The sequence below is a fragment of the Leptonotus elevatus genome, chromosome 18, assembly GCF_054856555.1.
Source record: "Leptonotus elevatus isolate MCC_2025b chromosome 18, RoL_Lele_1.0, whole genome shotgun sequence".
Taxonomy (NCBI): Eukaryota; Metazoa; Chordata; class Actinopteri; order Syngnathiformes; family Syngnathidae; genus Leptonotus; species Leptonotus elevatus.
The window spans coordinates 8,962,061-9,106,239 of NC_141256.1; the positions used below are offsets into that span (position 1 = coordinate 8,962,061).

At 40.0% G+C, this 144,179-nt stretch overlaps 3 protein-coding genes across 9 annotated transcripts; 2 read left to right on the top strand and 1 right to left on the bottom strand.

The window, feature by feature from the left end:
• Positions 1-244: 244 nt before the first annotated feature.
• Positions 245-35,042, top strand: slc24a4b (solute carrier family 24 member 4b). Of its 2 annotated transcripts, none has more exons than XM_086061158.1 (17): positions 245-875; positions 6,932-7,039; positions 18,192-18,268; positions 21,237-21,311; positions 21,404-21,488; positions 21,561-21,664; positions 21,807-21,881; positions 21,954-21,979; positions 23,136-23,189; positions 24,673-24,764; positions 28,009-28,178; positions 28,246-28,387; positions 28,467-28,633; positions 30,761-30,875; positions 31,008-31,120; positions 31,222-31,287; positions 32,800-35,042. In XM_086061158.1, the coding sequence occupies exons 1-17, from the start codon at positions 722-724 to the stop codon at positions 32,947-32,949; spliced, it is 1,773 nt and encodes a 590-aa protein (XP_085917284.1). In that variant the 5' UTR covers positions 245-721; the 3' UTR covers positions 32,950-35,042. The 2 variants fall into 2 exon arrangements, with proteins under 2 accessions (XP_085917284.1, XP_085917285.1); XM_086061159.1 differs by having other exon boundaries at positions 28,252-28,387.
• A 3,825-nt stretch (positions 35,043-38,867) lies between these two features.
• On the top strand, positions 38,868-93,805 carry LOC147158491 (uncharacterized). Of its 6 annotated transcripts, XR_015090925.1 has the most exons (9): positions 38,874-39,006; positions 42,252-42,342; positions 42,412-42,470; positions 58,598-58,668; positions 73,483-73,554; positions 84,575-84,699; positions 85,590-85,667; positions 92,536-92,642; positions 93,744-93,805. XR_015090925.1 is itself a non-coding variant. In XM_086061522.1 (6 exons), exons 1-6 carry the CDS (start codon positions 38,996-38,998, stop codon positions 84,691-84,693), a joined length of 423 nt encoding a protein of 140 aa, XP_085917648.1. In that variant the 5' UTR covers positions 38,874-38,995; the 3' UTR covers positions 84,694-85,780. The 6 variants fall into 6 exon arrangements, 4 of the variants coding, with proteins under 4 accessions (XP_085917648.1, XP_085917649.1, XP_085917650.1 ...); XM_086061522.1 differs by lacking the exons at positions 92,536-92,642; positions 93,744-93,805 and having other exon boundaries at positions 84,575-85,780; XR_015090926.1 differs by lacking the exons at positions 73,483-73,554; positions 92,536-92,642; positions 93,744-93,805 and having other exon boundaries at positions 38,868-39,006; positions 42,269-42,342; positions 84,572-85,780.
• Positions 45,937-92,212, bottom strand: tmem121ab (transmembrane protein 121Ab). Its single transcript, XM_086061521.1, has 2 exons — positions 91,961-92,212; positions 45,937-50,054 (listed from the first exon to the last, which is right to left on the bottom strand). Exon 2 carries the CDS (start codon positions 49,094-49,096, stop codon positions 48,152-48,154), a length of 945 nt encoding a protein of 314 aa, XP_085917647.1. The 5' UTR covers positions 49,097-50,054; positions 91,961-92,212; the 3' UTR covers positions 45,937-48,151.
• Positions 93,806-144,179: the final 50,374 nt, after the last annotated feature.

Sequence of the window (144,179 nt, forward strand, 5' to 3'; positions counted from 1 at the left end):
ATATTGTTTCCCTTTAAAAAATCAACGACCGATAGGCTTTTGGTTTCATAACACGTGCTTTGATGCAAAAAAACAAACAAAAACAAAACAAAAACGTGACAGCTGATTGACGAGTTGGTGTCAGCAGTGGACGATGGAGGAGCCCACTGTCTCGGGGCGGGGGGTGAAGGTCGGCCGGGTAGGGAGGAGGGCAGATGGGGAGGAATCCATTTGGAGGGTGGAGGGGAGGGAGGGAGGAGTTTTACTCTGCTGCACGAGCACGACTGCTGCCTGAATGTGACAATTAACCTCCACGCACGCTCACGCACGCACGCTCACGCACAGGGCATCAGGCGCAGGTGCGTCAACTCGCTCCCCACGCAGCTGAGCGAGCCTCCGTTGATGACGGGACGCTGGCGCCCGAGGAGGAGAGAGGATCACGGTTTTTTTTTTTGGGGGGTGGGGAGGGTGGGGGGGTCTGTTTTTTTGTTTAATCGTACTCATTGCCACTCCGCTCCTCTCCACGGGACAAGATGCACGCCGGAGTGAGGATCCTGCTCGCTTTTCTTATCCCCTCGCCGAATTGAATCGTAGTGCGACCGAAATGAGGACCTCACCTCAGCTTGGATCCTTGTGAGAAAAAAAAAAAAAGACGCTTTCTTCGGCTAATTTCAAGGACGGCGACCAAGAGACATCAATAAATTCGGGAATTAAAAGTGGCCGAAGGGAGGACGAAGCAGCCATGGAACGGGACGACATCGTGAAGAAGAAGAAGAGCATAATGGCGAAGATGTTTAAAGTTCGCAAAAGGAGGGAGATGCTGTTTGTACAGGTGTGCTTCATCTGCAGTGCCCTCTTAGTGGCGTGGAGCATGTCGGCGCTGTTGACCAAAACAGGTGAGTGCGTGCACGACACACGCACACACGATATCTGCATTATAATCACGCACCGTAACAATGTGATCTAGCGGCGATACCAAGGGCACGTGAATGCAACATCGGTGCTTTCCCCTTCGTATCCTTGACGCCGTTTTTGCAAAAAAAAAAAAAACTATAAAAAAACCAACTATAGAATGTGTACGATTATTTAAGTGGTAGCCTTTTTCAGAGGTTGCTCCGTATTGCTGCAGTGTGCTCGCGGTGGCAGCTGCACATTTTAATTTGGAGAAGAGGCACAGGCGCGTAATCACGGCGCACGCACGCCTCCTGTTTTACATGCGCACACACACACGTTTGATTTGTCGCTTTTGCAGCAAGATCTGCTGTAGCCGAGCGCCACGGTCAGCATCACACGCACACACGCATGGTGATGATGAAGAGTGTGCTTTTTTTTTTTTCCAGTGTAATGGAGACAAGCAGTCGTGCGGTGCGTGTGATGTCCCACGCATCCGTCACTCTCTAAACACCCCCCCATGTCAAAAGTCTTCCCTTTAGGGCTGTGCAAACGCTGACATGCAGAGAGCATCCCAAACGCAGCATCACAGCCGTTATGTAATCCAACCAGCAACATTGGAATTTTAGTGAGGTATCCCACTAAACCAAGTGAAACGAGGTCAACTACTGGATAATGTGTTTACTGTTTAGTTAGAAAGGGTGTCAACAACGTGTCCTATGTTTGACATAGTAATGTCACAGAAATCCCATTTTCTTTTAAAGAGACAGTGTGTAGATTATTATTATTTATTTTTTTTTACCAGCTAGTGGTAAACTAATAGAATGCAATGACCTACGTTGCCCCAGAGAGAGCACACCTTGAAAGCCTCCCACCAATTACTAAGTTCACGAAGTTTGTCTCCCCTCGTGTATCCGTAGCAGAAAGATGGCAGCAAAACATGGCGGCCTCCTGTAAGGAGCGGTGCAACCTATGAAACGTAATTACATTAAAAATGTAATTAGCAATTTTGAGACCTACAAATATATTTGGAAAAACTAATGTTGCTATGATAGAACTTTTTCTTGTGTGCATATTATTGAATTTGATAACCATACTTGCACAACAGTGTAAGATGTGACCCACATTTGAGGGGAAAAAAACAGTCACAAATATCATTTGATAGATTTGGCATACCTTACTAATTTGCAGAATGCACATTTTTCTTGCGAATGTAAATCGTTTGTTAAAAAGTGTGGCCATTGATAAATATCTGCAGATCTCTGCAGATGCAGGAACTCTCTTTATCAATTGGTAGGCAACGTGCTGTTTTCACATTAAAACCTATCCGTACCCCATACAAATAAAGCATTATCAAATCACTTAATTGTGGAAAAAAACATATATATTTTTTCAAGGTCAAGAGAAAACTTTTAGTCAATCCTGTCTCGTAACGTCCGCAAGCCGGCCGCCGAAGGACCCCAAGCCGATCTAACCAACCGAGATCTAGTACCTACACTTACAGCTGCTACGGCTAGCTGCTAGCCACTAAGTAGCCGCTAGCTGCTGCTAGCGCTGCTAGCAGTAAATCTACTTCAGATTATAATTTTTTACAAAACGGTTTTCTGTCTACGCTTGATGTCTTTCAAAAAGTATGTAGCCGCCAAACAACTATTTTTCTATGAGTGCTGTAAATTGCTGACCTCTCAAAAGTATACAAACGGCACCCAAACGAAACGTCGACCCCCGGTGACTTGATTTGAATGAATAAAGTTTCGACGACCGCAAATGGTGAATGAAATGTTTTGAACAGATGACTGATAAAGGTCTCTTGACTGGACAGCGATTTTGATGAAGGCAGGTCAAAATCAGAAGGCTACTACAAGTAATGCAAAATTTAACGTACACATGTCAAGTCATACATGTATGTATAACATATAATGCTTCTTAATCTTAAAAACAATTGTTTCAACTAAATGTCTTCAGACGTTTTTTTTTTCATTCCTTATTCCTCAAATATGACACGCTGCTGTCATCTGACGGCAACCCCATCTCAAACGTATCGAATTGTTGTCAGTGTCCACACACACGCGCGCTTTCTCACATTAAGCTCTTTTTGACCCCGTCGTGGGATCTGCCCATCTGCACCCACTTGGGCGCCGATGGGGGGGCTGCAGATAACGTCAACAATTTGCCTCGCTGTACTGTATATCTCCCAGATACACTGGGAGTTAGTAATTACATTAAGACAACAAAGAGGCTTAAATGATTATTCTGAAATGATATCATACATGCGAGTGCAAAAGCTCTTATCTCCAAAGGCAGCCTTTTTTTCTTTTTCTTTTTTTTCTTGCTTAAGTAGGTTTGTCCATATATATATATATATATACACGCGCGTTGCTAATGGCTTGCCTTAATCAAGTATGCCTGACCTATGCAGTCATAGCCATGTTTTAAAGAAGCCGCATGAATTGTTCCATGACAACTATGTATGTGAAAACAGCAGAAAATCCTCTGTGAAACCATGAGACTCGCCATAATCAGATCTATCTAATTGAATAGCGGAAGGCTTGGAAGCTATGTGGGTGGGGTGGGGGGGTGGGGGGGTGCGGATGCGTCACGTCGCAGGAAAAACCTATTTGCGCCCTTCTGATTTGTGTTGATTTTCCAGAATGATCCAGATGGATGAGATTTGATGCACCTCTCCTGGGTCATATACCGCCATAAAGTGAGCACAGGCGTGACTCGCTGCCTTGCATGCTGATCCAGAAGTGGATGTGCGCGTAATAGATATGTGATGGACGTCGCTTTTTTTTTTTTTAAGAATCAAGGCAGTTTGCCTGTTCACAGCCCAGCAAGATTGACGGACCGATTGTTCGTCCTTGGTCCAATCTCCCCGCTGGGTTGATTGAACAGAGCTGGAGGAGGATGTCCTCGGCAACGTCGCGGCAGCCGCTCCTCGGCCTCCTCGCTCGTCAATGTTGTGCTTCGCGTGCAGGCGACGGCCGGCGTGGCCCACTGTGCTTGGTTTCTCGTCAAAGGGAAGCGCCACTCGGGTTGGTGTTTGAGCGTCAAATTTAGCCGAGTCTCACATTATTATTATTATTATTATTATTATTATTATTGAACATAGTGTAAAACAAAATAGTCAATCATTGAACATGATAAAAAGACTGACGTAGAGTCAAACCTCTTTTGCGACTTGCCCTGAATTCAGTCAATGCTTGTGATTGTAAACCTCTAAAGTTGTAATAGGAACGCAAACAAACGATCAGTATTAGTCTGAAGTGAAATACGGATTGAGCAAAGTCATCGTCATGAGAATCCCCAAGACCCCCCCCCCCCCCCCGAGGTAGCGCCTGAATTGGAGTCTTCATTTACTAACATCATTTAGACGAGTGGTTACACAAAAAAAAAAAAAGCTCCTACTCCATGAAACGAGGTTGGCTTTGTCGAGAGACATTGAAGACATTTTTGACTTGCGGCCGATGCGTGTCTGCATAAATGGGAAGAGAAATTACGTTTCCAAGGAGTGTCATGTACAATTTTTCCAGATTTCTACTGAATTCAAAGCAGTGCATTTTTTTTTTCCCTTCCGTAGTCCTGTTAAATTGTTTTGTTATACATTGTGCCCCCCCCCCCTCCCCTTAAATGCAATCAGACACACTGAGATTTGAAAGGGGACAGAGAGTGATAAACAAAAACGTGTTTTCAGTCAGATTGAGAAATGCCCGTTTCACATAATTTTACAGCATTGGGTTATCTCATGTCTGTCTACGGTTGGACTATTTCAACTTAAATAGGATCAAAATGTGTGTTTTTGTCATAAGATCATCACATCTTCTTGACACTAATGTACTCGGAAGTGTTGGGATTAATTTCAGAGCACGTGTTAATGTGACAAATCAAACCGCTTAGTTTCTGGAAGGTGTAACAAATGTGACGTATCGTTCCAAGTTAAGTGCATGTCAAATCTCCGGGATAAACAAAAGGTGACAGCTGGGCTTCACTGCCTTGCTTTTACAATGCACTTTTTAAGCAGAAGCTGGGAAGGGAGAGGGTTTGCGGAGCGTGCTAGTTTGTGGAGCACAAAGTTAGACCAACACTTGAATAATTACGCCCCAAAAATAATAAAAAATAAACTCAATGCATGATAGCACTGGTGGGACAAAGTACGATTTGTAAGTTCATACACTAGCATCAAATGATCTGTGGTGATTAGTGAAAGTGTCATTTTGTGTACATTTCTATTTTCATTTGTTGAAATGATTTGTCACTGTCCAAGAAAAAAAGCATGGAGCTCTAAATGTTGATAGTTTTGCTCTGGAAAATCACACATTTGTAGTTGCTTGCTTTTTACTGGACAGCATACAAGTTTCCACTTTTTCAGTTGTCAACACATTGACGATGGCGTGACCACTGTTCAGACATCATAAAGAGACTTCCCAGCATCATGAAGTGCTTTAATTTAGTGATCATTTTAAATAATAAGGCTGTTAATTTGTCATTTCCAATATTTAAAGGGAAGGTCAACCCCAAACATTATTATTATTATTATTTTTACAATATGTTCTATGCAGCCCCACTACTCTAAACACGCTATTCTGATTAATATTGTATTTGTGGAACATAAATTAAGCAGCAAAAGCCACCAATCCATCTCTTTTGTCACGTGCTGTCGATTTTGAAAATGACATCACATTTGCTTAGGTGGTAACAACCAATCACCCGTTTCTGTTTGGTCACGTGATATCCGCAAGCTGAGCTGTGATTGGTCATTACCTGAGCCCTGAATAACTGTGATGTCATTTTCAGTCGACAACAAGTGACAAAATGGCCGCCCCCTGACATGGATATGCTCGTGGGGGCGCGTACAACATATTGTTATGGACTTCTCCTTTTTGATTATTCCAATGTTCATTTCAAGTTCAAGAGTTTCTACATTCTAGTCTATCTGCCATGACACAAACGTAAAAAGTTGCATTATACTGCTAAGTGACCAATTTTGTTTTAGGGCCTCTGTGGCACACATTAATTAGTGCTGTGACTTTGAGCTGATGTCATTTCGTCAAGGACATGCCAGTAAGTACATTGACCATAAAGCTACTTAATGCATTCAATAAAGCTTGTCCAACATACTCTGGGGTCGCCACATTGACCTACTTATGAATATTTTGGCCAAATATGGCGTACCTGCAACAATATGCTGACAACAACTTGAATCCAAATGCTGTTCGTGCTAATATAATAGAGGAAGGACAATAACGATCCCTTATTGTATCTCTGAGAGGAACTACCCTTTGCATTAGTTATATGAAGTATTTGAATCCTATCACGACGAATGAAATTCCCATTTGGGATCATGTTGAAACATTTGTAACCGTACTTCCCAGCACAGGCAAAAATCAGAATTGGTTTCTTCAATTCTGATGTTCCTTCCAGTCCACTTCCTGTCATTTGTTTTCCGCGTTACTTCCCCAGCCGCTTCGCTGTCCTTATATATAACGCCGATTATAACCGTGTCATGCGAGTGGACTTCCGCAAACCGCAATCGGCGTGACCTCACAAGCAGAAGTCGGGCCGACTGCTTGGCCGTATTGCATGCTCTTGTTGCGCGGCAATAATTAGGTCCTCGCGTCACCCTGATCGACTCATCATTTTTGCACACAGCTAACCGTTTTCTCATCTCGCCTCGGGCCTTGTGTCGTTTGCGCGGCAACAAACGGCAAGTTGGAAACACATCTGGCCTGGCTGGTATGATTTTTACATAAGATATTTAGGACTGCAGTGCTTGTCCTCATTGCAGAGGCTTAAGAGCGGAGAAAAAGTGTGCGGCAGCTTCATTTTTGATGCACTCTTGTGGGGGGAAAAAAAAAAAAAGTTTGACATCCACGCAGGACACATTAAGGAGATTAAGAATGACAACCATCCATGTCAATTAGTGAGATTTCCCAAACCATTTTATGTGTTGACTTTTACCTCAGGCCTGTTTAGCAATATACACCGCAGGGCTTGTGGGTGTTAAAGCTGCCTCATAAGCACTTTGCTGAATCTGAATCTTCTTTTCATGTTTCCTCCGCAGGCCATGGCATGATAATGGAGGACCGTCCCGACCCGGAGCACTGGGGGAGGCGGCTAATGGCGTCAGCGGCCGAAAATGAAACGGAGCCCAAGAATTGTTCAGCGCCAGGTATGCCGGCCAAGATTGTTTTTGAAAACGCTCGGTCTCGGTCCACACGACGCTTCAAAAGAAAACGAATGGTGCTTGCCTGATCACTTTACGAGCGCCAACTAGGCAGGTTTATAGCTCATTCCGTTGCTTCTAAATTGCTAGGAAGTGTCAATCGTGTGCTGATTGAGACGAGGGTTGCTGTATATGTAGCTGAGAGCTTTGTAGGAAAAGATATATCATCTAATTGTTGTTCTGTCAAAGTCCAAGAAAATCTGATGAATGCTATGATACTTTATATTGGAATAAAACCGTATAGGATAATCAACATATCTGAGTTATGTAACAGAAAAAGAGGCATAATTTAAATTTTTACCTTTTTTTGCAGCTAAATCGAAGTCATTTGTTTTTATGTATCTGCCAGTACCGAGTCTCGATCCGACATCTTGGGAATGCATAATGAAAAAAATAAGAGCGCATTTTTGGGGGGCTTTTTGGCCATTAATTGACAATTTTATAAACATTTGTAGATATCCCAACATAAAAATAACATTTTATATGGCTGTAAAGCAGCAGTGGTTCAAATTAAGTAAACGAATAAAATATTTCATTTTTTACATTAGGAATTTAGAAAATCTAAAAGTCTGATCTTTTTGAGCCAATACCGATCATCCGAAAATCATGTGATTTTCTGCCATCTAATGGAAGATAATTTAATTGTTTTGCCTGTCACTATAAACTGCTGGCATAGATAAACAAAGTTATATTAATTAATAATTATTAATTAATATATAATACTTTTTAGTGATAGACCGATGCGGTTTATTTTTTCAAGGCATGTACCGATTGTTAGCCGATATCCATTTGCAGTAAAATAGAAAATATTAGCGTTAACATTTTTAAACGTATAAAGAATTGACAGCTTTGTTTAAAAATCCTAACAAAAATTGCAGGGAACTTCCAGGGTCATCCATCAGCATGTGTTAAGCTAAATTTAAAACTGAGCAAGTAAATACTACCCTAAAGTTTTCCAAAATGTCAACATAATTTCTTAATTTAACTCAATTTTTTTTTATTTTATAAAAATAAAAAGTGTAGGGAGTTCCCAGTGTTAACATAATTTTGTTATAAAGTGAACATTTAAATGCATGCATAAATGAAATGGGGTTTGTATAAAGTTTCAAAAGATCTTCGCAGGCAGTAAAAAAAAAAAAAAAGGTCTGAATATGTTTAAAATGTCTTTGCGACAAGTAAAAACTGTCTGTAAACATCTTAAAAATCTTGATGAAAAGCCTAAATTCGCTACGTTCACAAGTATTCACCGCTCGGTGAGATGCCAGCTTTATCGGCATTGAGATTTGTAAAAAGGCAGATGCCGATATTTGTTAAAATGACAAATATCGGCGCCGATAATCGGCCTATCCCTAGTACTTTAAGGCGGCATGGCTTAGTGGTAGTTTGCTCATCTCCCAACCGGGAGGTTGTGGGTTCAGTTCCGCAGCCCTTGTGATCTTGTCGACGTGCCCTTGAGCAAGATATTGAACCCCAAAATTTTGGATTTCAGTTTCGCTTTTTTGTCGTGACTTTCTCTAGATTACCACTAAAAGGCTATTACGTCTCATGTTGACTGAATTGCAACAAACCCCATTCAGATTCACAAGTGGTTATAAATATGTATTTGATTGTATTATCCACACTCTTTAGCATTATCCATGCAAATGACAAAGTGGTACTACTGTTTTGTGTGTGGCAGTGAATGTTCTATTTTGGAAAGCCATCGCAGTGATTCATGGCGGCCTGTGGCGATTCTTCCAGACTTAATCATCTAAAGAGTCTTTTCAAGCAACGGCGAGTAATTATTTAACCAAACGGGGTGCATGTCAATTTCGGGCTTTGTTTTGTTTGTGTATCATACAGTATGGCGGACAGCAGGGCGCAGACAATTTGGATGTCATTTAAAGTGTCACAAGCTGCCCAGCGGGGCTTAACAGGCAATTACTTCATTTCGCCTCCCACTCTGGAATGATTGAAATCGGCGGCGTTGTCATTATTAAACGCAACCGGACCCGTTTTTACAACGCTAATAAAACCGTTCAGCATGTGACTTTTCTTTGTTGCAGTAGGGGCCAACTGAATGAATGACTGGATTAAAATCCTGGAAGTTTTCTTCAACAGAAGCGTAATCCTTAAAGATTACCATTTTTTTTTCTTCCCTCTCTCCCTCTTTTACAAAAAGTCCCCTGGTGCACCAGACTGAACTTAACATTCCGCAACCCCTCATTAACTAGGAAACTTTTTGAACTGGCCCCCACCGGCCCTCGCGCCGCTTTGCTTCGTCAGCGTGAGTCAGTCATATGACTCGTATCATCTCGGAAATAATCCTGCCATAGACACACGCGTTGCTTTGTGTTGCAAAACCGATTGGTTTGTTCAGACTGGTTGTGATTCGCTCGGATTGTTCCTGCAATTTATCATTCCTGCGAAGACAATTCTAGTCATGTCTCATTACATCCCTTGTGGGGTTTTTTCCCCTACGACACACTTTTACACCTCTTTTATGATAGGTGTCAAATCTGATACAAATTCATGGTAAATATTTGTACACTTATAAGAAATGTGACTTCTGCATTTGGTAAACTCTAACCATAACCAAGTTAGGATCTAAAAGGGACCAACACACCATTTGGGTAAAAAATAATTTGGGGGGTGTTGAACAAAACAAGCAGATTTTTGGTTTAATATAACCTAGGAAGTCGGATGAAATTGTTCCAAGTATTGGATTGGTCCCCTTTTGCTCCAAATTGGGTTATTTTTTAAATTGATGTACACTTTACTGTAAACTGTTTCCAATGCTAAATGGCTCTCATGTGTTAAATAGGCATGATCGATGCCACTTCTGTTTTTTTTACCAGTATGAGTACTCAACTTTTGAGTAGTCACCGTTTGCTAAGTACCACCCATATGACCATTACTTTTTATATTGTTGATAAAATTTCCCCTCAAAAAAATCGGGACAGATAATTTTTGGGACTCGCAAGTACCAATATCTTGAAATAAGGTCGGCTATCAGCCCGGTGCCTGGTATCGGTACTTTAACATCTCTACTGTTGTACATGACAACCAGCAAGTAAAAATTAAAAAGTTGGTTTCTTTGTATTAGGTCTGAACAATTAAGCATATTTAAATCATCGCAATGTAGTAAAATAAACTTTTGAGAAGTAGAATTTTATTTATCAAAAGTACTGGTAGAATCACTACTTGGTATCGGTACTACTCTGGTTCAGTGGTCGCCAACATTGTAATACCGTCATTTTATTGCTTGTTTGTTCAAAAAAGACTTAAAAAAAATCATATTTAATCATAATATTAAGGTGGGAAAATCGCAAATAGATTCTTTTTCAAAATAGTTCAGCTCTCTTTCGCATCTTTTAAAAGTTGACGTACCTTCAAAAGTAGTAATGAACCAAATCTTTCATCTTCGTGTAGCCAAGTGGCATGTGGAGAAATGTTAGCCTCCCATTGCGTAAAATATTATGAGCAACTGCAGCAGTGCGCTTCACCATCGTATTCGCTGAATATGTGAATGCTGAAATATGGGCTGCATTGAAACTTTCAAAGATAGTTTTAGTGATAACACTTGCCGGTGAAGGACAACATTTATCAAAGTATAGAAACTTGACCCAATTGATGATGTCATTTCTGTCCTGCGCTTAGACTAAAAGTATTGCTTATAATCATATCATCACGAAAGATGTGTGTGTGTTTTACCGAGTTGAAATCCACAGCAGCCAAACACTATAAATCCAGCGCATCTCAGTGGAATACAAATAAACCTGTAATCACCTGTGTTGACTCTACGGCGCCCCGGTGCTAACAAAGCGGGCTTCCCCTTGAGAGAGGGAAAGCGCTAAGGTGTGAATGGATGGAGGCTAGATAGGATGAGAAGGATCACTGTGGGCGTGTGTTTATATGGCGAGCGGGCGCAATGGCCGAGGCTCCATTTAACTGCGCTGCATAGATAACACTTGGCTTCCTTTTTTTCTTTATCATTATTGGTGGAAGCCTCGCGAGGTGCCGCTGCTGACTCGACAGCCATCTTAAGTGGCTTTTTTATTGATGTCCCTGCTTGAATGCAATACCTTCTTGTAGTGTGAGGCTCTAGAGTAAAGTCCAGACATTTTTTTTTTAGGAACAGTTATTCACTGCACCCCCGCCCACCCCAACCCCCCTCCTTTCTTCAGGTGTTGAAAATGGATTAGTTTACAACTAGGGCCACACCCAGTTTAAAAAAATATATTTTTAATGATTAAATAGGCTATTCAGACTTGCTTGTATGACTTTGCTGTTACTGAGAAGTTGGACGAGTGTCAGTTTTTAGAGAAAGAATGGAACTAAAGCTACAAAAACACAAGAAGTTAGTCATGTTCCAAATGAATTATGCTTTCGGATTAGAGCTCGGACTCGCACCAAAAACCTCCACTTGCCATCCGTGTCTTGGGCTGTCCCAGCAACCCCTACTAAAAAAAACAAAAAACCCTGTACTGAACGCTGTAGATGCTTGCTGCCATTTTAACTCCTAAAATGTCAACTAGCTACTTTTAAAATAGCCAAATCCAAGTCAATGTTTGTGCTGTACCGCATCAATTTTCCACACCGGTGGGCGTCAGCGGCAAGCTAAAGCTAAGCTAACTAGCTGAGGAGATGTTCGCTCTGTGGCAAACTGCTTTCATTTGATTTCATTTCATGCGAGAGAGAGAGAGGCCAACAGAGGCTTGATACGCTGGCTTCATTTAGATCATACTGCTTGAACAGTTGATTGAATGCTCATTAGCTGGCTAACTATTTCGACAAATGCACACTCCGCACATAGGGGGCGGTACATGCAAAGGTATTACAAGATTTCATTCTGGTCCGAGCGCAAACATTTGGATTAGGCATTCTCTTTCCCATGCCCAGTTGAGTCACCATTTGAATTCGCCACTGATTTGTGCGCAGCCCTATTTTGGACAAACGTGCGGTTTTATGCTAATTGCCCTTTTGTTTGTTTTTGTTGCTCGACAACTGTGAGATTTCTTGTCCTGTGGCACACACAACAAAGAGCACCCTAATGTGGTTAAGCGAGCAAGTTATGTGAAACAAAACTATTTTTTGAACGCTACAATCATGAAGAATCATATTGGGGGCATGAGCTTCATATTACACAAGCCCCCCCCCCCCCCACCCTCCATTCAACATTATTGTAGCACATCTTTAACTTGTTTATCCAACAGACATTTGAGAACATGTAATTTCACAACGGCAAACTTTCTGGTCCAACAATTTAACCTCTGTTCAGCGATCACACGCAAACAACACCGAACGGGACTTGATGCGCTACAATGTGCATGTGCGTGTGTTCGTGTGGAATGGCATGTATTTTAGTGCTTAAATGAACATGTGAGCAGTGAGCACTGCTGCACATGTGACACGAGCATGTGGATGTATTGACCCACCAAGAGAGGAGAATAATGGTGCGTATGCGCGCATGCTTTGTAGCCCTTCGACTGTGTAAGATCGCGCTTTGCTACACATTAGTGGCTAATTATCTAATGGGCCAAAAGTGAGGCAGAACAATCGACGTTATTCAACTCGTATAGTCTCTTGAGTATAACGCTGTACAGTACGTACGGTGTTGCTGCGTTCTGGAATGGTTTTTCCAGTGTGACGGGGAGGTAAATTTCAGATACATTGCACGCTTTATGTACTGAAGTTGGGTTGTGTATATTTAACTGCCATGTTCAGTCTCGAGTAGAAAAAGACCTCACGGGAGGCCAAGCTCTCGATTATGCAACACCTTCATCGTCTGCTACATTACAAGATTTTGAACAAAGTGACCCTTGTGAGGAATAAGTGGTTAAGAAAATGGATGGATGGAGTGCGAGTGGCTGGTTTGCTTTGTCTTTAATGCAGCACCATCACAGAGTTGTTTTTAAGTATTGTGACAATCCTCTGTGGTGAACTCGTCAACATATAAGAGCTTAGTTGTGATATGATGCAACAAACTACTTTTACGAATGTGACGTAATGAATGAAAGAAATGTAAAAAAATTGGAATCCTATTAAGTGAGGTGGAAAGTTGTTGAATGCATTGAATGACGTGGAATGATATTTATTTTAATTATATAGAATTAGGTGAAATATTTAAATATTGGTGAAAATTTGTAATATGTGAGATAATTTTGGGCATGTGGGAATGTAGAAAACTTCTGACCCAAACCCCATATTTAGTGAAAAATGTGTAATCGTTGCTATGCGGGAATGTTTAAAAATGTATCCCAAGGGCTAAACGGTGAATTTCTGAATGTCTTATTGCAAATTAATTGAGGTATTTGGGGCCAAAAATGTTTAATTTTGGGCAAACTGTGAATGTTTGGAATGAGAGAAATAATAGCCCGCAAAACATGAACTTTTGGAGCATGTTGAAGTTGGAATGGTTGGAATCGGTCGAGTAATGTGGAAGTAGATAAAGGACAATTAGCAGCGAAATAAGAGCAAAGAGTGGTAAAAAAAAAATTTTTTTTTTGCTATGTGTGGAATTGGGGGGATGTTGAAAATTGATCCCAAGGTGAATTGAATGAGCTGAACAGTTAGATTTTTCAAATGGGAGTGAATTATTGAGTATCTCATTGGAAATGAAGGGGGTATTTGTTTGAGGTGAAAAATGTTGAGTTGTGGGAAACTGTAAATGTTTGGAATAAGACAAATAACCCGCAAAGCATGAATTTTTAGGACGTGTTGTAATTGGAATGGTTTGAATCGGTTAAGTAATATAGAAGTAGTTGAAGGATGAAAAACGGCAGAAGAAATGTAGAATAATGCGTTGTTTACTGACTACATCCCTGACAGGCTGTATCGAAACTGAGACAAGTGTTGCATTGGATCTCATTACATAGCGCTTTAATAACCAATGAATTATTATGAGATGTTTGTAAGGACAAAGTTTGAAATTGTACCCCATGAATTCCATTAGCGTAACTTTATTAGATTCAATAAAAACAACTAGTCTAATCTTAACTAACCTAGCCTGGAAAAAAAAAAGGCGTTTTAAGGAATGTAAATGACCATGTGAGGACCGATGTCGTTCTTAGAATAGCTATATAGTCTGTGTGGTCTTCTAATGAGCTGATAAAAGGAGGCGATGGGGGTGGGGGCGGATGGGTGGATTGCGCTGAACAAAAAAAGCAAGTTATTTCTTGCATAAGCAGCCCAGAAAGATCTCCAAACAGAGAATGTGAGGGTTATTTTTAGATTTGTAGCTTAGCTTCAAGAGGACCTTTTTATATATTATTTGGCCTTCTGGCCTCTTGCTGGTCTTTCATATCTGATCGTCCTCCTTTGTTTAGCTATTAAATATCACAGCCACCAATACTTTGTTACGTTGTTTTATTGTTTTCATGTACACTTACTTGATATAACTAAAAAACGCTTTTCTTTTCCCATAAGTGCTGTTATAAACACTTGATTTAGATTACTATAACAATTTTTATATACAGTATTCCAATCCCGCAGATGTGTGGCCGTTTTTCAACTCTAAGCAGCTTTCTCGCTTGACTTTGAAATATGAATTCATCTTCTTTCAATGACTTATTTTCTTTCCCAAAGTGACTTTTGCTGTCTAAACACTAATGTCAGTGTGGGCCTATTTAAAGGCGTCATTTGGGACACGTCACTTAAGTCGTCCCCGTCCTCTCGTGTTCGCCCCGTCCTTGAGCGGGAAAGAATGGCGACTTGTTTGCGTCCGAGCGAGAGGCACACGTTTGTCTGGTCAGGTGTCACTGCGGACCGGGAGGTGACCACTGCTGACCTTAAAGCACCTTTATGGTCGCACACTGTAAACAGCCACTCAGCCTGATCTTTTTGTGTATAGCTGGAGAGGATTGGCCATGCAATTAAATCATTTGCTCCCCAAAAATTATAAATATGTTCCAAGTGTCCCAAAGACGTATTTATATGTTTTTTTTATTTTATTTTTATTTTTTTAGGCTAGAGCATACAAAAGGCTTTCATGCAGCCTCTGAACTGCAGAGAACGGGTGAAGCAATGGTAGTAATTACAAAAAACGGCCAGCAGGTGGCAGCAGAGTTTAAGAGCTCAACCAGGGCCATGTTGCGAACAAGCTCATTTACCCACAGTTCTAAAGAGATTTGTGAATAATGATGAAACTTTGCTATATTCTAATGCTAATTGCTGCAAAAAGAAAAAGGATAAAATATACTTTTCTCCTGATGAAAGAAGAGACTCTAATTTTTCTTTTGGTAGGTTCCATGTTTTTATAGCAATGCAACACAATATTCTGTGGGCCTTGCAAAATCAGTCAAAATCCAGTGAAACAACCAGGAGCAAAGGGGGCTTGCTTCAGTGAAAATGGCTGAGAGTTTTAAAGAGCTTACTCTATGCCTGTGCTGTTGAATTATTGATTCGGCCACTTGCTGTTTGTGAAAATTCACAAAGTACTTGTTTGCAGGAAGAATATGTGAATACAATAATCTGCTTTCCCTTTTCACCATTCAGGCCACTGCGTCAGATTGTGTAATTGATTATGTTGGGATTTCCCCTTCATTCAGCACCGAAACCTGCATGGAATGAAATGAGCCAAAACCTACCTACGTTGTCAACTGCATTTTTCTCTTACAAGGCCATTAATAGAGTAATGGGTCGAGTCCAACAATTTAAACGATTCATTAGTGAGCCCTGAATCCTGGTTGCTCTTTTTTTTACTTGTACATTTTGGACAACTTTTTGTGAACACATTGACGAAGACCCAAATTGGTGAACGGGTTTGGTGCGTAATCTGTTGATTACGTTGCCTTTGTTTGTTTAGCTAACAAAGATACGTAACGCAACTTTAAACCACTTGCATTGTAGTCTCATATTAGATAATGGTGGATGCAGGAATTAAGAGTTGTGTAAGTGCTTGTCTTGTCTAACGGATATTTTACACAACTTTTAAAACGGCTGCATAATCGCCTTGGATAACGGCAGACACGGGAATAAATAGTTGCACATGTTGTATCACAAAGACAGTTTACACTGTATGTTATTGTCTTAATAGATAATGATGGACACAAGAATGAACAGTTGCATAAATGTTGATCTTCCATCGAGAGAGAGAGAGAGAGCAGTGTTGTCGTTTTGTTTTGTCTGTTCCTATGCTCTGACATCTTTTTCGACAACAAGAGAAAGTGCATTCAAGAGGCGTACAGAATAGATGAGTGTGATCATGCTACAACATGCTACATTTGCTGCAGCGTTCCAAATGCTGGGCCGGTTCATTCATGTGTGCACGCATCACTTAGTATAAAAATATATGTATGCGCACTCGCACTCGCAACAGTGAGGTTAGGACAGATGCAGAGTGAAGTCTCAGGTGAGTCCCGTTCCACTTCATAAAGTCCATATGTGACCACGGCCCCAAAACGCGCCGTGGTTTATTTGCATGCTGTAATCGCAACACATCCGTCCTGACCGAGCCTACGGGAAAACCTCGAAGTCATTTGCATCAAACGAGCTTGCTTTTGCTTATTGACGCTTCAAGTGAAGTCGCTGCAGGCGCAATACTGCACGCATGTATTAAGCGAGCATGCATAACGGGCCGAACTGGACCGTGTCCAGCCGGCGCTGTGCCCCTCACATATGCTGCGTTACGTCCCAGAAGAGAGCAGCTCACCTCTGTCAGCTACCAGATCAACTGTTGAGCTCATACAGTATATGAGAAGTTGTGATTTATTTACGTATTTATTTGTATTTTCAACTGTTTTGTTACACTCGAGCAGTAATTGCTGACAGTGTGCTGAAATGACCCAGATGTTTGGAAAGAAGTTGTCATGGCATGACTCCTTCTTGTGACTGTCTCAGGAGACGGCACTTCCACGTCTAGAAGCTCCAAAATTCTATTGCCATATAAAGGTTTTGTCGATTTTTAATTTTGTTTTTCGTCATTTTAAAAAATGTTTATAAAAAGCAGGAAAAAGGTCAGTCCTTGCTATTCGCCACAATCGTACTGTTCGGAATTTAAAGATGCAAAATCAGCCAACGGCAGGGATGAGCAACTTAAACGCCGGAGGGGCCACTTTTCTTATTTTTTTTATTTATTTTTTATTTTTTTAAATCCGTACAATTGGGGTCCACACACTTCCTAAAAAAGCATGCGTATCTGCTTTTAATATATTTCATTTTTGATAATAGGGTTTTCAATTCATGTAGGCTATAAGCAAACAACAAAATAACCATGTATTGTATTTTTTTTTTCAATGCAAAGGGGCTGTCTTGCTCAAAAAATGACCATTCATGGACAGCACAAACCGCTGAACAACAAAAAAAAAAACATTAAGTGCAAGAACTTATTTTGTACATAATTTTTTAATCAGTTCACTCAGAATGTTAATATTATTAAGGTACGACGGTTTATCCTGCATATCATTCCAAACCCGCAAGAAATTTAGATTTGTTCTGTAGTATAGCGCAGTATCAGCGACTAAGTGTAAGTGCAACTGTCTGCTATCTAGTGGTGATATTACAACTTAAAACTGTACATATTCGCAATTCAGCACCCACAGATTCACATTCTCAGATTTAAAAACAAAATATTTTCCATATTTTGGATCCCCCCCTCCCACTTTTTACAGTATTTTCCCAATTTGCCCCAGGTTTTTGATGGGAAATGTATTTATGTATATTTATATGGTTCTCAGCGTATTTTGAAGATTTTTTTGGGGGGGGGGGCAAATAAATGACACTTCACTTGAGAATGCTGAATAAAATCCAAAAGCAAGTGGACTGGCTTTCCAGAACAGATTTGACTTTTTGAGGTTCTATTTATAAAATGACTGCCTGTCCAGCTTTTCAAATTGACTTAGTATGACATCATCAAGCTATTTATTTTTTATTTTTTTTGCATGCTGGTATTTCCCAGTCAGGTTTTGAAGACCTTATTACATAATCTATCCTAGTCTTGATGGGTCGTCGTCATGTTCCGGCGTGGTGAGGTCATGAAGGTCTGCTGACCCCGTCACAATGTTATACAACTGGGTTTGGGGTTGGGGCTTGGCTTGACGGTGGCGGCGGTGGACACGTGCCTCGCCGTCACGCTGCCGCCAATGTCTTGTTTTGACCGTGACATTTCCTCTCTCCCCAGCAATACACGAGTTCCCCAATGACCTTTTCACCAACAACGAGCGAAAGAGCGGTGCCGTCCTGCTGCATATTGCGGCGGTAAGACACACAATCTTTTCAAGTTTGACAACATAGTGGCCAACGTTTAAGGTGCTTTAATTATTTTTTCCCGGTGCATTTGTTCAAGTGTTGTAATCATTTTCGCAAAGCGGCACTAAAGTCAAATCCACTGATGCAGGCCATGAATCTCACACACGGCTAATGTACAGCGTGCAAGCCAGGACTATCAAATATTAATTGTATATTCCGCCGTGTTGGAAATAAAGTCTTCCTAAATATTCATCAAGTATTTAAAATAATGATCAACCCACTAATAGGGATTCCAGCGTTGGCTTGACACATGATGATCATGCTGAGATGAAAATAAAGATGAGTCAGTATAGTGAGTGACTTTGCTTTATTATTCCTCTCTTGTAACATGTTTGGATTGTGAATACTAGAACATGACTTTTTCTTTTTTTTTTTCAATCAAACATAAATGTCCCAAAATAAACGCACAATTAGCTCGCTCTTACTGCATGCTTTGGGCGCTTAACCGCACAAGCAGAGGAGCAATGCAAACATGACATAAATGGGCTCTGTCAAAGTTGCAATCAAAGCAAATATAAACTCTTCAAATTGCAAATATCTTCAACCTGAAAGCTGTTTATTATTCATATGCATCGTGTCATGCTTCTTCAGCGGTGTGTGGGGATGCTCATTACTAAAAGATGAATTTGAAGACAGAGCTGCAGTGCGCCATACTTTGCTTCCACTGAGCCCAACTGGAGTTTACCTTGACATGATGTGCAGTCAGCTCAGCTGGGCTCTGCTGTGCCTGCGCTGCCCCCTGTGGATAGCATAGAGCACAGCAGCACAAGCCGGCCTCTCCTCTCACACCTGATCTATAATTTATACATTATACCTCAGCTACCAAAATAGGCCGCCTGCAACCCCCCCCATGGGAGCGTGAGCACGGAACTCTCCCTTCGGACCCTTATTTTGCTAAAGAGGCACGCATTCATGAATCTTAGATTTCATCTTGTCTTTTATGATTCGCCTCCATTTTAAATTTCTGTATGTTATGCTTTTAATCTCACAATGATGACCCGTATAACATGTGGATACACTTTTACAGGAAATGCTTATGTTTGAATGTGTCTCTATATCGCTTTTAGTGTAAACAACACTCTTGCCCGTACCTTCCCTCTAAAAACAGTTGGGTCAAAAGTAACCCAATTATGGATCAAAAATGGACCAAGCCTCTACTTGGGTTAATTTTACCCAATTTTGAGTTGAGAAATGGGTCTTTTAGTGTAAAACAACTTATAAATATTGGTCAGATCCTTCACTTGGGTCAAAAAATTGGGTTATTTTGTATAAAACAACCCCAAAATTTGGGTCAAATTTGACCCATAAAGTGGATCAGTCCATTTTTGATCCATAATTGGGTTATTTTTAACCCAACTGTTTTTAGTGTAGCTGTCATGTACACAGTGTATAGTTTACAATTAGCACGACGGAAATATACATACATTCTACTCACCAGACAGTGATTCATTTTTTTTTTAGATGTATTAATGTGCAAATATAAACGTATGTTTTGCCAGTCGAACTGGCTGTAAGAAGTTTGACCAACCAATCAGAGGACAAGGTTTTTAGCTGGCCCTTGAGAGGCAAATTTGAAATTGATTGTTTATATAATGTTATGTTGAAAACTGCCACATCAAGGTTTTATGTTAAAGGTGATAAAGCAAATAGTGTAGGATTTTTTTTTTAATTTTTAACTTTTGGGTGGCTTGGATCCTGCTTAAATAGTGAAAGGTTCTGAATGAACCTCTGACTGGTTCTTATATTTAATGCTTGCGATATTATACTAACAGTAATGACCAGAAGACTACATATTCTCAGATGAACAATTTACTTGATGGCAGAAAGCAGTGGAGCCCTTTTCTCTTAATTGCGGAAAAAGGTCTAATCTGTCCAAAATGGCTTCTACTCTTTTTGGCTCACTACTGTATATAAGTGTGCCAGAATGCAGATAGATGCTAAGCGTCAGGTCACAGCGACACAAGGGGCCTGGCTCAAGTCACATATCTAATTATTAACTCATCCACTCACCATTTTCACTGAAGCAACCCCCTTTAGGTTTAGGGGTTAGGGTTTTGCAAGGTCCACAGAATATTCTGTTCTATTGCTATAAAAACATGGAACCTACTAAAAGAAAGATTAGAGTCTCTTCTTTCATCAGGAAAAAAAAGTACATTTGTGTCTGTTTCAGTTTTTCAATTATCATTACAATATAGTTAAGTTTTATCATTATGGACAAACCTGTTGAAAACACTGTCAAAAAGAGCTTGTTGCAACATGGCCCTGGCTGATGTCTTATACTCTGTTGCCACCTGCTGGCCGTTTTTGTAGTAACTACCTTTGCTTTAAGCAACTTCATGTCAGAAGCAGCATCAAAGCATCATATACCCCCCCCCCCCCCATAAAAAACGTCTAAACACGTTTTTGGGGGAGTTAAGGACAAATGATTAAACATATTGATAAGTTTTTGGGTTTGAATGAGTTAAGAGGGCCTAATCTAACAATAGCCTATGCACCTCCACTGAGCAACGAGTAGAGGATCGGTCCAGTTTTTACCCACAGTTGGGTTATTTTCGACCCAACTTTTTCTACACAACGTCCCCCCCCCCCTTTTTTTTTTTTTTTTTTATAGCATTGAGGGTCATGTCAAATGTTATTCTTATAGTATATGTAAAAAAACAGTAGGTGGGCCACAAATGGCCCCCCCAAGCCATCGTTTGGACACCACTTGGTTCAAGAAAGCACTACTGGTTCTGGAGGCCCTGAGAAGATTACATAAACACGGCAGAGTAGAGAAACTGAAATCTGATTGGTCAAAAAATAATAATAATCTAGCATCCACATCCAAATATACTGGAAGCAGCAAAAATAAAAGGCTATGAAGAGAAAAGGCGAATAAATGATTACTCATGACTAATGATTTGCATTATGACCACAGACCCTCTACATGTTCCTGGCCCTCGCCATCACGTGTGACGAGTATTTCGTGACGTCGCTGGAGAAGATATGTGAGGTACTTTTGGGGGCGCGTTTTGGGTTTTATTTCCAGCCAGTTTTTTTTTTTTTTTTTTTTGTCACGTGACCAAATGTGCTCCGTTCACGCAGAAACTACATCTGAGTGAAGACGTTGCCGGCGCCACCTTCATGGCAGCTGGCAGCTCGGCGCCCGAGCTTTTTGCCTCAGTCATCGGTAGGCGCACGCACACGCATCCAGATGGTCACGAATGTCACGAGCCGTTCTGATTGGCCGCCTCGTGTGCAGGTGTCTTCATCACCCATGGAGACGTGGGGGTGGGGACCATCGTGGGCTCGGCCGTCTTCAACATCCTTTGCATCATCGGAGTCTGCGGCATCTTTGCCGGGCAGGTGTGTGCGTGATGTCATTTTCGTGAGGAGGTTTGACGGAATAAAAATAACTCTGGTTGATTTCAGCAGAACGGAAGCAGCGCTAATGTGCTGGCAAAGATGACATGTGCACATGTTGTGTGTGTGTGTGTGTGTCCTGTAGGTGGTGATGCTGACTTGGTGGGCGGTTTTTCGGGATTCTTTCTATTACACGCTGTCGGTCATCGCTCTCATTGCAGTAAGTTGGACTCGGCATGATGGGAATCTCGTACATGGCGGCTTTTAACGGTCACTTCTTTACACCTTGCAGTTCATCTATGACGAGAAGATTGTGTGGTGAGTCTATACACTTTTCCGGATTTTGAATGAACTTCATGAAATCCCAATTGGTGCATATTTATTGTGAATTTTCACTTTTTTTTTTTTTTATCTATTAATTGCTCATTTCAGCCTCCCCCAAACTCCCCCAAAATGTTTTATTTGAGAATAAAGGTTAGCACAATGTCTCCAGATTGATTATCTATTAATTGCTTATTTCAGCCTGACTCTTGAAACGAAAGGGCCTCAGCAGTCTTTACAGCTTGTGCTACCTCAAATTATGATTTTGGGGGGAGCTGATAATTATTCATTGCTTGAGCTTTTTTCTTTTTGATAAAGATTGTCTTTTTATCGCCAAATCTAACAGCTATTTGATATGGTAGCATTTCTGCACTCCCACTCCTTCCTCTAAAAAAACCAATCATTTCATTAGTTACCATAGGGACTGTAGACTTTTTTTTTTTTTTAATCCAGTTATTGCTTATTTCAGCCTTGCAACCGCAGTGCATACGTAGTGCTGGCAGACTGCTTCTAAACAACAATAATGTAATTAAAAATAAATGTAAATGCATGTTGACCACCTTTTTTCCTCAATTGCTTATTTCTGCTGTCTAACCCCAGTGTAATGTGCTTGCAGATTGCACTACTCCTGCTTCTAATCAGAAATTAATGTAATTACAATGTAAATATACATGTAGGGGCATATCGACCCCCTTTCCCCCCTTCAAATAATAGCTTATTTCAGCTGTATAACCCTAGTGTAATGTTCTCGCAGACTTCACTACTCCTGCTTCTAAACCGAAATTAATGTAATTACAATGTATTTACAGTGTAATTAAATATACATGAAAGTGCATATTGACCCCCTTTTTTCCTCAATTGCTTTATTTCAGCTGTATAACCCAAGTGTAATGTGCTCACAGACTGCACTACTCCTGCTTCTAAACAGAAATTAATGTAATTACAATGTATTTACAGTGTAATTAAAGTTGCATGTAAATGCATATGTATACTTGCATGTATAATGTTTTTTTTTTTTAATTTTTAATGTTTCCCTTCCTTCACAATTTGTTGGATGTTGCTTGTCCTACAATAGTTTGCTCTAGGTTACCATAGTGGTTGTAGCTCAAAGATATTCCATCCTTATATTGGTCTTGATTCTTCTTTTTTCCAGGTGGGAGAGTTTAGTGCTGGTGGTCATGTATGCGGGATACATTCTGGTCATGAAGTAAGTGCTTTGTCAGTTGGCAACGTCTCAGGCACGATTTTTAAACCTTTGACTGCAAGGTACCACTTTCCAGTCGATACCCCCCCCCCCCCCCCCAACACACTCACACCTCTAATCAAATGTCAAAATAAAGACTCTATCCATGAACCCTGAGCCATGTGTGTGTGTGTGCGGTCCTCGCTCATGGCCGCAAAGCAGCATGTCATGGTCATGGCGTGTGCGTCTGTCTGGGTGCAGCTGGTAATCTGTGTTGCACTCAGCAGCCACCACGGGTTTAATCTTCCTCCCCGCGCAGCCCTAAAGAGCACCGGCTTAACCGGATCACTCCTCTCTTCTTCCTCATTCTGCAGGCAAGACGCAACTTGCTGAGGGGATGCTGATGGTACACCCCCCCCCCCCCCATTCACCCCTCCCTAAAACATCCACTAGCCATTTTATGTGGTTCCTGTAAAAATGGAGGTTGCTTTGAGGTGTTTCCTCTCCAGCCGGAACGAGGGGGGAGTGGGGGGACTCATAAAAAAAATAAATTTGAACTAGAGAAATGTGTTCTTTTAGGTGCACTTTTCTAAATAAACATACAAACAAGCTACACTATAACACTACACACTAATTAAAAATCTAACATTGTGCAATTGTGCTAAGGGTGTTGTTATCAGATGAATAATTCACACCATTTGCGCTTAATTTTCCAATGATGAAATTTGGCCAAGTCGCTGAAATGCTTTGTAGGTTTTTTTTATTTTTTATTTTTTTGTATTTTTTGAATTTTTTTGGGGGGGCTTCTTGCTACACAATGTGTGGGAGTTGATTATGGCGCCCCCTCCCCCAACTATTTTCACAAAAGCCACTTGAGTTTTATGAGGCGTCAGAAATATTCCAGAAAAGATGTCCTGAAAGACATGCTTTAAATCCAAAATACAAGTTTTCTCCATCCTAGTAATCCCTGGAGCAGATTGTCAATACTGATATTCAGCATTTTGACGAATGACAGCTTTACAAATCTATGTTGCGCAATTTACAGCGAATCGAGAATGATATTCAAACACAGCCTGAGCCTTTTGATTCCATTTCCAGGAAAGAAAGAAAATCATGTTCCGTAACCCGAGCAAAGTGGCTCCGCATTGCTTTACGAACCTTTGGAAGGACATCGGGTTCCGTTCAGAGAGGACAAACAGAGCAGCTTTTGTACCGCTGTCGTCTTGCGCTTCTCATCATATAGCACTCGCATTGCTTTGGAATTGTCATACTGGGAGAAAAAGTATTTTGACCAAATGCTGCGGAGCCAATTTCAGGCTTTGTGTGCATTTGTTTTGCGGAAAGTAGGACGCCTGATTCTATGGATGTTAGCAGAGTAAACATGAGAATTTTTTTTTTTTTTTTTTTTTAGCTCATTAAGATCTTTCAAACGCGCCTTTCATCTCTGTTGAAATCCTCCATGCAAATGACTTCCCTTGACCTCTCCTTGTGTGCGTCTCTTCACCAGATTCAACTCCAGCATGCAGGCTTTCTTCATGGGCAGCTCCAAGAAAAATGTGGCCAACGGTAACGCGGCGACCAGCAGCGAGATGGAGGACGGTAATGCGCCTTATTATTGGGATGACGACCCGTCAGTGCCCTTACTGGGAACAGGTAAGGTTAATCAGACAGGCTTGGGGGGGGGGGGGTGGGGGGACAGGAATCGGCCTGTCTGGCCTATGAACATTGAAGGAAATGTGACTAACCTCCTTGAAGGTCATGTGGCTTTTAATCTCTCCTCCTGTTTCTGCTCAACTTGCTTGACCAATTGCTTCTTGATTCGCTTCTCTCTGCTGGGGAGCGCTTGATTCTCTCCAAAGATTGACCAACTTCCAGTCCTGTGATCCCGATGAACTGTATTACATTAACCATTTTTAATATACTGTGTGTGAATTGCCCATATATATATATATATATATATATATATATATATATATATATATATATATATCCCAATTTAGCTTTTTTCCTTGAAATTGCACAAAATTAATGGCAATTTTGTATAGAACACACAAATTAATTTTAATAAATAAATTATAAAAGTGGCCAGGAAATGTTCCAATCAAAAAATGCTGTTGCGCATCTTAATGAGCGTCTGTCAGACATGTAAAGCTTTGGTTGCTGTTTCTAAAACGGCCACAAGAGGGCGGCAGATAATGGCCGCCATCCCGAGTTACTGGTTTATCGGCCTGATACCAGGTTGCCCAGCCCCAACCAAAAATAAAAAAAACTGGAAAAATCCCAAATATGACCAAATATGGGCACACACAAAAAAGAGGAAAATATGCAAATTAGCTTTGCTTCTATTGAGTTTACGCCAAATGTTATTTTGTTATTGACGAATGTCACCCCCAGCTTCCTCTAATGTTACTTGTGTAAGCAAGACGTATGCAGAAGATTTAGCTCAACACTCTTTGCAGCGGTACACGTTGAAACGTTTGGTTTCGTGGAATCGATTGGATTACAAACATTTGCTCATACTGCCCACACCGGACAACTTGAAAACGTATGCTCTAAGGTAGGATGGCTCTCAAAACATTCTTGCGTCTTCTGTACTGTCGGATTTTATTGGTGGCTATGTGCATTTGTCAATTGTGAATAATCTCGGGTTATTTTTAACTGATTCACTGCCATTGACGGCTATAGAAGTAAAAACATTATTTGACTATTTCTATTAGTTTAACATTTATTTCCACTTTTGTTAACAAGAGTATGAAAACCTAGGATTTTTTTAATTGTACATTTAGAACAGATATATAATTTGTGATTAATCGTGAGTTAACTAGTGAAGTCAATGCGATTAATTACAATTAAAAATGGTAATCGCCTGTCGCCCCTAATTTTTTTATACTTTAAAAAAAAAAAAAAGAATTCATGGCAGTGAATGAGTTAAACCAAGTAGCTAGTGCCCCCGAACGCGCTAGCATGTTACAACGAAAACAACAACATTGTTGATTCATCACTTATTTTCGTACACTTTAACAATTTCAACTTTTGGGCTGCTGGGAAAGGAAAATAAGAGACCTTTAAGGGCGAGGGTATTTGGAAAGATCTCAAAATGGAACATCTTGACCCCAAATAATTTTTTTGCATTATGCTAAAAAAAAAAAAGCATAGTCCTAAGAAAATTTTGTCAATTTAGAATGATATGCGGGACAAACATGATAGCTCAGTACAGTCCTAGAATATTACAAATTTGAGTGAGTTGATTTTTGTGTGAATAATAAAACATTGCTTGCCTCATTTTTTTACTTTGTAATGGGTTATTTTAATCCCTGTTATGTCCTTTCTACATCCTGGTGCGAGTTGAGAGATTTTCACCCGTATGTCAATCTTTTTGTGTAATACAGTTCAGCATCATGGGACTGCTTTCTTTAGTCTGCAACTTCCCTGGAACAAAAAGTGTAACATTTGTCCTCCCTTTTTGAAGCCACTTTTCTTAATTCTTCACTAATGAGTGTCATTCCTGACCGATGGATTGATCTAACCCAGCGCCTGTCTGTTTAGCCTTACTAAACTCGCTCTCGCTTGTTGTCAACAGTGTTGTCGCTGCTGTGCGCCAATGTGTTTGTGTTGCATACTACTTTTCCGCTGCTGCTCTCTTGGCGTGCACTCTCGACTGAAGTGGTAATGAATTTTAAGAAATGTTTGTTTACACACCTAATATATGCGTCTTCTTGCATGCATAAATCAAAGTTACACTAACAAGGGGGCAGAATGAAAAAAAAAAAAAAAAACGTTTATTGGTTGTCAAAGGATGTCATAATGTACTGGACATCAATGTCAAATATTAGCCTTCAAATCAATCGTAGTTTTAATATTCTGTTCTGCAAGCAAACCTCAAGGCTGCATGAGGCAATTCAAAGAAGTAAAATGGAGTTCAATTCTCTGGAGTCATGCGCTCTGTGTGTGAATGTGCGACGGGATGCAATACCACAGTGATTTTTAATCATGGAGAGCTGGCGCAAACGTCAATTTAATTATAATTTGGCTTTAAAATGCAGGTTTGATAGCATGTGCTGTGAATAGGGAAAAGTTATTTTATTATTATTATTTTTTTTGGGGGGACTGAAAACCAAGGTTGCAAAAATAGCACGTGACCAAAAGTACACCGCATCCACATGGAAGCATGGTGATGGTTTCAGAAAAAATAAATACATCTAAATTTGATCTAAAGTTGATGGAGGGAAAATAAGTAATGACATGATTTCTATTGAATGTAAGGTGACCTAAATGGCTGAAATTTTTGCAGACCCCGCCTCTGAAAGGACCTCAATAAGTGCTACTAGCATTTATGTTAGCATCACATTCTGAATTACTAGCACTGTGTTAATAATGGATAATGCGATGCTAACATAAAGAGAAGGGTGTTTAAACAAAAATATATAGCATTATTTATTTTTATAACAAAATTATAGAAAAACATTCTAATAAACCACATTTTTTTCATGCCTGGGACCACTGTTAATTTATGATTTGGGCTTTAAAGAGGAAGTCAGCCCTTACAATAAACATTTCAGGGGGCGGTCATTTTGTGAAAATGACATCACAGTTACTCGGGGCCCAGATAACGACCAGTCACTACTCGGCTTGCTTGCCAATGACTAAAGTCAGAGAACAGGTGAGCTGTGATGTCAGTTTAAGTGAGAAAATGGCCGCCCACTTAGATGTTTGCCGCTGAATTCAAATTCCACAAATGTAAAAATTCATTAGAATGTGGCGTTTTGACTGGTGTGGGCATGTACAACATATTATTGTCATGTTGCCTTCAATTGAACTTGCCATCTTCACCACGCGACTCCAGTGAAGCCCACCAAGGCGTACAGCCGCGGCTCAGTGGTGATGGTGGACGAGATCATCAACGCCAGCCCGTCCAAGTACCGCTTCCCCGAAGCGGGCCTGCGCGTCATGGTCACCAGCCACTTCGGACCCAAGACCCGCCTGCGCATGGCGAGCCGCCTCATCATCACAGAGGTACGCATGGGAGTTGCCGTCGCGGCGTGCGTCATGTTCTCGGGGTTGAGTGTTTCTTTTCTGAAAGCGCCAGAAGTTGGTCCAGGCGGCCAACGGCGTGGAGACGCAAGTGATTGACGGCAAGACGGACCTGGAGAACGGTAACGTGCCAGAGGACAAACCCGCTGAGGAGGAGAAGGAAAGCGGCATCTCCCCGTTTGGGATTCCGAGTATGTGGATGACGCGGGCACGATGCGGAATCGATTGGAATGCGACGGCACTGAAATGAATCGTTTGCGTTTCTAACAGAGGGATGTGGCAACAAAATCAAGTGGCTGATCTCATGGCCTCTGCTCCTGGTGTTGTTCCTCACCGTCCCGAACTGCGGCAAGCCACGCTGGGAGAGATGCTTCATGCTCTCCTTTATCCTCTCAACGGTCTGGATCGCGGTTTTCTCCTACCTGATGGTCTGGATGGTACGTTTGGACGCTCTGCACCTGCTTGACGCATTCACTGCCAGTTCAGTTGAATTGGCCCCAAAACGTATCAAGACGTATTTATACGTTTTTATGTAAAAAAAAAAAAAGTTTTATGCTAGAGTATGCAGCCTCTGAAATGAAGAGAATGCTTGAAGAATGGTAGTTATTACAACAACCAGCAGGTGGCAGCAGAGTATAAGAGATCAACCAGGCCCATGTTGCAAACAAGTTCATTTACCCACAGTTCTAAACAGATTTGTGAATAATGATGAAACTTAGCTATATTCCAATGCTAATTGCTGCAAAACTTAAACGGGTAGAAATATCCTTTTTTTCCCTAATAAAAGAAGAGACTCTAATCTTTCTTTTGGTAGGTTCCATGTTTTTTTATAGCAATAGAACACAATATTCTGTAGGCCTTGCAAAATCTGTCAAAATCCAGTAAAACAGCCGGGAGCAAAGGGGGTTGCTTCGGCGAAAATGGCTGCGAGCGAATGAGTTAAAGGGGAAGTCAATCGTTAACATTTAGTGACAATAATATATGTGACCTCACTACACATGACATTCTGGTTCATATTAGATTTTTGGAATAAGAGTTATGCGGCAAAATCCAGATGTTTTATCAATTTCAGGGCGGCCATTTTGCTACTTGCTATTGACTGAAGATGGCATCACAGTTGCATCAACTGTGATGCCATTTTCACTGAGTATCACCGTCAATGGCAAAGAATTAATTAATCTGCAAAAACTGAAATCTTAAAATATAATTTCTTAAATGTAACCTAACTTTTCTTATTTTGCTTTAACGAGTTATTTTTACTTGAAATAAAATTGCCAGACAAGATCAATCTGCTTATTTTAAGATACTTATTACTTATCTTTTTGATCAAGTATTGAGCGTAAACAGCCAGTTTTAAGTACTGTGAAGCTTAAAACAAACACTTTCCACATTAAGATGATTAACGAACATCAACGGCCCTGAACTCGGGTTTCATAAGTAGAATTTTGCAGAATCTAGTAATAAGATAAATGGAAAAAAAGTGCAATATAGCGCTTTACTGTAAGCATTTTCCCTTATAAAAAGCGCATTTTTTTCTTTTGACAGTAAATGTACTACCCGCTCAGTGATCTAATGTTAGGGTCTCCCCTCAAACTCGGAGGTTGTGGGTTCAATCCCTGGCTGGGTCATATCAAAGACAATTACAAATGGGACATATTATTCCTTTGCTTAACTAAGATGGCCAACTCGCATGCATTTTAAGAAAATACTTCTATATATTACAGCTTGAAAATAAGTCATTATTACTTGTTTTTAGTCTAGAAAGAACATTTTCAAGACAGCTGTGGTTGATATGGGCATAGTATTATTTTCTAAATTGAACTCATTCACTGCCATTGACGGCTATAGATGTCAAAAATAAATTTTATATTTCTATTAGTTTAACATTTTTCTCTTTTTTGTTAACAAGAGTATGTATAACTAGAATATTTTTTTTTTGTATTATAACAGGTATAAAATTTGTGATTAATTGAGTTAACTAATGCAGTTAATTACGATTAAAAAATTGTAATTGTCTGACGGCCCTAATTTCTAATAATCTTTTCTTTAAAAAATAAATAAGGTGATTAAAATTTGTAATTGTAATTAATAGCATGACTTCACGAGTTAACTCACGATTAATCACAAATTTTATATGTTCTAAATGTACCAACAAAAATTCTAGGCTTTCATACTCTTGTTAACAAAAATGGAAAAAATGCTAAACTAATAGAAATAGTTCAAATTCATTTTTGACGTCTATTGCTGTCAATGGCAGTGAATGAGTTAATTTGTTATGTTGGCAGATAATTTTGCTTATTTGAAGTGTTTTTTTATTTTATTTTTGCTGAATTTTTTTCTTTAATTTTCTAGTCCTTTTAGACACCAAACTTTATTTTCTTTCTTTCTCATTTTTTGTTATTTTTTGAATGAACTGGATTTATCCTTTGCCCATGTGGCACCTCACTACAAGGTGTCATGAAATTTAAAAAAATATACGTTATAGTGGTATGGAACTGTACTGTTTGAAAATCTTTTTAAAAGGAGACTCGGAATGTCTTAGTGAAAGTCCCGCCCTCTTGCAGGTGACTATAATTGGCTACACTCTGGGAATCCCTGACGTCATCATGGGTATCACCTTCCTGGCAGCGGGCACCAGCGTCCCCGACTGCATCGCCAGTCTCATCGTGGCTCGCCAAGGTCGTCCCGTCCCTCTGCTTCTTCTTTAATGATACATTTCCCTGTTTGACAATTCTGACGAGCAGACAAAAAAGAAAAAGAAAAGCATTGCTCACATCTGTTCTTGTGTCCAAATTGTGTTGCGCATTTCAGGCTTGGGAGACATGGCCGTGTCCAACACTATTGGAAGCAACGTTTTTGACATCCTGGTGGGACTGGGCGTCCCATGGGCCATCCAAACGATGTGCGTTGACTACGGATCAGAGGTGAGGCTTTCTTTTTGTTGTAGTCAGTTTTTTTTGTGCTCCACGAGTGTCTCACGAACACAACTTCACCAAAGTGAACCGATCGTTTGCGTCTTTTGCAGGTGATGATCAACAGTCGAGGGCTTGTGTATTCAGTGGTGCTTCTGCTGGGATCGGTGGCCCTCACAGTGAGTTTGAATTTTGAAGCTCCGTTTTTGACAGCTGGATTTGAGAAACTATTCAAATACAATCAACGTATGATCATCGAAATCTTGATCGTGCCCATGTAGGCAATACTTTATTATTATTTTTTTTTTTTGGTGTGATCTTGCACTCCGCTTGTGGCTCTCAGGGCATTGAATTGATCGCAACTGGACTTCTCTGTTTGTCCTAGAAGACGTTTTGCCTCTTAGTCTTCATGAGTTCACGCAACAAGGCTTGGTTAGGATTAGTGATAGACCGATATTAGTAGTCAAGGAGGCCGATAACCGATATTTGGAGCCGATATTTATTTGCAGTAAAACAAAGAATAAAAAAAACTTTGTAAAATGCCATTAAGAATGTTCATTAAAAATAGAGCTGTCAAACGATTCAGATTAATCACATTTAAGGATTTTGATTAATCACTTCAATAAAAAGGCTTTTTTTTGCCCGGCAAGTTTGATGAGCACTTGTTATGTGTTAATTTTTTCGACACTTAATGTTATGACACTCATCCTCCTTTTTGTAATCCGTTAATTACTTGTCTAATAAAAAAAAGACCCCAGTCGTTTGACATGAACTAATATTCTGAATATCATACGCAAACTTTTATCAAATGCTTCACTTGATTGTATGTAGTTATGTTTATTTCTCAAACACAGTCTGTGCTACCTTTTTAACGTAACCATCCGCTGTCAAGATAAAGGATCATCTGTGCTCAAAATTAATAGTGTGATTAATCTGCAATAATACATGATTAATACGATCATTTTTTTGTGATTAATTAATTGGGTAACGCTTTAACTTTGACAGCAATAATTCAAAGGTAAAAGTTTTTCTTTTCATTTTAAACCTATAGAGAATAGACAGCACTCTTTTAAAATTATAGCAAAAATAAATATTTTAAACGTTCACTTTTTTTTGTGTGTGTAATTTTGAACAAAAAGCGCAGCCCAGTTTCAGCAGAATCTCTTATAAAGTTTAGTGACATTTTTAAATAAAGTTTTAAATTGATCTGTTTAGAGTGCGAGTTTTCATCGAGGTTCATAAAAGGTTTCCGAAGATGTTCGTAGGGGGTGGAAAATGTCTTTGCGACAAGTAAAAACTGCATGTGAACATCTTTGCAACATTTTACGAACCCGGACGAAAACCCCAAATTCGCTAAGTTCGCAAGTATTCACCACTCGGTGAGCTACCAGTTTTATCGGCTTTTAGATTTGTCAAAATGCCAAATATCGCCACCAATTCTTTATTTTACTATCTTAAAAACAAAACAAAACAAAAAACTACAGTGGATGTCTTGGCTGGTTCACTTATTATGAATCACCGAGGTTACCATGGCAACAGCAGAGACAGTAAAAGTTGTTAAAAGCTAGTTTACTGTCAAAATGATTTGAAAGCTGTTATTTTCAAAATGTTTTTATCCTGTGGTCATTTCGGTGCAATTGGCCTCGTTTTCAGTTCGTCAACTGACCGTCTTGTTTTTGCACCCCAAACAGGTACTGGGCATTCACCTGAACAAGTGGCGTTTGGATCTGAAGCTGGGCATTTACGTCCTGGTCCTGTACGCCGTCTTTCTCTGCTTCTCGGTCATGATCGAATACAACGTCTTCACTTTTGTCAACCTGCCCATGTGCTTTGAGGACTAAAAAAAAACAAACAAAAAAAAAAACCAAATCCTCACAGTCCCACTTTTCCTTTCAATAACTGGACCTATCGCTTTTCTTCACTTTTAAGTCTGTTTATTCCCAGGTGTGTCCACGAGGTGGCGCACTCGAGCCATTCCGCATCTCGTCTTTACTCTCACACGGTGCCGGTCCTTGATGCTCATTTGGAGCGCTGCCTGCAGTACTGCTGTCCACTCGTCTTCTGTGTCCATCCACTTAGCATGCCTTTAGCTGTCGCCACGCCGTCGCCATTTCATGTTGACGGAATCCTCGCAAGGTTTACGGAGATCTCCAGGACCCAAAGAGAAAAGCACACTTTTTTGTTTTTTTGTTTTTTGCGCCCCCTTGGACGAGGGTCTTGTCCTTGGCAGCTCCACCAACTTGACACCAGGAACTACAAACTGTCCGTCGATGACCACCTGCAAACTTTTCTCACTTAAAAACTTTTCCAGGACTGTTTCGGAAGCATCAGTCCAAATGGAACGTTTGACTGCACAACAGTGAACTGAATACAGTTTTGTTTTGTTTTTTTGTGTTTATTTATTTTTTCAGAAAAAAAAAATCCCTCCATCTTTTGTGAATGAGAGGGCGAGCATGTTGCAACTCACTCTGGAATTAAGATTTGAAAACCACGCTCAAGTTTTAGATTTTTGGATTTTGACGGCTCTCTACATGCTGGACTGTCTGCTATGCCACCTCCTGGCCAGTAGGGGCGGGGGGAGCAAGCCAACCACAGCCACCAGTGATCAGGGACATTTCTTTGGTGGGGGGGCCTGCGATCGCGTTGATGTGAGTTGTATGTAGATACTGCACTTTAACAACCATCCTCTCATTCTCAATCAACTAGTGCTTCCTTTGGCGTGTGTGTGTGTGTGTGTGTGTGAGATACAAATGTGTGTGCGTGAATATGACGAGCACACCCGCCTCTTGTCCGCAGTGCATGCTGGGATGTTAAATGCAGTGTCTCCCCCCCACCCCTCCCACCCCACTTCTCCCTCAAGCACAGTGTAATGGCTGCTTGATCCTGTCTCCATGGCAACCGCCTGGTTCAGTTTTACACACACAACAAAAGTAAATCGGCAGCTATACTGCAATTTGTTGCAAAATTGCGAGCAATGAGCCGAGCTACAGAGAATTCTGACAGAAACTGGTATTGGGGGTGGGGGGGGGGTGATATGCCTGTGCCACACATGGCGGCAGGCACTTGTATATGCAATCTCAATGTCATGACTTGTGTGTGCGTGACGCAAGGCCCCTGCCAGGTCGCCATGATGATGTTGTCCGTCTCGTGCTTAATGTGTGAGCTCACAGGTGTGCGTTTTTGTCTTTTTTTTTGTGATCACTGTTGAACTGAGCCAAAGGATGGATGCTATGGTCCCCTTTTTTTTTCTCCGCAAAAGGGCCAAAAGAAGCAACACGACGGATCGATGGTGTTTTTTTTTTTTTTTGGGACGTTTGTCACTTTGAGGACCTGGATGAGAGCACTTGAGGACAGAGTTGGACCCCTCCCTTTTAGGGTGCTCGTCCGTTTCATTTCTGGATGGAGGTGACCACGCGGCCCATCTGTAGATACACCTTGTTGTCCGGAAGCAGCACTGTACTCGTTTGGAGTCCAAATGTGCATTTTTGTCATTTTCTTTATCTTCTTAAGACTGCTCTATGCGGTCCTTTTCTTGGTTTGCCAGGTTGAAATTTCGTCCTCCTTAACTTGTTGAGCTTGCGTTTGTCAGCAAATCTTTTTCTTTTTTCTGGAGGAAGAAGAGGGAAAGAAGAATTATTTGATGCAGACTGGATGGAAGTCCGGTGTATAAAATGCCCTGGAAAGGTGACAATTTCTTTGATTGAATGCGACCCGATGCACTGTGAGCTCAATGTGATGTGGGAGTTGTCAACAATAACTAATGATTAATAATAAAAAAAAGTCTATTTAATGTAAAGTTAGTTACTATAAAAAAAATACTGTATAACTTATATGAATGTATTGTCTTGCTATACTGGACATATCCAACCAATGCATTTTACTGTAAAGCAATAATGTGAAGAAAAAAAATAAAATGGCAAAAATTGTTCCTGTACATTTGTCTCCCAAGTTTTTGCATCACTGGCAAAATTCAAGTCGTTTGTCACTTGAGTCTATATTAAGAATTTCTCACTGCATCTACTGAAAACATCTGAGATTGTTCATGTTCCCTTTGCCCTCATTTTGGACTATTTTGTTACACATTGGGCTCGTCCCCCTCCCTTAATTTGCAGTTCTTATAATGATGCGCCGCAAATCTGTCAACCAAGGAGAAGTGTATTTGTTTGGCCGTATGTTAGCAGGCAATTAATATAGAATAATCAATTTTGAAATGCTGGTCAGCTTCCGATTTCTTTAGTTTTGGATGCAATTCCTAGAAAATAAAACAAAAAACGGTCACCTTTGTAACCTTGAAATGCTGAAACCGTCAAAAAAAAACAAAAAAACGTGCCGGGTATGTCTTAGTCCAGATCTTTGCCAAAATTAAAAGGTTACTCCTTGCTACAATTTCAAATGTTCCAATACCAAATTTTAAAACCGATTATGAGAGGGGTTGAATATGCTTTAAAAATAAAGTGTGACGTGATTTTTCAAAAATCATTTTGCAGAACAAATGCCATTAATACAAAAAAGTTTAAACTTATATTGTGTCTAACAAGAAGTAACTAACTGATGGTTAATTTGAATATTTAAATGTACCCAAATGAGAAGCAGTTCGAAGGATGGATGAAAGGATTCCTACCATGACTAGTTGAATTCTTTATTATTAAAAAAAAGGGGATTAAATGCGTAAAGAGAAAAGAAAAAAAACACCACAGCGAATAAACAAATATGCGAATTATGCAGACTGTAGTTTCAAGTTGCAATATCACCATTTACCACTAGAGGGCAGACATGGCTTTTCACTGGGTCTTACTGCCCTGTTCTACAACATGAGTAGGCCGAAAGCATTTTTTTATTTTTTATTTGGGAATAATATGGAGGACAACATAATACCTCAATAATATAAACATTCTTAGTTAATTTTTGTGGGGAAATTTGTACATAATCAATACTTGCACTTAATGTTGTTTTTTGTTCTGGAATTTTGTGCCGTCATTGAATGGTTATTTAAATGCAAGAGATCCCTTTGCACTGGTAGGGAGGGGGGGATTCACAGTATATTGTTGTTGGTTTAGGATAAAGGATCTTTTATACATGCATTGAGAAAGTATTGTAAAATATTTTGTCTAAAATAGCTTTTTTTTTTTGCTACATATCTGGTAGGAAGTGCGAGGCCCTTAAGTGCCCCTCCGAGTAACACTGATGAAAAATTGTGCCCCCCCCCCTCCCCCAGCATTTAAAAGGCACCCACCACTGCGTTATATAACGCTCATTTGCCAGCCATCGTGTAGGATTCGCAATCACCACCAGGGGGCAATGTTCATACACAAGTCAAGCTTTCGTCCCTTCATTGACTAAAACTGACACGGCATGATATTGACTTGCGAATATAAAACGGTAAACTATGACTGAAAGACATGTTTTTCTAATGGGGGGCAAACACTCCCACCCACGTTTCTTATTCATGATAAGGCAGCCATCCGGTACATGGGCCAGCATGGACGCCACGCAGGCTGCAACCTCCTAATGAGCTGGCACTTTTTGTGCACTGAAGAGCTCCCTAACAAGCATCCAGCAACTCTCCAGTGACCACGTGTCCACACACATACACCGACTGACCTTCATGTACACAACACTGCCATCCCGCTCGGAAAACTTGTTAATCTCTCCCCTTGACATTTTCTTTTCTTTTTGCAACTTATTGTTCCTGTTGGTGTTATTATTATTATTTTTTGCTGCTTGGGTGCGTGGCTGAGCTGAACAGTGATGGATGTTGAACGAACTGGGTTGCTGGTTCCGCTTCGCCGCAGTTCCTATTACATCTAGGAAAAATGCCCGAGTCAGTACTTTTTTCCACTTGACCGATTGACCCCCCCCCTCCCTCTACCCTGCCCCCCCCCCCCCCTCCCCACCCACATTGCATGCTGGAAACAAATAACTTCCTGTTCAGCAATATAAAGTATAATAGTGCTTAATAGGGGGCCAAACCAATTTGATTAGGTTCATTACCAAGTTGTCCACATTTTGTACAATGCTGAAAATGAAGGAAAATGTATACAGTCGACAACAAATGAAAATGAAAATATAAATTTTGAAGCTGGAATGAAAGGTTAACAGTTCAAGTCGCTCTAAAAAGGGGTTCGATAACACAAATTACTTTGCAATACCTCAACACATGATACATACGACAATTTGAAATTATGGTGCAGATTTTTCATGGAATTTGACAAGCTAGATTTGCTTTCACGGACCACATAAAATGATGTGGTGGGCCGGATCTGGCCCCCGGGCCTTGAGTTTGACACATGTGCTTCAAGACAAGACACATACATTTTGCAAATGTACTCGGAGTTAAGATGCTCACACATTGAGATCAGTATTGAGTTTACGTTTTAATTTTTAGGCACTTAAGACAGGTGTGTCCAAACGCTTTTCTCCAAGGGCCACTTAAAAAAAAAAAAAAAAATATATATATATATATATAAATATATAAATGTATTTGTCTTGCATAAAGAACAGCTTCTAATGCTGTCCAGCATTTCTTTTTTTTTTGTGTGCATTTTTTTTTAATGGCATGGCCAAAAGTTATTTTTAGTCTATGCTGCGGGCCGCTAATAAATTGATAGTGGGCCGCAAATTACCCCCAGGCCATAGTTTGAACACCACTGCTTTATGCTATTATGTTGAAAGCACTCTATTAAAAAAAAAAAGAAACATCTACCATCCGTCCATTTTTTGAAGTGCTCGTTCCTGTTATCAGACGCTAATTTGTGTATCAATCCAAAACCATGCAGCTCTGCTTACCTTATGACTTCAACATGTTTTTTTAAACAATGTACTTTCTTTTCACACTTGATGGGTGGGCAGGCACTCCAGACGCCCAACTAATCGTAATCAAACAATTCAAAAATCATTTTGCTTGTTGTCCTCTCTAAGGATGCTTCAATTCTACATGTAATGAAATGATGCATACTAAGATTAAATCAAAGCCTAATCTGTTTTTTGACAGTGAGAACAGTCTTTTCCAGCGCATTGTCTCCCAGTGGTTGGTTAAGGTGTGCACTGTGTATACCAAGGCAGCATTTAAAGCAATAATGCTGACACATAGAAGGCCGCAATGAGCCGGGACAAGACTAATAGCGCGTCCCTATTCATTTACTATTCAATTGGAAAGTAGGCAGACTCACAATTAGGAGTGAGTTAAACTTTTTGGAAGATTACATTTTCATATTCACACTTATTGACAATTTAGACTTCAATGAACCTAGCATACACTTTTTGGGGACTCGGTAAAAAGCGTTCTGCTTAATTAATCGCCCCTACTTTAGTATGACTCGAATTGTTCCGTTTGCGAAGCGATTAAGCAAATTGTCCAATTAGCCGAATAGCTACTATTTGTGTTTATATAGTGCAAGGAAGTGTAAGTAATCTTCTCCCATGCCGACAAAGTGATTGTCACTGTTGATGTACAGTAGTAGCATTTTTAGTGTTTTATCGTAGCAATTCGGTCTTTATGAGCAAACAAAATGAATGCGTCGTTGTCTATTACACCGTGGGATCAATCTTCTAAGCAATGATTCCCAACCGCTGTGCTGTGGGAAAATGATCCAGCTCCGCTTTATTGGTTGGAAAATTATGGGGTTTACTACAAAAGTAATTTTTCTCTTTTGTCTATAACAGTGACGTATAGTGGCAGGCTGAACAAATGAGTAATAGATGGAAGAAAGTAAACTTAACCTGTGTTTGATATGTACTATTTTGTTGGCAGTCCTTGAATGCACCTTCAGCAAGGGAACAAAGTTTGTTAGCTTCGCTAACAATGCAGCTAATAAAAGCTATATAGTCTGTTTTGTTGCTATAATTTGACTATCCAGTGTTCTCTAATTTTTTTTTTATTGTGTATAAATGCCAAAAAGGTGAGTTAAATGATATATACTGTTTATGTGAAGTGGTAGTAGTGTGCATATTTGTTTGCCCTTGTTGAACATGCTATGCTAGCTTGATGTGCCTCATGTAAACATGTTTAACTATGAAATACAGTTTTTTTCCATTCAAACGGAAAACCAACAAACAAAACAACAAAATGGTGTTTACATTTTGTCAATATGTAAATAATTAAGGAAGTTATGGTAGTGTGGTGTCGTTTTGCGAAGCTTTGTTCTTCCTGTGGTGGTGCGGCGTCACATTTAAATTCCAATCAAAGCACCGGGTCATAGTCCACTTTCCTGCCGGCTTACCTTTTAGCTCAACAATCACATTCGAGTCACACTGTTTCTGGTATTGAAAGCGGCCCCTTTGAACTCAATCACGTTGGCCCATGCTGCCTTCGCGGAGGGACGTCGCCAAGCATAGTGTGATTCTTAATGGGGCCCTTGCGTGTATTTCCTCGCCTTGTTTTATATTTGCCGGTGAGACGTTGCCTCGTTTCTTAGAAAGTTTGTGGCTTGTTTGTCTGGAACACTTTGTCCTTCCAATTGTCTTCATACATACAGTACAATGTCACAATAGGAGGTGCCCAGCAATGTTTTTCCCTCCCCTGACATAACAGTTGCAACATGTTGTCAGATAATGATGTATTTCTGTTGAAGCGGCCCATTATCCAAGGTGATTTGATATACTTTGTTCTACATTACTTGTAAACAATTTCTACTGCCAGGAAGCGGCTCGTTTGTTCTAATTTTAAGAGCAGTTGCCGTGCTAGTCAGAAGACCTCGTCGACCTCGTTCATGCATCTTCACGGCAGTTTCTTTGTAATAGACGAATGAAACTTTTCTCCTAGTGTCTCCCGGTATGTATTGTAAACCTCACTCCATCGCAGGTTCTGGTTTTGCGGTCCCGTAGATTTTTGTTCTGTACAGTTTATAGCAATATTTTTGTTCTGCCTCCTGTTTATTTTGTATGTAATTCTATTCCCGACCACCAGCTGGCGATACTATTTGATTTGAGTGTGTATAGTTGAAAGGATGAAAACAGGAAGCATTTCAAGTAAATATAGTTTTTCCTCTTCAATCCTGCTTTTTACGCCAACAGAAAGTGACATTATTGATGCATTTTGTCAGATGACAAAGAAAACAACTATTGTTTTTATTATTTTTTTTATTAATATAAAAACATGTCAACTCACTCATGAAAGACCTTGAGCAGTACTTCCCTAATCCATTTTCTCACCGCGTTACGTATGACATCATCGTCAAATCAAATTGACGCTAGAACAGATACCCAGTTCCCCTCAGGGTGCAATTATAGTTTAGTACTTTGTGCTGCTTCCAAGTCTGTTAAACACTTTCATGGCTAACATGTTGACTAGCGTTATCCAAGAATACAACACAGGCACATATTTGGAGCACCATTTGAAGTACAATAAGTCTATTTCCCTTCACTTTCAGTCTCCGCCAACTGCTTGGCTCTCTAACAATGAAGTTGCCAGTTTTGTCTGCACACCACCTGCTTCTCGACAAAGGCACGTTCGCCACATTTTGATTCAAAGACAATGAGGAGTTGAGAGCTAAGTACACAGGGAGATGATCATGTCTGCAGTGTTGATGACGGTGCGGCCATATTAGCTTGCTAAAGTGGGTTGATAATTGGACAATTTGAGCAGCCCTCCTTTCAAAAGTCAGCCAATGCGCATTTGTTGGTTGTCTGGAAAAGGTTACGAAGAGCGATTGTCCTGCGTTGGTGCATTAAGAGTGATATTTTACCTTTGGCGAACGGCTCAGAAATCAGTCACGGCCGACATTTTGTAAATGTTAAACCTGTTCAATATTTACGGTTGCGTATGTGGTCAACAAAGTTTGGCCAAGCCACGGGCTCGTCTCGAAGAATGTGACAGGGTCAAATGTCACACGGCGGCATTTGTTTGTTCATTCTTAACGATTATTGATGTTTTTGAGCTGATGGTTAACTCATTCACTGCCATTGACGCCTATATACGTCAAAAAATATTTTCAATTTTTTTTTATTAGTTTAACATTTTTTTCCACTTTTGTCAACAAGAGTATGAAAACCTATAATTTTGTAATTGCACATTTAGAACAGATATAAAATGTGTGATTAATTGTGAGTTAACTAGTGAAGTCATGCGATTAATTACAATTAAAAATTGTAATCACCTGACGCCCCTAATTTTTTATATATATTTTTTAATCGTGAGTTAACTAGTGATGTCATGCGATTAATCATATACAATACACAATATACAATTAATCATATACAATACACAATATACAATAAAAAAATGTACACCTAATTTTTAATAACCTTTTCTTTTAAAACGTTTTTTAAAAGAAAAAATATATTTTAAGATGAGTTTTTTCTTAAAAAAAAGATTTAAAAAGAAAAGATTATTAAAAATTTGTAACGTCAGGCGATTACAATTTGTCATCGTAATTAATCGCATGACTTCACTAGTTAACTCACATTTTATATCTGTTCTAAATATACAATATATTACAAATTCTTAATAATCTTTTCTTTTTAAATCTTTTTTTTAAGAAAAAAATCATCTTAAAATATGTTTTCTTTAAAAAAAAAATTAAAAAGAAAAGGTTATTAAAAATTAGGTGTACATTTTTTAATTGTAATTAATCGCATGACATCACTAGTTAACTCACGATTAAAAAAATATATAAAAAATTAGGGGTGTCAGGTGATTAAAATTTTTAATTGTAATTAATCGCATGACTTCACTAGTTAACACAATTAATCACACATTTTATATCTGTTCTAAATATACAACAAAAAAAATTCTAGGTTTCATACTCTTGTTAACAAAAGTGAAAAAACAAACAAATAAAAAATAGTTTAAATGAATTTTTGACGTATATAGGCATCAATGGCAGTAAATGAGTTATCTATCGATTCATCTATCCAGCCCTGTGATTGACTGGCTAACAATCCAGAATGTAGTCTGCCTTTTAATGACCCTGAATAAGATTAGCGGTTTTGAAAATAGATGGATGGTATCCTATTGATGAACTGATTCCCGTTCCTCCCACATGGTCAACCTTTCTGATCTTCCACTCAATTTATCGGGATTATTTTTCCACATACGCGCAAATGATAGCCGATGGTTTATTATCAGTCTCTTGAGCATTTAGCATGCGTGTCGGTAACAAAATCGCAGCTGTTTTATGAGTGAGCGAGGGTGATTTGCATATAGATTAGTGTGCTACGCAGGTTTGACTGCTGTGAAGCGACCAGCGCGTGATGACACGGGAGACGTTTACCTGAAAGCGGGACCGTCCAAGCAAGTAAGTGAACAAAGTCAGCGCTAGTTAGTGTGTGTCATTTATCTGGCTGACTTTGATTTGATTTTGCAGGGACTCGTCACCTGTGGCCAATGCGGGATCGAGTTGTTTTTACCCAAGGAATGCGTACGGTGAGTGTGAGATTACCTTTTCGGCTGCTGATTTATGGATGACTCGCTTACAGGGCCTGCGAAAGGTGATCTGTTGTGCTGACGCAAATGCATTATTTATTCAGGGTTTTCATTTGCTTTCCCACCTTTAACCATACATTTGCGCCGGCAAGATTGATTGAAACAGTCGCGGCGTTATGAGGTAAACCCAACAATCCGGCGCTACAGATTAGCATCTCGCAGTCACGGGCATCCTCGAACATCCCAAGAGACACTTTCTTAATTAAAGTTGGGTTCTGGTTCTTAATTGCCTATGAACAGATTCCATACAAACTGATTTAACAGCAGCGGGCCAAACTGTGACATAAACTGGTGCTGTGAATTAAAAGATAATAGCAACACAATTGCAGTTGTTGCAGAGTCAAGACCTCACTTTGGTGTGTAATTAAATACTTTGACAAAGCTAGATTAACCGCTACGGCAGCTAACAAAGGTGCTTAAAATGACATTGTACAACAAACCGAACATTTCAAATACAATGACTATGTTTACCAGGGCTGAAGTCCAAGTACTTGAGTCAAGACTCGGACTCGACATGTTTTTATGTTGTCTCAGACTTGATTCAGCCTTGGTCATTGGACTCACAAATTTGTTTTATCGACTGAAAATTAACATCGTCCTTCAAAAAGACTATTAAAAGACCAGTATTGAGATTGGCCACCGGGTAACCATGGCTACCGGGCAGAAGCCATCTGATTGGTGAACCTGACCGTGAGCTCCAAAGCAGTCTTTTTCTTTCAGTCTCGTTAGCCAACAGCGGACTCGGACCTTGTGGACTTGGACTCGGACTTGGCTTGACTTGATAAAGGTGAACTTGCCTACAGGCCTCTGAAGTTTGCATTCAGAAAATAATCTTTCAAAAGCCAAATATTGCCAATATTCGGGTCTTGGATTCATTCGGATATTTAAAAACCCAAATATTACCCCTTTTCTAACCCGAATAATTGTCTATATAAACACAATCGGGGTTACCTCATTTAAACTGAACCTTGGTTTGAGTTCTGAGCATCCTCTACTCCCAAGGAATCTTGGTCTTTTAACGCACAAGAAGTGAATGTGAATGTGCGGCGGCCATCTTTCGTTGCCACTCGCTCAGAGAGCCTAAATTTAATACAGTGATTTCTCGGCAGCGATTTCACGTTATTTTCTCTCTAGTATGGTGAAAATGCCATCGTGTGTGTATATACAGTTTACACACGCATATAGTTTTTGAATTTTTCATTTTAGTTTTTGTCTCGTCTTGTTTTTATATTTTTATTTTGTGAGTTTTAATTAGTTTTGACGGTGGTTCTGTTAGTTTTTATTAGTTGTATTTATTTTTTAAATGCTAATGCTGGTTTAGTTTTAGTAAGTTTCAGTATTAGTTTTCTTATTTTTATTTTTGTAAGTGTATCACTTGACAATACTGAGCATTGCATTTCGGCTGAGTCAAATGAAAAAGCAGGCTAGCCGAGCCATTGGAGCCAAAAGTTCAGAATGCAAAATTGTCATCTCGGAACGACGTCATCCGAATGTAATTTTCTATTGGCTGCTGATAGATGACATCACTTTCAAACGTCCATATTCCGGTTTATATTGAAATAAATATACTTAAAATGGCATTAAAAATCAACCCCAAATGCTCATGTATTACATTAATTACCAAAGACTAAACCGAAGGACATTTTTGCTCGTTTTAATTAGTTTTGTAAACGTAAGATGTGGTTTCTGTTTTCGTTTTTTAAAAAGCATTTTCGTTTTTATTTTATTTCATTAACAAAAATGTTTTTGGAATTGTAGTTTATTTTGTTAGTTTCTGTTAACTAAAATAACACATATACACATTTACAGTATTTATGTAGAAATATGTTTATTAATTTTATTGGCCATAAAAAGTTAAAAGGGGAAATGTCTATTTAAGTAATGACGAATGTTTCAGACGCTGACATTTTGACCTTAACCCAAATATTGACCGCATGTAAACGTAATCTGTGGAACGGCCGTTTGTGTACTTATAAACGTGCCGCAAAACATGCAACGCAGTTGCTAAAGATGAAAAGATGTTTGACTCTGCAACAGATTCCCGTATAACGCGAAACGAAGAGAGCAAAACAGGAGCTCTGCCTCAGACAGAGATTGTCACGGCGCTAATGTGAACACCGCAACAATAAGTCATAGACTGACAACATACCCTACAAAAGCATCGCACTCATCAGTTAGAAAGCAAACAGGGCGGGCGTTGTAAATAGTTGTGTTCGGGCCCAGAATACAAGATGACATTTTCCACCAAATGAGGAAAAGGGACATTACTTGGAGGCTCAGACATCTGCGAGCAATTACACGGCACTGAGTGATGCCCTCCGGTTTGTTGGTGGCCTCCTACTGCTGCTTGCTTGGCAAGTTTTTCCACGACTGTTTAAAAAGTCCCTTTGTCTGTTTGGCAGCCATAACATTTATATGGATGCCACTTAAACGTCTGCTGGGCCAGGTTTTTGCAGGCATGGCTCAGATAAACAGGAGATAAAAATCTCCCTTCGTGCCGTGCTGGGAAATCCGAGGTGATGTTTTAAATAGCGGTCTTTAATTATTTTTGCATAAGTTAGCGGCTTAGTGAGGAGAATTTAGTATGGTGCGTAAAAGGAAATGTAATTAAAGCTCTTGCAAAGCTGTTTTCATTGAGAATTTGGCAAAACGTCACGTTCACAACTATAGACAATTTAGAGTAGCAATTACCAACGTGGTGCTTCGAAATGGCTAACAAGTTGGGGCATGGTGATTTTCTAGGAATGTTGAATATTGATATTTATGTTTCCTAATTATTATGAGAAATCATTACTATGGCCAGCGTCTAAATCTTACATACAGCCATTAATGGTAAAGTAATTGCTATGCAATATTTTGTGTACAAAATCCTCCTGTCAGACTACAAACACAATTTCTCTTAACCCTTCTTGGCTTTATTTATACCATTTCTGAAACTTTTTTGATAATTAAGTAAAACCCGGGTCAAAATGACCCAGGATTATTATTGCTGTTCTTAGGAGGAATCACACAAGTGCAAAAAGAAATATTGGCTATGTTAGTTAAGCAGGATTACATACTAAAAATAAATAAAACATTTCTGATACTTTTGAATATCTTCACATGACCTCGGTCAAATTGACACAGGATGTTATTACTAATCCTTATAGTAAGTGTGCGTTTATGAGGGTTTTGTATAATTAAATACGAGGGTCAGAGTCATCTTGACCCAGAAATATCATTGCTGTTCCTAACAAATGAACATAACACACTGGTTAACCAAAGTATTGAATTTGGCTTATACACATTTCTGACACATTTGGATGACTAAACACCCCCCGGGTCAAAATGACCCGGGGACATAATCCTCTCAAACAAACAACAGGAGTGTTAACCAACATGAAAACCAGAAGTAACAATATTGTCAGCAATATTCTTTATTAAAACATCATTGGCCTCCCACTTGTAAATAATGTACAGGATAATCATAACAACGACAATATTAAGAATAAAATAAATCATAATTAACTGAATGTGAGTCTGTTCACTTGTTTCACGTATTTAATTTCCTTTTTGTTTCTGTGAATAAAACACTCTACTTTGTATTCTTCCATTTCAAGGTTTGAGACATTTAGAGGAATGTACATTTGAGAAATAAAATGTCTCTCCTTTTTGTGTTTTTTCCTGACATCAACACAGTTTGATCTCATTTGCACACAAACACACACGCTTGTATTACAAAATGATCTGTAACAAACAAACCCCGATGGTAAACAAGCACACGTTTGCACACACACTTGCAGGCATACGTTAGAACAGAATTGTGTGCATGCTCTTCCTCGTCCACACCCACAATGCTATGCGCACTGTGTGTTTTTGTGTGTGTGCTCGCAGTGGACGGTCCAGTGCCGCTGCAGTGCTTCGCTTTAATCAAACCCGTAGTTCCAAAGCGTCAAACGGCCCGAGACCGCGGATTCCACAACACAAACTCGCGGGGCCGCTATCGACCCGTTACCGGTACACGGTACACGGAGGCCGCTTGTCACCATCTGCTCGTCTTTGCCCCAAATGGAGGGAAACGGGGAAGCTAAACGTTCCCTCGTTTGGTGCTGGTACTGGTGACCTTTAAAAAATAAAAGACACTCACAAATAGAGGACCAATTTTTACACAACATAAATTTCCTGGTCCGCTGGATTTCGAGTCTCTCGGCACAGTCTGAACTTTTAAAACCTCCAAAGACTTTAAAACACAAGACAGTGGTACCCTGGCTCAGGAGTTTAATTTATTCCGTGACCAAGCTCGTAAATACATTTCCTATATTGAAATGAACTGAAAAGCCAATAATCCATTCCAGCCCCCAAAAAACACCACCATTAATTTTTTTTAATGTAGTTTTAATAAATCAAAAATAGCTATGGAACAGGATTAAGGCCAGTGAAGACAAAAAAGGGTTGGCAGGATTCTGACTTTCATCTCAAAATTCTGACTTTAAAGTGCGAATTTTGACTTTGTTGACATAAGGATTATAAATTGTGGGGGGTCAGAAATCAGAAAGTCAGAATTTTTAATAAATAATAATAAAGTGAGAAATCTCTTTTTAAAGTCAGAATTCTGAGAATAAAGTCAGAATTATCACTTTTAAGTCAGAATTCTGAGAATAAAGTCAGAATTATCACTTTAAAGTCAGAATTCTGAAAATAAAGTCAGAATTATCACATTAAAGTCAGAACTCTGAAAATAAAGTCTGAATGGTGAGAATAAAGTCAGAATCCTGCCAACCGTTTTTGTTCTCTTCACTGGCCCTAATCCTCTTCCATAAATATCACTGTATTGTAGGGAAAAAAAATATGAAGAAATACTGTTTTTATAAAGCATACTTTACGTTGTATGTTGGATGGGTGCTTTTACCTCATTCACTGCCGTCGATGTTTATTTGAATATAATGTGCACGTGTATATTAAATCCATATAATGTAGATTATTTATTATTATATATGTATTCAACTGGAATCAAGCCATTTACTGCCATCGGCGTATATATACGTTGAATATGTTTTTTAACGGGTAAGTGTGGAAACTGGTCTCACCTACCTAGTCTGTGTAATTCAGTCTTGTAAATCAGATCCCTGTAGATGGCGCATTGCATTACTTTGGTTCTGAGATCACTAAAGCTCTTCGTGAATCTCGACTTGTGATGTTGATTATGAGAGTGAAAAATGCCAACTCTGCTATGAAAGCAGCTGGCAGTGAATGAGTTAAGGGTCGTGGCCTAGCGAGGCATGTCTGGAGCTGTTGGGTACATAGACATCTGTGGTTGACCAAACTTAGTTCTTAAGTCAACTTGAGTTGTTGGCATGAGTTATGGCCGACTGCAGCTCCTTGCAAGTGCTCTCATTTTGTATGCGGCTGAAAGTGCATCAGTGGCTGCGTCTCTTTTTATTTTTATTTTACTTCATTTAAGGGGCGACTTAGCAATAGCGCGTTTGGAGCTTATCTCTTCTTGGCCAAACGACAGCTTCTAACAGGAAAAACTCATTGGGGGCACTCGAAAGTCAAGGTACCACGTTGTACGGTTAAAACGTTTTTTTTCTGTCTCCAGAGTCTAGTAAAACTTTCGTGTTAAGTTCCATGACGCTGTTTGGTCATGTGTCAATAATGTCTTGCGCCGGCGTGGGTTCATGCGGCAAAGTGGTGGCATTGGGCAGCGTCTGCGTATGGCTGACAGAATTCTGCTGTAGTTCCATGGCCATGGCGTTCTGAGGGTGCGGGAACTCCTTGACTTGCTTGCGGTACTCCAGGAAGGTAGATGCCTTGGTGGCGATGGCCACCACGTTCTTGCCAACGAAGATGGTGGACACGCGGCTGTCCTGAAAGAGCACCATGTTGACGCCTCGGATCAGGATGGTGACCATGTTGATGGTGACCAGGCTTAGGACCGGGTAGAGCATCATCTTCTGGGGGGTCATGTGCTCGCCCTGCATGCTGATCTCGCTGAGCGACACGCACGGGAGGATGAGGAGCAAGATGTAGCAGTAGAAGAACATCAGGCCCTCGGCCCAGATAGGGAGGCCCGTGCGTTGGGGCTCCCACAGATTTGCTTGGATGTCCAGAAGATCCAGTAAGTCCAGCGCCACCCAGAACAAACGGCTCCGCATGTCCTCCTTCTTGCGGAAAGTCCTCACGTATTCCATGCTGTCAAGAGCCACCAGAACCAAATACAAACCTGGCACGCAAACCGATAAAAGTAACGTCAATGCTTTCCGTGCCACCGTTTCCAGACTCTTCCTGTCGGCCTTGCAATTCTGGAAGACGAAGTAGAGCTTGATCTCCAGCACAAAGATATACAAGAACCAGAGGATCATGGCATAGCCTCGCCGGGCCGTGCGCACCTCGGCCCCGACCCACACCGCTACGTAGCGCAGCACGATGAGGAAACACACGTCCCCCACCAGGACTATGATGCACACGCCGATCTTCCTGGGGCCCTGGTTCTGCTCCACCAGGTAGGCGTCCATGAAGGCCATGCTGGTCATGATGACAATGGTGGTCAAGCACACGTGGCGTTTGTCGGGAGGCGGCAACACCATGGCGAGGGCACCTGCTGGCTCTCAATCACACTTTTACAGCTTTAGAGGGATTTTTCGGTCATTCATATCTTATCACGCCACCACAATAGCTAGACCAGAGCAGTTTGGTTAGCTTGTAATAAGTCTGCTTCAGAACAGCATGGGCTTTCAGAGCAGCCTCCAAGGATATGGTCCATAGATTGAACAGGTTCTCCACATACAGACTGCACTGTCAGCAAGTTTCCATCTACACAAACGATCCCCAATTCTACCTGTTTTTGCTCTGGCACGATTGAGGGAAACCCAGTCTTTTCGACAACAGACACCCTCTCTACAACCATTAGAGTCCAACTGAGACTGTGGTCTCACAAGAGTTTTAGAGGGATTTTTCGCTAATGTCCCACTACGTGGAGGAAGGGCAGTGTGTGGAATGAGCGTGCGAGTACAGGAACATCACTTTGTTACTCGGCGCACTTCCATCGATTTAACCGTGCCCACCCCCCAAGCAGCAGTGCTGAGGGCTCTACGTCTGACACGCCATGACTGATGGTAATCCACACACACTCCCACAGTGAGCTTTGTCTAACAGACGCGTGACTGGGATTGCTGCAGTGCAGGAATAAACGAGAGAGGAGTTGATTTCTGTATGAGAGGACGTACAAAGCGGCGATCCGGCTGGTGGATTTATGCACGAGTGTGATGCAAATCACGGCGTGCCGAGAATTCCTCTACGTATGCCTCCTGCAGATGGCGGCGCGTGAGTGAAGGGAGATGGAGGAGAGAGCGAAGAGTCTGCAGTGGCCCGGAGCCTCCCCCCTCCCAAAGCCGCCATAAATCACAGAGACAGCAGGTCAACGGCCCGTGAGGCCTTGCGTCCTACGCCGGCATCCCCGTGGGGAGGCTCTTACACTCGGTTGGATATCCATCCTGGCCCTCCCTCCTCCTCCTTGTTCTCGCCACGTGGCAGCTTCTCCTGAGCCTGGAGGAAGGAGGAAGATGAAATGAAGAGGAGGCAGGGGACGGGAGGGGGTTGATTGAAGGAGGGAGGGGATGGTGGGATAGGAGAGAGGAAACTGTCAGCACCGCAGGGTATATAACACAGTTGTCATTGCCAGCAGCAATTGCACACACGAGCAGCCAAGTGATGTGTCAGCTTGGCACCAATGCATATAGGACAAGACAAGGTATAATAAGATTGCTTCACCTTTCTCACAAGAGTGTGTCATGTGTCTCTGGTCATCTAGCTGCGCGCCTCCTTATCCTCAAATGAAATTCCATTTAGCACACTGCACCCAGCGGTGCCATTTTGATAGCAGAACCAATGGAAGAGCTCGTTCACAAGTCACATACAGCAGCTACTTACCCTATATCCTTTTTTTCGCTTCATTTTTCTGCATCATTACCCTGCGCTACTGTTGCAATTTGAGCCAGAGCAAATGAATAAACAAATACTTCAGCCCTGTGTGCAGTGGGAGTGGCAGTTTCCAAAGTAAAACAACAGCTGCTGTAAAATGGAATAGTTCATTTGTGTTAACGAAACTCAATCACATCAGAGTTCAGAGGTGGAAAGAAAATCCACGCCTAGAAACCAAAAACCCTGTCACAGTTTGGTTTTAACAGGTTAACAGAGCTCGTTTACTTGCTGGCACCTGTGGCTAAAGCCAAACTTCAACAGGGTTTCTTTCTGGGCTTGGATTTCTGTTACATTATCAGATCAGCCCCCCTGAACTTAGAGATCTCATAGTAGGGCTTACGACCATGACACACAGACTCTTAAATGGGTGGGAAAGGGAGAAGCAAAATGGCTCTGTACCTGTGGCAACTTTTAGGTGAGCCAATAAAAACTCATTTTGGGTCGCAACCCTAATTCGAGGAAAAACTGTCCGAGAGGAACGACGACGAATTTCTTTGCCCTCAGCGATTATGAATGGGAACCTTGCTTTTTCCACCTGATAAACACTTGTAAACTTCATTTGATCTCATTATGAACTAGAAATGATCATTGCCGCTGTTTCTTTGTCTCGACTATTGTAGTTCTTTCGTCACCTGTCTCAACAAAACTCATTAACTCAACTCAACTTTATTACTTGAGCACTTTATCGCTGCATACAAAGGGGAGTAAAAATTAGTCCTACAATAACAAAGACAGTTAAAACAATAAATTAATTAGATAAAAACAGTAAATACCATAAGATAGTAAAACCAAGTCTCATGCTGGGTTAAAAGCCATGACTTCGAGAAATGGACAGAGAGGCGGCTTGCCGAGTAGTTAGCGGGAGGTCATCCCAAAAACAGGGACCAGCAACGAAAAAGTCTCTGCTTAGTCCTGGAAGGAAATAGGTTTTCTTAAGATGGGGGGCAGCAAATACAATAAAAACAGAAGGAGGCCCAAAATTGAACCCTGTACGACTGTAGGCATCATTAGACCATCTCCAATTGGGTCAGAGCACCACCCTTGGGCTTGAGTCTCGATCCCATCGGTTCCACCACATCTCTTGGTGGACCTAGTGTCAATTTATTGTACTGCTACAGTAGGTCGCTGTGTTCTACTGACCACCTTTTACTTACTGTCCCTGACACAAGATTAGACCCAAATACCATGTTGTCCTTTGCCCCCAAATTGTGGAATACACTTTAATTTGAGATGAGCTCTTCTGTAGAATTTTTTTTTTTTAAAGCGCTCCCAGAAGGCACTTTGGGAGTCATTTCCGTAAAAAGTGTATACATAAAATTTACTTATCTACTTTGGTTTCATTTTTATTTCATTTCAAGGTCCAGTTATGGCCTCCATTTGGAATCTAGTTTGAATAATGTTTTGAGGGCTTGTCTGCTTTGGTCTATTTAAAATTCATGCTGCGAAGAAGAGTTTCTGCATCTTGATAGTACTTCACTACTAAACTGTACCCGAGGTACTCAAAGTCGGCCTTCATACATAAATAACACAGGAAGTATAAACGGAGAGCGTTAAAGATGAAAAAGAACCAATTTTTTTTTTTAATTAAGTAGAAACATGTTTATTGGTTTACATTTGGTGAGCTTCAGCAACATTCACTGTTGCATTACTGTGCCCAATCACTAATGAGCCATTTAAATGTTTCTGGCTGTCACAGCTACAAAGTTACTATGTGATCATTGAGTTAAAAATACAATATAATTGTATGAGGAATAATTTTGGTGCTATTTTCCCCCTACAGTTGTGCGAAATACTTTTGAGCCACTGCAGTAAAAACAAATAAAGAACAGTTACTCTTACATGCACTTTTTTAAGTAACAGAAAAGAGTAAAAAGTGACAAAACATTTTTTTGCGGGGCTCGTTCTCATTCAGATTGCCGGTAAATTGGAGCCTATCTCAGCCGACTGTGTGAGAACAGCCAACAGCAAGAAACACTAGAGGCTCAGTTTATGTTGTGGAAATTCACTGTCCCCAGTAGTCTTTTTTTTAAATGCGAGGTTGGCATATTATTTTTTTTTCATGCAAATTATAGACTACAAAAATAACAATTTTGATGTTGTTTTTCTCCAGTCCTTGTGCGTGAAAGCCCATCAGTGGCCTTATATCAGTATACCCCCAAATGATATTATTATAAAACAAATTAATGAATAACAGTGAAGGAAAATGAGGCAGTTGCAACCTCTATACTCATTCAAGACAATTCATGACAAATTGATTGGAAACAAACGTTAAGGGACAATGTGGAGTGAGTCGGCCATTATTGTGAAAAGTCTACTGATAGGAAGATATGGTTGATATTAACTAGCTCGCTAATTTATAAGCTACTTTAATGAAAAAACAATAATGCAAGCAAAGCTTTTCTTATTTTTTGTTCACAATCTGTCTTGTGCTGGTCTGGCGTTTGTACCATTAAAAGAGTTATCAAAGCTAGCTAAGCTAAGAACCTGCTACCACACAAAGGGCTCAAGGTCTATTAACACCCACCAACCAATTATTCTTCCTTGTCAGAGTAAGGTAAAGTGTTCCATAGTTTATTATAAAAAAAATTCCATCAAATTATATATATTCAAATAGTAATTAGGCTTTCCACCTTGAATGTACTTTGCTTTGAATTGTCATCAATTCCAGGATCACGTTCAGTGTGAAATGTTCAACACCGTTTCTGTAGCTTCTCATTGAAAACGCTGCTGTAAGTGAATTTCTAACTAATGCATAAGTAAGACTGCACCCGGGCGTATGTACTGAAAGGCGATAGAAGTATTGACGTTAAAGCAATTTGCAATTGAAATGAATGATGAGTCAGACCGAAACAGCAGCACTTCATGTTTTAAGAAATATACAACCCCCCCCCCCCCCCAAGGTTTTCTGCTAGTTTTTAAATGGCAAATGATTACCTTGGTGTAAAATGCGTCTCTTTATTTCCCCTCTCTGTATGATATGATAAATTAAATGAAATTAACTTTGTGAAGAAGTTATACTGTATATTCCAGCTGTTCAAGATTTATGAAAGCACGTATGTGCTGTTGCAGTACATGACCCCTAACTCTGGAAGCTGTCACTGGAGATCCCTGTTTAAAATGAACAACACAGTGCCAAACAGTCTCATTAGTAATCTAAGCATGGGTTTGAATGTATGAAACCCATTATGTCGAACACAGCCTAAGAGAGAGATTACGCTCCTAAATTGATGATTAATTGGCTGATTAGGAGAATGCTGCAGATCATTTACATGTTATGCGGCAGAAGGCTGCACCATATAGACGCGGCATCACTTTGACATTTAAATGGCGTTTTTTGTGTGTGTTTCTTTAAGATCGTGCACGCACTCGCACGCACTCTATAAACGAGCCTGACACAGATGCTGCAGTTACGCTTTTGGGCCAGAGGTGGCAGTCACGAGTAAAAAAAAAAAGTGACAAACTACACAAAGATCATTTATCTTTGACAGCGAGTCATTATTGTTAATTGTTGTCATATGGCGTTAAAAAGTGCTTTTTGAAGTGGAAAATACCACACGTGCACTGTTATCTTCCATCTGTTGGTCGCTTACTCTTCTGAAGAAACATAATAACAGTGAAAACATGGCTTGATATAGCTACACAATGGAACATTAACCAGTAAAGCGCGTTTTTGCTAGCTCAGTCCAGAGTGGCGTTTAGCTAGCTCAGTCCAGGCTCAACTCAACGGTATGTAACATTTATACATACAGTATATACATTGTACCATACAGGTTATAAAGGTATAAATCCATCCTAAATGCGCTCTCTCTCTCTCTCTCTCTCTCTCTCTCTCTCTCTCTCTCTCTCTCTCTCTCTCTCTCTCTCTCGATCTTAGATGTTTATTTGAAAGCAGCGCTTGAAGTTGATAAAGTCTTTCAAAGTCAATGTGTTTAGAGCGGCTAAATCATTTCCTCGCGTAGCTTTGGGCCGATGACTCTCTTACCTGATGCCTTCAAAGACTTCGGTCCGTGCTTTAGGCCATGTTTCTATCCATCTTGTTAAACTAATTTGGTCTTAACATGACAGTCTACCATGCCGGCTTTTTCTGCTCCTCCGATCAAATGCTGCAGTTGAGACTGCTTGGAAGTCAGAATGTTTTTGTTCTGACAACTAACAGTTTTTGGCAGCCTTTATAAGATTTAAAAACATGTTTAACTGTATGATAAGTACAACATATTTATATCGCACATATATCGTGTTAGATCTATTTAACACACAAAAAAAGCAGAGAAAAACTAACGAAATATGATCATTCCACATAAAGCTCCAGAAATGGACTAGACAAAATTATTGGCACCCTCAACTTAATATTTGGTAGAAAAATAACTAAAAACAAATGCATACATAAAAAATGGCTCAAATCAGTCACTTTGTGAGGTGTAATCAAATCGAGGCATTCTCCCAGAAGGATTTTGGTTTCTCCAAGTAAGTGTTAGCAATCTGTGTCCAATCTTTGTCCTGTTTGAGTTGAATTGCAATATACTCAATAAATAGAGCAGTTTTATAGTCTGTCGGCTATTGTTGTGTGAAATGCGATTACTACATCCCACAAGTCGATTTGCCAATTGTGAACTCCGTCTTCAAGCCTTTTCAAATACATTTTCCAAGTAGGAAGTGGAAAATGTGTGACTTCCTCTACTTATGCTGAGTGCAGCAGCTTGCTCGCGTCAGTAGTGTGGCTAAACATATACTTTACGTGTATTTACAATTTATTTTTGGTCCCAAATAGGATGCATCATCCTGACCGCTTGCCACCTCCATTGTGTCCACCGGATGGCTATTTTTTCTTATTAGCTTGTTTTAAACTAATAACAGATCGTGTTGAATCCAACCGACACGGCTCAATCCAATAAACTTTAACGTACGCGGTTGCCACACAGTGACAGTGTTGTCCATTGCACAAACCCAGACATTCTCTCTCTGTTTACTGACAGGATTTCGTTTTTATGAGCCACGTGTTGATCCCATCATTCACAGTCTGGGAACCGCAAAAACTATAATAGCCCCCATCCTCTTCTGATTAGAACATGGCAAAGTGCTGCAACCCAAATCGCTAAACGCATCTCGCACTCATCCCTGGAATCACTTTGCTCTGTTTGCCAATCGTATTAACGTGGCCCCTCGAGGGGCCGCGTGTGGTCGTATATTGTGCTCATTTTGAGTTTGGAGAATCCTCGCTCGTCACGCCAGACCCACTTGCAATAGGCTGCAATATAGACCGATCCGTATAAAAAAAATACAAAAACACTCACAATTATTTGATCTACTCTTAAGACTGATGATTCTCACGCTCCTTCGCCATGTCGCGTCGTGTGATAAGCGCAGGCTGTACATAACTGGAAACAAACTGTCATCTATCGCAGAGCTGTCGGGGACTTTAAAAAAGCGGTGGGTGTAGATCAAATGCGGCTAAAATGAAATGCACGGAATGGGATGTATCGCTACTTGCGTTGGCTTGGCACTCTCCTGTGTTGCTCGCAATCTCTCGAAGCATTTCTACCGACTGGTACAGTTCAGTTACAACGGCTCATGAATTCAACAAATGTGACTAAGGCTGCACAGTGGGGGGTTTTTTTTGGATGTGGATGTTTGAAGCAACAATAAGGCAGGATTTGTTTCCTTCCTGTTGCTTGTTGTGTCACGGATTAACAAAACCAATTAAGGAATGTCATGAGCCTAACTCCATTTTCCCTTCCTACCATACCTTTGTGACGGGCCCAAAGTATTTTATACTGTTTGCAAAGTAGAGATTGTTTGAAAGCACTTTTTTCACACAACAAATTGTCGACAAACAACCTTTTTGACACAGATGATGTTTTGCTGATATGTCGCACTGCTGCACTATAGCGCCAACTACTGCCAAGGAGGACTTCTCAATATCAAAATTTATTTTTTGTCTTAAAGGCATACTTGATTCATTGAGCCATTGTCAGCAACAAAAAGTTAATATTTTGTCCAGAATGAATTTGGTAACTTCATCATTTTTCTTTCTTTGCTTTCTTTTCTATTTTAATGATATATATTTAAATATAATAACTTATTGTACATAGACTAGATAAGCTCTTGTACTTCTTCCTACTCCCTTTGAACATGTAAATTCTGACTTTACTAATAATTATTTTCCTTTTTAACTTTCATTTTCTTTCTTTCACTTTTATTTTATATTTTGTATTGAATTTTATATGTTCAATAAACAAAACAAACCAAATTACCTTAAAATACTAATCATGGCTCAGTTTGCTGACCAAACCCAGAAAACAGGTGAGCCATATGGACCTTACCTACTTCCTCAGCACAGGTGATGTCATCTTCGGTCGACAGCAAGTGGAATAATTTGTTTTTAAAGTTATTAATTGTACAAGAAATATAATGACGTTATCAAATTCATTCTAAACAAAATATCAACTTTTTACTGCTGAAAATGACTCAATGAGTCGTTTGGTAACTCATACTCATCCCTAAAAACAGCTTTTTTCTTCTTCTAATCTCTCAATGGGAAAATTGGTTTTCAAACTCCTAACAAATGGGCGGTAGACCGCATTGTGTGTATTTGTTTCATTATATTGTGAAGCACACCAAAGTGAATCAAACTGTGCCGCTTGTGGGGAAATATGGCTTAACTAAACTGCACAGACAGGCCTGCATTCGGCTCCCTTGAAATTGCTCCCATTCTCTGTGCTGTCAATCATAGGGCATTCTTATTCACAAAAACTAGGAGAAGATCTGAGGCACAGCGCACTTTGTGAGTCAGAGTGCGGCCCATCACACCCCACAAATGATTGGTGGTTGCCCGATGAGACGAGACACTTGTTCTCCCCAAAAAGCCAAACTTTCTTCAAGTCGTTGCGTTCATTCTGTCATCTCCAAAAAAGATGAGATTTCCCCTAACATGGGATTCGTTTGAAAGAAAAGCTTTTTCCCGCGGTTTACTTACTTCCCCTGATTTATAAATGGAGCATGTAATACAGCATTTTTTTTCCAGTTAGGACTACATGCCATTTGTGTCTCGTTGAAATATAAATGACACTCCGCACGAGTCCTCTCTTCTCCTTGTGATGGCAGCAGATCATCGCAGGCCAAACTTGCGGCTTTAGTCTGCTGGAGGCAGCTTTTTTTCCAGCCTGTATTTGTATTTCCTCTGTAGCTACACGCTTGCGGGTTCAAGTAGTCTTTCCAAATTAATTTGACTGTTCCAATCGAGTACCTGCGTGATGGGCATTAGCCATCGACTGCACGGGCCATTCCAATTACAAAAGCAGGCATCAGTCAGGAGATTGAAGGAGGCAACCCAATTTTACGAGCAAGAAGGATGTTGAATGTCTTTTCACTCTATTATTAAACCAAGTTGCACTCATGGAGAAAACTCAGGCTCTGCAGCTCCCACGCCGCCCATCCTGGGCCAATTCATTACAGACTGAGTTACTAAGCATCGACCATGGCTGTCTAACCAAGTCAACTTAAAGTAAATAAGTGCTGACGGGAAGCCAACAATACACATTGGTGCTCATCAATGAAATTCAGCCAAAGCTTTATTGTCCGTCGAAAGACGATCGCAAGGAGAGGCGTGCATTTGCGCTATTGTGGGAGGGAATGCAGCCGACTACTGGCCAATCGAAGCGGCTCCCCTCATTAATCCATTTAAGTTCAGCAGAGAGAGGCGCGCGTGGTCCATATGCGGAAGGACTCGCTGGAGCCCATGCAGGAAATCGCCGCACGCAAATCTCATTTAAAGTTAAAGAAACCTGTTATCTTCCATTTGTCCATTTAAAAACTGATATTTGCATTTTGTTAAATTAAAATAAATTGGGTTTATTACATGTACCTTTGTTTTTGTTCAATTTTCTTGGTGTCGGTTACATTACCATGGCTCCCAAATCTAAAGGTTATGTATGACTTGTAAATGTCATCTAAAGTTAGAATTCAATGCAAAATGACGCAATATGTCAACTTTGATGACAAATTCAAATTGAGATATTAAGCTTTCTCCTCGAGCGGATTATGATAAAAATGGTTCTAAATCAAATCCACGTATGTATGTTAGTAAAATATATTTTGTGTCCCCCTTCCAGGTCTTCTTTCCAGAACGCGCAATGTACTGATGAACGTGAAAGCAAGAAGATTACTCAACTTTGCCTTAGAAGTGAGTCTTTTTCAATTTCATATTTCAATAATTCAAGTCAAGAAAAGCCAGGCGGCCCGGCCCGCCAGGCCTATATAGCAGTCAGGATCATCAAATCCTTCTCATATAATAGAGCGCATCATTAATTTTGTTCAACAGAAGCCATCGTGATTACCATAACTCATTTTTTTCCTATTTGATTTAAACATTGAAGCTTTGTAATGCAGTGTCGCATGCATATTGACTTGTCTATACAATGCCACAGCTCATATTCTTGTCACCCCCCCCCCCCCCCCACCAGTAATTATGCAGCAATATCAACCTTTTTGTTCTGTCAATAATTGTCTCCATTACTCCCAGCATGCACTTTGGCCATTTCTCCACCTGTGCTCACTATCACCATGTCAAATGTGGCCACCCCGAGGGAGATGGTATCTGTAGTCGCATTCGAGTCACGCCGCATTACTGCTTGCTCTATTTCACTTGAGGGTAAAATGACTTTTCAAAGACAAATATCTCTCAGGACTTCTTCAGCATTCATCACGTGTGCTATGTGTCAGCACAAGTGCTTAAAAAAAAGAAAGAGAAAAGAAAACCTGCCAGGAACAGCTGAATTACTAGAACAAAGTACAATAATATGAAGTACCCACAGTGTGTAGATGCAAATCTTATTAAGTACTAAGATGAGCCTTGGAGAGTTTGCATAAAACATGCACACACCTGTCACCTTCAATATGTCGTGGGAGGCAAAAGGAACGCAGCAGGGGTAAAAGAAAAAAAAAGCATGGGGGATGAGTGAAAAGGGAGGCAGCAGAGCAAAGGTTGCTGTTGCATGTGATTGATTAAAAGGCAAAAGAGATGTGATACAGAGAGGATTTGATGTGCTGCTAATGAGCCAGGAGTTAAAATGGATTGCTTAGCAGAGGATTTAAATATTACCAGCCGAGGATTAATGACGGGCAAAGTATGAGATTTCCCTTCCAATAAGTCAAGTCTCTCAAAAAAGTAAGTGGAGAAATTGCATTGATGGTTTAAGAAATGCATCTCAATTTCGTGGATTAATTTTAACCGTACCGTTTTGTTATTATTTACCCCTCTTGGAGTATTTTTGTACATCTGTGAATTGATGCAAACATTTTGACATAATGCCACAAAACTCTTTTGAAAAAGCCTCACAAGGGGGCAGCTTGCTTCTGAAGTTGAACCCTACTTTGCATGGTAATGGAACTGGAAACAATATTTCACTCAGGATTAGACTGCTGTTGCATGTGCAAATCACTGTGTCAAACGTCTTGGCAAACGTTTCAGGCTGTGTGGACTTGGAAAGTGCTGCTCGGTATAAATATGATACCATTTCCAATTATTTTTGCCCTCTTAAACAGACACCAAACTCTGGCAGACTAAAAGTTTAAAACAAGTAGTTGGGACATTTTGTTTTTTTTTCTCTCTAAAGCCTGAAGGTGTAAAGTATAACTCAAACAAAACATGGTCAGAGGCTAAATGAAGCATCCAATAAACTGAAAGAAAACTTTATTATTTACTGACTTTCCTGCAAGGGGCTCAGACTTGTGGCAGATGACATGGCTTGTCCTCATTAGCGATCAACAAAACACATTGTAAAGAACTAAACTAAACTAAACTAAACGGCAAAGCCCCAGTCAGGAACCTTCAAGTGATCAGACCAAGTTTTGGTCAAAAGCCACAGTAAGAAGATGAAAGACCTGGTAGCTCTAGCTCATTGATGGCCCGGCCAAGTCTTGTGGAAGCTCCCAGAAACCCTCGAGGCACAGAACCTTGAATCAGCCAAAGATATAGTCATCCATAAACATCACAAAACCCGGCCCCTTTAGCTTGACAAAGGAGAAGGGGCTCAGATCTATGCCCAGGGGGACAGACGGTCACTGCTTGGATTTGAAAGTGTCTGGTATTTAAAAGTGGACCTTGATCGGCAACACGTTCTGGCCAGAGATATTGGTAATGTCTCTAGTTACCAGACATCAGCCTGTGGGTCCCTGTCAGCTGGAGCAGTGATCATGAAAGAGCTGCAAAGAACGACTCGAGGCATCTTAAGAAAGTAAGACAAATTCACCGATAACATAGAGGCAGGGCGGTCAACTGAATCTGAAACATTATCTTCTGTGTGGAGTTTGGCAGAGGAGGGTTCATTGGATTTTCACCCAGCGCCTCCTGAGGAACGTGGGCGTAACCAGGCCAAAGCTGAAGAGGGCAACCGAGGATTTGGCAGAGGGAGGCTAAAACAGTGAGCTGGCTTTTGCTGAGAAGGAAGGCTAGGGCACGGAGAAAGCACAGGTCCGAGAGTTAGCTGCAGGGGGAGACATACCAACTGTTGGTGCCAAGATTCTTTGGAGAACCAACAATGAAGGGTGGCTCCCAGCCATTGACCCTGCAGCTTCCCAATTTGCAGAGGTGCGTCATTTGTAAATGCTCTGCAGGTAGCACTTACTGTACCTGTGCGTACATCATATATAATGGATGGTAGGCCCAGTGTTTAGAGGTGTCGGGTTTGAGACACAATAATAACAATGCATCAGATTTATATAGCGCTTTTCTGGACACTCAATGACGCTTCACAGAGGAATGGATAGATTATTCATGCACTCACACATTCATACTGTGGTGGCGGTAAGCTACTAAAGTAGCCACAGCTGCCCTGGGGCAGGCTGACGGAAGCGTGGCTGCCGGTGTGCGCCTGCGGCCCCTCCGACCACCACCAACCATTCGCTCCATTCATACACCAGTGTGAGTCGCACTGGAGGCAATGTGTGTGAAGAGCCTTGCCCAAGGACACAACGACACATGACTTTGGGGAGAGCGGGGATCGAACAGCCGACCTTCTGGTTACTAAACGACCGTCTCTACACCCCCCGAGCCAAGTCCAGAATCTCAAAACTGTCAGATGGTGCTACCAAGCAAAATAACTGCTTATTTTTTAATTGATGGGAAAAACTACAGGAAACATTCATGTATTCCGTTTTTGTGACCAATGTATAGAGATATGCCTTCATAACCTAAAGAGAATACTTCACAACAGTAGCTTGACAATGCAAGAAATAAATCATTCTATTCCATTTGCAAACATGCCTTCGTACGATGAGGCCTGGCTGCCTGCCATCTCCCATGATCCCAGCGCAGCCGCCCCTTTGCTCATTGCGTGAATGAAACAAAGCTTGATGGTCCAACAAACAAATGGTTTCTTGGTGCAATTCTTCTAAGTGCCAAGAGAAATCAGCCCGCCATTGAATGTGCCTTTCTGGCAAAACAGCGTACTGGGGAATGGGTGGTTGGGCTTTTCCATGATGGATAGCTGATTGTCATTGTATAGTACAAAACGTGACTGCGAGACATGATCTTTTAGTTACTGTGCCTGTAGCTGGAACACACTTCAGTCTCCCTAAGAAGGTTTTGGAGAGGAGGATCAGTCGAAAATCTGATTCAGGAAGAGCAGTGTGTTTTTTTGTCCTGGCCCTAGAGCAGAGGATCAGTTCTACACCCTTACCTGGGTCTTACTGGACCTAATCAGTCTACCTGTGTTTTGTGAACTTGAAGAAGGCAATCAATCGGTTGTGTCCATCAGGGTGTCCTGTGGGCCCTATAATACGGGCTGTTCAGTTCCTGTACGATAGGTGTCTGGGTTTGATCCACAGTGTTTGCACCAAGTCAAAAGTTGTTTCCAGTGAGGGTTGGACTCTGCCAAGGCTGTTTTTATGTACATAATTCCTAGGTACAGTCGAGATTTTAAAGAGGTCCGGTTCCATTGGCTTCATCAAGCTGATACTGTATCTTCGACCCTTGATGCGACTGTTCACAGCAGAGTCTGAAGTGGTTCGGATGAGAATTAGCAACTCCAGATCTAAGGTCACTGTCCTCAGTAGGATCCTGGTTTTGGTCAAGTGCCATGATTGAGGGAAATTGACGGATGGATTGGTGCCACATCTGCAGTGATCTTACTGGTCCGTCATGAGGAAGAAGGATCTCAATTTACTGGCCGATTGACGTTCCCACCCAAGCTTGGTATTCAAGAAGGGCTAAGAGTTGAGCCGTTGATCCTCCGCATCGAGAGCATCTGGTTTTGATGCCTCCCAGATTCTGTATGTATGTTTAAGCAAGTCTCACAAGGAGGAGGCCCCAGGATGTTTCCTGGCTGGTCTGGGTACTCAACGGGATCCCCTCGTAATGGCGGGTAGAATTGGTCGGGAAGAGGGAAGTCCCCAGATAAATGGAAGAACATGTATGGATGGCTTTAGTTATTGGCCTTCAACTACTCATACTCATGATTTCTCTTTCTTGTTTTTGAGCTCAAAATATTGGCTTGCAAACTCCTTCAGTGTGGGTGAGACGATGTACACTGCTGCCAGTCACATTTGAGTACGTTTCACCACCTGCATTGTGCGTCAGGAAATAAAATACTCCAGGCTTTTGCAGCCTGTAAAAAGAAAAGTCGACAGTGGAAATTGGCATTTTGGAGCGAAAAATGTGTGTTCATCCTCTCACACCTCAAAAAGGGTTCTGGTGCCTTGACTTGGGCTTGCAGCCAATCAATCTGTCACAACAGCTCAAAGGGCAGACCTCTGCAAGGGCATAAGCCTATTCATCCGCTGTGCGCAAGAATATAGCTGAAGAAAATTCCCAAACCACAGGAAATATTGCAGATTTTCCCGTAAATGTCTTTTATAATATGTGCTTGTCTGATATTCATATGACAATTTTTTCCCCCAGTCAGTATGAATAGGAATATAATTCCATGAAGGTAGTAGCCTGTTGCCTATAGACACGGATGTGTATATTTGCTTTATAAACAAATATTTTAGTTATGTTATTTAGTAACAATGAAGTCTTGTCTATTTCACTCAGCGCACTTCTCACACTAAATGATCATTCTGTCACACGTGTCTCTTCATGGAATTACTTCACACAGTAGCTTACCCGTTTGAAAGTAATTAATGTGCTAATTTGCTACACAGGTGGGTCATTGGCGTACATCCAGCACCTCTATAATAGCGCATTCAATTCACCAGGTTGTCATATTGCAATCTTGAGTAAGATCTATCAGACAGTGTATTAACTAATAACAACTTTGGTGTCAATAGTCCCACAAAGGCTCCGCAAGCAGATGGGTCCCTTTTAAATTGGAAACACACAAACATTCAGGACTGTAGGCACCATTTTTAAGGCCTGGAAGCGCCTGGAAAAACATGTCTCTAAAATGTGACTTTAGAATCATCCCCGAAAACCTGAAGTTTTCTTGGAAGTCCAGCAATATTGTCAACGCCTACTAAATATTTGATATTTTAGCCCATGGAGCAAACAAAATTCCCAAAACATTTCAAAGCTTACACTTGTGGCTATTATTATAAACCTTCAATATATATATATATATATATTTTTTTTTAAATAAACAAGCTTCACACAAGTAAATCAGGCAAAACAAACAAAATAATGTGTGAATAATACAGACTTATTTGTTCATATTGGTTGCATATTGTTTATTGTTTTATTTTATTTCCTTGTGTGACGTTTGATGATTAAAACAAAATTGCCTGTCTTGAATTTGAAAAAAACAACAACATATTTTATTTTTCAAAAAAGAAAGGTTCTGTTAATGTGCATAGGAAACTGATATATTAATTTTAAGATATATTTTCTATATTTTTCATTTCTTCTCTTTAACCTATTTTTTTTGTTGGGGGGTGAATGCAGTGCCTCATATGCATATAATGGATTGGAAATGTATGAAAAGCAGTGTTGATAATGAGTTCTATTCCCTAATGCCGCCATGAGTTTATTTATGCTTTGGTTTCACTCAATTAGGTCTAAAATAATTCAGGACATGGCCTCCCATTGGGCGATCCTATTTTATTTTCCCTGGACCAGCATGGTTAGTTTCTGCCATAGTACCCCCCCCCCCCCTCGCATTTGTAATATCATTTGACAGAAGCAGGGCCGGACTTAACTGCCGTCCATGTTGACACGCAATTTAGTTTTGGCTAATTATAGTGCACCGCGGTCATAAATAATTCTCTGCCTCCGCTGCTATCCCTCACCAGCTCCCTTTCATCAAACAAACACGCACACGCACGCACATATGCTAATGTGGAATTGCTTGCTTTGCATCGCTCCCTTCCAGTTAAAGGCCATTCATAAATAGCGAGCCTTCACTCTGTCACGCGGATTCCATGAGACTTCAGTGCCTCGGCATCCCTTAAGCGATGCTTTAATAACACAAGCACGGGCAAAAAAAGATGGAAACATAAAATGCGTCCTGACAGGAGCCGAGGAACGTCACGGACAGGAGGCTTAAAGTTGCCCGCAAACGACGAAACATGCAGGCTTTCGAATCGTAAGAAACAGCTATTCGCATTTTCCCATTGTGCAGTTTGAACGCACTAAAGGACCGTCTGAGTATAAATATGACTTATGCATGTGTCACCATGTCAATTTGGACATTGCAATCAGGCACGCAATCAGTCGGCGTATAGAAAATCACAAATTAACCCCCCCACGCCCCACCCCCAAATGGTCTTACTTTCTTCTCCGATTGCAAGAAAACTCTTCAGGTATACTTTTTCTTTTCACCCCATCACATTTGATCTCATTCACGCCCAGCCATTTTTACTGAAGCAACCCCCTTCGCTCTGGGCTGTTTTACTGGTTTTTGACTGATTTTGCAAGGTCCACAGAATATTGTGTTCTATTGCTATAAAAACATGGAACCTACCGAAAGAAAGATTGAAGTCTAATCTTTCATCAGGAAAAAAAGAATATAACTACGTTTCATCATTACTTACATTCCTGTTCAAAACACTGAGGAAATGACCTTTTCTGCAACAAGGCCCTGGCTGATCTCTTATACTCTGCTGCCACCTGCTGGCCATTTTTTTTTAAAAATAACTACGATTGCTTTAAGCCACCACTTCATGTCAGATGCTGCATCAAAGCCTTCTTTCTGTATGCTCTTGCATAAAAAAACAAAAACAAAAAGTGTATAATTACGTTTTTGGGAGTGAAGGGCAAAGTATTTAAAAATGTATTTACACGTTTTTGCGTTTGAATGAAGATAAATAGAAAAAAATCTACTTTTATAATCGTTACATCTAAGTGATTTTAAAGCGCAATAAGGCGGTTGACGTTAGATTTGGAAACATTTAAACATTCTTATTTTTGTGTTATACAGCATTTTAACATTCTTAATTGTCATACAACTGGATGGATGAAAAAAAACATTATTAATAGTGGGGGGACGCTCGATACTACTTTTTTTTTAAAGACGAATACCAGTACAAGTACTCAACAATTGATTGGTAACCGATACAATACCGAATACCGATACCACAAGTACCTAAATTTCCCACCCAAAAACAATGACAGATATTTTTTAAGAAAGACTTTTATATCCCAATATCAAATTTTTCAATTCATTTATCAAGTTTCTATTCTTCTAATTTCTAGTTCCTGTTCAGAAAACAGCCACAAGTGGTTGACCGCCGCAAGTACGATACCTTGTAATAGAGCTGGTATCGGCACGGATACCGTCTTGGTACGTTATTGTTTGTAAAAACAATTATGCTAGACATTACACAACTCTGATTGGCTAGATCGGATCAGCAGATACTGTATTTTGCATTTTTATGCAAAATCGTGATGGTTGTAATGTCATAATTTGCCGATCAATCAATGAATACATTGATCGGCTCCGCAAAATAAGACAAATCAAATCCAATCTCGTTCACTCGAGGGACGTTCTGTGCTGTTATCGTTAATAAGACAAGGTTTCACAGCATAAACAGTCAGATCCACCAACATTTTTCTCCCAATATATTTAAATCATTTTGCTCATATTGAATTTTTATCAGCATTTTTATGGATTTTTTTAAACTCATTTAGTGCCATTGACGACTATAGACGTCAAAAATTAATTTGAACTAGGCTGGCAGTGAATGAGTTAATGGTTAATTACCCCCCCCCCCCCCCCAATGCATTTGGATGACAATTATATGCAGATTTTGGCTATTGGTGGCAAAGCTAGTAAATAATATAGTAATAATATTTTTTTTTTAAATAGATTGGATGGATTGGTCTATCCAATCTACTGATCGGATTGGTGATCAGTTATTGTTTTTATTTTATTTTTTATTATTTTTTACCTCAGTCATTGTGCTGCATTGCATCCATTTGCTGTGCCATCTTGAGAGAGCGGTACTGGGCAATAGAAATCAATGCGGCAATGATTTGAGTACATATTTTGCTTCTTCTTCCTCCTGCTTCCATTTCCCTTCCCTTGCTCTCAGTCCTCCCTCCACATCTCAGCTGCCCCGCTTTTTTCCCTATCTGGCTGAGGCTGTTTGACCCGCGCTAAGGGGATACGGCTGAGCCATCCTCACATCCAACAATCTTTTCCACCGCTCCCTATTATGCCGGACGATCGCGGTACACATCTCCCTCAGGGTCATGTGTTGAAGGCCGAGCTCACACTTTTCTCGTTTACATAGCGAGATAGCAAGTGATCAAAATCGGAAAATATACACATTTGAACGAAAATCAATGTACGTACAGCACATGAATGGATATATGTTGAAACTCTGGGATTGATGCTGTGCTCACCAACTTTTTCAAAATTTATTATTTTACCGGTTTGGGCTTTGCTTCCCAAAGTAAAAAGAGATGTTTGCAAATGTCTTATTCTGATTAAACACAAAAGACAACCAGCCTGCTTTCACGAAGGGCAAAAAAATAATAATCAGTGAATAGATAATTACTTCTGAGAGGCTGAAATCAGAGCATTTGGACAATTTTAAGTTGAACAATGGCTCCAAACGATTACTCGATTATTAACTCATTCACTCCCAGCCATTTCCACTGAAGCAACCCCCTTCGCTCCCGGCTGTTTTACTGGCTTTTGACAGATTTTGCAAGGTCCACAGAATATTGTGTTCTATTGCTATAAAAACATGGAACACACCGAAAGAAAGATTAGAGTCTCTTCTTTTATCAGGAAAAAAAGTATATTTCTATCTTGTTTGGTTTTATAGAAATTTGCGTTAGAATATAGCTAAGTTTCATCATTATTCACAAATCTGTTTAAAACACTGGGGAAAAGGGCTTTTTTTGCAGCATGGCCCAGGTTGATCTCTTATACTCTGCTGGCACCTGCTGGCCGTTTTTTGTAATGACACCATTGCTTTAAGCGTCCTCTTCAGGTTAGAGACTGCATCAAAGCCTTCAGTATGCCCTAGTATTTAAAAAACAAAAACATAAAAACGTATAAATATGTTTTTGGGGGCCATGGCAATATTTAAAATATAATGTTTTTACACGTTTTTGGGAGCAAGTAAGTTAAAATAGTTGTAATCGATTACTTTTAAAAGCTCTAGTACAACGTTGTTTACATATATGCAGCTCTAGCAGTGCTGTAAACGAGTATTTGCGGGTGATGTACTTGTGTTGCTGCAGTTACATTAACCGTCATTAATTTTTCATAAAGTGTTAGTGTAGCGTCTGAGGTGGTTGCGTCTATCTAAATTCACGCTTGGAGCGCATTTATGACGCCGGTCATCTGGCGCAGATGTTCTGCTGAATTTTATACGTTCAATAATTGCGATCACATTTCTTTGTGTGTTTATTTACCTGCTAGGAATTGATTATGGTTAGTGCAGGCTAAAAAACAAACAATTAACCAATACATTGATGGTTAATTTCCCTGAAGAAAAAAGATGCCCACTTCATCACAGAAAAATGAGTGTAATATTATAGAGTGGGGTTACAATTAATATGCCACCTTGGAGAAGCAGCATTTAGCCTGTTTCGCGGATATGGATTGCGCCTGCCAGACAAAATGTCCCTGTCGGTGGCTGTCTCTGTTGAGCAATGTCTTTGCTTAAAGGCAACGTGCAAGCACTCCCCTGCGTCTCCACACTGAAGCCTTCTTTAGTGCGACTGTCAAAAAGTCTACGTGGACTTCCGCAGCAGTGCCGCCCCCTTTGCCAAATGCTCGACTTCCAGATTTAAGACTCGAGCAGATAGCAGAAGTTGTACGGCTCCGGTTAATACATCATGGCCAAAATCTCTCCAGCCTTTTACTTGTAGAGTGTTGATGATCTAAATGATGGCTCCACCGTATCTTAAATTGGGCCGTTGAAGTATCAGCTCATAAAATGCACGCATGGAACGGCAACCCCCTGCAGCAAAGAGCTTCCTGATGTAGTGCTACGTGCTATTATTCCATTTCCAACATGCGTCTGTGTCAGCAGAGTAGATTAGAGTAATAAAACTTGGCGCTTAGATGATGTGACATTTCACCCCGGCTGTAAAATCTCTGCAGGGTGCTCGTACCGCCTGTCTTGCCTGCGGTGAATATGTTAATTGTCTGCATAAACAACAGGACAACATTATCACATGTGCATTTATCTCATAAATTAAACAAATGTATGCCGATGCCTGTTACGGGTTCGGACTCTAATCATGCATATATTTATATGAGGCAAACGTAATAAAAGCGGAGTACAGTGGAACCTTCAGAGTCAAAATTTGTTCCAAAGTTACAATCGATATAACATTACATGAGAACCAACCAAAGTCATGAGCGCGTACTAAACCACAGCAGCAATGGTGGCCCGATGGCCCAAATTTTATAAATAAAGACGATGAGATCAACAGAGTCTTGCTTTTTTACACTAAATATACTTTCATACTAATATACCATTTTAATGATGTTATATTTTATATATAATATAGTATACAAAAATATAAAAACCTACATGACGAAAAAAAAACTAACTATACAGAGGTGAGTTTTTAAAAGTCTTAAATAATACAGTATACAGACGCTAAATATTAAATAATCATTGAAACTTATTAGGGGTATATATCCACAAAAAAAAACGATTTAATACGGGCTGCAAAACGATTCAAGGACGGAGTGGAACGATTCCATTCAGTTTGACGGATTACGATTCAATTCGATATAGTACGGCTCAGTACGAGATGGTAGGATGCAATGACTTTTGTTGTTTGACATACATTTAAATGTATTTGTCAGTACAGTAATTATGCCATTTCCTTCTAAGATATATCTCTACAATAAAAGATTATTCAATTTTTATCTCAACATATTTAAAAATGTTTTGATTGGTTCACATCTTTTAAATCAAAAAAACGATTTTACGATTCAAACTGGTTTTTGTTACACCGCTACTATAAGGGTGTGTATCTCTCCACAAAAGACGATTTGATACAGTTTTCGATACGTGGAGTGCTAAACATTTCAGGGATGGTTCGATTTGAAAATAGAACGATTCAATTTGTTTCAACTTAGTAGGATTATGATTCAATTCTATATGGCACGGCTCAGTTTGAGAGACTATGATGCAATGGCTTTGCTGTTATCATTCACAGACAATTGAATGAACTAGCCAGTACTGTAAAAGTGTCATTACCTTCGAAGATATATCTCTCCAACAAAAGACGATTCAATACATATTTCGATATATTTCAAAGTCGATTCTCTTTGGTTCAATGCACTCACATCTTTTAAATCAAAAACGATTTTTCCAGAACAAACCGATTTGAGTTGCACCCTTAACCGCTACTAAGGAGTGGTTGGGATTGTGTTCGACCTTAGAGGTTCCACTGTACTTGTTTCACATTTTGCATGCTTGATGAACCCGTGACAGAGTTATTGGAGTATATTCTATACAGCATATACGCATTTGATATATTTTTCTGTTTCCCAGCATAAAGGCAGCATTTATCTTACTCTGTGTGTGTGTGGGGGGGGGGGGGTGCACGTGCGCGTTAGCATCTGCACGGCGGTATCTCCCCAACCAATAAGCAGGCGTGTCAGCTGGTTGTACAAGCCAAGAAAAACCGTGACAATGAATGACATTGACAGGCGACATGCGTCAGAACGTCTGTTGTAAGGACACCGAACTGATCGTTGATAGCAGATGTGTGTCTAATTGCGGCGGGATTGGGCGCCCTAAATACGTCTGTCTCTGCCTACCAGCGAAGCGCCCTGTGCAACTCCCAATCACTGCCTCTAATTAGAGGCCTTATCTCTGCCAATCACAGAGCCTTTTGCTCTTTTCCACGGCCCGCTGCACATTTAGCGGGCTAACAGGCATATGCCAAGGAGGCGTGGTGGTCACAGAGGACAAGAGATAGATAGACAGGGAGGAGAGAATAAAGCGACACGGGATGCAGAGCCTGCTCTCATTAGAATCGAGTATGACATGGAATGAAGCGTAATGGACTCTATTTAGTAGGAGACGGACACGTTTTCGGGTTACTCCGGATGAACTTGAAATGAGTGGCTCAACCTTTTCTAATTTGAAAATGAGGTATAAAATGGTATGCGGTCAATGAACACAACATGCGAGGCAGGAGGCAGGATTGAGATCGAGTGGAAGAGATACCGCATAATTAAAAAGAAGAAGGAGCAGAGAAGGCCTTCAAGGCTAACCAAGCTCCAAATAGTCCCACAGGGCTCAATCCTTGTCCCCCTGGAATACTGTCGTTGGGGTTTACTGTAGTTAGGATAGTATCCATAATGCATAGCTGCCGTCTACCAGGACATTGCTTTGGGTTGAAATTGGGTCCGCTTGTCTGTCACCCTTGAGCAAGGCACACTGACAATTTCCCCTTGACTTCATGCTTTCTATCCTCAGTGGGAATGAGTTCTTTGTGTTGGATTGCATGCAATAGCAATTAAAGAGTGGATTGAAAATTTAATTCATCCTCCGGGATGAATATAGTGTTCTAAGCAGAACATGTCCACCATGTTAGTCAAGTGGGTTGCTATGGGGATTTGCACATTAAGCAGTGGGATCACTCTAGCTGAAAAATGGCCTTTTTGAAAATGTATTTAACTTTTTTTTGTAGCGCTCCGATGAAACAAAAATAACTGGTGGATTCACATATTTTGAAAGGGTTCCTAATTCCTCAAAAACTATGGGGAAATGGATGTCCAATTGATTGATTTTTGCAGGTCTTTTAGATGGTAAGAAGACTCCACAAACAAAATTCTAGTAATACACTGGTGGAGAAACCCGCGGAGGTGGCAAATCTCGGTCCAGAAAGTAAAAACCCTGCCACAGCTTGGCTTTAGCCACTGATGCTAGCTAGCTAGCTAGTATAGATAAACGAGCACCTTGAGAGCTAGCTAGCACCCGGGGCTAAAGCCAAACGGCATGGTTTTAACTTTCTGGACATGCATTGGCCACCTCTGCCCGCGGAAGACTTTTTTCAACAGTAGAAGAAGAAGGTCTTTCTGAAAAAGCAACGTTTAGCTCAAGGGGAACAAATAAGGGATAATATTTTGTTTCCTGACTTGTCATAAATAAATGCGTAATAGAAGATCATGTAACGGCTTGTTTTCCGGTTTTCAATTTCCAGTTTTCAAACGAGAAACGTCCATGAATGTTTAGACCTGCCCAGTGTGTGAATATCTTGAAACAGTATGACGTTTGTGTCAAAAAAAAAAATCACTGTTAATTTAATTTTATTATTGATAGTCAGCAAATTTACAAATTGATAAGGAAATGAAATATTGGTGACCCCGACGTGATAACATCAGAATGCTAAAGAGACAACAAACGGACCTACCGTGCCTTCTCAGAGCAGTAGTGTCGAGGCAGCTGCTAAATAATGAGATGAGCAAACAAAGGCGAGTTGTGTCTCATTTTACTCTCCACAAAATCTTTATTTGTTGATTTCCCCATTGCTAGCCATTCCGTTTTGCCTCAATGTCTTCAAAACAATCAGCAATTAATTTTTCACAATCAACTGATTAGTTTGCTCATCTCTACTGGAAATGGTTAAACAAAATTTTTTTTTTAGTTATCCCCCTGATGACCACAATGGACTGAAAACACTACCTTCTTGTTGTAAAGTGATGCAATGTCATTAGAATTTGCTGACGTAGCCATTCCTTTTACTGTGTGGCACTAAAACTACTACCAGTACTACATACAGCCCAGTCCGTAGTGACACCAGGGTAACAACACGAGAGCTTTCCAGGCAATATTATAGCCCACTAAAGTAGGTTATCAGGGGTTGCCATGGCAATGAAAGAGATACTTCTCTTTAATTTCAGGTGATTTGCAGTTATTATCAGGTCACATTGCTATGTGAGTCTCTGTAGAGGTTTTTATTTAGGGGTTGTTATTCTTTGAATTCAGAATAGATCCTTCCTGTCCTTCAGTATGTTTGGGACCGTTTGTTAGATAATTCAATTCCTTGTGAGATCTGAACCGGAAAGGAGGTTGTGAAATTGATGTTAACAAGAAGTGATTTCAACAAAGGGAAAGACGTAAAACTGTCGAATGATAAGTCGAGTGTCAGCGTGAAAAGAAACATGGGCTTTTTCTCTCTCCCTTTCTCAATGTCTGTCCATGTTAGTTAGGTCGGGGAACCTCTTCAAAATCAATTTAAAGGAATTACAATTCCGCCAGAGTTCCATCATTAGGTTTTATAATTCCATCTTCCTCCTTCAGTGGCTTTATCCCAGAGCCACTCAGTTCATCTCTGCAGCACAACCCCCGGTGAATAATTAACCGCAGTCGTGAGCGGCAAGCCGATGAACGACACAAGCGTTCTATCGTTCCCACACAGCCGCACACCTGCAGCGGTGGCGGGCTTTTAAGCTTCTTCCTGCTCCTTTTATCTCCCTGCAGTTTTACTTCAGCCTGACGTAGCATGTCTCGCTAGCTCACGCTGACGCTCTGACACACCAGGACATGGTCTCGCAGGGCAAAAACTGTCGTACGCGTACAACTTTGTTGTCCACGTACGCACACACTGCTATCTCTTTTTTTTTTTTAGCTAACGGTACTGAGCATGGACAGACGTGGGACGGATATGAGACACCTTGGGCCTCCTGCTGTGACACAGAAGGTGACAAGCCTGTGAAAGAAAGGAATGTAGCGACTTGCTCAAATAGCCAATTTGAGATGGAAGTCGGAACTGATGGAAAACTTGACAGTGGTGCCGCTGAATCCGAACAAGGGTCTTAGCTGGGCTTTAGCGCTAAGACGAAATATTGATGAACAAGTTCCTCCGTGATTAGTCAAGCAGCTCTATTGGAAACTCTTCATCTGAACAATTGTCGTGCAGTTTTGAAGACATAGAGCAATTGTGTTTGCAAATGCTTTTGCCAAGAATACATCGGCCAATAATATCTTGCCAAATCAAACAGAATGTCGAAATTGGCCGACTCATGCATTGGCATGGCGACAAGACCTTAGAGATATATTTAACAGACTTAGCAAATATATCCTCTCTTTTTTTGTTGTTGTTTTTGCTGCATTTTTATTGTTCAACATGAGACAGAAATTCATTTGCTCAAATACTGTATTAAACTTAACAATGGTTAGATTTGACGACCAGTCATGGGTGTATACTGTACACTGCCTCTTGCCCAAAAGTCAGCTGGAATAGACTCTAGCTCACACAATGTGAGCACAGTGAGGATAAGCAGGAAAATGATGGATGGATTTTTTGCAGGATTGCATGAGTGCAAATACGGAAGCTCTGGGTACACAACATCTTACAAATAATATATGAGCAAAAAAAAAACAACAATTGGGAGCTGCTTCAAATTCGAATATTTTCTATGAGTGTGAAATGACTTCAGATCAATTATGATAAGAGGAAGGACAGAAAAGTAATTGTAGTAGTTTTTAGTATTTAGTAGCTACTAAGAATCTTTAACGAGAGAAGAAAAAAATGGCCATTTAATCCAGTGAGACAGAGATAAGTGAGACATGTTTGTCTCATTCATTCATGTATATTGGTATATTGGTCTAGTTTGTCTGGTGCATGCTTATTGTCTATGTGTGGTAGTCAAGACCACACCAACCAAGATCAAGACATTAATGAGACTAGAGAGTATCAAGACCAAGACATTTGGAGGTGGAGACCGAGACAAGACCAAGACTTTTGGAGGTTGAAACCCAGACAAGACCAAAACCTCTGGAGGTCGAGACCGAGAAGACCAAGACTTTTGGAGGTCGAGACCGAGACAAGACCAGAACCTCTGGAGGTCGAAACCGAGACAAGACCAAAACCTCTGGAGGTCGAGACCGAGAAGACCAAAACCTCTGGAGGTCGAGACCGAGAAGACCAAGACTTTTGTAGGTCGAGACCGAGATGACCAAAACTTTTGGAGGTCGAGACCGAGAAGACCAAGACTTTTGGAGGTCGAGACCGAGAAGACCAAGACTTTTGGAGGTAGAGACAGAGACAAGACCAAAACCTCTGGAGGTCGAAACCGAGACAAGACCAAGACTTTTGGAGGTCGAAACCGAGACAAGACCAAAACTTCTGGAGTTCGAAACCGAGACAAGACCAAAACATCTGGAGGTCGAGACCGAGAAGACCAAGACTTTTGTAGGTCAAAACTGAGACAAGAGTCAAAATGACCCTAACAGCACCTTCTTAAAACACAAGAAGCCACGTTGAGACGTGCATAACATGCGTACTTGCTTGCATACGTACGTTTGTGTCAGTTTGACTAAGCGTCCTGCTCTCACGAAGCTCTTTATCAGCCGTAGTTACCTTAATGATAGGTCTGCCGGACACGTGTAATAACTGCCGGCCGCATTTGTTTTGACCTGCCACTCTAAAGCGTTTAGATTTTAAAGACTGGATGTTGCACACCATTGTTACAAGTAAAACAGCTCCGTCAAAGTGTTGACAAATCGGTGTCGTTCTGTTGGTAATTATTTCCTACTGCTCAATGGCAATCATTTATCCCTTAGATGAAACACAAGATCATTAAGCGAGTCTGGATTTTAGAGCAGCTTTGGGACAGGACGGCTGACAAATTATTTGGCATCTCAACAAGGGAAAAGTAAACTTGACCTTTCTGTGAAAGCACTTAGGAGGAAACAATGAAACATCTTAATTAGATGGCCTGGACCTTTTATTCGATACGTTTAACAACTAATTCGATACCTTTTACAATCTAAATGATAACGCGATGCTTAAATGATGACAATAATAATAAGAATAATAAGATTGTTTTTGTTACAAAGCACTGCATTGTTCAATTGGTATTGTACCTTGTATCGCTGTCATATATGTACAATATACTGAAATCATCAACTGCTGATTTAATGTGCTGAAAAAAAATGGTTGATATATTATGCAGTCATAGATTAAAACGGTACTGATGCATTGCCAGCCGTACCATCAATGTCTGAGGTTGCATTGAGCCGGTTCTAAAGCTGACTGATGTTACGTCATCTTCCCAAACTCTTATTCAAAGGTCTTAGAGCCACGAGTGATTCAATGTATAACACGATGAACTGACTAAGTTGTGCACGCAAAATTACCGTCATGGCTATCCATTTATATCAAAACAGACTTACTCAAATGTGTCGAACCTAAATATTTTACAATTTATTGTTTAAAAAAAAAAAAGATGTCTTGATGATTATGTCTTGAAGTGACATAATGCTGCATGGCTCCCGCGGAGTGAGGATGAGGCGGAGTTTTACGACGGTTGCTATATTTCTTCTCAAGCTATTTTCAGCCGTTTTAAATTGGTTATACTGTAATGTGTAAAAGTTAGGGGTGTCAGGCGATTATTATTTTTTTATCGTAATTAATCGCACGACTTCAATACTTAACTCATGATTAATCTGTTCTAAATGTACAATAAAATATTTTGTTTTACATAAAACTGGAAACACATGTTAAACTAATATAAATATGGCAGCATCTTTCAGTCATTGATACAGAAATTTCATAAAAAAGTTAAAAAACGAGTGTCATATTGATTGAAGTAATTTTTCTGCAACTAGATGGCATAATTGCATTTGTAAGACGTTGGTGACAGCTCAGTGCATTTTTCTTTTCATATTAAGCGTTATCTCATCTTTAACATGTAGTAACTTGCGAAATTCTGCACATTTTTAAAATGTTAAAATACAACTTAATCTCAGTCTTCACAAATTATTATTACATTTATGACTGCTACATTTTGACGTGGACGTGTATGCTGCATTGCGACTGGAATTCCTCCAGTACAGGTTTTCCAATTAAAGGTTGGTCATTAATTGCGCGTTAACATTTTTTGTGGCTTTGAAGGAACTTTAAATTGACATAGTAATTTTGATACCCCTAATAAAAATAACAGACAACATGGGGACACAGACCCTACCGTAAAATTGACCATATCTGGACATTTGCAGTTTCTGTCTGACAGTGATAATGTATAGTTAAGAAAAATATCTACTTATGCGTGGTGTGTTTTGCGTTATATGTGTTATATATTATGCTTTCCCCCGAGAGCTTTGGCAAAGGTTTATCAGTGCAGTCAAGAGTGTGGTGTGCCTTGTAGCTTGTCACCGCTATCGACAGAAATCTTGTGAGACTCGCCGAACACACCGAAGCAAGTCCGCCTTGCCCGATAGACCTCTTTGACTCCTGTCGACCGTCTCCCAAGTCTAAACAGTGACTGAGCAGAGCACTTGTTCGGCCACCATACAATATGTTGCTCCCGCGGTGCGATCGGAGCATTTTAGTTCTGCCCTCCTCCTATTATGCGTGAGAGAAAGCGCAATAGATCTGATGTTTGTCCGGATAGCATTTACAAGGCGTTTATTGCGAGAGCCATATGCCGCTTGTTCTATCGCGTCTCCGCTGAGATGTTGATGCAAGAAGGAAAATCTATTGCAACAAAGTTTTAGTCATTATGAACAGACGGATGCACAACATAGTTGATATTGATCTGCGGAGGGTAAAAATAACGTTCAAAGGCATCATGCTTCTGGGACTCAACTGGTCGGGTTTCATTAAGCGTAGACATTCATAAGAAAGAAAGCACTTGAAATGAGAGAAATCGAAGAAAATAATGGAGCCCGACAAAGCCACCAAAACAAGGAAGTCAAAAGAAAAAAAAACTGTTTTTCCTTTTGTACATCCTTGAGTAATCCTTTTATGTTGCAGCCAACTGAGGATAAATGAGCATGTTTGCTGGATGATGAAGCTTTCCGGTCTGGTGGTGGCTGCAGCCCGTGTCTCTGGCTCTGACTTGAAACTGTGGGCAGCAACTTTCGGCCACACTGCCAGGGAGCTGCGTGGACAAAGATGAAGCAGCCGGCACTGCTTCATCTTCAATTCCAGGAACAACACCCACATAAACGGCTTGGTTTGAGCTTTTCAAAGAATCAGAAGAAATGGACGCTTGCATCTGCCCGTGTCTGATGTGTTAGGAGTCGTGTTTACACCAGGCTCAGTACTACTGTAATGGGGGGGGGGGGGGGGGGGGGGGTGTATTAATACACACACATCTAATATTGCCATTCGGTTGCCTTTTAAAGGTGATCTCGGTTGATATAAAATGATTGCAAACAGGATAATGTGTCATGAGTAACTTGGCTATATTCCACCTTTATTTATTACACTTGTTAGGAGTATTGATCGTGCTAATATGATAGGGTCGTGTAATATGGCACTAGAAACACTCATGTCCATTGATTGGTCAACAGATAATCGTCAGTAATGTTTTGACGATGGACTGAAGAGATGGATGGCTAAAACATGACATTTAAAAACTGTGCATTGCCAAAACTTCTTTTGCATATGAACTGATGCGTTTGTTTAAGCAAAGCAAAGGTACAAACATAAGATGGCTATAAACTCACATAGAACAACATTAAGAATGACTACCCAACTAATAATAATATAAGAAACATGTAGACTTACATGACTAACGTCAGCAGCTTGATATAAACAGAGTAGCACTGTGGCAACATGTCCTGTAGACAACATAACAAAATGGAAAACTGCTCCGCTAGAAATCGAATCCCCCAGTGACCCCTAGTGGCCGGAGGAAACCTCTACACACTCCATTTTAACGTGGTTCAAGCCAGACGTTGGTAAAAAGAATAACCAACCACCCAAGCATTTAATTGTCAATCTTATGTTAGCTTAGCACTTAGCATGGCTTCTCCGTCGTTTCTGGCCATCTCTTTGTGAATATTACACATCTTCCATAAACGGCGTTTATTCGTCACCACACAGGCAATGATTACTGATTTAGGAGTAATTCGGCGACAAAATTAGGCGCACTAATAGCCAGCCGAAGCTGTTGCTAGCAAGCGGCTGATGCGTATGTAGCACAGAGCATTAGCCTAGCGAAGCTTTTTAGGACCATTCTTCTTATTATTCAACTTTTTTTTTTTTACGGTTGTCTCTGCATTTAATTCTTCGTTTTGCTATTTAATGTGGTAAAATGTATCGCAAAAATGCCAATTTTGACCCGTTAGCCGCGTATATCTCGAGTACACCGTTAGAACACATCACAAGTATGTAGGCCTACGCCACTTCATACTGCTACACACCCAGCAGTGGAAAATGGAAGTCTGATGGAGTCATAGCGATTCGCACCATACTGTGGCAAATTGAACTGAATTTGCCCATTGTAAGTGTGTTTGGTATAATGGACCTGTTGATGATAACAGCCTTGAATCGAGTGCTTCATATGTCAGGCAAGGCGTGAATTGTTTCATCTTTATTTATCATTGTTTTTGCCCAGCTAATTGCAGAGTAGAGCGGCTTGCCGAACGTCAATTAGCGCACTGCTGAGTTGAGAGGCAGTCAAACGGTGAGAGAAAAACTGCTCATCAATGGGTGGAAAAAAACAAAACAGGTGCAACAGCATTTATCTGTTGACACTTTCCCCATCCACTTTGTGGACACAAGCAGTATATTTAAGAGCTACATGACTGCTGGGTGCGTGTTGATGTTGCTTCTAAGTGCTGCAAGAAGAAAAGTGGCAAAACAGGGAGGTGAGTTGAGGTTATAGGGAGCGATGGCTAAAGGGAGAGGAAGGGGATGAGGAGGGAGCGAGATCGAGCGAGACGAGTTCCTCCACAGCCTAGAGGCAGTGACACACTAGCAGATGTTTCTGCCTCTCAACGCCAACAACGCGCATCTCCCCAGAAAGCGGCTGCCGCTGCGAACTAATCAGTTCGCTGGTGGCGGCTGCAGCCAGGCTGACGGAGACCGTCCTCCGTCACAATTGATCTGCGTTGATGCTGATTTACGCTATTGTTACTGTTGCTTTCAGGCTGGAGCGCGGAAGGCAGTAATCCCGCAGAGCAGGCCCCATACAGCAGGGTTAAAGCCCTACTATGGCAGAGCTCACCTCATATGCCTCACAAAGATGGCGAATTTGCGCCGTTCTGGCAAAGGCCAGCGAGTAACAAACGAGAGGGGAATGCTGAGGGGCTGCACGGCACAGTGCGGGACACAGTCTGTTGGCTCGCACTTCTCTGCTGCCTGCCGCATGTGTGTTTATGCTGCAATTAAATCACGAGAGCCCTGCTTGTAGAGCACTGCGACATGGAGTGTCGACAAGCCTAACGCCGGAGTCCCTGGGCCCGGTTTAATTACAAACACTGCAATTAAAACACACCTTCCACAGCACTGCAAGAAAAATATTGTCCTGAAAACATTGCCACGGTTGAATATCCATTTCAATCCAGTATAATAATGATATAGTATAATAATTATGGGTGTCAGGCGATTCAAAATTGTCATCGTAATTTATTGCATGACTTCAACAGTTAACTCACGGTTAATCGAAAATGTTATATCTGTTCTAAATGTATAATAAAATGCACACTAAAAATATAAGTTTTCATACTCTTGTAAATATAAAGGTGGGAACAAAATGTTTGATAGAAATATGGCTGCATCTTTTAATCATTGATAGTCATTTCATAATTCATAAAACTGAGTTAAAATTAAAAAGATGTACTGTACAGTAAAAAACGAGTGTGATATTGATTTGTGTTGGTCATTTTTCTGCCACTAGATGGCATAATTGCATTGGTAAGACATTGGTGACAGCTCAGTGCATTTTTCTTTTCATATTAAGAGCTATCTAATCTTTAACATGAAGTAACTTGTGAATTTCTGCACATTTTTACAATTGTAAAGTGTCTCCACAAATATATACGTTATTATTAAATTCATTACTGCTAAATTTTGACTTGGATGTGTCTGCTGCATTGCGACTGGAATTCCCCCACTACAGGTTTTCCAAGTAAGGGGCGGTCATTAATCAATTAATTAACTCAAAATTAATGCACTAATTTTGACAACCCTAATAATAATAAAAGGTATGATCATAAAATAATTCATCAGTGTAAGACACCGTCAACAGCTGAATGGTCTTTTTTTGTTTGTTTTTTTACCCCTCTCAGAGTCACATTGTTGCATGTATACACACACAGAGCAAGGAATGTTGTTTACTTATCGGACCATGCCATAATTAATTAACATCTACATCACTGCAGACGGCATACGGAGACGCATAATTGCGTGCAAGCAAATGCCTGCTACTTCTTCCCAAAGTCAATCAACATGTTACACAATACAGTGGCGGCAGTACAATGTATGTCATCTGTCAGCGCTTGGACTTTTTGCACTGGAGGGTCACTCTTAATGTCCCGCTGCGGACAAAAAAATGGAGAATAGCTGTTGGATAGATCGAGTCTGCTTCCTGACTAAGGTCGAGGTGCCCTTGAGCAACACCCAATTCAAGAGGAGCACTGTTTGCACGCCCCCGCAATCTGAAATCTCTCTTTGTATTCCTGCATATGTGTGATCTGGAGCGGCCAGCCTCATAGTTCTGAGGTTATGGGTTCGAATTTCAGATCTGGGTTTCTCATGTAGAGTTTACATGTGAGTTGGTACTCTAAGACCAATTCTCTAAGACGGCCAAAATCGAAAAAACATATACATTTGTAGTTTCACAAGCAATCCCCAGATGAGCAATGCAACTTGTACACGGAATTGATCTGGACGTCATTATTTTTACACACAGCCTGAAGTTACGGTTTGTTGAGAACATAGACCAACATAAATCAAAAAACGTGCTGAGTACGACACACATTCAGCTACTGGTAAGTCAAACACATATGACATGGATTAACATCCTAGAACTTCATTAACTGCGCCACACAATGCATTCTGGGAACACTATATTTGCAAAACAGGTAGATATAACATGCCCGGAATTCATACGGGCAAAATGTTGCCGCGTTCGATTTGCATTTGTGTTTTTTGGAACAGGATGGATGGATATTTATAGTTGAGCCCCGCTACTTTGGCTTTCCTCCACCCGTTTCCCCCCAAAAAACTAAAAAACATAGTGAACGTCTTTTAACGTCTTTGGCGCCCCTCCGTAGGATTTTATTAAACGTTATTTAACGTTTTTGGCAGTAAAAGAGTTAATGAACAACTATTCCTCATAGCTATTTTTTTTTCTTCTTTAAATCAGCCATTGACTGGTGAACAAGTTGAAGATCACCTGCGATCCTAATAAGGTGAATAATTGTCTTTTTGGAAAGAAGTAGCTGTGAAATGCAAATAAATCAGAGGTCCACTTGTGTTCTAGAATGGATTATGCTTTGAATTTCATTCAACAAATTGGTCCCAGTTGCGCTCTATCAAATTTTATATTGCCACTTCATGACCATTCTGCAAACGTTGCTTACAATGACAACAGAATACAGAGCAAGAGAGAACCCTCATCTTTCATAACCTTGAATTAGAAGCCATTTAAAGCATGACCGGATAGATACAAACTAGGGATTTAGATTTACAGATTGCTGTGAGTTTATACTGAGCGTTATTACATTAAGTCCTAGATTGCACCTGATTTTTATTGGTCGGCCTCTGCCAACCTTCTCCCAAATTAATGAAACATCGACGGTTTAGGGCAAACAAAAAGCCTGCCACACACACGCACACACACACACACGTCCAGACATAAGCCCATCAGACCAACACATGCTCAGCACACTTGCACAAATGTATGCTCACGAACAGCAGCGCACAATACACCGTATTAAGTACCATCTGGACAGGAGCACACATTCAGTCAGTGATGCAAACGTGAGCGGAGCAAAAGTAACACCAGAGGCACGAGCACAACTCTTGACAGCCCTGTTACGCACGGTACAAGAAGCGCGTGCGCTCACAGATTAGCCAGGGAACACGTTGATGTGGACAGAGCAGCTATATTGTGATCAGTTTTTTGTAAGTGCATTCAAAATAAATACAATGCCTCCTACTTTTTTTTTTACAGGTTCCTTTACCTGCTCTCAAAGGCAAGACTTTCAGCAGTAGAATATAAGGCATGTTAAAATTGATAGACTCTGGAATGCTTCCAGCAACATTAAATCACATTTCCCTTTTGGTTTTATGTCTTCTTTTTAACGTGATAGAGGCAGGCTGGCAACCACTGACAAACAATAGCATACATGTTTGAAAATTACATGTGCACGAGTGCATAGATAGAAAACGTGATTGTTTTTCAGGATCCAGCAGAGATTTGAGGCTGATTCGGTCTCAGACAACAATAAAGTGCATTTTATAATGTGCAAATTTGTGACAATCTTTCTCTCATCTCTTTGTACGGAGCCTTGAGACATTTTGCTGTTTACTTGTCAAAGGAATCTTTCAGCGATATGGTGCTCTGAAGGATTTTCCCGCAAGATTTTTTTTTCTTCATTTGATGTTGAGAAATAAAATTGACGGAAAAGCACATAGAAAACACAAGCGCATAAATGAGTAAAAACTATTTTAAGGGTCAAATGAGTTCTGAATATGGCCGGAGGGATTTTGCAAAGGTGATACTTGGTTTGGTGGATGAAGGGAGGCTCACATGTTGTAGTAATAAGGACAAAATGTTATATCCCAATAGAAATAATTTTGACGTCCTGATATTTACATCCTGTGGTTTCCTTAATATCACATGAAATCCATGGCAAGTTTCTCTTATCTTTTCTGTATTTATAAAACACATTTTGTCACAGGTGTGGAATTAGGACCCAAACGCAGGCAAGACACGGGTGTTGGGAAACAAAGAGTCTTTATGTACAAAAATACAAAGTCACAACAGAGAGCAACTGCATAGCAACCTCAATTCTTCAACTCCCACCTGCTTGCCTACAGAGCAAACAATAGCCATTAGACTACCACCTCTAAGGTCCTGGTCTTTGGGACACCCCCTACCAAATTACAACTGATCTATGTCAGACAAACTGGGTCCCCACAATTCCTCAACCTTGGACTGCAGACCTACACACCCCAGCAACACCACTGGGAAGTTTGCAGACGACAAAACAGTGGCAGGGCTGATCACTGGTGGCGAGATCATCACTACTTAACTCATTCATCCCCAGCCAAAAGAAAGATTAGAGTCTCATCTTTCATCAGGAGAAAAAAGTACATATGTATCTGTTTCCGTTTTGCAGCAATTAGCATAAGAATTTAGTTTCACCATTATTCACAAACCTGTTGAAAACACTGGCAAAAAGAGCTTGTTGCAACATGGCCCTGGTTGATCTCTTATGCTCTGTTGCCACCTGCGGGCCGTGTTTCATCATAACTACGATTGCTTTAAGCGACCTCTTCAGGTCAGAAGCTGCATCAGAGCCTTCTGTATGCTCTAGCATAATTATTTTTTTTAAACCGTATAAATACATTTTTGGGACCATGGCAACATTTCAAATAGAACGTTTTTATACGTTTTTGGGAGTTAACAGTTTGAATACACTGGCAAAAAGAGCTTGTTGCAACATGGCCCTGGTTGATCTCTTATACTCTGCTGCCACCTGCTGGCCGTTCTTTGTAATAATCAAAGCCTTCTGTATGCTCTTGCATTAAAAAACGTATACATACGTTTTTGGGAGTGAAGGACAAAGTATTAAAAAAGCAGTCACACATGTTGGGTTTGAAATGATGGATGTGTTGATAGGTGTGTGAATGAAAGAGGTCATGACTGAACTGTCTGTGGATGCATCAATGGATGGATGACAAGTTGCATGTGTAGACAAATATCAATACAACTTGTAAATACATGTAATAAAATTGTATTTTTCATCAGCAGATGAGGCATCCTTGGACCAATTGGAACAAGGCGTCAAGCTGAGGGACCAACATTATTTGAGGAAATACAGTAAACGGCGCCTACGATGTCTTATCCCGAGACCAGACTGTGGCACTTGAGCTGATGTATTTTCCCATCACTTGTGTATCTCTGATAACCGCTTAGTCGGGGTGCCGCAATGGCTCCAATATTTCACGACTATCCACCCTTGTGTGGTTTTCACTGTAGTGTTGGGATACTTACTGTATATGGCCGGTTTTAACATGGATTGGTCTCTAAGTGAAACTTTTTGCTTAACGTCTCATGATGAGATGCAAAAATGGAAAGTACGAAGAAAAAAAAGTTAGAGCTAGAGGCAAGAAAGCACCCACGGTCAAAAAGATGAGGAAACGTCTTTAACTGCTCTGCGGATGGGACACATTTTATCACACCATAAAACCGATCGTCGTCCCACCCGACCTGGCAGTTATTAGTCAAAAGTCGCTGTGGCACTTTTGTTTTCTCCTCTTAACAACATTAAGGGATTAGGTCTTTGATTTGCAATTGTCCACATATTGTAACTCTGCTTTATTGGCTACTAAACACCGAAGCAAGCATTTATTTTCACCAAACCTCCTATCCGGTTTTTTTTATGTATTAGTAATCGTTTTGACCTCATCCCTGCATAATTTTTTCAACAGGCTATCTAATTAAAGCGAGCTTATTTGAGGAATCGGGTGCACTTCAACAGCAAATCTCCTTGATGCGCTTATTCAAATGTTTTTTTGTTTTGTTTTGTATAAAGACATTTTAAATGCTAGGCTTAGATAAAAGCTTGATTAACACAAACAGGCTTAATTAAGTGCAGCCGGAATATAGTAAATCATTGTTATTAAATATGAATTTGATTTACTTGCACTGTCAGTCAAATGGGCCCCAGGTCACACAATTTGGAACTATTTTTTTGTAATATGCCTGATGACTCACATGAGCGCTTAGTTTGTGTTTTTTTTTTTTTTCTGTGGCTTATTTGCAGCACTTGTTGAATGAAGTAACCGGTCTGTCACCATACAGTGTCACCACACATCATCATCGGTTATTATCAAAAGTTAAGGTATTGTTTTGTTGTTGTTTTTTTCTCACTATATAGTGATTAACTTATTTCACCCAAAATTTTTCTTCACAAGAATATGGATTGTGAAATAGGATTTAAGCAGCAAAATACATCTCGGGGCGGCCATTTTTTCACTTGTCCACTGACAATGACATCACAGTTGCTCTGGGCTCAGATAACAACCAATCACGGCTCAGCTTCAGAAAACAGGTGAGCCATGATTGGTCGTTTTCTGAAGCTGAGCCGAGATTTGTTGTTGCCTGAGCTGTGAGCAACTGTGATGTCATTGTCAGTCGACAAGTGACAAAATGGCCGCCCTCTGAGATGGATAGAAATAGGTGTATTTTGCTTCTTAACACGTATTCCACAAACACAGAATTTAATCAGAATACGGTGTTGAAAAATGTGTTGGATTGTTTGTATGCTTAACATTAGTAGTGATTAACTCAGTTTTACATTTTTCTACTATAAGAATGTTAAAATGTTACTTTCAAAGTGGCAGCTGTTAAAGGTTTGATTATGGCAACAGTTTATTTCAGTCATAGGGGGCAGCAATTTTGGAAAATAAGCTAATTGAGACCCCCTCCCTCCACCTCCCAAAAGCAATTTAATGAGCGATTTCCCCCCGAATCTATTTATAGAGCAATTTAAAAATATCAAGTTTATAAATCAGAACCAACCAAATACAACTTTTTTGTTTTTTTCCTTAAAATGGTAGCCTTTACAATTTGATTTAAATTTGATTAATAGGTAATAAATACATAAATTAGAGATCTCAGGCAATTAAAAATTTTAATTTTATTGCATGACTATAATTAACTCACGATGAATTGCAAATCAATCGCACATTTTCTATCTCAATTGATATCAAAATTTACAATAAAATGTACCATAAAATATTTTTTTGCTAATTTTTCATACTCCTGTTAACATAAAAGTGGGAAGAAATGTTAACCTAAGAGAAATATGGTTGCATTTTTTTTAGTCATTGATACAATAATTTCATAACAATTCATAAAATTGTTTTAAAAGGACAAATATGTACTGTACTGTCCATAACAATTCATAAAATTGTTAAAAAAAATATTAAGAGCTAATTATTTAAAATGAAGTAACATTTTTAAAATTATTATTTATTTATTTAATACATACATATATTTTTGTAATTATTATTATTAGCTTACATTCAACCTCGTGTCTACAGTATGTTGTTTACATTTTGCCTTGTGAGCGTGTTTGCTTTTATATTTTCCTCCCCTCTCCCACAAATGTCATGCTCACATTAGAATAGATCACAACACAATCCATAATAGATTGTCTTGTTAACGAGCTTTGCATTTCTGATCTACAATTACGGCGTGTGCAGTATTTGCAAAGAAGTTCCAACATGCGAAGTCTGGAGGATGCTTTTCCCTCGCGTCTCCCTCATACAGCATGGCCGTTATTGATTGACCGTGCCGTTTGGCCATTGATCGGAGTGCAAGCCATTAGGTCAGGGAGATTATAGCCTTGCAAAACACGGATTTCCAAAGTGGAAAACCATCGCCTGAAATCCGCTGCAGAAATGAACAACGTACAAACTGCATATGGTGCACCGGTCGATGATGAGGCCAACAAATGTACAGCAAGTATGGCATGTGCGAGCGTAATGCAGAAACAGACGGAGCCCTCATTTAGCTTGTCCTGCCACTGCCAAATTTGGATGTTTCTCAAAGCGTGTGGTTGGTTTCGGCCCGCGTGACAGCCTCCCACATTGTCTTCAGCCGATCATTCAAATTGACCACCAGTCACTATGCAGCGGTGATGGGGGCGGAGTCAGAGCCCGGGGATGATTGGTGAGGGGGCTGAGTGGATGCGCGCTACTTCAGTCAGCTATGTGGCTTTCTGCTCATGTATTTATAGCAATACTGTATTTAATTGAGTTTCCAGCGGGAGGGCTGAATTTTAAAGAGCCCCATAAATGGAATTCGAGGCATGCAGAAACACAATCGGTGGTCGCAATAAGCATGCAAAGTGCACAATCATGAAAAGCAGCTCGCTCTGTAATCTGTGTAATGCAAAACATTTGAAATGGAGCACACCGGCCTGCAGTGTTTTGGATGCCAAGAAGTGTTTGGCTGACCTTAAAGGTTGTTCTTTTAAAATGTTAATCAATTCGAAGACTGGGCTCGTCTGCATTGTAACTGATATCGTTGATTTGATGTACCAAGGTTTTTTTTTTTTCCACCACAGTGTTATGACGAGAAATGTTACATGTATAATTATAATTAGGGCTGGACAATAAATCGAATTAATTCGATTCATCGTCATTTCTAAAATCGAATTTGCTAAATTGTGAAATCGAGTTTTGTCTTCTGAATTATTAAAAGCTGTTGTTCTTTTGTTTGTGAGTTGTAATTTTGATGGGTAGTTTACAAGACGTAGCTACTTACTTGTGGCATTTAAGCACAAATATTGGAAGTTAAGTTAATGTAAAAACTGATTTGAATCAGCATACATTATTGTTGCCCTAACATTTTGCACAGGAATTATTTTTGAATGAATGAAACCTTTAAATATATTTGTAAGACGTTGGTGACATCTCAGTGCATTTTTCTTTTCATATTAAGAGCTATCTAACCTTTAACATGAAGTAACTTGTGAAATTCTGCACATTTTAAAAATTGTATAATACAACTTGATCCCAGTCTCCATAAATATATGCATTATTATTAAATTTATTACTGCAAATTTTTTTAATGTGGAAGTGTCTGCTGTGTGCGACTGGAATCGGTCATTAATCGCACGTAAAAAAATTTTTAAGGAACTTGAAATTAACTCAAAATGAAATGCTAATTTTGACACCCTAAATTAGAGCAGTCGATAAAAACTGCACAAAAGGCGAAGCCAATTGTGCGGCCTGACCCCTGCAGGGTCACGATTCAAACATTCATTGTCTGTTTATCGGATAATATTGAGCATGATAGATTAATTTAAATTTGGCTCATCATCCACATAATATAAATGAGCAATCTCTATACAGTCGAGCCCGGAGCTTAATAAGCCTGCCGCCTCCAAATGTGACTTCTTTCAAGGACGCTGGGGAGGAGCATCCCCGCTACGATTTGCACTAAATTCTTGTCACTCGCAGCTTGAGCCGACATATCAGACACAGTTAACGCCGAGCCGAGCGTTATCACGCATTCAACGCAATCAAAAATCCTAATTAGCGTCATTAAAATTGACACTGTTAAATCGGAGACTTCATGAAAACGTGCGTTTACGCTGTCGGGGTGAGTTGACTGCGTATTCTCAGCTCTCAAACCCAGCTACAGTGCTGTAGGCTAAAAGCAGGAGGGTGTGGGGGGGGGGGGGGTCTGGGTCACCTCTTATCCACAGCGAGCCTGGCATGTGCATTTTTCTCCCTTTATAGAGTGTGAATTAATTTCTCAGTGCAAAAGAGCTGCAGCAGTGGAGCACGGAGGTAGCGAGAAGCGATACCGGGTGGCCGCGGCGCGGCACTCGGCAATCGTAAATAAAAGGTCAAACGTTTAATCCCAGCTCAAAGACGGCGTTGAGTAAGAATTAGAATGTGTGAAAGTCCTGATGGTGGTGTTCAACATAATGGTCTTTTTGCAGCACTTGGCTTTGGCTTAGCAAAGCCTGGTTGTAGCTTTCAATACTTAGCATGTATAACATTTTGTGGGCCACTTTTTTGCTGCATACAAAATACTAATTCAAAACTGAATACTGTATTTGATTACCAATATCTATTTACATTTAGAGGGTATAAATGAAACAAAATGTAGTTGTTTTTCAGGGCTGATACTAATTATTAATTGTCAAAGAGGCCACACTCTAAAAACAGTTGGGTCAAAAATAACCCAACTATGGGCCAAAAATGGACCGATCCTCTACTTGGGTCGATTTGACCCAACTTTGAGTCAAGAAATGGGTCTTTGAGCGTAAATATTGGTCAGATCCATTACTTGGGTCGGAAAATTGGGTCCTTTTGTATAACACAACCCAGAACGTTGGGTCAAATTGACCCTCAAAGTGGATCGCTCCATTTTTGATCCATAATTGGGTTACTTTTGAACAAACTGCTTTTAGAAATTAGAAAAAAAACAAAAAAAATCTAACTCTTTGTCAAAATATTTTTAAGCATATGTTTATTGAAAAACTTTTAAGATTTGCACAAAATGTTTATTTATTTATTTATATGTATTTAATTTTAAATCTTACACGATAGACACCTTTTTTTTTTTTAATGAAAACAAAAAGTTCAAGGAGCTCCCAGGCTCTTTGGCACGTCTTAAACAGTTAAATGAAAACTTAAACACGTGAATGGCTCCTTATTGTTTTCTACAGTAAATTTAAAAAAAATCCGAAATTTTAAAATAATTGAAATGCAAATAAAATTTCACCTAACATTTGGTTTTTAATTCAAATAAAAACAGAAGGAGCAGAGAGTTCCCAGGCTCAGCAGCATTTCTTAAAATTTAAATAAATAAGATTTAAATTGAACTATTATCGGGAATCAGATTATTATTTGTTTATTTTTAACGGTAGATGCCGATATTTGCCATGAAGCTGACTACCGGCACAGATAATCAGATAGGCCTCTAATCAGTCGATCCCTAATCATTATTTTTAAATAATACCAATGTTTAATTAAAAAATTTGGCATCCAAATCATATTTAGAAGAAAAAAAAGAGCCAAGAATCAACAACCACGCCATTTAGCTGTTCAAAGACATAGTAAGGGACTATAGCGCAGTAAAGAGGCGTTTTCTGTTCAACATCATCGTCATTGCTAAACAGTGGAAGTAAAGAAATCAAATCATCTGTAAGCCATTTATTTTTAAGTTATGATGAGTTTGAAATGAGGTTTGAAATCATAGTTTAGGGATATATTTATGAATCAAACAATCAACTCATTCACTGCCATTGACAGCTTTAGACGTCAAAAATTATTTTTAACTATTTCTATTGGTTTAAAATGTTTTCCTCTTTTGTTAACAAAAGTATGAAAACCTAGAAAAAGCCTTTTTATTGTACATTTAGAACAGATATAACATTTGTGATTAATCATGAGTTAACTATTGAAGTCATTACAATTAAAAAAATTAATCGCCTGACGACTTAATTTAAAAAAAATATATTTTCTTTTCTTTTTTTAAATATTTTTTTTTTCAAAAAAAGATTATTAAAACACCATTTAGCTGTTAAAAGACTAATAAATATTAAATATAAATATTTCCCCCCCTAGGTTTTCATACTCTTGTTAACAAAAGTATATATATTTTTAAACTAATAGAAATAGTTCAAATGAATTTTTGACGTCTATAGCCGTCAATGGCAGTGAATTAGTAAATATAGGCAATTCTTAAAAAAAAAATACTGGCAAATCTTTACAGTGAATCCTTGTTTACGCAGCAGCTGTGTTGTCATGTGACATTAGATGGCAAAGTTATTCACTGTAATTAAGACATCACTGTTGTGCTAGCATATGTTTGGCTACGGCTTGCATATAACGGAAGTCTTCATAAACAGAGGACTTCCTTCAATCAACTGATTAAAAAAGCCAATTAATCAGTCTGCATGCAACAATCACAACTGTTGTGTAATTATGATTGTATAGATGCAATATTTCAAGTCTTAAGATTATAAATCAACAATGATATGTGGAACAAAAGATGAATAGCTTAATCATGCCATTACACAAATTTCCTGTTGACGTCATTGTGTCAAAAGTATCACATGAACCCAACATATTTTTAGACACTATATAAAATATTCATGTACTGCCAACAAGGAAAGAGCCAGGGTGACTTTCTCATTATTTGACAGTCACTTTGAAATATTATCGGTGTTAGTAGTTTGGTGTCGCGGCCATATATTTTCTCGGTGACCCTGCTTGTCGGTGTGCGTGCGCGCGTCCGCGTACGCAGGCGCTAGCCGGGCGCGCGCTCGCCGACTCTTCAGAATGAACAGCTGCTGACGAGCTCCTCACACTCGACGGCGACAAGTAAAATTGTGTTTAACAAGACTTTGAACACATTGTTAATACACCGCCAAGGGAATTGGTTAAAAAAAGAAAAAGCTGAACGCGCATAAACGCATCGTTTATCACCAAGGGAGACAGAGACAGAAGCGGAAAGTCACAAACTGGAGCCGGTAGGAAGTGACAGCGATGATAAAACACGCTTTTTACTGCACTTATATATTTTTTTGTCATGTCATGCTCAACAGTGTGTTTTATTCCCTCCATCTGTCTATGACACAAACGAACCTGAACTCTGCTGGCTTACCGTCAATGGACGACTAGTCTGTCCAAAGTGTTGAATCTCATCGCAGGCTCAGAAGAGAGGCTTTGTAAATCCGTTCTGATGCTGCTTAAAATAAAAAAATTAATTATAGGAATAAAAAAAAAGAAAAGGGGTCCAAACTAGTAATCTCGTCGTTGAGTTACACGGAAGAACGTCCCGTTGTCGGTCGCGTGCCCGACGAGAAAGATTTCAGACATACATGGCGAGTCCAATCTGCAGACTACAGTCAATCGCTTTGGGTGAGACTCTCTCTCCCTCTCTCTCTCTCTCTCTCTTCCTCTCGCTCCCTCTCTCCTCTCTCTCCCTCCCTCCTCTCTCTCTCTCTCTCTCTCTCTGAGAGACATTTGCCTTCTTGTGCCTTCTTCGGATGTGATAAAGAAGTATTCAATTTGAGTTAATTGATTGCAACACTGCCAAATAAAAAAAAAATACTAATCCAACCCCCTTTGCATGTAAAATAGACTAAGCAAGAAAGAGTCTTGCCTTCGCTTCGCTCACTAATAGCACACGTACGTTGCTGAAAAGAATTGAATTAATGGCCACTTTTGTTTATATAGGAAGAGCAGCCATCTGGATCGAGCACCCCCTGCCCTGTCGCACCATGTGCAGTAAGAAGGGAGCAACAGTTTGCAAGAGAATGTGCCATAAAAATTGGCAGTAAGCTGTAAGTAGCACTGGCGGAAGGATTAGTGTCGAAATAAAAGAACGACTGTTCTAATTAATTTGGGACTGCAAGTTTGCAAGAATTGCAGCATCTCCTGGGGTAGTAAATAAAATGGAAATATCACGATTCGGGCTGGGTCTGTTTTGCAAATCTGGCTCCATTATTTACAATATTTATGATTTTCTTTTTTAAATGTCAGCACAGTCGTAAGGTACGGAGTTTGCACTTCTCTCATTCCCGTTCATATCAGAGCGGTCGAAGAGAACGCAGTCCTTGACATTCATTGCTGAAGACGAAATTACTGTTTCACTTTGGAGGTGTAATTCTCGCAAAATCCCGTGGTGCGAGATCTTGTAATTGTCGTCTAATCTCATGAAATGTTCTCGCGAGAAGTTCGTTTATGGAAAATGGATGCCCAGAGTTGTTTCCTTCAAGGTGTTGCTACGATGAAGTAGGCTTTACACGATCAGGATTTTTTTGTTCCGATCAGCTAGTTTGATAGAAATTGATAACCGATCACCGATTTGATTAAAAGATGCAGCAATATTTAAAGTAGACCTTAGACCAATCTGATTGGCTGGATCGGGATCGGGACGATATTTTGCATTTTGATCGGCTCAGCGAATTAAGACATTACATGACATTATTTTTTTTCTCCATGCATTTCAAGGGCCGTCAATTATACGTGGATTTTTTTTTGCTATTTGTGGGCCGGGCCAGACCACCACGAATGGCGCTGGTCAACTATAGAGTAAATATAAAAGTTATTAAAAGACATTTATCTTCCCCCTCATTGGACGGGATCGGACATTTGGTGGTAGTGTTATGTGTGCGCGAACAACTCATTTATGTTGTTTGATCCCTGTTTAGCTTGTAGCTAAATTGCTTTGTGGTTAAAAAGGCTTGTCATCCCCAAAGGAGGCAGGTCCGACACAAAAACAAGTGGCTATTTGTCCATTACTTTCAATGCATTGACTAGTGTGTTTCCGTTACACTTTTGCGAAATTTTTCCAATAAATGCCAAAAACCACCTCTTGAGAGCGGAAATTTTTTTGTGATATTTGAGAGGTTTTTGAATTTTTTATGTTTCTATTGGCACAGAATCTGTCTGCCTGCACCTCGATGAAATCCACCAAAATCCCGTTTCACCACCTGCGCCACAAGTAAGACCTGGTTTTACCAAGTCTACCAAATTCACAAATATGGTCAACTAGACTTGCCCCAGCATGAAAATGACAATGCACCCGTTTTAAAAATTTGGGTTTATGGGCGCCCTGACTACGAGATAGTTTGATTCATTAGTAATGTAGTGGTTCATATTTCTGCCTTTTTCGTGCATGCAGGTTTAATTCCTTGTCAGTTCTCAAATTTGATCAGTCCAGGGTCTCTCTCCCCCATAGTGAAGGTGTGATAAGTAAGCAGTGTATAAAATGGATGGACAAGAGTGATTTGGCATGCAACACTAACTCATGTAATCTACTTTGAATGATGCGATTAGACATTAAAATCCCATTAAGCACGCACAGGTCAAAACCTCACAATTGAGTGCTTTGGACTCAGAAGTGGCTGCCCCTTCGGAAATAGAGTGATCAACTATAATCGCAGTTTTGATGGGCACAGTTGATTGCCAAGGTCAGCATGTTAACAGTGTCATGGCAACATAATGCTTAGTGTAAATGTTGACGAGGACGTGACCTATATGATTTACATAAGCTCTCCCAAATCTTTTTTTGTCTGATTTCACATTTGTGGACTGGTGGGGAAAACAAAGGGAAAAAAAATGGCTGCTTTCTTTTCCATGGATTGGCCAATCTCCTGAGTCAAGTGACAGACATGCATGGAAGAGCATTTGTACACATGTAAATTCAGTCTTTGCAAGTATAACACATTTTCATACAAATTGAAAACAGCAGTCGTTTGTTCTCAACATGAATGTTATTCATTAGCCTACAAGTGACAAGTAATGACAAATGGGACTAGAGCAGCCATTCTTTAATATAAAGCTGGATACCTTTGCCTACATAATGTCGGTACAATTTGTCATGGTGAATTTTATGATAATTACTTCCACATACTCAGATGCTCCAAAGTCAAACACAATCCATTGTACGATCTAAGTCATCTACTGTAAAACGACTTGCAAAAGACATCTTACATACATTTAATTGTTTTTTTTGCACATAGCACTGTGATGTCTTATCCATGACGGATAATTCGATATACATTCTTCCAGTTTGGCGGACTACGACAGCCGTCTGTTCATAATCTTGAATAAACAGAAGAGTATGAGCCTTATTCAAGATCCATTTTCTCATTCCAAAAAAAAACCAAATTATACCATACATTATTGTGTTGTACACATTTGATTACAAATGAAGCAGTGTTTTAAGCAACCATGGATTTTCCATGTTAACTTACTCATGTTTGGTTTATCCTCCGTCCCAGAACCAGCATTCCTGGACGCCGCAGCACATGAAAAGTAGTTCAACAGGAGAACTAAAAATGTGGATAACGAAGATTCACCAGATCTGATGACGTCATTTGCTTCTCTAAGGTAAGATTGGGAAATGTGCACATGCTAAATGCCACATTTATAGTGTGAGCTTTTTTTTATGGTTTTTAGTTGATCTGAATCAGATCATATTGAACAAAATATTTGATATTTTTGGCTTAATAAATAACTGGAAATTTTCACACCAACATTGTTATACAACTCATATTGTATCACTAACCAGGGCTGTTTCACTCAAAAAAAAAAGTTAGGTAAAAAATAACCCAAATTGAGTCAAAAATGGACCAACTCAACTTTTTGGGTTATTCAATTAATCCAAAAGGTTGGGTCAAATAAATAACCCACAAAACAACCCCAAAATTGGGGTTGTTTAGTTTGTGAATTAAATTTTACCCAACATTTTGAGTTATGTAATCCAAAAGGTTGGGTTGGTTCATTTTTGACCCAATTCAATTGGGTTATTCAATGTAACCGAAAAGTTTGGTAAAATTAATAACCAACTAAACAACCCAACAAATTGGGTTGCTTTTTGGCTTATTATTTAATTTTACCCAATGTTTTGGATTAAATAAATCAAAAAATTGGGTTAGTTCATTTTTGACCACATTTAATTGGGTTATTCAATTAACCCAAAAAGTTGGGTCAAATGAATAAACCACAAAACAACCGAAAAAGTAGGTTGCTTTGTGGATTATTAATTTCATTTGTTTAATAACTCAAAAAGTTGGGTCGACCCGACATTTTTTTTTACCCAATTTAGGTAATTTTTGACCCAATCGTTTTTAGAGCACATATTAAGTCATATTTTCCAACATACTGTTTAGCGTATATGATTTGATATGATTTTGAGGTCACCTCAAAAAATCAACATAACCGCTCATATTAGTATATATTTGAAATGAATACCAGAAGGCATTAAAATCTCATTCAGCCCTAAATTCACAGTTGCTGGTGGTTTTCTAGCAGTAAAAAATATCACCGGATCACTATCAACCAATGGAGACGACGGTATGAGCTAATTAAAGATATAAAATATGTTCAAGTTCGCAGTAAAGTCACCGTTGAAGAAATATTATACACAGCCTGTAGGCTGGCTGTGTTACTGCGGGGAGTGTTAGCGTGTTCCTCTGTCAGGGTCTTGAACCCCTCCCTTTCCTCACGGAGAAGATTCTGCTGCTTCTCATTGGTTTCCAATCCACATCCATATAGTGACTGCACATAACTTCTTTTAATTGAGTTTTGAGCACGGAAAAAGTCCTCCTGCCTCTGCTTATAATTTCAAAGTTATTCATAACTGACACACACTCACGCATGTATTATCCTACAAGTAATTTTCAATTTCTAGCCTCTCATAGGCCAATCAAGGGTCCATTAGATTCGGGGATAAAGACAGACGTGAGGTGACCGTCTTGGTGTACTTGATGAGCAGAGATCAAGAAGCTTTTTACCTTGGCCAGGGCTAAAGAGAATGTAGGATGTGATATGTGAAATATTAAGAATTCCTCCACTTCCTCCTGTCAGATCACAGCACTCTGTAACCATTTATCTCATGTTTCCGGGTGAGAAAGATTCAACTCTTGCGCAGTGACCCTTTAATATTGCTTTGAAGAAAACGTATCTATGAAAAATACAGACTTGAGTGCCCTAAAGTTGTGCAATGTCAGTGGAAATTGCCGCAACCACTTTCATGAATGACATATAGAGTGTCTATTTTTTTGTCCATAGCAGCTGGGGGCGGCCATTTTGGCGCTTCGTCAACTTTGGCGACTGAAAATGACAACCAATCATGGCTAAACTTGCGAACATCAGATGACCAAACTCAGAAAACAGGTCAACTGTGATTGGTACTTACCTGAACCCTGAGCGCAACCGTGACGTCATTTTCACGCGACAGCAAGTCGCTTACCAAAAAAGTAGTATACTTTAAGTACATAATATAGAGTATACCTAAGTTTATTTTTCGAGTGTACTTATTCTTGTACTTAAAATAAATTTTAAGTAAACTCCTTGGGACTAAATTGGCCAATTTTAGCACATTTAAAAGTATAATTAAGTATATTATAAAGTATATTAATAAGTATACTTAACCGTAGTATATATTACACTATTAGGTATACTTAAATATACCTGAAAGTGTACTTTGCTGTATACTTATGTCTACAGTTTAGTTTACAGCAAAAACTGATAAAAACTATGGTACTTAAGGTAGCGACCTTAACCTCTAGGCTCTCCAACCACATGATGTTTAGGGCTTTATAAATAAATGTAACCTATAATTTCGGTCCGTTAGCGAGTGCCTTCTAAGTATATGTAAACTTTTAGCATATGTTTCAGTATACTTACAAGTTCGTTTACTTGGTGGAATATACTTCTAATAAGTACAAGAAAAGTCAACTGGAAGTATACTCCCCTAATTTTGAGTATACTTAAATATACTTTTTTTTTTTGTAAGGGGTGGCAAAATGGCCACCTCCAGAGATTTTGTTGCTTAACTTACAGTATATTCCACAAAAGCAATATTAATCAGAATGCCGTTTAGACTAATGGGGGTGCATAACATATTATATTCTAAAGAATTTTTTTGGGGGGGTTGACCTCCCCATTAATCTAGAATTAAGACTCAGGAGGCGGCAAGGGGTCCAAAATGCAACCTTTTCAGCTCTGAGTAAGCAACGTGGTTTCTCCTAATGAGGGTTGAGAATGGAGATCATTCTACATCACAGCAATGACCCCCGTGTTTTCCCGGCATCTTGCTGTGCTTCTTTACCACCTTCCTGTTTTCTCCACTTTCTTTCGTCCTAATATTCTTGAGCCTAAATTGCTCAAAAGTAAATTGTTAACGCTTGATGTGCACCAGCTGCAAGTCGCCCCTCTGAAAGCCAAGCCTCTGTATCCTCGGGCTTCCGTGGCCTAAATTTACTCGAGCTCAGAACTTGAAGTTGAAAGCCGGGGAACCCAGGAAAAGGACTGGTGTAAATGAGGTTAGCGATTCTTTTCAGTGCGTTTCATACGGCCGGACTCTCGTTCCACAGATGCGGCCTCAAACCATCTGCCGATGACCGTAGTTTTGCCAAATCGCCACTCGCAGCGTGCGTCTGGCAGATTAGGTGGTGACATCATGATTTTGTCGCACATTAGAATGATTTGACATGCTCTGTTTGTCTGTCTGCCGCATCCCACTCCAGCATTGCCTTTGACTCCGTCAAACTCAAATAAATGCATAAGTACAGTACTGTGCATGCATCAGCATCAGTAAATATCTCCTTCACAATTTGTGTCATTCTCCATTTTCAATGCACTTCTAATGGGGAGCCAATTTGTCCTCATCTACATTTCTATCCATTATTCATGTTTTCTGCACACACAGCTTGCAGTTTCTCGCTTTCAGGCTAGCTCTCATGTTAACTTTTTATTTCCCCCCAGCTTCCCTTCTGCGTTTCCTCTCAGCTTTGCTTTGAAGTTCTGGCGCCAGCCCCCAAACAGCTGCTTCGACGAGGTGAAAATTTCATTTGATTTGTGTTTTTTTTTTTTAGTTTTAAGTCAAGTTAAAATTCTTTTGACCAACCATGAAAAGTCAAACAATGACATCTTGTTGAAATCAGCCTGTTTTATCACACAGAGGCAGAAGTTCACTGTGTGTATCCACCACGTTGACAACTTCACCGAGCAATCGGGCTTATCAGAAGCTAAAGTATTTTTTCAGAAGACAATACAATCTCACTTCTCAGTTGAAACTCTTCAAAGATACTTTTGTCACATTTAAACGAGTCAACCTCTCTGCTATTTATCACCTAAGAACACTTTTCAACAGAGCCCCCATAATTAAACATTACAGCCCATTGAAAGGGGCAATAAGATGCATTTTTAATGATCCCCGAGGGGAGATTGGGCAGTTGATTGTGGTCTAAAAATGTAGCAATGCAGTATAAGTAAAATAGGCTACAGTGTTCAATTTTTCCCCCCCCCACCCTCCTCTCTTTGCAGATACATACTGCGCATAAGTACACACTCATACATAATGATGTGGGCTTCCTCGGCCTCGTGTATCTCCTTACTTTCATCTGCGCTCAACAGAGCTTCTTTCCATTTCAAAGCTGTAAGTACAACGTCTCCACTCTCTCACATGCCATCTGCGGCGGCATCAGGCCAGGTAGTTCTTGAAACCACGGAGACGGCCACGCTTAGAATGGGTTGTAAATGCGAACGCTTTGGTGGCGGACGAATAGACCATGAAAGAACCAGTGTTTACTAGTGGTTTAGTGGTCCGTAGAGATGGAGCTATACTCTAAATTTGGATTTTTTGTTTTTTAATTGTCCAGAAAAAAATTCTTGTTTTTTTGGTTTTAACGTACTTAAAAAAAAAAACTACCATTCTAGCTACTATAAAAGTAAAGTAGATCATGTAGGTTAGTGTGTAACTGGCAGCGCCCACCCCAGAGATTGAACCCACACCGCGAGTATGTCTCTGGTGCATGAGCGCAAAGCGCTTCCGTTGAGCTAAAACTTTGAGCCACCATCGGCACTTCACAGTAAATTTTAATATAAACAGAGTCTATTTGGTCCCACTCTAAACAGAGTAGAATGTACACTTGGAAGAGAGTTAAAATAAAAAGTCACTCAAGGGTTGAGGAACAAACCCACAACTTCAGGTTAGGAGACAATCTACTCCCTGAGCCATGCAGCTCCTACTGTGTGTTAGTATATCGCTTGTGTCAGTTGGAATCTTCATAGCTCCAAAACCAATGTTTATGGTCTCTTGCAATGTGTCCTTTTGGATATTAGCAAACAGTAGGAGTGGCATAGCTCCAGAGGGGGCAAATCCAGGTCCAGGAAGTAAAAACCCTGCCACAGTTTGGCTTTAGCCCCTGATGCTAGCTAGCTAACAGCAAACAGTAGGAGTAGAATAGCTTCAGAGGTGGCAAATCCAGGTCAAGGAAGTAAAAACCCTGCCACAGTTTTGCTTTAGCTCCTGATGCTAGCTATCTAACAGCAAACAGTATGAGTGGCATTGTTTAAGAGGTGGCAAATCCATTAACAGGGGTTAATTTTCACAAAGAACGCTGGGGTGACGACCGGGGCCTTCCCCCGCTGGGCCTGGGGTTCGGGGGTGTCGGCCGCCCTCCGGTGCCCCCATCTCCCCCTTCTGCCCCCGGTGTTCCGTCCTTCCACACGGCGGGGGGTGGGGTGGGCGCGGCTGCCCTTTCCGCTCCGCTGTCCGGCCCCTCTTCGGCGCCGGTGCCTGGGTGCGGGTGGTCCCCGGGGGCTGGGGGTAGGGGGTTGGGGGGCTGCCGGTTGGTCGGGGTGGGGTCGGGGGGGGGCGGCTTTGTTGGGGGGGGGGCGGTGGTGGGGGTTGCGGGGTGGGGGGGTGCTGGGGGTGGGGGGTGTCTGGGGGATTGGGGGCATGGGGGCGGCTGGGGCTGGGTTGGGGTGGGTGGCGGGGGTGGATGGGGGGCGGGGGGTTGTGGGGGGGGCGGGGGTTGGGGGCCGGTGGGGTGCCTGGTGGGCCTGCAGTGCCCCGTCCTGCTGCGTTGGGCCGGGGGCGCGGGCCGTGTTGGGGCGGGGGGCGCTCCTGCTCCTGGGTTTGCTCTCCGGCCGGTGGCCCTGGTGGGGCCCGGGGGTCGTCCTTTGGCGCTGCCGCGGCCTGGGGGGCCCTGAGGTGTTGCGCTTGCTCTGTTCCGGCGGGGGTCGACGGCTCCCCTCTTTGGTGGAGATTTTCATGCATGCCAGATCCACCACACCAGCATCTACCGAAACTCAGACACAATCTGTTTCCTCCTCAGGTTATTGAATCGGTGGAGGCTGGTGTCTCGGATCTCACGCGGCTTCGTCTGTCCTTCCTTCCTTTTCTCGGTCTCTCCGTTGGTCTCTTGAGGCCTCCCTGATTTTATGTTTTTTGGATTTGTTGGGGTCTGGATGTTTCTTGGGCTGGGGAGGAGTTCTGGTGGGGGTCGGTGCTGGATTTCACCTTCCTTGGTTTTCTTCGGTCCCCTCGGGTCTCCTGGTGTTCGATTTAGGTGAACGGTATGAGATTTTTTTTTTCTAATAGGTTTTCTGGTGAGCTAACAAACACACACACGCACGCACGCACGCACACACACATACTCACCCACACACACAAAAAAAAAAAATGTATGTATGTATGTATGTATATATGTATATATGTATGTATATATGTGTATATATATATATATATATATATATTTAAAAAAAAAAAAAAGAGCAATGATGATGACATTTCCGAATGAACAATACTGAGCTCTTGAAGAAAAAAAAGAAAAAAAAAAAAAAAAAAAAAAAGAGGTGGCAAATCCAGGTCCAGGAAGTAAAAACCCTGCCACAGTTTGGCTTTAGCACCTGATGCAAGCTAGCTAGCTACCTAACACCAAACAGTAGGAGTGGTATAGTTCCAGAGGTGGCAAATCCAGGTCCACGAAGTAAAAAACCCTGTGACAGTTTGGCTTTAGCCCCTGATGCTAGTTAGCCCTGGTAGCACTCTGTGGGGAGAGCCAGGCGACACGTTCCAAGATAAAACTACACTTGGATCAGCATATTGAAATATTTTTTCAGCAAGAATTAGCTCTTTGAACAAAAATAATTTGCATACCGAGTGCGTGTAAAGCAGAGTGCAAAAATAACAACTCTCGCAACTTTTTCATATTTTTGTTATTTTTTTCCACCGATTTATTTCCTGCATACATGTTTTGGCTTGATAAGCATTTGTTGTCCTGCACTAATGATGAAACAGAATTGCACCGATGAATTGAATGGATCCGCGGGAGAGCAGTGGAACATGTGGGATGGCATGAGATTAAAGCAAGTGCAAGTATGGGAGAAGACAAGAGCGAGGGATTAGTGGAGTGGAGGGTATGAGAGAGGGTATTGCTGTGCAAGGTTGTTATTGAGGTGAGCCAAGGCTTGCAGAGATTATACTTGCTGGTCACACATCAATCACAGGGGACTTACTGTCAGGAACTTGGAGGTCTTTCACTTCCAGCAGCTCCATCGCCGGAGTGACCCGTCGTCGGTTTGGGCCTCATTAACCCAGCCTTGGTTCAGCATGTTTTGATGATGGTTTCTAAGCAGCTAAGGTAGTGGCAGATAGCTGACGGATGTTGGTGGTGGAGTGACGACAAGAAGTATGGAGAGTAAATATATATTGATTTATCTTGAAAAGCAAATTGCGGCCCATTATTCTTCTAATGAATGATTTTGCCTTAAGGCAGTGGTTCTTAACCTGGGTTCGATTAAATCCTAGGGGTTCGGTGAGTCAGTCTCGGGGGCTTGGCGGAGGTCAAGACACCCACCTGACTCAAAAGTGGCTGGACAAATATGTGTAATATGAATTCACATGTATAACGGAACATTTGGTGTTCCACATGGTTCAATTCTGGGTACACTGCTGTTTTTAAAGTGCTCTATAAAAAGATTTGAGTTGAGTGATGGGAGCCAACAGGATTAATTCTCTGTATGTATATCTTTTTGTGTGGCTGTTATTCCAAAAGAAGGATCAACCTTAACCAGGGGTGTTAAGAACATTACCAGAGAAGTGATCCAAACTAGCCTGAACTCAAATCTAGCAGTCAATCCACCTCATTTCTCAGTATCCACTCGTTTAAAGTTCAAGTAGTCAAAGCCTAGCAAGCCCGTCTGAATTAATGTGTCTTTCTGAAAAGACTTTTATCTGTAGAGATGAACTTTTGATTAAAATGGCAGTTTCATCATCTCTAATGCCAATTAGTTTTTCCTATCAGGCTTGTATCTTCAAAGGATGGATTTTTTTTTGCCTCTTTTGATTGATATTCTATCAGCACTTTGTTGTGTAATGGTGGTCTCTACGCAGACTGCTGCAGGGCAAATGAGCAGATCGAGCACTATGATAAACCCCAAATTGTGCCAGGTAAACAGTATGTGACCCCCCAAGATCAGAAAATGATGGGAAGGTCAATTCCATTGATTTTGTTGTAAACTGAAGACATTTGGGAGTTCAAAAGATGTATATGAGAGCTCATGGTACCACTGTTTTTGCCCCTCTGCTTTTGACCCCACTCCACCCTTTGGCACATGCCTGCTCATGTTACGTCATTTTTCCATATCTCAGCCATTGGCCCATGATACATCCGTTACCCCGTGCTCCACCACTCTTGCCTTGGCACAAACCTTTGTCCTTGGTACATTGCAGACTGTCACAATGATCCGTAGAATTCCACCTGTTAAAATACACTTTTAAATTTCACACTATCTTGGTCCCCACAGTTCCCTGTGTTTTTTTTTGCATTGGTCTTTGCATGATCCCTAAACAAGATTGTGACCATTATTGCAATTCTGTTCTTAATTAACTGAGTCTGTGGGGAATTTATATTCTGTATTTGTAATGGTGCATTTTTGATGCTCTGCAACCATAATAATCATTTTGATAAAGAAGATCAAATAAAACCCAAATCAACAGAGACCGCTTCTGTTTTGCAGACAATTCAGCATGTGGGATAAAAATTCGGTTCCCCATTTCTTCCCTCATTTGCGACTCCTCTAACAGCTTTAGAAGTTTGAATCAAGTTGTGCTGTCCAGAAGACATGATTTAATTAGCCATATTGCCTGAGCAGATCACGCATCACTTGGCTGGTATTGATCTAACTTGGGAGAAATGCCTCCGACATGGGACTAGTTCTTGATATCAGTGTTAGCACAAGTACAGTTGGCTGTGTTGAGATTATCAGAGTGCCGCATGATCTGATTTATTAGAACATAGGCGCACCTTGATAGGAGACATATTTCCACGTTTCAGAAAGCACTCGTACGTGACAAATTGTGTTAGTTTAACTACAATGACGTGACCTGTAAAAAGCAGGGTTAATATTTAATACTTGCTGGTTGAACACACACTAGATGAGCGTGTGATGAGAGGTGAAAAGGAGCATGATAAGATTAAGATGAGCAGTGCGGAGAGATGGAATTATTAATGCTGAAACTAGTAACAGAGCAAGTCCTGTAATTTGGGTAGGCTTAAGGTTTTGAAATTTTATTCACAACAGAGCATAGGCCTACCTGAAAAGCTTAATGTGACAGTAAGATGTCAGAAAAAGGGAAAATCTATTTTTTATGTGACATGCATGTGGTGCTTTAAAACCCAACCCTAAACCTTTCAACATTGACACGCCTTTGTAGATGTTCAAGCTGTCCATTCCGTAGCCGTTGATTCACTGCCATACCATTGAAGATGAAAGTTTTTGAACTGTGCACTGATGACAAGACGGATAGTCCCTTTACCCTCATTTACTCTGGAGGGTACGGTGACTAAGAGAATTTTACATTTGGATTTATCTGACAAAAGAGCAGTTTTACATTTTGCCTCTATATGGGCTGAGGCCATATAGTGTCTGAAGCGTCTTCTTTGATATGCTCATATAGTACGTTTCATCTTTGCACGATAAGGTTTGAACCAGTTTTTGCCGTCATTCCGCCGCTGCCACTGAGAATTTAAATTTTTGTGCACTAACCACAAATCACATTTTTCACTTCCTTTCTTAATATTTGTGTTGGGCTTTTTGGCAATGTTGCTCTCTAGTAGTCTGTTTTTGTTAATTGTAATAATTCTTGGTGATCCTACACCACTTGCTTCCATGATAAAACTTTATAAACATCAGGCATTCTACTCTGAACCTTTTTTTGCCAACTTTCACAAATCCACATACTTTTTAGGAGATAGCTATAGGAGTAGATGCTCTCTTTGGACCTGGCGGGGATGCAGAATGACATATAGGGAAGCGCGCCGGCGTATCGGTGAAGCTTTGCCAGTGGGGATTTAGCACTCCGCTTCTATCGATTTACTTGGCAAATCTATGCTCTTTGTCTAGCAAAAAAGACGAGCTGCTTCTCCTCAAGGGACCAACAAAGACGTTCTGCTGCTCTTTATTTACTCTCGGGTTGTTCCATGCCAAATCAACCCCAAAAATCAGAAAATTTGAATTAAGCACATTTGGATTTTAATGAAACACTAAATCTCAAATTTGTACAGGGGTTTGAGAGCTACGGCCCACTAAAATTGGGCGTGGCCGCCTTTTTTTTTTTTTTACCGTTATATCTCAGGAACTCCTGGATCATTCTTCAGAAAACAGGTATTGAAGATTGGTGTTATTTTAGTAACCTTTTGACTTTTTGTTTTGTGTAATCTCTCACATTGCTGCTGCTGCTGCTGCTGCTGCAAAGAAAAATAATACATTTTTGAAACTAGAGAAATTGAGATTGCTTTTCATGAAAAATGTTGTTGCAATTGACCTTACCGGGCTCGTGCCTCGCCGCCCACTAAATCCAACGAGCAGCCCCCTCGGACATTTACCGGTCAAGATTAGCTAAAGTGCATACACAGTAATGGCAAAGTTTCAGATCTTCCTTGTGATTTCTCGGTCAGGTATTTCCAGGACGCCAATATTTCTCTTTCTCTGAAGCAAGCAGATGGGCTTTAATTTTTTTTAGTGAAGGATATTTTCACTCCCTCACCATGCAATTTTGCCCAATAACAAAGGAAATACAGTCAGAAAAAGACAGTGAGTCGCCTCACTCACTTCGACCGATTGTCAGCATTGTTTAGACATTGTTCCCATCAGGCAGGGTAATAATGAATCGATATTACCTCATAGTTTCACTGTTTTTTTGGCATTAATAGTAAATAGTAAGTCAATAAACGTGTGGACGGTTAGCTAGCCAGAGCTTTTGTTAGCATTTGTCTAAAAACAACAATGGAGACCATTACTTTAGTGCAGATATAGTATTTTCTGGTAAATTTGGAGGGATTCAATTGGTTGTGTGGTCTTCCACAAAGTTTGATCCAGTGCAGACATTTTTTTTGCAGTTGTTTGAGGGTTTAGGGACGAGAATAAACCGGACAGTGTCCGGCGGACGCCTCCTTCCAGTCGATCGGGATAACGGTTACCTCACTTACACAAGCCGTGATTAATGCACCACCGGCAGCTGGATTGCATTGTTTGTCCACAGCAAAACGTACGTGCTGACGCAGACATGACGTCTTGCGTCTTGATTGGGTTACTAAGTTATGCGTGGTTTATAGTAAGGTCAATTCCAAGGTTAACTAAAACAAAAGGTGAAAAGCTTACTAAAATATGCACCAATCTTCTAAATGATTGAATCCTTGTTGAATTCCCTTTCCAGCCATACATATTGTGTGATGTTTGACCCAGCTGTTCCCGAAATATAAGGGTTCGAAGGAAGAAAGCCACACCACTTTTTGCCCAAAAATATCCAAATTTGGCGGGCCTTGGCTCGCTTACACATCCCTGCTCTGATTGACCTAAAATTTTGCCATTTTGTGTTGTGACCTCACTATCAACAAGTACACCAAGTTTGATCAAAATCACAATCTGCTTGGTGAAATTCACTGTGTGATTTGGCATGGAACGACCCTGAAACTTACTTAGCTCAATGAACACATCCCTGACTGCTCTTAAACTGCCGTCCAACTTCACTAAGCGGACTAAAGTTAGTCTGAATATTTTCTCTTTGGACAGAGGGCATCAAATATGTGAGAGAAATACACAACATGACGTTTGATTTGTGCTTTTGATCTGTCTTTGTACTGACGGAAGAGTAGAGGAATAGAAGGATTGCAGTCAGATCTTAGGCCAGTCTGTTGATAGATGATATTAATACTTTAAAGTGTCGATCTAACCTCAGTTGTGCCTGAGTGGTGGAAAACGCCCACATACTGTATGTCTCTATCTTTCTCCATCTCTCTTGCCCTTCCCGTGTCTCCCAGTCGCAGTCTATAAGTGGACTGAAGTTATCTTTAATGTACAACCAGTTTGTAGCACCCATTTGCTTTTTATAAAAGGGGGGTTTTGACCACATATGGAAAAAAAATAGAAAAGGGTCATGTTTTCTTCCTTGGAAATAACCATGCAGGTTGGCACCTGTCACTTTGGTCTGTGCAGGCAAATCACTTTTCTGCGAGGTTAAAAACCAAAAACCAAAAGAACAACTAATTTCCTGCCAACTGTGCTTTTTCCTTTCTGCTCCATTTTTTTAGCTTCTATTTTCCTGCCTCTCACACACAGAGCAAATCCGGATTATTTACCGCTCTCTCTTCTGCCTTTTCCCTTACCTTTTTTTGCACCACAGTCTTAAAAGCATGGCTTGGTGGTGACCCAATTACTCTAAGTTGTCCCTCCCTGGTACGATGTAGCCCCGTCCCTCCCGGGAGACTCGGCTTGCAGCACACAGACGATCCATCATTCTCTTCTGCCACCTCCCTCTTGTCACATTTGTTACTGTCGCACAAACACATATGCTTGCAGGCATACACGCATGTCTTCTCGTGCACGCCCACAGATGGGCTCGCAAACACATATGCAAATTAATGATAGAGAAATCTCTTCAAGTTTGGACAGATGTTGGGATTTATTTGCCATGCACATTTACCCGCAAACACTCCTACACACTGTCGTGTGCTGTTGCGTGAATATCGGTGGTGTGACACACCTTGACAATTCTTCTTCTTTGTTTTGACAGGCTCATCACTCCCCCGCTCGTTGTTAGTATAATCCTGTCTGCATTTGCCCACAATTCAATGATTTGAATGTGAGGAAGACAGCAGGTCAGTCACTCATTTTAATTGCAAAAAAATATATATATATCAAGCTACTAGTTATTTATGATTCTTAATGAGTCATGAACAACTCACAAATGAAGTTGTGATGTAGAATAGAGAATATAATGATTTGCAAATACGTTTCAACCTATAGTCAATTGAATGCACTACAAAGAGAATATGTTAAATGTTCATTCTGATGAACGTTGCAAATATTCCCTAATTTTGAATTTAATGCCTGCAACACATTCCAGAAGAGCTGTGAGAGGGCAAAAACCTTTTTGCAACATTTCGAGCTCATCTTAGATTGACTAACGCAAAGTGGAAAAGTATGCTGCGGTCTGATGAGTCCACATTTCAAAAATGTTTTTGAAATTCATGGACGTTTTGTCCACCGAGCCAAAGAGAGAAACGACCATTCAGACAGTGGTTTAAACTTGGAAGCTTCAGAAATGGTTTGAATTCTACATTTGTAGCGCTGTTCTTGCTTGTCCTCATTTGGGGTTTTAGGTGATCTGGAGCATATGCCAAGACACACCTCGGACTGGTTGCTAGCCAATCACAGCACATATGTAAACAAAACAACCATTCATTCTCACATTCATACCTATGAACTATTAAGAATCTCCTGTTTACCTTTTATACATGTTATGAGGATGTGGTAGGAAGCTGGAATATCCTCAGGAAACTCACACAGGCATATGACAGCTAATGCAGAGAAACCACTCCAAGTCAATAAACGTTAGCAGATTAATGGAGACCTCATCTCTAATCTCTGGGCATTAGTTTAATGATAGAAATGCTGAAGCAGGCTTCGATTGAGGTGAGCCCCACTGCTTTGCCCACTGGACCGCTCTCTAATGGATACAAACCCGAGTTCCACTTTGATGTGAGCTTTTTTTTTTTGTTGCTTACCTCTCATTTGTTCTGTATGTCACCATCTCTCCTTCTGGCTACCCAACAGAGACAGAAAGGTTATCAGCCCATCTGACAATCAAAGCCTTCTAAAAAAGTACCTGCACCAATCCTCATGCAGGAGACGTGCCTAGAAGCTGGAAGGAAATGTTCTAAAGTTTAATAGACTCTTTTTTTTTCCCCACCAAAAAGAACCATCCAACCAAGAAAGCTATGAAAGAAGGATTATCACTGCTTGCCTGCTCTACGACACGAGCAAGTTTGTGTCCAGCATGGCACCACGACAACACTTGGCATTGTCCGTCTGGAACATGGACAGACCCAAAGTGGAGTTGCCGTCCCATAGTTTCCCTACTTGGTGGCCATCCAAGCAGGTGGATGGAATTACTCTCAGATATGTCCAACTAAGCCAAATTGAAGCCAAACTGCTGTTGTGGGTAAGTAAATCTGGGCCTTTTTTGGACACGACTTCCTTGAATCCTAAGAGCGTCGTTTGATCCGCCTGTTGTGTGGATATTTTTCACAGACAAAACCATGTTTTGTCAATCTGGATCTTACTCCAGACCTTTCTTAAAACTCTGGAACAAACATTCTGTTTGGAGGCACTTGAATAGCTAGAGAAATAGTCACGATTAAACAACACGGCCTGTTCCGTATTAGCAGAGCATTTAATTCCAGCCTTGCCATTTTAGGAAAGAAACCAATTTCATCCGCAGTGATCCCACTCCTTCAGCCAATGACCATGAATGGAATATCGGTTTCCTGGTACATTTGGTTTTCACCCCGAGTTCTTGCCAATGAATGAATAGTGGTAATCCAATTTTCTGATTAAATGCTGTCTTCACTCTTGTAATCGTGTAGAGTGTTCAGATAGTGTGTAGAAGGGATGAAATCATGTTAAGGATATTATGGCTTTTAACTCATTCACTCCCAGCCATTTTCACAGAAGCAATCCCCTTCACTCCACAGAATATTCTGTTCTATTGCTATAAAAACATGGAACCTACCAAATGAAATATTAGTCTAGTATATTTGTATCTGTTTCTGTTTTGCAGCAATTAGCATTACAATATAGCTAAGTTTCATCATTATTCACAAACCTGTTCAAAACACTGGGGAAAAGAGCTTGTTTTGCAACATGACCCTGGTTGATCTCTTATACTCTGCTGCCACCTGCTGGCTGTTTTTTGTAATAACTACCATTGCTTTAAGTGACCTCTTCATGTCAGACGCTGTATCAAAGCCTTCTGTATGCTCTAGTCTAAAAAAACAACATATAAAACGTATGAATATGTTTTTGGGAGTGCAGGATAAAGTATAAAAATTGATTTATACGTTTTGTGATTTGAATCAGTTATTAAAGACAACATGGCCCCTACTTTGATTCTCACTGTCTTTTGGTAGACCCATTTTAGAGGTTGATATTATTGCTCCAGCTTTGAGACATTTTTTTTATCATGTTAGTAGATCAAGGCGTACACATTGGACTGGTTGCCTACAGTATATATGCCAACTCACAAAATAGTACAAACGTTTTCCTCCTAAGACCAAAATCCAATCTAGCTTAAATGTGTAATTACATTGAGTGACGGTTATTTTATCATTCCAACAGTCAACATAAATTTCATAAAAACTAGAAAAGGAGAAGCTGCAAAAGCGCTTGCATGGTGGGCAAAACATGAACCAAATATTGGGAGTACAACCCTTTTGAAAAGCTTTGAATCTCACTGGGACCACCAATACTAAAAACAGTGGGGGAGTGTTTTTGAACAAATCTTCCTAGCATGAGGCTGCCGTCTCGCAGCCTGATAATCCTCCCGACAGCTTTTCAACGGACTGTTTTCGGTGTTCGAAAAATGGTGTCGCATTTGCAAACATTCTATGTAATAGCTCCTGAAGGCGCCGATGATCTCTCCGTGGTACACAGGACCAGCGTGGAAAGCTATGTTCTGTCTGTAAACACCAGCAACAAGGGAGTGATGCCTAAAGCTGATTTGCTGAACATCTCCTTCAGAACACTTGCTGTGCGGTGTGCGCTGTCTGAAAGGCAGACAATCATCTGATAAAGACGAGAGAATTTGCACATTGCAAAACTTCAGAAATCGCGGAGATGAAATGCGCTCCATTAAACTTGCAGCAGCGCTTCAAACTGTATGATTCGTATTTTCTCTCAAATAACCCACATTGTGTTGTCTGTCTATGAATGGATACGCTGACTAAATTAGCCAACCAGTTTCCATTTGTGTGGTAACTGTGTGCACTCTTGAAATTTGCAAATGAGAGATTTGTGGGTGTCTGGTTGTCAAACAGCAGCGTGTGTGTGTGTGTGTGTGTGTGTGTGTGTCACCGTGCTCCTTTCTGCACAGCAAGACAAAGAATATACTTTGTCAATGCGGGGTTGGAAGCAATTGCTCCTATTTTCACAGCGCTCTTGCTCATGTGACATGCATACACCGCATAAAAGAACATGGCTGACATTTAGCCATTATACTCTGCCAGTGTCTTAGCTCCTGTGCACTAATTGACTGTGTTAACGGGTGGTTTAAAGACCATGTTAAGTGGTGTACATGAAAGCTCTACGAAGAACGGGAGAGAAAAGGGAGCCTTTTGGTATGTGGGTTCAGGCTAGTGACCCGAGAGCTTCATTGGATACACAAAGCTAAATGGGGTGCCGCACTGCCGCACCCACTCTGATCCGTAAAACCCATGACAGAGCAATTAAAAAGATGCTCCAGAAAAAGTCGGTATGTTTGAAACCCCAGAGTGTTTTTTTTTCCCTGCCAGTGAACGCAACAATTTTTTGGTTATTTGTTGCAGGCTCGCTCTATTCTTGCCCTCTCAAATTATGATCTCATAGGGGAAACCATGAGAGCCACTGTACGCTCTAAAAACAGTTTTTAAAAAAAAACAGTAAAACAAAAACAACAAAAAACCCTAAACTTGTTGATGAGCTATGACGTTAACTAGAAAAGTCCAATAACCCGTAAGGGTGTAACTGCTGGGTTTACGGAGCTGATGAGTCACCATAGCAACTGCTTTTGACACTCAACTGCCACATTGACTGCCAATAGTAGCGCATCATGCTTTTACCTTTTGTCAGTGATTTGAAAATCCAGGCTTCTCAACTAGACTCTTAATCGTCTGTACGTATACAGCATGTTATACTGTATGTGTGGGAAGATGAATCTCCTCTTTTATTCTTTTTTTTTTTTTTTTTTCCCAGCCCGTCGTCATTAATGTACCTTGAGGGCTTGCAGTAATTATGCTTGAGAGCTGTTGTTTGGCAGACCCAGTTGCTTTTCAGACACCTCACGCCAATAATTGCTTTAAGTTACTGCCATAGTTTCAACCGAGTTGCTCTGGGATGTGCATGTGTCTGTTTATCTGACTTTTCCTCAGTGCACTCTCTTCGGGGGGGGCAAGGTTTCAGGAAAGATTTTCGATTTAATACACATCTTGCGTGGAGGCTTTCTTTGCTCGCTATCAAAGGTCTGCGCAGAGTTGTGCAGAAAGACAACGAGCTAGTGCCTGCGGGTGGGTGACATCTGTGTAGTCAGACAAAATGTGTCACACAGACACACAAGCTGATTTGTGCTCACTGGGCTTGGCATACCATGAAATACAGTGGAACTTCAACTACTGTGATTTAAAGTTTGGAGTTGAACCAAAAATATTTGCGGTAAACAATCATTAAGTGTTGGGGTTTGGGGGGGGGGGGGTAATATTTGAATCAGTTTTTAGAATGTAAGAGACTCCATACAACGAGAGAAGAAACAATCAAGTGTATTTTTTCTGCTTCCAAGATGACTGTAGAACGTAGAACAAAGGCGTCCAACTGTTAGCTTAGCTCGTAATTAGACTGCTTTGCAAACTCTTATCCTTTTTTTTTTTAATGAATGACTTGGGAGACATTACACAAGCGCTCTAAACAACCAGTTCCTCCTCTATTTGTGTCTGCTAATAGCATGATTCTTAGGGCGCTTCCTAATGGTCTAATGGCCTAACTTAATCGCTAGTCAGTTTGGTAACCGGGGGTTGTGTTATTACTTAATCTATTGTCCTGCGGTTTCTGCTTTTGTCATTTTATTGTAGCTTAGATTGCTAAATTGTTCTGGTGGGTAGCTTCAGTGTAGTGAATCTTCTTTTTTTCTTCTTCCATGGAACTTGCACCTTAGGCACCACTGGGTACAACTTAATATGCTGTTGCTTTTGTTTTGGAAACAAGTTCCTTTTTTTGTTTTTTGTTCACATGCTAGTGGCCGTGATAGTACACGGACCCAATGCTAGTTTTGACCAACCTTTTGGAAATAAAAGACTTGCACTTTTTGTGACTGGTGCGCTGCATTTGGACATCTTTGATAAGAATGCGTGAACATTGGCGACTGATGTGTTAGTTTCTTATGCTAACTGCTAGCTAGCAACTGTCGACTGGCAAGCTGCAGTGTTTAAAAGTTAAGTTTCAACGCTTTCCATTACATTAGTGCCTGAATTAATTTTATTCTCATGATGAGATGTGTCGGATGCAGCGGTGTTTACCACCTCTCTTTATTGGCATTAACAATGGTCAAATGTTACGTAACACTTTGCCTGTACTGTACACAGCTTTTTGATCTTTCGGGTTGTACTGGGCTTCTTATGATGTTGTTTTGGTCTCAAGAGGTCCTGACATCAACACACACACATGCGCACAGATCTAAAAGAAAAACAGATGCTATTCAGGTTCGGGAGGGAAAAAGAACTACACTAAGATTGATAAAACACGGCAATGAATAAATAACATTGGTGCTGTCAAAAACAAGTCTTCCCCGATGTCTTTGTAATTTTTCCCCGCTTGACTTTTTTCACTGGGATCAGACACGCAAAGATACACAATCTTCTTTCTTCTATATTTCCAACAATTGTAGGCAGGCCTCACTTCCTGACAATATGTCACTGATTCAATAGCATTCCACTGATGATATTGTCTGATTTAAATCCCCACGCATATTCAGCTCAAGAGGCGCAGCACTGATTGCATTTTTTTGGTACTTGGATTCTTTCTGAAATGAATACAATAACAGTAATTCGATAAGAACACTCGATGCTTGTCTAGAGATCCACCAATGCAGAGTTGTGCCGAACGACATTTAGATGATTGAAATCAGTTCGCTAACCAAATCAGTTAACTCAACAAATACACATTGTGTGTATGTGTGTTTTCTCTGATTAGACGGAGAATCTTTGAATTGCACAAGTGTTTTTTTGGGCAAATCATTCCTGCAGGTGACAACATTAAAAAGAGAATCTCTTAAGGGCCAGAGATAATAACTTTCTTCTCTGAATTTGTTGCATCATCAAGGATAATGCTCCCTAGTTTACAATTCTCCATGTTGCTGCTGTTTTGTTCCCTTTTTATATTTGTTTCCTTATAAGACCCCCATATCTCAATCCATGAAGCAAAATCTCAACTGCAGTTAATTTTATCACTGTATGTTTTGCATCACCTCGTCAGCCGCGAAGACTGAAAAAAGGAACAAGCCTATTTTGACAAGTTATGTTATTGAAAGTATCTGTTTTCAAATTGTAAAGTAAAAGGGGTTGGGGGAGATGTGCAGACATCTAGCGATGACTATTTGTTAGTCAGCAAGGGGTGGGAGATGGCATGGTGGCTCAAAAATGGACCTGCCATTCAGGAAACTCCCGAAATTTGATGGCCAGTCCGCCCCTGCACGTATTTTGTCTTTATAGAAGCCAGCTGTTTTTTTTTTGTTTTGTTTTTTCAATACCAAACACTAAAGTGTCTGTGTAGAGCTATGGGACTCCCAAAGTTTAATGTTAGAGTCAACAGCAAATGTAATAGCAAGTAAAACAACAACAACAGGAACTGCTTCCAACGTATCATTGATGCATCTGTACTTTTACCGTGGTGCAGGCTTACACCTGCGACTCAAAATTAATAACAATAGCTGCGGGCTCTGGTTCTAAATTAAATGCCTTACTCGGGCAAGCAAAATATAAGCCCGTCCAAAAAAAAAAAAAATAATCAGTTCCGTCAATAATTATGGTTGTAAAGCCTGACCTTTGCAATGAGTACAAGTTGGAGTGTGCAATTATGGAATGTGCTCCACAGCTGTAATGATATGTAAACCTTGTTTTGACTAATTAGGCTCTCCAGCAACATATTGACACAATCGCGAATGATTTAAAGGGGGGGGAAATAATTGGGTGAAATTCTGTTCTATTTTTCTCTTTTTATATATTATTGGAACGACGCAAACAAGATGTCTGTGTCACAATGTTCTTATTCCTCCAGCATTTCTGTTCATGTACTTTGTATTTCAATATTGTGGGTGCTTCATCTCCAGTTTGACAAAGGACTCGAGAGTAAAGATACAGACAAAAGAGTTGAGAAAAAATATTTTAAGTCAAACTCTGACAGACGTGAATCTTTCACACTTCTGCCAACTTTCAAAAGTCATGATCCGAATACTGAGTACGCGTATCGGTATTCTCCGGCGCGGGCATGAGGATCCTTTTTCAAATACCAAAGACTGACACTTTGAGCTGCTTAAATTGTTTTGCTGATGCCGCGATACACTAAGTGAGACAGATAGTCTCGTCCCAGCTCATTGCATAATGTCAATAGACAATCAGCCATTTACTGGATTCTCCCCTCAAGGTAATTGGGCCAATGCAATTAGTGCAAGGAGACTCCTAAGTGTTCCCAAATGATGCAGCATCGCCGACATAGCGGATCGCCTCTTATGCTGAGAAGAGCTCAAACAGCTCCAGTTCCGGAGACACTCAGACTACACTAGAGGTGCTTGACGTGGCTCATTGTGGCATTAAGTACAAGTGGTACTGAAAAAGACGATTGTTGAGGCTGTTAGTTCAGTTCCACAATTGTATGTGTTAGATCGGTGGTTCTAAACTCTGGAGATTACATTTATTTAAGCGTTAAAAAAATTAACTCAGTGTGGAGACAAACTAGGTGGAGTCACTGGCGGGAAGATGAATAAACATGGGCTATTAGTAGTTTTACTTCCTGATTTACTTGCTTGATGTTTGGTGGAGAACTCTAAAGTCATTTGCACAAATTCAAGTAGCGCACTTGGCGTATCATCTCTGAGCAAAAGTCCCTGCTCAAGTTACCTCCAATGCTGCAAGAGTTTAGCAGAACTAGACCTGTAAGCGAGAAGTTCTGGGAATGATTTGAGTCCGTTCTACATAATATTAGTGTTTTACAGGAGAGTATTCTATTCGAGGCTCAAATAATGCTATTAGAACAGTCTTTGATTCTAAATGTACTTTCTATTTGATGATTTTACTTTAATTCCACGATTTTACTCAAGTAAATATCTTTCACAAGCTTTGAAGAAAAAAAGTAGAAAAATGCCATTAATCGCGATGAATTATGGAAAATGGTGCGATTAATTAGTTAAAAAATTGTAATCGTTTGACAGCACTAATTATTATTTGTCATGCCAAGCAACTAGCTATTTTTCTTCTAGATACATTTTATTTTCAATAAATAGGGGTTCAGTGAACGGGCGTAGGAAACTGGTGTGGTTCAGTATCTCCGACAAGGCTAAGATCCTATTAAATCTTTGGTAAGCAGCACTGAAGCTACACGTGCACAAGCGCTTAAATGCAACTTTTCAAAGTTAACCATTCCAGGCATGCTCATCTCCTTGACCTCACCTCATCTTCCATCTCATGGCTTACTCGCTCCCTTGGGTTTCTTCCAAATAGCTCATCTCTTTTAGCTCCAGCTGTGATGCAATACTTTCCGAGAGTGATGTGCCTCTTCGCATCATTCTTTTCTCCTTTCATATCTGTCAATCAAAGTCCTCGTTGACTGGCTCAAATCAACAATTCAGTCACATCCATGCCCCGCTCTCCATCTCCCATCCATCATTCGTTGCGCTATTCTTCATCTTTCTTTTTTTTCCCCACGGCTCAGGAAGGGCCACGGATGGAGAATTCAAGTCGGGCATCACGTATTGTAACTGAGTGTCAGGTGTGAATGAAACAGACAGTTGGCCAGGAGCTAAATGGACCTGTGATCATTGCTTTAATTTTGGAACAAGAAGAATACAAGAAGTTCAAATGTTCACATGTTATTTGCTGTTAAATCATCTGTTGGCGAGTATAAATCCCATTTGTCTGACGACTGATGATTTCAGCAGAGACTGGTGGCCGGCTGTGATTGGCTAAGGAGGCGGAAACTGACAAATTTCTTAAAGATGAGGTCACTTCACTTTATGAGTGGCCTGGCAGCTGATGAATGACGAATAATGGACCAGCAAAATTTACTAACGTTTTAGTCCAGTTTCAATCAAGCTTGTTAGTTTTTATCATAGTTAGTCAACCTCATACCGTTTTTATTTAGTCCATTTTAAGTCCACTATAAGTCTAGCATTTTAGTCTTTTTTTAAGTCCAAGAAAACATGATTTTATTTAGTCAACAAAAATTGTCAACGTTTTAGTCAGGACAATCATTTAACCCCTGTAATTTTTTTTTGTCAGCAGATTATGTTGAACATTTTGGACCTAAAAATATTTCACAATACATTTTCTCTCATCTTTTTGATAAAAAAACAACTTGACACACAATTACAGTACATCAACAAGTGGCTCCTATGGCTCCATGCTACGAGCTAATAAATTAGCCAGCATTAATTAGCGGTCAGATTAACACTATTGTTGGAACGTTATAGCCGTTGGATTAATGTAACATTTGAATTATAGTTTATTTTTCTTTTTTTTTTACCTTTCACTGTAAATCCACCTCCTGTCTGTCCCATGTGTTTGAGCATGTTGCATTTGCTCGCTGCAGATTTGAAAGTGGGTGTCACAGAACACTGATGACAGTAATGGGGTTTCTATCCAATTGTTTCAAAATGTTTAAGCAAATTTACTGAAAACGCGCAAAACAGCATCTGTTCTTCTTTTGTGAATATTGAGATGGGACTTCAAATTAATTTAATTTAAAAGAAGAACAACAACAACCGGAAGCCGTGCGATGACATCGTATGAGTTTGCTTTTGTAATTCTTAATAAACCGTAGCGTTTCTTTGCGGTTTTTCATCAGCATTAATATTCACTTCTTTAATTAATTCCAAAAATATTCGAATTTCTAGTGTTTCCATTCAGTTTTATTTTTTCGCATTTCTTGAAAATTCGAATAAAAATGGGTGGAATTGGAAACCCCACTCGTGTCTCAGTGACAGATTAGCAGAGACAACATTTTACAAATTATATAATTTTCGTTCCGTTTTTCTTCATGATCTAAAATGTCCACATAGATTTTAGTCCAGTTTTTAATAAGGGAAGCACATTTTCGTCTCGTCTTTATTAGTCGACGAAAATGCATACTAATTTAGTCGCAGTCTAGTTTTAGTCCCGTGAAAAATGTGTAATGACAACATTATTTTTGTTAAATTTTAATTGATGAAATTAGCACTAGCGCCCACCTCTGATAAATGTGCTTTGAGGTCCTTTAAGGTGGAAATCGCATCTACCCTTCACCCTGTTTCTACCATATAACCAGATAAGTCTGTCTCCCGTAGAAATTAACCTGTGATTTGGAATTGGTCCACACTCAATAAAAGTGTTTTCATTTGGACTATGCCTTCAAAGGTAAACCTGTCTGCTCCTGATATAAGTCCCAAACTGACTCGTTATCACCTGACACTTCATAAGTGAATCCCAATTGGACACTCTCCAGAGTCGGGGCCCCAGAAATCAGATTGTGAGTGGCTGTGACACACCAGAGTCCCTTCACCGGTTTGTGCCTGTGTGTGTGCGTGATTCCCTCCTTGCTGCCGGACATTTAGTCTTTTAAAGAAAATTGCTTCGCAGTGATTCCTGCCTGTCTGTATTAGACTCACGCAGGAGTGTCAGCGAACCTCTCGATTGATAGTCCATCAAAGCGGCACTGTTGCTGGTAATGCTAACGGTTAATTGAGGGAATGACGGAAAAATGGCGGCCAACTGAGTTATGGCACTCGAGCGCTTAAAATCTAATAATAGGAGATGTATTCAACATTTTGCAACATTTACAAATGTGTTGCGGCTCTGTTACATTAGCCACATACTGCATGCAGATGTTTGCTTTGGTGAAAACATTTTTTGGGCGAATCCATTCCCATGGGAACACGGAAATAGCAATTCTCCACCGACCATTAACCAAAGCAATGTGTCAAGGTCCCCTTCATAAGTATAACAATAACAATAGAAAAGCCACTTCTGAAATAAACATCTTTCCTCTAACAACTACCTGGCAGTAGTCACTGCAGCTGAGTTTTCACGCAAGCTGCCGCTTCTTGGAAGTAAGAGGAAAGAACGGCACCTGGAATCTAAATTTAGTTCATACAACACTGATTTCTCGAACATTCTGTCACTCCCCGTGCATTCCTTGACTCCATTGTTTTGGGTGTCAAAGAATGAGAAGGCGAGTGGTCGCCTCTTTGGCGTGCCAGCAGATCGCCGTAGGAGGGAAATGTATCAAGACAACAAGACTTAACTGTCACATGTGTCTGGAGAAGATTTTGCAGTGCACACAGAGCAGCGCTCTGATTTACATGAAATATAAATGCTCAGTTTGCCGGGTATCCAGTTTTACGCATTAGTGACTGTAAACGCAAATAAGTAGGGTTTTTTTTGTATTCATGTTGCTTGCATGTGTGACTCCTGGCTTGTATTTCTGCGTCAAATCCTTGGATACTGACTTCAGAAGGTAAAGTCAAATTAGGGATGTTTAGTTTAATTGATTTTAATTTAAATGAAATTCCATCAATTAATTGCATCCCTTCAAAGACAAACAAACAAACAAAAAAACATTATGTGTTTAGTAAGGAAAAATAACAAAGTATTGTGTTTGGACCTATTGTCCTGTTCAATAAACAACAAAAGTAAGTCAAGGTAACACTGTGCTGTATATAAAAAATATGGTAAATATATTATAATTATATATATATAAAAAAAAAGACAATGCATTGTAATATTGTGTTCACATTAACTCAGTCACTTCCAGCCATTTTCACTGAAGCAACCCCCTTCGCTCCTGGCTGTTTTACTGGATTTTGACTGATTTTGCAAGGCCAACGGAATATTGTGTTTTATTGCTATAAAAATATGGAACCTACCAAAAGAAAGATTAGAGTCTCTTCTTTCATTAGGAAAAAATATATTTTTACATCTGTTTCCATTGTTGCAATTAGCATTAGAATATCGCTAAGTTCATCATTATTAACAAATCTGTGGGGGACACAGCTTGTTGCAACATGGCCCTGGCTGATCTCTTATACTCTGCTGCCAGATACTGGCCGTTTTTGTAATAACTACCACAGCTTCATGCATTCTCTTCAATTCAGTTGCTGCATCAAAGCCTTCTTTCTGTATGCTCTAGCATTAAAAAACATAAAAATACGTCTTTGGGAGCATGGTAATGTTAAAAATAGAATGTATTTATACATTTTTGTGAGCAAATGACTTAATGATAGCAATTGACATTTCCTGAACTAAAAAAAAAAGAAAATTGATTTAGTTTTTTTGTTTTTATTTATATAATTAGTTTATATTTATATCGTTTTATTATAGCTGAGGTTGGACTGTTGAGCTAAAACGTAATTTGCCTTGTTTGCTCTGTTGCCTGTGACCTATTGAGAACTTGATGCTGAAATATTTTTTGAGGGTCATTTTGTGTTGTATTTAGAGGTAAGATTAATCTCAAATGTTGCCTTTAAACCAAAAAGTCATGTCACATGTTAATGAGGGGGATAAAAAAAAAAAAGATCAACAGTAAAGCATTGACAACCAGTAAGTGTAAACTGGTTAACATCAATATCAGATGCTTTTGTAAAGGTACTAAAATATGTAATGTAATTTTCTAAAAATAAGCTATCCAAAATGGAAAAATTAACAACTTATTTATTTATTGTTTTTATTTATATAATTATTTTATATTTACATCATGTTATTCATATTTTCTTCATTTTAAGTGTAATCACATTACAGTGCTTATATAAAGGCGCAGAACATTTTTATGTCATTTTTCTAAAAATCTGCCATCCAAAATGGAAAAAAATTCTCCCTGAATGTTTTGACTCCTATTTCCTTCACAATTACAATTTTTGACTGAAATACCAAAAAAAAAAACACCTTTATTTTTAAACATATGAAATAGTCATCTTATTGTGTGATAAAGACATTCCGTTCCATTTCTGCTGAGACAAAGTTCTGCTTACGCAAAATCTACTTTATGTCCTGTGTGCTCTCGCTTGTTGCCACACACGTTCCGCTGCTTTGTTTATAGCTAACATGAATCTGCTGTGATGCTGATGAATGGCGTTGCTCCCTGGGCGCAGTGGCTCTCCGAGATGAAAGCCCCTCCAAGCTGTCTGTCCTCGTTGGTCTGCTTTTGTTATTTATCTGCAATGTGGCGAGGTGGATCGCCCGCTTCTGTCTGTCCAAAGACCATCAATCTGCGTCAGGCCTCCATCTTGACATCTGGCTCCATACTTGAGTACATTCGTGTGCTTTTGGACTGCAACAAAAGTTTTGGATTATTCCTTTTGCGCCAGTGGTGACTAATGCACATTTAACAAAGTTCAATAGGAAAGTAGTAATCCGAAATTTTAGAGAGATTGGAATGCCTATAATTTGAAGTACTTTCATGCATCAATATTGTCAGTATATTGAGAAGAGATTATCATTATTTCAGTACAGTATATCCTTTTTTTTCTTGACGTTTTTATCCAGTGTTGGGCTGTAACATTTTTAGAAGGGAAAATATGTGCCAAACCTTATGCAATGTGACTCTTATATCTTTCAAAGATGCTTCAAATGTTCCTTGAGGATTGCTCATGGCTGTGGAAAGCTAAACCTTGTGCTTGTGCTTTTGCACAAACATCTATTCAAGTAAAGCTTTTTCTCAAATAGACTCTCAGCACCACCTGCAGTTGAGTAAATTAATACTCTTTAAGGAAATGTGGTATTCCAGAAATTGACTGCATTGTAGTTAAATATTCCGCTTGAACTTAAATTCCGGTTTTGGCATTTTAATATCTATGGAAATTCAAAAGCGTCTTTTTCCCTGTGTGGCACAATTCAAAACAGTCCAAGTGCATTACTGAGACATAGAAATACATTAAAGATAAGACATTAAAGTTGCATTCAAATGACACAAAGAACACAAAAGCAAAAACAAGCGAATAGTTTAAAGTTTAAAACAGAGGTACATATTTAATGTATCATAGAGCTACGGTAAACAATGTTTCGCGCTTGGGTATGAATGAAAAGTTTTAGCTGAGTTTGGACTGTTGAGCTAAAACTTAATTTGCCTTGTTTGTTCTGTCGCCTGTGACCTATTGAGAACTTGATGCTGAAATATTTTTTGAGGGTCATTTTGTGTTATTTAGAGGCAAGATTAATCTCAAATGTTGCCAAAAATTCATGTCACAAGTTAATGAGGGAGATAAAAAAAAAGAAAAGGTTAACAACAGTATCAGTAAGTCAATTACTGAGCATACTGACATGTATAATTGGACAATGTAGAAGTAGGACTTCAGTTTTTGTACTTTAAACCAACAATTATATCTTAACTCATTCACTCCCAGCCATTTTCACTGAAGCAACTACCTTTGCTCACGGCTGTTTTACCGGATTTTGACTGATTTTGCAAGGCCCACAGAATATTGTGTTCTATTGCTATAAAAACATGGAACCTACCAAAAGAAAGACAAGAGTCTCTTCTTTCATCAGGAAAAATAAAACATTTGTATCAGTTTCAGTTTTGCACCAATTAGCATTAGAATATAGCTAAGTTTGATCATTATTCATAAATCTGTTGAAAACACTGGGGAAAAGAGCTTGTTGCAACATGGCCGTGGTTGATCTCTTATACTCTGCTGCCACCTGCTGTCCATTTTTTGTCATAACTACCATTGCTTTAAGCGACGCTGCATCAAAGCCTTCTGTATGCTCTAGCATTAAAAAAAAAAAAAAAAAAACATAAAAAACTTATAAATATGTTTTGGGGACCAGTGCAATATTTAAAATGGAAAGTTTTTATACATTTTTGGGAGCAAATGAGTTAACGGGCAGAATGGATGAATATTGATTAACAGGCCTAGTTCTGAGTTCAAATCCTGGCGCAAGGCCCTTCATGTGTGGATTTATGCTAGGATAACTAAAGACCTGCAAATGATACCTAGCAAATACAACCAAATAGAAAATGAATTGATGGTTATCTATTTACACTTTATGTAAAAGCCAGCAAACAGACAGCAAGCTGCTAAAAAACAACAACCAAAAAACAACAACAAAAAACTTATTGAGCTAAACGCTCCCAAAAGAGGGCAGGCAACAATTCAAATACAATTAACTGGCAAAAGATCAGGTAGAAGTTAAATTGGCAAGTAACACAAATGACAATAAACTTCAGACACACTGGCAGAGGATTAATGGATCCTGACTGGTATTTGTGAGTCTATAGAAACAGTCAGTTGTGCCCCAGGTAGCATCCACTTAAGACAAATAAATGCCTCTTTCAATTCCCGACTAGGAAAAAACTGGTAGTGGGATGCTATCTTTCAATCACTGACATTTAATAGTTACCAGAATCCATTCGCACACCACTGCGAGCCAAAACAGCAGCACCTACAGCGCTATAAGGAAGTATCATATTCATGGCATGGCAGAAAAAACAACTCTCCTCTAAAATCTCTCCTTTGCTTTCGTTCTATTTACTGGCGTGATCAATGACGCGAAGTAGCAGAATGTTTCGGTAACAACGCTATTGAATAAATGAACGTGTAAGGAACACACGCTAATTTCGGAACAAGAATTAAACTTCAAAGGCACATTTGTGTTACATCCCCCTATAAGCATTTTAATTAACTGGGCCAAGGACCACATCGTCATTCTTTTGTGCTGCTTTGAAAATGATGATTATGCCCAAACAATTGTCTTTGTCTTACAGTATTTGAGCTGAAGGTCACCGCTCTCAAATGGGAAAGTCATATTTTTGTTTGGTTATCAAGGGAGAGTTGATTGAATTTTTTTAAATTTGTTATTATTATTATTTATGGTATTTTAGTATTCTATTGACAGTTTTTTATTGTTCTAGTTTTACTTGATTTTATGTTTATGATAGTGTGTGGATCTCAATGTGCAGCACTTTGGAAATGCTTGTTTATAAAATGTGCTACAGAAATAAAGTGGATTGGTTTGGATCTTTACACAATAGCCTTTTTATTTGACCATTTATGACTGAAACATCTTCTAATTAGTAGATTAACACCTTAGCTGTTCACAATTGGTACTCCTGCAAGACTCGGCCAATAGTTTTCTGATTGGATTCGGGTTTGAATTTCCTGCCATGTGTTTCCTGTCATGTGCGCATTGTGTACGTGAAGAAAGGAGTGTGCGGTTTCGCTTTTGAGCCACGGGTGGCAGTAGCAATTAAATTTTCTGCATTCAGCAGATTTAATGAATCACATGAAAATTACACAAATGTCAATACTGAAGTCTCCAACGTTTTACCATTAAATGTAAAAATTAAATAATTAAAAACAAGCCAGTCACAAATTATCTAATTTTTGCAAGCTCGTCAAAATAAAAGCAGCGGGATCGAAATCAAATGTGTGTGTGTGTTTTAACCTTTCCAAAACATTAAAATAAATTGTGCTTAAAAATTTGTGTAAACTGAATCAGTGGAGGCTGGTGTTTGTGGACCTCACTCTGCTTCATCTATCCTTCCTTTAGTCTTTCCTCTGGTCTCTTGACATCTCCCTAATCTGTTGGAATTTAGATGTTTTCTGTGGTTGGTGAAAGATTCTGGGTTTGTAACCAAGTGGTGTCTGGTTGGTGCTGTATTTTACATTGTTTCAGCTTTCTTTCCTTTGATCCTTCCGCTGGTCTCCTGGCAACTTCACGACTCTGAAGTATCCTGTTAAGGTGATAAGTTTGGGATTTTTAACGGGTTTCAGGTGAGTTAAAGACACAAACCCACAAACACACACACACGCAAAAAATAAATAATTAAAAGAGTGTAAATTTAGGAGTAAATGTACAAAAGTGAAACGTTCAAAATTCACATCTCTACTCATGTCAACCACTGAAATCCTCAAAACAATTGCCACAGTATTTTGGATTTTATGGGCATTAAGCCTTTTTATCACCATACAATGCACTCATAAGTTTACATACGTAAACGTCCAAGCGCAACAATACATGTCGTCTTATCTGTCTCTTTTTCTTTTCAGTGGCCCGAACACAGTTTTTTTTTTTTTAGCACTGTGTTGGAGCCCTGCCCTTTAATGATTCTGATGACTTTGTACTCTGAATGCCAGCCACAAAAACTCAATTACATTTTATTACAGACAGTCGGGAGTCCTCTTGAGTGCAGCATTTGGATCCAGCCATCTCCGTGACGGTTTTATTGAAAAGTCATTTGTTGAGATATGGATGTCACCTGAATTCAGATGCACTTATCCTGGAGCTTCTCCGCAAGTCATGTCAATGAATTGCAAAGGGATGTCAAAGAGTAATTTCCATGTCGTTAATATTGCGTTTTTACATTTTTATATTTGGCGGAACAGATGAACATGTCTGGCAACATGGGAAAAACATTTATAGGGATACACTAACCTTTCGTCTTCCATCCCATTTTTTGATTACGTTTTAGAAAAATGGCTCTCATAGGGATTGAAGTTAATATCGCTCACACTTTCACTGTTAACACAACGTAATTTTAACCTGTATGTAGTTTTCAAGCAAGTCAACTCCAAAACTCTTGGAGTAACCAAGTGCCAAATTATAGATGTGTTTGCCTTGTAAAAAGCGAGAGAATGTGACGTAAATGAATTCTCTCTTTGGTACAGAAGTGGAAGGGGAGGTGTGTGTGAAACATTCATTCAAATGTTTCTTTGCACACTCTCGAGCCCGCTGACGACGATGAATACTGCATGTGATTGTAAGGAGGAGAAACACAGGCTGAGCTGAGACAGACGTACGCGGCGCATTTATTTGCTTTTTACAGTTTACACTAAGGATCAGACTGATGAGACTAGATTATCGTCCGGGTATCGGTGCCGATATTTGACATTTTGACAGATATCGGCATCGACCTTTTTTAACGAATCTGAAGGCTGATAAAGTTGGTATGTCACTGAAGCCGTGAATGCACATTTTAGGGTTTCATCAGGATTTGTAAGACGTTTACAGACAGTTTTTAATTTTGAACAAGTTCAGAAAAAATCATTGTCTTTTCGAACCTTTTACAAACCCTGACGTAAACCCCAAATTAGCTACATTTTCATTAAAGGCTGACATTTTTTCAGGATTGCCGCGAGATTCCGCAGGATGGGAGTGAACTTTTTCTTTACGGGATTACGACGGCACATTATACAAAATTTCCCCTGGAGGAGACGGGAATGGGATTAATTCAATATCCATTTGGGAAAAAAACCTAATTGGACAGAGACACACTTGCGCAGCCGTTTGTATTTTTCTTTTCCAACGCTGGTGGTGTTTAGTACCCCCAACAAGGTTAAGAACCACTGTTAGAGAAGGACTGCAATGAGAATATAGCTCAATGAAAAATGAAAGACAGTCATTCCCTTCTTGGCTCATTAAACAAACAATGGGTGGTGAGTCATGGCCTTTTTTTTTTCCTTCAGAGAAAACAGTTTAGTGCAAATTAATTTGTCAGTTTATCAATCTTAGCAGAATTGAGTTACTGTAATTAACATGTCTCATGATTTCAAACGAGACCAATCTTTTGACTGGGGCTCATTTTAACGCAATTAAATTGCTCCACATGGCTCCTTGATTTGCTGTCTGCAATTTTCTTTAAAATATTGTGTTGCCTGGCAACAGATGTTTGGGGATTGTTCATGGATTTTCAAGTGTTTCCTATAAAAACAGCAGTAATAATGTCTGTGACTTGCAATTATGTGGGTCTTGGTTAAAAGAAAAAAAGCGGATCCAGAGAAGGATCAATACTGAAGCATGCATTTAGAACTTGAAATTCATGATTTGTCTTTAGTATGTAGGAAGTTTTACAGTGCATCCTCTAAAGAAGTTCAGTTCAACATTCAACAAATGATTATTGATAATCGGGAAAATGTTAACATCATAAATGTGAAACGCATTCGATATTTCCTTATATGTGTGGTCATCACCAAGTTGGGCCAACCCACGGACTCTGTCCAAAGCTGTTGCCAGACAAATAGAGGGCCAACTAGTTGGGCTCCTTTTCATAAACGGTGCATCTGCCGGTTGGGCGCAAATGCAGCGGATCCTGATTTTCGTGCGAGTGCTAGACTCTTTGCACGTGTTGGCCAATTTGGCAGGCCATCCGCCTCCAAGCTGGGCATTCTGGCGCAGCATAAGGAGCTTCCTTGGAGTGGCAGAAAGTCAATCTGAATTTACAGTACATCTAAAGTCTAAATACTGGCGCAAGGACCACTGCTCCAACACAATTTTGGTGAATTGGATCAGATATGCAGACGGATACTGAGTTGGACAGATAGTTATAATTTGTCTCCAGCTCATTATGTATACTTGCTCATGTTGCCTGTTGCCACACCATGGCTAGAGCAGTGACTGATCCAGTCACCCGCGGTTCGCTGCGATTACGCAACGTTTCCAAAAAAATTTTTTTTCTTTTGTTCCGTTTTTAGTACACTTTACTTACCATGATAGTTTTTTAAAATCTTGCACACATAGCATACAAAAAAACTGAAAGTAATACTAAAACTAATAAAAACTAAACTCACTTTTCTTTCTTTTCTTTGATCCTTCCTCGGGTCTCGGGACAACTTCACGACTCTAGCTGGATTCTGAAGTATTCGGTTTAGGTGAACAGTATGGGATTTTTAATAGCTTTTAGGCGAATTAATGAGCACACACTCAGACGCACGCACATATGCACACACACACCCGCACACCCCCACACACACACACACAAAAGAGCAATGATGATGACATGTCGAATCTGTAAGATTACCGAATGAACAATACTGAGCTCTCTCAGAAAAACAAAAAAAAACAAATGGCTCCTCCACACTAACATTCTGCACCTTAAACATTGTGTATTTTAGCTCCAGTGTAGTAATTTTGACATGGACGTTTCTGCTGCGTCGCAACTGGAATTCCAAATAAGGAGCGGTCGTTAATCGAGCGCTAAAAAAAATTGGTGCCGTTAAAGACACTTAAAGTTAACGCGATATTTTAAGTTTGAATATTAAAAATCAGTGTGCGTATATTCCGCCATAGGAATGTTTTTTTTTTTTTTTTTGCTCAAGTCCTGATTTCAGACATTAGTTTGAAATATTTCCACAAAAAAAAAAATAATTTTAGAACTCAGAAACCATCTGGCTGCCAGTACATATATAAACGTAGCTTGGACATAATAATCTGATAAAGGTTTTACAACAACCAAGTGGGTGAATGCGGTGCAGTCTATGAGTCCAAACATGTAGTTCCAGATAAAACGTCTTCCTGTGTGATGCACTGTGGCACCATCACGTGAGGCCAAAGTCGGGATGAGTCAGAGGCAACACTGGAAGGCAGAGACGACGGCTCAGGCAACACTGTTAAAGAGAACCTTAATGATTGTGCTAATGCAGCGGGAGAGGAGGGGAATACGCGCTTCAGTGGGCAGCAGCTGGACCTCAGGGTGGGGTCGAGGGGCCTGGGTAAGAGCAGGAATGTGGAACAAGCTCACAGCAGACATCGTTAACAGCCGTCAGGAGATGGCGCTACGATAGCGAGTAGGGATGCTTGAAAAGATGAAGGCAAATTACACATTTTCGTAACACGCCGTCTCCTTTCTTCAAGAGGAGAGCGAAAAGTCGTCTCGTACTCGTGATTCAGCGGGCGGGATTATCATCTTCAGACAGCTCCACCTCCATGGCAACATGCCCTTGATCAGTCTCAAGCTGCCTGGCGTACAGTCGCTTCTTCAAGAGGCTTTCTTTGCACCAAGGTGCTAAGTTAGAGAATACAAATGAGACATATTTCCAAAGTAATTGCCCTCGATTCCTACTTAAACGTCCGCACCCTGTGAGAAGTTGTCATACATACAAATGACCACTAACACGAGGTTATTAACTCATTCACTGCCAGCCCAGTAAAAATGGATTTTTGACATCAGTAGCCGTCAATAGCACTGAATGAGTTTAGACACATTAACATGAGGAAATTGGAATTTCATTTTTTATTAACTTTGTAAGCTTTGTGGTTCTTTCGTCATCGGCATATTCTGATTAATTATTAATATAGAACACACAATTTTTTTTTCGTTACAAAGCTTCTCTGGTCATTTGTATGCTATGAAACTAATAGGCTAGCTACATGATATTTCCCCTTTGTAATATTAATTACAGCCAGAGTCCCTGGCAGTGCGAAGGTTTATTTCTTCTTGGAAATTCAGCCACTGGAGACAATTTGATTTGAAAATCAGAAGGCTTGAGAGAGACCCACAAAAAGTTTGAAGATTAGAAGCCATGCCCAAAAACATTTTGAAGCGGTCATTTTAGGATTTCAAAGAGAAGGTTTTTTGTTCAATTGCCACGCAATGTTAACTACGTATAATACATGGATTGTGAAACATTTGGATTTGAATTATTGAGTGCCGGCTAGAGATTAATCCGAAGTGTTTTTTTGTTACTTTTTTCATGGCCGATATTGATCATTAGTTGTTCAACTTGGTTGGTTCTCCTACATCTTAAAAATACTCATCGTGCCTGTGTACCCCTACCATCACGCTCCAGTTGCTCAGTGCAAACTATACATTCCAAATAGTTATTGAACCTACTTTGATGTACTTCTATGCCAAGATAAATGACTGCACAACTTGATATTTTGACATGAGACAACACTCAAGGCTGCAGCGTCTACGCATGAAAATTACCGCCACTTTGCATGTGCGGTCCCCTGGCATGTGTAAACTGAATTCCCCGCAGCAGTGTCAGACAGCCCACTATTTGCATAAGCTTGTCACACGACCGGTCCCCAGATAGTACGCCAGAGCATGTAATTAAAACGATGTGCTCAGCATTATTGATTTATTTTATCCTAGGTATGGAACTGCGGTTTAAACAGCATGCGTTTGAAGGTATTGGATGCATTGATGTGCAGCGACTCCCCAGAGGAAACAATATTGCAATACTTCTTGTGTATTCAAGGGAGCATGAATCGGGACAGATGCTAAAACTGCAGAGATTCACTTGTCAAATCAATATTGTAGTATATTTCTTTGCAAGACTCAATTACTGATTGTGAACAGGGTTATTATAGTTTTGGAATTTTCATTTGTTAGTTTTTATTTCGTTTTTATTTTTTTATTTAGTTAGTTTTAATTAGTTTTCAGGGTGTTTGTTAGTTTTTATTAGTTTTTGTTTATTTAATAAATGCTTAGTTTTAGTTTAGTTTTAGTTACTTTCAGTATTAGTTTTCTTCTTCTTTTTTAACAATTTAAAAAATATATATGTATTACTTGTGCGTAGTGGCAAATCCAGGTCCAGAAAGTAAAAACCCTGGCTTTAGCCATTGATGCTAGCTAACTAGCTAGCTCCCTAGCAGGTAAACGAGCACCATGGGAGCTAGCTAGCTAGCTAGCTCCCTAGCAGGTAAACGAGCACCATGGGAGCTAGCCAGGGAGCTAGTTAGCTAGCTAGCTAGCACCTGAGGTTAAAGCTAAACTGTGACAGGGTTTTTATTTTCTGGACCTGGTTTTGCCACCTCTGCTTGTGCGCAATAATTAATCAACACCATGGTAAAACCATGAAAAAAGTAACTAATTTCTTACTTAGCGTCGCATTTCGTTGTCGCCTCGGAGTGACGTCATCTGAAGGTGCTTCGACTTGTATAAAATGTCATTAAAAGGCTGAACTGTCTGCTGCTATTATTAGCCTTAGCTAATCTACCCGAGCACGGCTTTCATATCATATATCACTGAAATTTATTTCTGCTGGCTAAATTTCCTGCTGACTTTCTTACATATTCTCTACCCCGCCTGCCTGATGTGTTGCTTTCTTTCTCAGCGATCATAAATGCAGTTCTAGTTCCTTCCTCAAAGGGTTTTGTGCAAGAGAGCAACATCTAATGCACTCATATACCTTGCTCTGGTCTTCCGGTGAACTACATTTTTGTCTGCTTTCGGCACACTGGCCAAGCTGAGATGTTCATTAACAAATTGTCAATACATGTACTTTGTCTTTGTTGTGGACCTGTATTAAGACTTACTGTGTTGACTGTTTCGATAGCTGTATCTCCAAAGCCCCTCGTTGTCCCCATCATGACAAATCGAGCCCGCCCTGTGAGTTTCTGTGGTGACAGAATTGGGACAACTCTGTCATCACTAGCAGCCAAACTACAACAGGGTGGAAATGGATTAATAAGTAAAGAGGCTTGACAGAACAAGAAAGAATCCCAAATTGCTTCATGACAGACAGACCACCTGGGTCCTCCAAAGCAGTGGAAGTTCTTCAACCTGTTCTTTCATGCCAGATCTATTCAGCTTGATTGTCTTGGTCTGGGATGGTTGGTTTTCAAAACATGGACACTGCAAAACAATTGCGGTAAACTGATGATTGTCTTCACATTTTTGGAGCCAGTGATTGACACTCCTCTTTGTACTTCCTGGAGGAAGGATTCAGACTGCCCAAGGAAAGGAACATGGAGATAATAGAATGGCTATGGGAATAGATGAAGATGAAATGAACTAGAAGTTGGAAGTGACATCATTCGGAGGGTGCAGGCTCTGCAACTGTTTTTAACGTATGTGTTTCTTGTCTTTTCCTTTGGTTTAACAATTCTTCAAAGTTCAGATCTAGGTCAGGCTGGGATCCAGCTGTTATATAAACTCACCTTGTGGTCCTTTACTCAAACCTCCAACAGGATCAGAATATCAATTGTCCACTAATCCAAGAAAGTCCTGTTCGTTAGATGACCAAATGATTCCCGAGCGCGGCCCCTGCTGCTGCTCACCGCTCCTTTAGGGGATGGGTCAAATGCGGAGAATGAATTTCTCGCCCCACTTAGGTGGGTGTGATAATCAGTGGTACTTTAACTTTAAGTTACAAACCCAGCTGACCTGGTTCTTGAGGTAGTACCTCATTGTTCCAGGTTTACATTTTTCAAGTGCAGTCAAGATGGGGCATTATACCGTACCTGACCCCTGCGCAGACCCGAGCCGCTATAATCCTGGGAACAGCATGAGTGGAGAAGGAATGAGAATGGACTGAAGTTCAATTGAAATTTGAGGCGCAGTAGAAGAATTGTGAAGCCACACATGCCCCTCTCTCAGCGTGACATTGTTCATTATTCCATCAATATGTCACCTCCCACTGCTAAATCATTATGGTGGCACAGGAGGAGGGCGTCCAAGCACCCAGATTCTTCACACTATGTATTTGATGTTGGGAGACATGAATAGGAGTCTTTAAATAAGTCAGGCTTAAACTTAGTGAGAATGAGTAGTTTTGATTAGATTTTCCTATGTTTTTTCTTCATTCCATGGCACATTTCTTGCCCTATTTTCTTGTAATGGTAAAACTCGAGCTTGTCTATGGCACCACATGTGGCCTTGCTGTAGCAAAAATCCCGTTCGTCCCACTCCAACAGTATCAAAGTATACAGCCATATCTTCTGACAGTCTATTTCCCAACAGTCAATCAGAGAAAAGTCCAACTCTTTTAAAAACGGTGCAGTCAGATGATAAGATCCAGCATATCGTGAAGGGTTTATCAGATGCTTGAAGGTTTATGGGGCAACGCTGTTTATCAGCTACTATCTGTGTACTGGTGTATAATCTTTATAGCATTTGAAAAACAGCTGTGGAATTTACAGCGAGGCGGTAAGGTCACCCCATTGGCACTGGAGATGGTCTCATCCAAGTGCCGCTGATCGAAGGGCTTCACCGCTGCGTAACAATAACTCAGGCGGGGATACAAACACTCGGCAAGCTCATGCATGCATAAAAGAGTAGGTTGACGATTCTGCAGCGTCATGGGACAGGAGGTCTGAGCCAAAAACACACAAACAACCCACTCGCTCGCGAACCTGAGCGAGGGCTTTGCTTAATGAAGCTTCTCCCTACCCGACTGTGGCCCGACAGCTCCTGATTCTCGAAGGATGATTAATGCGAGCTGCAGCTCACACCGAATATATTTAACGTCATCTGCAATATCATCACACAGCGGCCCGGGTGTCCTAAATTCCTGTGGCGTGTTGTCTGTATCCATCAACAAACGCTTGATAGCAAGGGTGAGATTTTTGTCTTTTTATTACCTGGTTTGTCTGAATCCATCAGTCATTCGGCAGGTGAGGACTCAAGTGGCACAAAAAGTTAAAGAGCGATAGCCTGCATCCAGATCCCATTTATCACATGTCAAGTAGTTGCTCGCTATCTGCAGGGATGTTGCCAGGAGGGACCATCAGCCAAAGAGTATTGTTAAAAAAAAAAAAAAAAGTCTTTGGACTTGTCGCTGTTAATTGATGAATCTGAGATGTCGTTTTTCACAACAGGGACTCCTTCAAGGATGAGAACAGCTGTACTGCTCTCATGAATTTCTTCTGGCATCATTAAAAAGTCAAACTTGATTAGAAAGTTAGATCCGAGCTGCAGATGGGAGCCGCAAAAGGAAATAATTGCCCATTTGTGCCTAACCCTGGTAAGTGTTTAGTCTTCGCCCTTTAATGATTCTGATAGTTAGTCCCAACTACAGTATCTACAGTAAGCACCTGTTCCACCAAGAATTTTTATCTCAAAATATTTCATGATTGTGTACAGTAATTGGTTGGGAACAAAACAACATACTGTAACAACTATGAATGGAAACTCTAATAATTAGCACACCGAGGACTGGATTTGGAAACCTACTCAAAAGAACGAAAAAGAAAATTAGATCACAGACTTAGCCAACTTCTGTGAAGTTTCTTCAAGACTCACAATGTGTGCATGTATGCGCTCCCTTCAATGTCTGGGCATGGTCCTGATTAGATGACAGACAGTCTCCTGGGGATCCAAACCAACCATGCTGGAGGATGTCGCAGGCAGCACAATGCTCTCCACGGTGTCCTCAGTGTGAACCCGCTTTCATCTGTGAAAAGAATGGGGAGAAATCTGAAAATTCTCCTTTTCAATCTCTGGGAAATGCTGGTGCTGCATTGGTGAATGCAGGATGCTCATTTCACTCTGGCGCCTACTGCAGGTCAATATGAGTCTGGCAGTCCTTTTCCTGGGGCACATGCTGCTGGGTTCTTGCAGTCCTGTGGCCCTCTCAACCTCTCCTGGCACGGCTTATCGCCTGCTATCTCCTTCACATTCGACAATGTGCTGCGAGGCAAAACAAACCTTCTGAGTAAATAGAGGTGTACCATTGCGGAGGAGCCGAACTACCTGAGAAACGTCTGAGGGTTGCTTACACCAGAGGGCTCTAGAAAAGTACAAAACGATTCAGAAATCACAGAGAAGGGTGCGGAGAGGGATTTGATACTTTCTAGTTTATATGTCCCTTGCAGTGATGATGTTGTCAGTTGCTTTGTAGTTGCTATGGTCATGTCCTGCGTTTATCCCATGTGATGATGATGTTGACAGTTACTATGCATGTGATGGTGATGTTGTCAGTTGCTATGCTGTTTCGATTTCCCTTGCAATGAATCCCTTGTCATGATGATTTGTCCCTTGCGTTGATTTTGTCAGTTGCTATGCAGTTTATATGTCCCTCGCGATAATGATGTCAGTTGCTTTGCAGTTGTTATGGTCATGTCCTGAATTTATCTCTTGCGATGATTATGTTTTTAGTTGCTATGCAATTTGCCGTGTCTATGTCCCTTGCGATGAAACCCTTGTGATGATGATGTTGTCAGTCCCTATGGAGTTTATTTGTCCCTTGCGATGATGTTGTCAGTTGCTATGCAGTTTATATGTCCCTCACGGTGATGATGTTGTCAGTTGCTATGAAGTTACTATGGTCCTGTCCTGTATTTATCTCTGGTGATGATGATGTTGTCAGTTGCTATGCAGTCGCAATGGTTCTGTCCTTTATTTGTCCATTGCGATGACAATGTCAGTTGCTATGCAATTTCTATACCCTTTTGATGATGATCTGGTCAGTTGCTGAAAAAAGTGGCATCAAACATCCAAGTGCCTGGTTCAAAAGAAAAAGAATATCAATATAATCTATAAAAAATAGCACACACATGAATTTGTGGAGGTAATTATGAGAAAATCCATATTTTCCAAAACAAGCTGAACAGAATTTAGCATCATAACAAATTAATGATTTAATTCTTCATAGCTTTACTATCCTCTTGTTTAGAAAACAGTCTGCCAGTGTGTTTTAAAAGCCAAACCTCAATGGAGCATCTGGAATTTGACAAAGGTTCAGGCCGTAAATTAAACAGTAAAGTGGAAAGTAGTGAGTGGCTCCTTGCCAAGCTTTATGTAGCTGACAAATAACTGTCATACTTAATATGAACTGTGAATAGACTGTGTTCACAGTCACACAGGCAAAGGGTGGCCTTGATTTAAATGTCACTGCATGATTATTTTTGTTGTTGCTATGGAAACGTTCCAGCAAGACTTTGTTGATGTTGTGCCGTGTTGATTTTCTTTCAAAAAAAACAACTGGAGTTGTATTTGTCCTCCTAATAGGCTCAGTGAGGGGTGTTTGTTGAAAAGGAAGCACCAAGTGTTTTTGCAGAGGGAGATGGGAAACTCAAAATAATAACCTCCACTCACCTGCTTCCTACCTGTGGGTAAGTACAATAAAATAGTCCTCCGGCTACCACAAATGTCAGCCAGACACCATCAATGGCGAAAAGGAAAACTGGAATGCTAATTAGGAAGCTAGAAAGAGCACTTGCGAGGAATTGTAAATATATAACTATATAACAAACACACATTTACAGTATGTGACAGCCAGGTAAGTGGTTCAAACAGCTTTCGGCTGGCCAAGTTAACCTCTGGATTTAAACCCTATAGAGCATGTATTTTCCCTGCCAAAAAACAAACTGAAGAGAGTAAACCCGTAATTGAAAAATAATGACGCAAAAGCTTAGAAAAGCGTTGTAGCACCCTTTAATGTAATAATTAGCTGAAAATGTAATAAAAATCTAATAAAATTAGATTCAACTCAATCAAAAATGTATTAAAACCTAATAATGTAATAATTTCACCAGTAATTTAATAGAAAATATCCTGATTGAAATTATAATAACATTATCAAAAATGTAATACCTGTAATACAAGAAGGGAATTCTCTCCCATTTGTAGCACTTTAACACAACCTACATCTTTGTGACCTTAGTGCCGTACGCCCTGAGCTGTTGCCAAGCAGTCCGAACTTGTAAGGGAGCTGACCTTTTTGCTACGCTGGTCACCTTTTGTGGCTCTCGACCTCTCGGGGGGGAAGGGGGGGGGGGGGGGGGGTTGACTCACTTATAACTCCACCAAGACCTTGTTAGCCAGCTCCGCTAACTTTATATTGACGCAGGCAGTATACAAGTCTCTTGTGATCGTTCTTGCTCCTAGATTGGTAAGATGTGGCTCAAAATATCTATTTGGGGCTGTTGCTAAAATGTGTCAGGCAAATAAAGATGCTATGCTTTTGTTAGGTGGTAGAAGTCTGGAAAATGGCAATAAAGATGTCAAATTGTGATATCAAATAATCATGACGGCGCATGGTATGCTAATTGCTAATGGATTTCTGTAAAACAAATCGCGCTGCCGTTCTGTGTCAAACACCTCAAAGTGAAGGTGTTATAATTGCGGTAATACCACTTGAAAAACATCATGTCAGCTTCCAGTAAAGCTTAGAAAATAAAAAGATTTTCTTGAGCCTCATTACGGTCAGCATTCCGAGGTACATGCCATGCCTCCAACTTCACTGCTGCTACCGTCAGCTCCGACTAATCCTGCTTTGTTGAGCGGTCTGTGCCCCTCTTCATCTTTCTGTCGGACTCTTGCTACTCTTCATCTCCTTTGCTGGTAATGGATACTGAGACCTATTGATTTTTAGCCAAACTACCTCCATCTGGGCCTCTGGCCATCTTCAGTGCTTCTACTCAAGCTATTAGTGTTTTTTTTTTTAAAAGGTCCGTCAATGTTGACTAGTTACAGGCCCTTCAGTTAGATTTTTGTTTTTATGTATATTTATTTTACGCAAGCGTCACAGTCAAGTGTTTCCTTAATAGCCCATTCAAAAGAGGTGGTTTTAGTTTTCTTTTACCCCTTAGGCCAGTATTACTTATGTGACTCAAATTTACTCAAAAATGGTATGTACTGACTAATCATTTAGTATATACAACAGTCTGTTGTGACCAAGCAATTTGATTGGACGAAAGTCAATCCATGAGTGAAGACTTTATTTAATTTATATTTAGTCCAGTTAGCAAGCCAATTGTGTATGCCAGTCACAGAGTTGTCATATTGATTCATATGTTAAACCAAAGGAGTTTAACTGTTACTATTTCCTGCTTCCGTGTCTGGCCTAACGCGGTGGTCGCCGGTCAGACCCGACATAGGATGAGCTTTTATGGCAGCATATTTCCAATTTTATGATGCGGGACCGTGCAAAAAAAGTTGCATAATGGTGAATGCGTTTACTTGTTTAGCTCTGTTGAACTGTTAACCGAGTTAGCATTTAGTATTAGCTAAAGTAATAACATAACCACAGATTGTTAGCAAAAAAAATTGTTATAAACAGTTTATTGTATACTTTATTTGATTTTCAGCGAAATTGTAATATCACAGTTTTTAATTTTGAAAATCTAGTCACCCTAATGCCTTACTCCATTGTTAAAAACACATTTCAAGAAATAACATTTTATTCAAAGTGTGAATGTTTGTCAGATGATGACTAAGGCTAGGAGAGAAGCCCGCAGATGTCATCGTACGGTGTGCTCATGTGATTGAATGGCACATCAAGTGTCCAAATAGGAGCGCTGTCACCCAACATGCTAACAGTTAGCGCACATTTGTCAAATCAATTGGCTTGCTCTTCATAGGGCGCCCACTAAATGTCATGATAGAGTGACACAACTTCATCACTCTGTGAAAAATGAAAACGTAAAGCAATCTTCATTTGTTTATTTTTTTTTTTTATGTCAGCGTTGCTGATGACGCTTTAGCTAGCATGTCGTGCCAGAGGCTAACTCTGTGGCTAATGTTTGTTTGAGGAACTATTGTTGCTAGCAGAGCGGGATAACTGATTATATAAACATGTAAATCCATAATTTCTTGCTTGTTAACTAATAAATGTTGCTTGTATAAATGTTGTATGGAAGCAATTTCAACCTCGAGGTCATGATGTTGTGCTGAAGTGCAGTATACAGTACAACATTACTCCCTCTTGCGTGATACTGCTTAATTAAACCTGCTGAAACTTTTTTAAGCTATGTGGTTACATATATTACAAGAAAAAAATAACCAATGTCTCAGCTTTGTTGTTGGGGACAAAGCATTATGTATAATTTAGAATCTTGTAACATTCAACATTGAAACTGTTCAATTTATTACCGTAAATATGGATCAAAAAGACATTTCTCGAGATGTTTTCCTGCCTGATGCGCGTGGCTTCTCTTCTCTTTTACTGTGTGGACTAATGAGAAGAAATGGCACATGATGTCTTTTTAATTAGCACATATTTGATGCGTTATGTACAGCATACAAAATGATTAAGGAGACCCAACAACAAAGCCAACAGAGATAAAGCTTGGGAAAAAAAGAATACAAGGCAGCGGCGTGAAAATTTATCAGCCCGTCAGCGGGTGTCCAAAAAATAATGATCACAGCAGTGCCTGCAATATAATTCATTTCCTCATGTCTAACTTTTGGACCTGCAGACATGAAGTGGATGAGTGCAGCCGGCCCAATGCCTCATGCCTCTAGGCTTCCTATTTGAACACTATGATTTTTTTTTCTTGCTGTGTTGCACCTCACTGATCATTAGTCACAATGAGAGCAGATAACTATAGCCAACCCAGGGACTATTGACAGGAGTTATTTTTACTGTGTAGTTTGGCTTGAGGGAGCATATAATGATTGTCGCGCATAAGAAATGTTCGTAAAAGAAAAAAGATTGAAATAAAATATTTACACATTCATGATAAAAAAATAATTAAATAATAATAATAATAAAAAAAAAAATATTAAAGATCTTCTCATTGGCCTGTGCCTGTAGCTGATTGGATCGTGATATTATATCTTGACATTTTGATATAATTACATCCCTTTCACTAACATCATGATTGTGTTATAAGATACCATCACATCTCTGAGAGAAAGCATGTAGAGCACAAAAAGGATGGACCCTAGGACGGACCTTGGAGGAACCTCGCAAGAAAGGTAGTTGGAGTCTTACTTAACTCATTCACTCCCAGCCATTTTCACTGAAGCAACCCCCATTGCTCCCGGCTGGATTTTGACTGATTTTGCCAGGCCCACAGAATATTCTGTTCTATTGCTATAAAAACATGGAACCTACCAAAAGAAAGATTAAAGTCTCTTCTTTCGTTAGGAAAAAAGTAAGTTTCTATCTGTTTTTTAGAACAATTAGCATTAGAATATAGCTAAGTTTCATCATTATTCACAAGTCTGTTTAAAACACTGAGGAAAAGAGCTTTTTGCAACATAGCCCTGGCTGATCTCTTATACTCTGCTGCCACCTGTTGGCCGTTTTTGTAATAACTACCATTGCTTTAAGCCTTCTCTTCAGTTCAGAGGCTGCATCAAAGCCTTCTGTATACTCTAGCATACCCCCCCCCCCCCCCCCCATTAAAAGTAAGTTTTTGGGACCATAGCAATAGTTAAAATAGAACATTATATGTTTTGGGGAGAAAATAAGTTAAGGATAGCCAACAACCACAGAAAATATTTATTTGACAGATATGAACCAGTTAAAATCTGTCCTCCAGATGCCCTACCCGGTCCTTCAGCCTGTCTATGAGGATGTGATGAAAAACAGTATTTATTAAAAGCTGCCTTACATCAAGCTGAATTGGGAATATACATTTACCAGCATCAAAAGCCATCATAATGCCATTCAAGACCTTGCGAAGAGGTGTTTTTTAATTGACGGTAATCCGACTAAACTGTATGGGGGAAAAAATGCATCTAATCTGTGACTAGCTGTTTTTTTTGGGGGGGGGTGGGTATATAAAATTTGAGATACGAAAAGCAGCTTATAAATGGGCCAATAGTAAGAATAGACTTAAAGATTTTGTCATTGCTGCCCCTCGAGGCACCCGCTAAATTCACCTAACCTGCCTTTTGTGAGCTAATATTTTTATAAATATAAATGCCACTTTCCAACAGAGCCATGTCCTTCAATTAGAGCATTTTCCCCTCCCTGCTGCTTAAATGTCACGACCACTTTACTCTATAAAGCTTCAGTCTCCTGGCATTATAGCGCACGTGTTAGCAGTGTCGCAGGGGCAACCCTGAGTGCAGTGCTTTTACGTCAGGGCCACAAAAAAAAAAAAAGAAAGAAAGTGGAGATCATGCAGGAAAAGCCGCGCCAGGAATCAGCATTAATGAATTGTCTCTGGTTCCTCAGTCATGAGGGTTAATAGTGAGATGTGCTTTGGGCTTACTTACACTAATTAAACCAATCGCTGGCCCATCATTTTGGATTCGTTAATAACTAGCCCTCTTCTTTTTCTTTTTTTTTCAAGGGCGACCTGCTGAAATTGAACAGCTCAGAACTGCGATGCTGTAGTCATCACAGATTCGAGCCTTGACTCCATTTGGTGAATAAATTGTCCACCCGTTTTCTGTAGCGCTTTTCTCTCTTTAGGGTTTAGGTTAGCTGGATCTTATCCCAACTGACTGGCTAAGCACAGGGCTCATATACACAAACAAACTATTATGCTAGCACCAATAGTCAATTTAGATTCTTAAATAAATTTAACATGCATTGATTATTTAGATTGTTATTGCACATTTTACGTATGTTTGTTTCCTTGGCTGGCTGGCTCACTTTAGTAGGAGTGCACAATGACCCTTTGGCTCCATTACAGCTGATTGGATTGGTTCTCCCCGTGTGTGCAGCTGGCTCGCCACCCACCTCATCCACCTGCAGCAGCACGTGGAAACCTTACATTTTTTTGTACTCACACTCTTATCTCTCAAGAACATCCCTGTCATTCTTTCACTCGTCCATCTTTGGAGCGCCCCCCCAGCCATTTCTTCCCTGCCTATCATTCAAAATGTGCTTCTCAAACTTCCCTTTTCACTGGCTGCCATATATCTCCCTTCTTCTGCAAGTCTTCCATCATTGTGCTGCTTGTGACACTTATTCGGGCGCACGTGGCTAAATGTCTGGAATATTGAATGTTTTTCCTTCTCTAAAACATTTTAAATAGCACGAAAAAATTGATCGATCAAATATTAAAGGTGCAGTGTTGAAGCTGCTAGCAAGATTTGTATATAGCCTCATGTCATTAAAGGGATACGTGACTCATTGAGCCATTTTGATAACTACATAATTTTTTTGTCTGCAATTAATATCTTTAAAAAACGATTTTTTCCACTTAACATGACATCACCTGTGCTGAGGAAGTAGGTAACGACCAATCATGGCTCACCTGTTTTCTGGGTTTGGTCAGCAAACTCAGCCATGATGGGTCGTTACCTACTTACTCAGCACCGGTGATGTCATCTTCAGTCGACAGCAAGTGGTAAAAATATATTTTTAAGGTATTAAATCGACATGAAAAATAATGATGCAAAGTTGTCGGTAACAGAAGCAACGCAAGATGGCTGCCCTCTGAGAGGCGACTGGCAGTCCAAGTTATTATTTACGTCCATGACTACGCTTCATAAACGTGCACACCACATGCAACTGTACGTTCAGTGTGCTCTATGTACAAACTGACGTTAGCCCAGGCTGCTAATTTGGTAGCATGGCTTATTCATGCTGGAAAGTTGCCAAACATGAAATGTTACCGGTTAGAAGAGAGGTGAAAATTGAAGCTGTTGACATAGAAAATCACCATTTGATACATTTCCCTTTTATTTGTCCTGGGGGCTGTCCAATTCCTTCATTTTAACTTTTATTGCTAACTTGAGCATAATCCATCCGAGAAAACTATAAGAACGACGGTTCCGTTTGCTGCAGCTGGGAACAAATAAAACATGCAAAATGCCAGCTGTGCCGTGTGGAGATGGAATATACGGATTAGCTCTTTTCATTTCTGACATGGGGGATTGTAAGTGACATTTGGTTTTCAATGTATATGGATGGATTTATGTATGTTTTGTTTTATAATATTTGGCAGAATATTTTATTTAATGTAATAAATAAATATACTGTACTACACAGGTGTAATTCCCCCCCTATTAATAAAGAACAATAATGTTTTTATTTTTATTTCTTATATGCATTTTTAAAAAATCCAGATAAGAAGTAATTACTTGTCGAATTGTTTTAACCTCAGTCTTGCTGGTATTTTAGTGAAAAATAATAATAATTAACAGATAGTGTAGACGGTTGCTGTTCCATTAATATAATTTCCTGTGCAGGTTTTCATTAAGATTATGGAACCTGGCTGCAGATATTTTCTCCCATTTACCGGAAGAGCATTAGCGACGTTGACCATGGATGTGAGTCAATAAGATGTTGTCTGTGGGTTTTTTTTTGGGGGGGGGGGGCACTGTGCCAGTCAAGCTATTTCATTATGAGACGTTATCTTGCATTATTATAAAAACTCCAGTGCACACGATAAGAGAATAGCTCCTTTCTTTGTATGCGGGCACTCTTCCTCGAGCAGGAGATTTGCAGCTCACATTAATAGTACCTGCAAAGACTGAGAAATGAATCCAAAACTCTCCTGAGGTCTAAAGTTTTATTGAGCTCTTGAACTTTATGTGATTAATACAGTCACATGCTTTTGCATAGTGTGGTAAAAAAATAAAATAAAATCCTCTTCCCACCTGCTCATTACAATAACAAGCAAAGTTGGAACTCAGTCTCCGCCATGAATGCAATTAATACTAGAATAACTCCCAGGAGAGAAAAGTGTAAGACAGAAGATATTTGTTTGTTTATCCGCCTGTAGAGGCCACTTCCTGGCTCCCACACGATGACATAAGATGACTGTACCATTTTTGACTCTGGGGAAAGAGGAATTTGTCCCTCAAAACGTCAAAAGAGAAAAATTGTTGCAGTGTGTTTCTGTTCATTTGTCTGTCTGCCATCTTTTTGGTTCATGGTTTTGGAATTTTCTTTTTAGTTAGTTTTTGTTTCGTTTTGAGTTTTTTTTATTTATATATATATATATATAGTTAGTTTTAATTCTATTTTTTTATTAGCTTTAGTTATTTAAAAAAAAAAATCTTAGTTTTAGTTAGTTTCAGTATTAGTTTTCGAAAGTGTATTACTTAAATGCAATATTTAACTAATTCACTCCCAGCCATTTTCACTGAAGCAACCCCCTTTGCTCCCGGCTGGTTCGCTGGATTTTGACTGATTTTGCAAGGCCCACAGAATATTGTGTTCAATTGTTATGAAAACATGGAACCTATCAAAAGAAAGATTAGAGTCTCGTCTTTCATTAGGAAAAAATATATATATATCTGTTTCCGTTTTGCAGCAATTAGCATTAGAATGTAGCTAAGTTTCATCATTATTCACAAATCTGTTTAAAACAGTGGAGAAAGAGCTTTTTGCAACATGGCCCTGGTTGATCTCTTATACTTTGCTGCCCCCTGCTGGCCGTTTTTTATAAGTACCATTGCTTCAACCGTCTATTCAGTTCAGAGGCTTCGTCAAAGCCTTCTGTATGATCTAGCATAAAAAAACACATAAAAAGACACATAAATACGTCTTTGGGAGCATGGTAATAGTTAAAATGGAACGTATTTATACGTTTTTGGGAGCAAATGAGTTAATAAACATAATGGTAAAATGAAAAAAGTAACACATTTATTACCCAGCGTTGCATTTCGGCTGAGTTCAATGAAAAATCAGCTAAGCCGAGCCATTAGAGGCAAAAGTCAACCATGCAAAATTGTTGCCTAGGAGCAAAGTCATCTGAAAGAGCTTTTCTATTGGCTGCTGCTCGATGATGTCATTTCTGTGTGACCCACTTTCAAACGTCCGTATTCCGGTTAATATCAAAATAAATATACTTAAAATCACATTTAAAATCAACCCCAAAGGCTCATTTATTAAAGTAATTATTAAAGACTAAAACAAAGGACTTTTTCGCTATAATTATAGTTAGGTTTACTGTCGTTAGTTTGTAAACGTATATTGTAGTTTCAGTAAGTTTACATTTTTAAAAAGCATTTTCATTAAAGAAAATGGTTTTCTTTTTTTTGTATTTAAGTTATTTTGTTAGTTTTCATTAACTAAATTAACCTTGGAAAAGACTTATAAACCTATAAGCTCTGAACTTTGAGGCACATACGCTAACCACTTGTCCACTATGCTCATAGCAAGAGAGCAGTCCAAATTAAATATAACATAACCTCAACCATACTTTAAAAGTCCTTTTAAATCCAACCAT

Excerpts from the sequence above, each read along its gene's own strand:
- slc24a4b (XM_086061158.1), top strand. The coding sequence starts at position 722 with ATGGAACGGGACGACATCGTGAAGAAGAAGAAGAGCATAATGGCGAAG. Across the intron at positions 21,312-21,403 it reads CGCTGGAGAAGATATGTGAG|AAACTACATCTGAGTGAAGA; the intron begins GTACTTTTGGGG and ends CCGTTCACGCAG. Across the intron at positions 21,489-21,560 it reads GCTTTTTGCCTCAGTCATCG|GTGTCTTCATCACCCATGGA; the intron begins GTAGGCGCACGC and ends CCTCGTGTGCAG.
- LOC147158491 (XM_086061522.1), top strand. Across the intron at positions 42,343-42,411 it reads AAGCGGGACCGTCCAAGCAA|GGACTCGTCACCTGTGGCCA; the intron begins GTAAGTGAACAA and ends TTGATTTTGCAG. Across the intron at positions 73,555-84,574 it reads CTCCTGCTGTGACACAGAAG|ATGAGGCATCCTTGGACCAA; the intron begins GTGACAAGCCTG and ends TTTCATCAGCAG.
- tmem121ab (XM_086061521.1), bottom strand. The coding sequence starts at position 49,096 with ATGGTGTTGCCGCCTCCCGACAAACGCCACGTGTGCTTGACCACCATT.